Here is a 144,179-nt window from a genome sequence, read left to right as displayed (position 1 = left end):
ATCTCTTTTTATTAGTTAGTAAATTGGTTGTTTAATTGTCATTGGTGGATGCTTTTAAATGACATCACCTTATGTCATAAATAAGCCTTTTTTTCTCATTTTCTTTTCTTTTCTTCTCTACTTCTTTTCAATTTAATTTTTAGTAATATTTATTCATATTTTATGTCATATTAATTATTTACTTAACTGGACAAGTCGGCCAAAAATCACCTCTGAAGGCGAAATGACCAAAATGCCCTCCGTTTGGCTTAACGGGTCAAAATTGTCTGTACCGATTGAAAATTTTTTCTAATTATTTTCTTGGCATTCTAATGCCATAGGAACCTCAATGACCCTTCTCTGGAGTCACAAAAATTATTTTATGAATTTTTTTCCTGGGTCTAGGGCTCCTCGTTGCGAGAACCGCAACTTCCCTCTGGTTACCCATCGCTTGGGCACCGGCTCATTTGACTTAGTTGCATTTTATTTCTAAAATTTTTACTAAATTTTTCTTATTAATATTTGAGTTAATTATAGTTCTTCACTTTAGTTTAAATATTTTTTTTCAAGAAGTTCTAGCTGTCCGGACCGACACCGGTCACCGGAATAGTAGACTGTGCGGAATTGCTACCGGGAGGATGTTACAATGATGCAATAATTACTATAATTAAAAAAATTTATTTAATTGGATTTATGGTCTTCCATATGATAAAAGTACAAGAAAAGAAAGAAAAAAAAAACAAAAAAGGTATCATTTTCCCTAAGTTGCCGCTCTTACTCTCTCTTTCTCCCTCACCAAAACTCCATTGAAGCTTGCACTCAAGCTTTTGTTCCCTCACTTAACCTTAATTTCTACCACAATTATTTCATAAAACCTTACTACCCTCACTTGAGAAGGAGATTTAGCAAAGAAATAAGGAAGAAAAAGAGGAAATTGAAGAAGGGAACATCCAAATTAAGGTTAGTAATTTAAGTTTAAAAAATTCAGTTTATACTTTGTGTGTTTAGCTCAATTAACTTAGATTTTCATTTAAAAATCAAAGAAAATAATTGTTAGGGGACTTTTAGTGAATTCAGCCTGCTAGGGATTGCTATGAACATGCTTGTGTTTTGATTGAATTCAATATGTATGAAAGCCTAATTGAGTTGAGGAATGATATTGGTATGCTTAGAATTAATTGAATGTAACAAATTGAGAATTAGAGTTTGAGACTTAGGGTTTAGGAGACAAAATTTGGAGAAATAGTGAAATGATGTATTTGACCTAGTTTGAAGTGAGAAATGGTCATTTGTGACCAAATGAAGTGTGTTGGAAGTGTTTAAATTGAGGTTAAATTCGGATTCAATGTGGTCACGCTGCTGGCAGTAGGACCAAGGTCCCTTTGAGGGACCAAAACTGAAAATTTACAAGTCCAATTGGTATGAGACCAATCGGGAATGAAAATAGACATAAAATGACACAATTTTCATTTAGGAATCATGCCCAAAAAGTGAACAAAACCTAGTGAACAAATTGACCAAATTTTGAAAACTCAGTATGCCCTATACAGACTGACTAAATGAACAATGTTTGTTCATTTGGCCATAACTTGAGCTAGGTAGGTCTAAATGACCTGAAATTTTACCACTGGATAGATGAGATATAGACCTAAAACTTTCATGAAGAACACAAACCCAAATTATGCCATTAACCAAGTCATTTGGCCACACAAATTTGGTGACCTAAAACTGCCAGAACCAAAATTTGCCCAGAAATTTGGGTTAAGTCCAATCTGGTAGCCATGGTTCAAATGGCTATAACTTGAGCTACAAAACTCCAATTGGAGTGATTAAAAAAGGAGAATAAACTTACGACAATAGCGAACATTTTCTATGAAGAAAGTTTTATCAAATTCTAATAGTAAAATGACCAATGGAATAGTGCAACTTAAGACACCAAAACTGAAAATTTGCAAATTTGCCAAAAAAACTTAAAATTTGAGTAAACAATCAAAACCAACAAATTTAGTGACCAAAATGTGGTATGTGGGTGAAGTGGGAATTCCCATATCTATTAAGCCTTAGAAAATCAACAAATTGACTTGAATAGTGTAGTGAATAGTAACACGAAACACAAAAATTTAAAGAACGTCGAGTTTAGCATATTAGAGCTAGGTAAAAGTAAAGTTAAATTTATTTTTGGATTTATGTAAGTTATGGTACTGAAATATTATAAAATTGTGTGTTTCAGTTGAAAAGAACACCGGGAAAGAACCCGAGGAATCGAGTCAAGGCTAAGAGGCGACTTGCTTAAGGTTTGTGCATAACGTATAATTTCCATAAATTATCTTCTGCATATTGTTTTGAATAATTTAAAATAATGAATTGTGACATTATTTATGGTGCTTTGATTTAAATTGTTGAAAGTTATTGTGTATATTTGAAATGGCAATGTTTAGTCAATTGTTAAGATAAGTTTTAAAACCGCAGTGTCATGACCATATATTTGAATACCTCACTAGCATGACTAGTGGGTGTAATCAGTTTCGAATTTTGTTTCCTTCTCTGGCTGAAGTGTTGAGGTGTGTGCCAGTAGAAGAAGAAATTGAATGGATATCCATATATTTGAGCTAGCTAGCCTTGTGATGTGACTTCTCCTTAGCCTCTGGCTATTAAGATTATATTTGTTTCGAATGGCATGATATAACTGTGGGTTTTATGAAATGTGTTTTGATATTTTGAAATGAAATTGTTTGGATTAAAATCTTATAATTCATGTTTTGTATTTAATTCTCATGTTCAGTCAAATTTTTAAATAAATGTAATTTAAATTCTGTATAAATATTATTTTAGTATGTTGTGCACCACTGAATCCTAGTACTCAGTGATAGCTGTTATTGCTGTCACAGATATAGAGACTAGAGGAGCAGCAGACTGAGCTACTGAGCATTGTGGAGCGACTTAACTTGAAGTTATATCGGGTATAAGTTATACCCTGACTGTAAATGTTTATTTTGATATATATAATGCACGTAATGGTATGGACATATAAAATTGGTCTTGAGCAGCTTGTACAAAGTTTGTATGAAGTTTGTAATAAAATTTAGTTTGAATTTCTTTTAATGTAAATTCTTAGTATGATGTATATACAAATTGTTTATCTTTAATGAAATATGAATGAATAAAATTGATTGACAATATCTTGATGATTACTGAATTTTTTGGAAATTGAGAAATGAGGATTATTGAATTTTTAAACTTGAGAAATTGGTTGAGATTGATTGTGAATTTGAAGAAGTTGTTGAGAAAAATTATTGGAAGTGCTTTTTTTTTTTTCCAGGTATTTGAAGAACTATTTTCTCAAAATACAGACGGCACTCTGCCGAAATTTTTATAAAATTTACGGAAAATAAAATGGGCTAAAAATTTTTATTAGTTTTAAAACTTCGAATAAATGATTTTAATATCTATTAGAAAATGCTCACCACTTATAAAAATAAGAAAATTGTTTTAAAATCCCTTGTAGGGTACTTAATGAGTTATCGGTAGGTAAAGTTCGATAGTTCATTAGGTATTCTACGGGATCATGTTATGCCTTACAGAGGGGTAAGGTGTGACATGTTTTAGTGGTATCTGAGCAAATTTTTGAAGTATATTTTAACTTGAGAATTTGTGTCTTTCCTTGTTAAGTACAACTGCTCAATGTCCATATTTGTTACATACAGTGCATTACATCATAAATATGAAGTAACGGAGGGAAATCTCCTTGTGTTATTTGTTCAGGAGATACCCTAATTTCAGACTAAAATGGAAGAAGGGGATCACTCAGTCCAGTGACCTGTTGAAGCTGAGGCACAAGGGGAAGCCCCAGCTTTACAGAATGTCAGTGGATCAGTAGCACCAGCCCCACAAATGCTGCAGTTTCCTGCACAGTTTGCAAAGCAGATTGCTATGATGTTTCAACAAATGGCTGGGGGTATGCCTGTTCAAGCTCCACCCCAAACACCTGTGGCATAACCACTGCCTCCAGCCAGATAGTATGATAAGTTATTGAAGTATGGGGCTACAGAATTTAAGGGTATAGTGGACCCTTTAGAGGCAGATGAATTGCTTGAAAGGATGGATAGAGTATTTAAGAAGCTGCATTGCCAAGATGAACTGAAGTTTGAATACTCTGTGTCACTATTGCAAGGGGATGCGTATGATTGGTGGAAGACCATCGCCCACAGCTTAGCTGAACCACCAGTACTGACCTGGGATGACTTCATCAGAGAATTCAGATAGAAATACATCCCAGATGCATATGTTAATCAGAAATTACAAGAATTTTTAGTTTAAAATAAGGGAACCGATCAGTGGCTGAGTATGAGAGGGAGTTCTCTCGCTTAAGTCATTATGCTGGGAGTCTTCTTTCTACCAACAAGGCAAGGTGCAAGGGATTTGAGACTGGTTTGAAGCCCTGTTTGAGAATGCAAGTAGTGGGATTCAGACACAGCAATTTTTCAGAACTCATGTCTCAAGCACTTGAGTTGGAGAGAATTGAATCAAAAGTAACCCCAGTAAAAGAAAAATAAAAAAAAGTTGAAAAATCAGAGAAAGACAAAGGGGAAAAATCAGTTGAACAAAGTTTTGGTTGTACTTCTGGGAAGAGAAAGAAATTTGGTGGACCTAGCAAAGGTCGAGGTGGAAGATTTAGAAGGGGCCGATTCTCTGGACAGAGACCCTCTAGGTCTGGTCAGCAGTCGAGCAGGGGTTCATATCCTGCCCGCCCCTATGAGACTTGTGGTAAGATTCATGGGGGAGAATGCTATTGGGCTACGGGAGCCTGTTTTAACTATGGAGGCAAAGGCCATTTAGCAAAAGACTACACTAGTGCTCCTAGATACGGTCCAGCTCCTATGACTACTGAAGGATCTATTCAGAGTCCTACTTTCAGAAGTTCACAATTAGTTGATAGAGGAAGAGGCAGAGGTAAAGGCACTGCTTCTGGCAGGCAGGGTATGGTTGGTCAGTCAGCATAAGGAAGTGCTTCAGCCAGAGTCTACACATTGAGACAGCGAGAAGAGGCTGACACTTTTGATGTGGTAGCCGGTACATTCTCTATCTCTGATCAAGAAGTATTTGTGTTGTTTGATCCGGGTTCAACCCATTCATATGTTAGTGCTAGCATAGTCAGTTGACTTGCTGTTCCATGTGTCCAAATGGGTTTTGAAGTGCTAGTAACTAGTCCGTTAGGACAAGAGGTTAAGGTCAATAGAATCCATTGAGACTGTCCTTTGGTGATCCAAGGACATGTTTTCTTGTCAGATTTGATTGAAATGCCCTTCAGAGATTATGATATTATCTTGGGCATGGATTGGTTAGCCAAGCAACATACCATGATTGACTGTAGACTGAAGATAGTCACTTTTGGTCTCCCTCTGTATGGTGATGTGGTAATACATGGGGAGAGGCATTTACCGCCATCAAACATCATTTCGCCTGCACTAGCCAGAAAAATGATCAGAAAGGGGTGTGAAGCATACTTGGCACATGTGATAGACACCCAAGTGGGGAGTCCAGCACTTAGGGACATCCCTACTATATGTGACTTTCTGGATGTCTTTCCTGATGAATTGCCAGGATTACCTCCAGAAAGAGAGGTGCAGTTTGAGATTGATGTTATGCTTGGTGTGGACCCAATCTCTATAACACCATATAGAATGGCACCTGCAGAATTGAAAGAGTTGAAAGTGCAGTTGCAAGAATTGCTTGACAAGGGCTTTATGCACTCTTGTGTGTCACCTTGAGGAGCGCCAGTGTTGTTTGTTAAAAAGAAGGATGGCACTCCGCTTGTGTATTGATTATCTGCAGTTGAATAAGGTGACAATAAAGAATAGATATCCATTGCCCCGCATTAATGACTTGTTTGATTAGTTAAGGGGTGCAGCTGTGTTTTCCAAAATTGACCTGAGATCAGGTTATTATCAGTTGAAAGTATAAGAGCAGAGTATTCCTAAAACTGCCTTCAGAACCCGCTATGGCCATTATGAGTTCTTGGTCATGCCATTCGGGTTAACTAATGCTCCGGCTGCTTTTATGGATCTGATGAACACTATCTTCAGACCATACCTCGACCAGTTTGTTGTGGTATTCATAGATGATATATTGGTTTATTCGAGGAATGTAGAAGAGCATGATAGACATCTGTGAATTGTACTACAGACTTTGAGGGAGAAACAACTATATGCCAAATTGTCGAAGTGTGAATTTTGGCTGAAGGAAATATCTTTCTTGGGGCATGTAGTATCAGAAGAGGGCATCAAGGTAGATCCAAGTAAGATTGAAGCTGTCCTTAATTGGAGGTCACCCAGAAATATCACAGAGATTCGCAGTTTTTTGGGTTTAGCTAGATACTACCGTCGATTTGTGAAGGGATTTTCCAAGTTGGCATCTCCATTAACCAAGCTGCTTAGAAAATATGTGAAATTTCAATGGACGGATAAATGCCAACAGAGTTTTGATGAATTAAAGAAATGTTTGACTGAAGCTCCCATCCTGACTTCACCTACTCCGGGTAAAGAATATACAGTTTATATTGATGCTTCTCACAATGGGTTAGGTTATGAATTGATGCAAGATCGAAATGTCATTGCCTATGCATCACGCCAGCTAAAACCGCATGAGAGGAATTATCCGACACATTATTTCAAGCTTGTAGCTATTGTGTTTGCTCTTAAGATCTGGAGGCACTATTTGCATGGGGAGAAGTGTTACATCTACACAGATCATAAGAGTTTGAAGTATTTGGGTATCCAGAAAGAGCTGAATTTGAGATAGAGGAGATGGTTAGAGTTAATAAAGACTATGATTGTCTGATAGACTATCAGCCAGGGAAAGCTAATGTTATGGCTGACGCCTTAAGTCGCAAAACTATGGCAAGTCTACGGGTTACTCCTTTGTCTATGGTACATGAGTTAAGATCATTACATGCCAGCTTAAAGATTAATGATGAGGGGCAGACAGTAGTTGCATGGCATGTACAGCCAGTGTTGATTGATCAGATCAGAATGGCTACTCAGAATGATGAAAGGTATCAGAAGCTGTTGGAAGAAGTCAGACAAGGCAAGAAACCTAAGTTCTCAATAAGAGATGATGGTCTATTGCTACACCAGGGCAGAATGTGTGTTCCTAATGATGTTGATTTTGAGGCAGATCATTTTGAAAGAAGCACATGAGTCTCTTTTTGCCATGCATCCTGGTGGCACAAAAATGTATTGTAACACTACTAAGTTCAGTAGTGCGTTCTACTGTTCCAGTGACCATTGTTGTTCGGACAACTAGGATGCCTAGAACTACACTTCGATATGAGTGAGGAGACATAAAATAATGAAATACAAGAAAAGAAAATGCAAGAAAAACAAAGCAAAAATAATAGCAAAGAAATGTAACCAAGTTAAGCGAGCCGAGAACCCTAGCGATGGGTGACCGCACTGGGAAGTCACGGCGTGGACCGTTGACTAGCCCTGGACTGCGGGGAACCCTGAAAAATATTTTTAGGAATTAGATAGACACCTATTGAAGTATAAATACCATTATAAATATCAAAGAAAAATTAATTAATTAGTACAAAGAAAAGTGAGAAATAAAAGAAAAAGGACAAAACCCGGTGTTACCAAAAAATCGGGAATGTAACCCGAACAGGGGCATTGTAGTCATTTGACACCCTGAGTTGTCTTTTGACCTAAATTTCCATTAAAAATAAATGATATTACACTTGGAAAATGTCATGAAAAATTAAATTAGTGGTACCTAATGTAAATAGCAAAAATGGGAAGCTTAATGTGGGAAAATGAAATCTTATGTTAAACTAATATTTAATTTAAGCTTAGTGCTCCACTCACCCATCAAAGTGGACCACTAACTCATCATCTTGGGCAAAATACACATCTTCATCTTCAACCTTAGAACCAGCAGAAATTTGCTCCCAAAAAACTCCATTGACGCATGGTTTGAAGCTCCATGCATGTGAGATTCAAGCTCCTTTCTTGGCACTTTCCTTCATTAAAGATTGCCCATAAACCTTGGGCAGTAGGTAGGCAATAAGAAGACCAAGTTTTGGAGAGATTTTGAATAGTTTCCAAAGTGGTAAGTTTGTATTTTTGGTTATTGCTTCATTAAAGTTTGTGAGGAGGTTATGGGTACTTGAATTGTGGAAAGAATTTTGAGGTTTAATGTTTAAAGGGAGACCTGTATTTTTGGCAGCCATAGAAACTCCTTGAGGATAGTTTATTCTTGCTTTTAAATGGTAAATTAAAGGGTTGATTATGTGTTTATATGTGTAGGAATAAATTGGGTGAAGTATACTAAGTATATTGTGAATGTATACTTAAATTTAGAAGCTTGGACATTAATGGAGAGAGGTGTATGAATCGGCAGCTTGAGTCATGTTTGTTTTATGGAATATTAATGTTGAATTGTGGTACTTGTTATGGCAGCTTGTGTATATGTATGATGGTGTGAGGTTGGACATGCAAATGAGCTAGGTTAGGTGATTGAATTGTTGTAATTTGAGCTTGAAAAATTTTGTACTATATGGTGCATATTGAGTGTGATTGTAAGCTGCCAAAATGACCAACAATATGTTGTGAATTGTGTTTAGGTTATGGTACAAAACAGAAATGGCATGAATGTGTAAATTGATAAGTGTTAAATGCATCTTTTGATGAGTAATGAATAAAATGCAATAGGGCAGTTTATGTTATAGGCCTAGAACCTTAAGTGTGTGGCTCCAATTGGTATGAGACTAATTGGAGGTGAAACTAAGCACAAAATGTGCCAACTTTCATGAAGGAAGCTTACCAAAATTCTGCTTGTAAGGTAACTTGAAAAGTGACCAAATCCGAATTATTGCATTTAAGGCCTGAAAATTGACCATTTGGGCAGCAGTTAGTATTTTGGCCATAACTCACTCAAAACAGGTCCAATTGACCTGAAATTTTGACCATGAATAGTTAAGACATATATCTACAAGTCTTATGAAGATACCAAAGCCCAGAAATGACCATAAGCAAGTCAAACAGCTTGCACAAGTTTGGGTCCAAAAACTGGCCGAACCAAAATTGACCTAAAATAACTTAAAGTGACCAATTTTGGTACATTCTGACCAGCAATAGTAAAATGACCATAACTTGGTCTAGTAAACTCAGAATGACCTGAAATTTTGCCCCGCATGCAATAAGACATAGATCTACAAGTTTGTATTTTTGACCAAAACCCGAAAACCAAGCAAACTAGGTAATCCGGCTAGGTCAAATTAGTATACTGGGATCCAACAAATTGCAATAAAATGCAATATACATGGAAATAAATTCGGTAACATGTACTAATACTAAAAGGCTACAAATGTGACATATTGGTAACATTAAAACCTAATTCACCTAGGCTGCATCGAGGGTTGACATCTTAGGTTGACCAAGGAAATAATAGAATTTGATAAATTAATTATTGAACCTTATTCCTAGAGACAGTTTAAATGAGTACTGAAACACTTCAAAATTGTGTTTCTCAGTTAGCAAAGACTCAGGGAAGGGGAAGGGAACACTGAGTCAGAGCCAAGAGACAGTTATCAGAGGTTTGTGCACAACTAATTTTTAACTGATTTTGTTTTGAATATTTCATATGATTAAATGACATATTTTTCTTATGTATTATGTTTAACAAGCATTGGATTTAATTCAATGATTATTGAAATTGTTATAGTATGTATGAATTTAGCTTTGTAAAATGGTATTTCCACAAGTATTAAGCATTGTTATGGATTGAATAAATTATGTTTTGGAAAATTGTGATAGAACATGTTTTGAATTGTGATGGTAATTTTCATAGTAAAATGCAAATTTATGATTTGAATTGTGATGAGCATAAAAATTATTGGATATTGGAATTGACTTTGAATCGAATTATATTGTGATTTATGCTCACTAAAAGGATTGTGATATTGTTTTATATCTCACTATAGATGCTTGACTAGGTTATTACCTGTCTCTCTCATTTGTTGAGAAGACAATGGAGTTAGTTGTGTTTTGATTACCATGGTACGTGCACAGGCTTAGATTTTCCTCTGATTTGAGGTTAGATCTAAGTTTTTTATCATTATGGCCCTTGCGGAAGATTCATTATTGTGATGTGTACTGTGCACGATGATTCGACCTCCCCGACCATAGGGAGTTAGAATCTGATTCGACCTCCCCGACCATAGGGAGTTAGAATCACTTTGAATATGGCCCTTTCGGATTAGTCTTGCATAATTAGTGAGATAAAGAATGATTTTTGAGATACAACATGATTTTTGAGATACAGCATGGTTTTTCAGATACAGCATGGTTTTTGTGATACAGCATGGTTTTTGAGATACAACATGATTTTTGAGATACATAATGTTTTTGAATAGTAAAGAATTGTGATTTCAGTTATGATTTATGTATAATTGATTTTGTTCGAACTACCTTAAATTGTTAGTCATGATTTGATAAATTGAATTTCGTGATCAAAGTCATTTCATACAAATGATTTACATTATTGGCAATGAATGTTTTGAGTTTTGGAATTTGATGAGTATTCAGATTTCCAAATTATTTGTTGTAAATTTTATCATGTATATTGTACTATGTTTTAAATTATAGTTGTGCACCACTTAGTTCACCACTCAGCGATAGCTTTATATGCTGTCGCAGGTAAAAAGAGCATAGAGCAGTGAGTAAGTTTCTTTGAAGACACATTCAGATCAGCTTGTGACACCCCTTACCCGACTACAGTGTAGCCGAGCAAGTTATGCCACTCAGTGTGCCGGAGCACTCTATTTTATCTTAATACATTTTTATCATAGTTTTGAAAATAACTTGTGAAATATAATTCATTTATTAAAATTGTAATTTATTTGAGGTTCTGAAAATTTTATAGAAAATCCGGCAAAGTACCGGCTAAAAATGGAGAAAACAGTTCTTCGGAACCTGTGAAAAACACTTCCTATGATCATATTCAATCAATTCCAACTCCAATTATCAACAAAGTCTCAGAATAATTTCATCAATTTCATTTGTTTCTCAATCATTCATCTCATGGTACTCATATACAATTCACATTTTGTATCACATCAAGTTACAGCAATTACTTAACGATTCCTCTATTTATCATTTCACATCATCATTAGACTCAAATCATAAATAAATTCTCATATGTGATTTATAATCACAAATTACAAGTGCTTACATTAATACAAAATTATATTACATTTGTTCAAATACATATGATAAAATAAGAGTTTAATTACAAAATTTACAAAAACCTCAAAATACAAAATGGGACCTAGTGTCCTACCAATGCACTGTGGATGGTGAGGTGATACGGATACTATGCAGATCAGAACCGCCTTATCAACTGTGGTCTCTGGGCCCTCTGTCCAAATCTTGATTACTACGCTGCGTTGCAAAGCGACGCTAAGCATAAAGCTTAGTGGTGCAAATAATACAAGAAAATATAATATGCAAATAAAAATAATAATTTCCTTGCTATTGTGTTCATAAGAAATGAATAATTACTAACTTATTGTTTAGTCGAGGGCTAATCATGTTTTATGATATTAACTTCTTCATGCATTTCATTAATTATTTTCTTCATGATCTTGAGCTTCTTTGTATTTTTGTAATCATTCCTGATTCTTAATTTTCGTATTTTCTTTAATAATCAGTTCAATCACAGTTATACTTTTCCATGCCCAAGTAACCTATACTGGACGACTGGACTGGATAACCGGTCATTGGCACTAGACACCGCGGTGCCTCGAGCCGTCATACCATGGGACGCAGAACGTCAACCACGTATGTAGTCAGTATGGCTAAAAAGCCATGATATCACATAATCAGCATAAAAGCCATGAATACGGGCATAAAAGCCATGAATACAGGCATAAAGCCTTTCGCAGTACTGCTAAAACAATACCCTATTGGCATGCCAAACTATCCAAACCAATCTAGTTAGGTATACTAGGGCATTTGATACTTTAAAATTCTTCAATCTTTGAATTTTAACTTTTGGTGTCACTATTCATTTCATTGGTCAACAAGAAAGTTGACTTTTGCATAGAGAATATGTACACTGACTTTGGCACTTCAAACATACCACATTTTTCGTTTAAAACTTGTTGGCATTAAGCATTAATACCATTTCTAAGCTTTAACCAAGGGAAACAAAATTTTCAGTTTTTGAAACTTAGCTTTACTATTCCATTAAGCACTGTTGCAGTGGGAATTTGAGGAAATGGTAAACATGAAAGTTGTTCCTTATTTTGTCTAGTTGAATTTCCTTTTTTGAATCACTCCATTTGGAGTTTTGTAACTCAAATTATGGCCAAAATAAGTTTACTGTTCACGTGCACTGTTCATGCTGAGATTTTGGGTCTGGCAGATTTTTTGTCCAACTTTGGTCAGTAATTTGATCAAGTTAAGTTCATAATTTGGTCTAACTTTCTTCTTATGAAATGTTCTACCATACCTTAGGTTTCCATTGATTTAAGAATCGCCTAAATCCAAGTTTTCTAGCGAGAGTTATAGTCCTCCAAACTTTACTGCTCAAGTGAAAATCTGCAGAGTTGCAGGTTTGATAACTTAACTTTGCCCAATAATTTGAATGGGTTAATGGCATAATTTGGGGTAATGTTCTTCATGAAAGTTGTTTGTCTATATCCTATCTTGTTGCTGTAAAACTTTCAGGTCAATTTGACCATTCTACAGTGAGTTATGGCCAAATGAACAGTTACTGTTCATTTGGTCATTCTACAGGGGCTGTTTGCAGGGTATCCGGATTGGGGCCAATTTTTGGTCCTCTTGCTTTGGTCCTTTGGGCATGGTTTCTTCAGAAAAAATGTGCCATTATAAGCCTAAATTCATGTCCAATTGGCCAAACACCAATTGGACCTACACAGCCAAAGTTATGGCTGTCTAAGTGGACTGAAATTTCACCACCCTCACGCACTTACAAGGCAGCCTACTCATTCCCTTTGCCATGCTACATTTCAGTCCAAATTATGGTCAACTTACCTAAAATGGTCACTAATTGACCCTTATAATGTTCTTTCATAATTTCATAAGCTAAATCCAAGTTTCACACCTCAAAACCCTAATTTCCATTATAAATTTTCACAACTACCTTAATTAATCACTTTCATTCCTTACATATATATATATATATATATATATTTTTAAACATACTCTCTAGTTCACTCTAAGTCCATCAAGACACTCAATCATGTTCCTTCTTTAGGGCTGCCAAAAATCATGGTGGACATACACATAACTTTTATTCATTTAAGTTACAATTTCATACTTGTTTCAAGTCTCTAGCATGGGATTAAAGAGTTTTAAGTATATATGTGCACTAACCTCTTGTACGGCAGAATTTTCCCAAGTTAATCTTCACTTTCTTTCCCTTTCAAGGCTGCCAAACACTTCCCAAGAGGTAGAGACAAGTTTTTAGTGAAGGGACTTAGGGTTTTATAGTGCAAATTCATGGGAAAATGGAAGTAATTAAAGAAAACTTCCATGGAGGGTTATGGAGGAGAGGATCACGTTTTGAAGAAGAAGATGGCTGCTTGTTTTTGGTCTTCCTTGGTCTTTATTTATCTCTTTTATTAATTAGTCAAATGGTTACTTAATTGTGATTGGTGGACAATTTTAAATGACCTCATAATATGTCATAATTGGCATTTTATTATATTTTCTTTTCTTTTCTCTTCTACTAACTTCAAATTAATTTTTCATCAACATTAATTCATATTTTATGTCATAATAATTATTTACTCAACTGGACAAGTCGGCCAAAAATCGTCTCTGAAGGCGAAATGACCAAAATGCCCTCCGTTTGGCTTAACGGGTCAAAATTGTCTGTACCGATTGAAAAATTTTTCTAAATATTTTCTTGGCATTCTAATGCCATAGGAACCTCAATAACCCTTCTCTGGTGTCCCAAAAATTATTTTATGAATTTTTCTCCGGGTCTAGGGCTCCTTGTTGCGAGAATCGCAACTTACCTCTGATTACCCATCGCTTGGGCACCGGCTCATTTGACTTGGTTGTATTTTATTTCTAAAATTTTTACTAAATTTTTCTTAGTAATATTTGAGTTAATTATGGTTCCTCACTTTAGTTTAAATATTTTTCCAGAAGTTCTAGCTGTCTGGACCGACACCGGTCACCGGAACAGTAGAATGTACGGAGTTGCTACCGGGAGGGTGTTACAACTCTTCCCCTCTAATTTAAATTTCGTCCTCGAAATTTACCCAATGTAAATAGCCAAGGAGCTACTACCTCTTTATTTCTTCACCTTTTCGTGTTATCCTACTTCACTTTCTCCTTAGTCTCAATCCTATCCTCAAACAGTTATGTACTCATCCTTTTTCATCTTAAATATAGTCTCCTTCTCATCTTCATTCTCTATCTCATTGTCTCTTCACTCTCTTATTCCATACCTTATCCTAAAATAAACAGGAAATACAGATCTACAATAGTGTCACCTCGACTCTTATGAATGCAATGCATGATATGCAACCTATCTAGGTCCAGAAACGCCTAAACCGCGCTCTGATACCACTAAATGTGATACCCCTTACCCGACTACAGTGTAGCCGAGCAAGTTATGCCACTCAGTGTGCCGGAGCACTCTATTTTATCTTAATACATTTTTATCATAGTTTTGAAAATAACTTGTGAAATATAATTCATTTATTAAAATTGTAATTTATTTGAGGTTCCAAAAATTTTATAGAAAATCCGGCAAAGTACCGGCTAAAAATGGAGAAAATAGTTCTTCGGAACCTGTGAAAAACACTTCCTATGATCATATTCAATCAATCCCAACTCCAATTATCAACAAAGTCTCAGAATAATTTCATCAATTTCATTTGTTTCTCAATCATTCGTCTCATGGTACTCATATACAATTCACAATTTGTATCACATCAAGTTACAGTAATTTCTTAACGATTCCTCTATTTATCATTTCACATCATCATTAGACTCAAATCATAAATAAATTCTCACATGTGATTTATAATCACAAATTACAAGTACTTACATTAATACAAAATTATATTACATTTGTTCAAATAGATATGATAAAATAAGAGTTTAATTACAAAATTTACAAAAACCTCAAAATACAAAATGGGACCTAGTGTCCAACCAATGCACTGTGGATGGTGAGGTGACACAGACACTATGCGTAATCGTGGAACCGCCTTATCAACTGCGTGGTCTACTGGGCCCTCTGTCCAAATCTTCGCACTACAGCGTTGCAAAAGCGACGCGCTAAACATAAAGCTTAGTGGTGCAAATAATACAAGAAAATATAATATGCAAATAAAAATAATAATTTCCTTGCTATTGTGTTCATAAGAAATGAATAATTACTAACTTATTGTTTAGTCGAGAGCTAATCATGTTTTATGATATTAACTTCTTCATGCATTTCGTTAATTATTTTCTTCATGATCTTGAGCTTCTTTGTATTTTTGTAATCATTCCTGATTCTTAATTTTCGTATTTTCTTTAATAATCAGTTCAATCACAGTTATACTTTTCCATGCCCAAGTAACCTATACTGGACGACTGGACTGGATAACGGGTCGTTGGCACTGGACACCACGGTGCCTCGAGCCGTCATACCATGGGACGCAGAACGTCAACCACTTATGCAGTCAGTATGGCTAAAAAGCCATGATATCACATAATCAGCATAAAAGCCATGAATACGGGCATAAAAGCCATGAATACGGGCATAAAGCCATGAATACAGGCATAAAGCCTTTCGCAGTACTGCTAAAACAATACCCTATTGGCATACCAAACTATCCAAACCAATCTTGTTAGGTATACTAGGCATTTGATACTTTAAAATTCTTCAATCCTTGAATTTTAACTTTTGGTGTCACTATTCATTTTATTGGTCAACAAGAAAGTTGACTTTTGTATAGAGAATATGTACACTGACTTTGGCACTTCAAACATACCACATTTTTCATTTAAAACTTGTTGGCATTAAGCATTAATACCATTTCTAAGCTTTAACCATGGGAAACAAAATTTTCAGTTTTTGAAACTTAACTTTACTATTCCATTAAGCACTGTTGCAGTGGGAATTTGAGGAAATGGTAAACATGAAAGTTGTTCCTTATTTTGTTTAGTTGAATTTCCTTTTTTGAATCACTCCATTTGGAGTTTTGTAACTCAAGTTATGGCCAAAATAAGTTTACTGTTCACGTGCACTATTCATGCTGAGATTTTAGGTCTGGCAGATTTTTGGTCCAACTTTGGTCAGTAATTTGATCAAGTTAAGTTCATAATTTGGTCTAACTTTCTTCTTATGAAATGTTCTACCATACCTTAGGTTTCCATTGATTCAAGAATCGCCTAAATCCGAGTTTTCTATAGAGAGTTATAGTCCTCCAAACTTTACTGCTCAAGTGAAAATCTGCAGAGTTGCAGGTTTGATAACTTAACTTTGCCCAATAATTTGAATGGGTTAATGGCATAATTTGGGGTAATGTTCTTCATGAAACTTGTTTGTCTATATCCTATCTTGTTTCTGTAAAACTTTCAGGTCAATTTGACCATTCTACAGTGAGTTATGGCCAAATGAACAGTTACTGTTCATTTGGTCATTCTGCAGGGGCTGTTTGCAGGGTATCTGGATTGGGGCCAATTTTTGGTCCTCTTGCTTTGGTCTTTTAGGCATGGTTTCTTCAGAAAAAATGTGCCATTATAAGCCTAATTTCATGTCCAGTTGGCCAAACACAAATTGGACCTACACAGCCAAAGTTATGGCTATCTAAGTGGACTGAAATTTCAGTCACCCTGCTGCACTTACAAGGCAGCCTACTCATTCCCTTTGCCATGCTACATTTCAGTCCAAATTATGGTCAACTTACCTAAAATGGTCACTAATTGACCCTTATAATGTTCTTTCACAATTTCATAAGCTAAATCCAAGTTTCACACCTCAAAACCCTAATTTCCATTATAAATTTTCACAACTACCTTAATTAATCACTTTCATTCCTTACATATATATATATATATATATACTTTTTTAAACATACTCTCTAGTTCACTCTAAGTCCATCAAGACACTCAATCATGTTCCTTCTTTAGGGCTTCCAAAAATCATGGTGGACATACACATAACTTTTATTCATTTAAGTTACAATTTCATACTTGTTTCAAGTCTCTAGCATGGGATTAAAGAGTTTTAAGTATATATGTGCACTAACCTCTTGTACGGCAGAATTTTCCCAAGTTAATCTCCACTTTCTTTCCCTTTCTAGGCTGCCAAACACTTCCCAAGAGGTAGAGACAAGTTTTTAGTGAAGGACTTAGGGTTTTATAGTGCAAATTCATGGGAAAATGGAAGTAATTAAAGAAAACTTCCATGGAGGGTTATGGAGGAGAGGATCACGTTTTGAAGAAGAAGATGGCTGCTTGTTTTTGGTCTTCCTTGGTCTTTATTTATCTCTTTTATTAATTAGTCAAATGGTTACTTAATTGTGATTGGTGGACAATTTTAAATGACCTCATAATATGTCATAATTGGCATTTTATTATATTTTCTTTTCTTTTCTCTTCTACTAACTTCAAATTAATTTTTCATCAACATTAATTCATATTTTATGTCATAATAATTATTTACTCAACTGGACAAGTCGGCCAAAAATCGTCTCTGAAGGCGAAATGACCAAAATGCCCTCCGTTTGGCTTAACGGGTCAAAATTGTTTGTACCGATTGAAAAATTTTTCTAAATATTTTCTTGGCATTCTAATGCCATAGGAACCTCAATGACCCTTCTCTGGTGTCCCAAAAATTATTTTATGAATTTTTCTCCAGGTCTAGGGCTCCTCATTGCAAGAACCGCAACTTACCTCTGATTACCCATCGCTTGGGCACCGGCTCATTTGACTTGGTTGTATTTTATTTCTAAAATTTTTACTAAATTTTTCTTAGTAATATTTGAGTTAATTATGTTTCCTCACTTTAGTTTAAATATTTTTCCAAAAGTTCTAGCTGTCCGGACCGACATCGGTCACCGTAACAGTAGAATGTACGGAGTTGCTACCGGGAGGGTGTTACACAGCTCCAGGTATATCATAGGTATACCCATGTACATAGGTTTTGATGTATGCATGTAATAATATGTATGTAAATTATTTGAGCAGTTGTATAAAAAAACTCTTGTAAAATATTTTGGTATGTAATTAAATGTAAATTATTATAAAGGTAAATTTGGGATTTCATTTATCTGAATAGTTTTGTAATATTAATTTTGACTCTTGAAATCAATGAAATGTTTCTTTTATGAGGAGATTGATTTGATTATTGAGATTTGAATTATGGGTTCAAATGAAGTTATTGAAGTTGTATTTGAGAAAACATGTTGGGAGTGTGTTCTTTGCAGGTTTTGAAGAACTGTTTTCTCAAAATACAACCAGCACTTTGTCGAAATTTAAAAAAAAAATTTATAACACCAGATTTTAATCGATGATTTAAATTTCATGAAAGTCATTTTAAAGTCCCTTGTAGTATATTTAATGGATTATCGGTAGGCGAAGTACAGTAATTCATTAGGTGTACTACGGGATCATGTTACATCTTACAGGGGAGTAGGGTGTTACATGTATAGGGGGCTAAAGGAGCATTACTGGTGGATGGGTATGAAAATATATATGGCAGAGTTTGTTTCCAAATGCCTAACTTGTTAGCAAGTGAAGGCAGAGCATCAAGTACCCGCTGGGTTGTTACATCAACTACTAGTACCAGAATGGAAATGGGAGAGAATAACGATGGATTTTATTATGGGACTTTCGAGGACACAGAAGAGTCATGATGTAGTATGGGTCATTGTTGACAGACTAACCAATTCTGCTCATTTTCTGCCAGTTCGGATGGATTACAGTTTAGAAAAATTGGCCAAGTTGTATATAGATGAGATTGTGAGACTGCATGGAGTGCCAGTATCCATCGTATCAGACTGAGACCCTAGGTTCACTTCTAGATTCTGGGGTAGTCTTCAGAGAGCCCTAGGAACTAGATTAAACTTCAGTACCGCATTCCACCCACAGACAGATGGCCAGTCTGAGAGGGTAATACAAATATTGGAGGACATGCTACGGGCTTGTGTGATTGAGTTTGAGGGCAGTTGGGACACACACTTGCCTATAATTGAGTTTGCTTACAATAACAGCTACCAATCAAGCAATGGGATGCCTCCATATGAAGCTTTGTATGGCAGAAAATGTAGAACCCCATTGTGTTGGGATGACATGGGTGAAAGGAAGATGATTGGGCCAGAAATTGTTTAACAAACTAAAGAGAAGATCAGGGTGATTAGAGATCGACTTAAGACTGCATCAAACTGTCAAAAGTCCTACATTGATCTGAACAGAAGAGATATTGAGTATGCAATGGGTAAAAAAGTATTCCTCAAGGTTTCTCCTTGGAAGAGAATTATGAGATTCGGCAGAAAGGGGAAACTAAGTCCTCGTTTTATTAGGCCATATGAGGTTCTAGAAAGAATGGGTCCTTTGGCATATCGTTTGGCACTACCTCCAGAGTTGGAGAAGATACATAATGTCTTCCATGTGTCTATGTTGAGGAGGTATCGATCAGAGCCATCTCATGTACTGCCAATAGGGAAAATTGAAGTGAATCTAGACCTCACATATGAAGAAGAACCCACAGAGATTCTGGCTTATGAGGTGAAGCAGCTACGGAGTAAGCAGATCCCATTAGTAAAAGTGCAGTGGAACCATCATTTGGGCCAGGATGCTACTTGGAAACGGGAGGAGGACATGAGGAGACAGCACCCATAGCTGTTCAGAAATTGATACCAGGTAAAATTTCGAGATGAAATTTATTTTAAGGGGGGGAGGGGGGGGGGGGAGAATTGTAACACCCCTATTTGTATAGGCCGTTATATTTCATTGTTCCGGTGACCGAAGTTGGTCCGGAGAATTAAGGGGATTAGAATCACACTTAAGACAACTAGATAAGCCATAAACACAAATAATTAGTAATTGTTAATTAGTTAAGTATAAATAAGAAAAATAGAACATAAGAAGTTAAATGAGCCGAGAGTCACAGCGATGGGTGACCTTCTCGGAAATAATTACGAAGTCGATTTAAACTCAAATTTTGAACCGTAAAATGTTACGCTGCGGCCCTTAGGACCATTACAAACACAATGGAAAAGAGAAAATCATGAAGAAGAATTGTTAAGCCAGTCAAATAATTAGGCCAGAGAGCCGGAAGAAATATTGAATTAATTGCAAACTGGGTTGAACCGGATAGGGGCAATTTGGTCAATTGACCCCGAGAGCTGACTCCTGACCTAACTATAAAATAAAATCAGAGAAAAGAAAATTTCAGGATCAAAAATTAAATTAAAGAACTAAGGAAAAATAAATGAGAAAAAAAGAGAAAATGGAAAAGTAAAAAGTGATGACATCATGCATGACCTCATGCATGATGTAATCATTACTATAATTAAAAAAATTTATTTAATTGGATTTATGGTCTTCCATAAGATAAAAATACAAGAAAAGAAAGAAAAAAAAAAAAAAACAAAAAAGGTATCATCTTCCCTAAGTTGCCGCCCTTACTCTCTCCCTCTCCCTCACCAAAACTCCATTAAAGCTTGCACTCAAGCTTTTGTTCCCTCACTTAACCTTAATTTCTATCACAATTATTTCATAAAACCTTACTACCCTCACTTGAGAAGGAGATTTAGCAAAGAAAGAAGGAAGAAAAAGAGGAAATTGAAGAAAGGAACATCCAAATTAAGGTTAGTAATTTAAGTTTAAAAAATTCAGTTTATACTTTGTGTGTTTAGCTCAATTAACTTAGATTTTCACTTAAAAATCAAAGAAAACAATTGTTGGGGGACTTTTAGTGAATTCAGCCAGCTAGGGTTTGCTATGAATATGCTTGTGTTTTGATTGAATTCAATATGTATGAAAGCCTAATTGAGTTGAGGAATGATATTGGTATGCTTAGAATTAATTGAATGTAACAAATTGAGAATTAGGGTTTGACACTTAGGGTTTAGGAGACAAAATTTGGAGAAATGGTGAAATGATGTATTTGCCCTAAGTTGAAGTGAGAAATGGTCATTTGTAACCAAATGAAGTGTGTTGGAAGTATTTTAAATGAGGTTAAATTCGGATTCAATGTGGTCCTGCTGCTAGGTCCCTTTGAGGGACCAAAACTGGAAATTTACAAGTCTAATTGGTATGAGACCAATTGGGAATTAAAATAGACATAAAATGACACAATTTTCATTAAGAAATCATGCCCAAAAAGTGACCAAAACCTAGTGAACAAATTGACCAAATCCGGAAAATCTCAGTCTGCCCTTTACAAACTGACCAAATGAACAGTGTTTGTTCATTTGGCCATAACTTGAGCTAGGCAGGTCTAAATAACCTGAAATTTTACCAGTGGACAAAAGTGATATAGACCTAAAGCTTTCATGAAGAACATAAACCCAAATTATGCCACTAACCAAGTCATTTGGCCACCCAAAATTGGTGACTTAAAACTGCCAGAACCAAAATTTGCCCAGAAATCTGGGTTAAGTCCAATCCGGCAACCATGGTTCAAATGGCTATAACTTGAGCTAGAAAACTCCAATTGGAGTGATTCAAAAATGAAAATAAAATTAAGAAAATAGGGAACATTTTCTATGAAGAAAATTTTCCCAAATTCTAACAGTAAAATGACCAATGGAACAATGCAACTTAAGACACCAAAACTGAAAATTTGCAAATTTGCCAAAAAGACTTAGAATTTGAGTAAAGAACCAAATCCAACAAATTTAGTGACCAAAATGTGGTATGTGGGTGAAGTGGGAATTCCCATACCTATTAAGCCTTAGAAAGTCAACAAATTGACTTGAATAGTGTAGTGCATAGTAATCCTAAACACAAAAATTTAAAGAACGTCGAGTTTAGCATATTAGAGCTAGGTAAAAGTGAAGTTAAATTTATTTTTGGATTTATGTAAGTTATGGTACTGAAACATAGTAAAATTGTGTATTTCAGTTGAAAAGAACACCAGGAAAGAACCCGAGGAATCGAGTCAAGGCCAAAAGGTGACTCGTTTAAGGTTTGTGCACAACGTATAATTTCCGTAAATTATCTTCTACATATTGTTTTGAATAATTTGAAATTGTGAATTGTGACATTATTTGTGATGCTTTGATTTAAATTGTTGAAAATTATTGTGTATATTTGAAATGGCAATGTTTAGTAAATTATTAAGATAAGTTTTGAAACCGCAGTGTCATGACCATATATTTAAACACCTCACTAGCATGACTAGTGGGGGTAATCAGTTTCGAATTTTGATTCCTTCTCTGGCTGAAGTGTTGAGGTGTGTGCCAGTAGAACAAGAAATTAAATGAATATCCATATATTTGAGCTAGCTAGCCTTGTGATGTGACTTCTCCTTAGCCTCTGGCTATTGAGATTATATTTGTTTCAAATGGCATGATATAACTTTGAGTTTTATGAAATGTGTTTTGATATTTTGAAATGAAATTGTTTGGATTAAAATCTCATAATTCATGTTTTGTATTTAATTGTCATGTTCAGTCAAATTTTTGAATAAATGTGATTTAAATTCCGTATAAAGATTATTTTAGTATGTTGTGTACCACTGAGTCCTAGTACTCAGCGATAGCTGTTATTGCTGTCATAGATATAGACACTAGAGGAGCAGCAGACTGAGCTGTTGAGGATTGTGGAGCGACTTACCTTGAAGTTATATCAGGTATAGGTTATACCCTGACTGTAAATATTTATTTTGATCTGTGTAATGCACATAATGGTATGGACATGTAAAATTGGTCTTGAGCAGCTTGTACAAAGTTTGTATGAAGTTTGTAATAAAATTTAGTTTGAATTTCTTTTAATGTAAATTCTTAGTATGATGTATATACAAATTGTTTATCTTTAATGAAATATGAATGAATGAAAATGATTAACAGTATCTTGATGATTACTGAATTTTTTGGAAATTGAGAAATGAGGATTGTTGAATTTTGAAACTTGAGAAATTGGTTGAGATTGATTGTGAATTTGTAGAAGTTGTTGAGAAAAATTATTGGAAGTGCTTTTTTTTTTCAGGTATTTGAAGAACTATTTTCTCAAAATACAGACGGCACTCTGCCGAATTTTTTATAAAATTTATGAAAAAATAAAATGGGCCAAAAATTTTTACTTCGAATAAATGATTTTAATATTTATTAGAAAATGCTCACCACTTATAAAAATAAGAAAATTGTTTTAAAATCTCTTGTAGGGTACTTAATGAGTTATCGGTAGGTGAAGTTCGGTAGTTCATTAGGTATTCTACGGGATCATGTTATGCCTTATAGAGGGGTAAGGTGTGACAAGGGCAGCTATATTACTGTAACTTACTTTTAGGTCCTCTTGCCTTACCTAATTAGGCTTACTAATTAACTTTATAATTTATCGTAGTCTAGGAGATGTTTCTCATTATAAACTTTTCCAAAATTAATTCCAATCACGCTTATTATCATAATTCTTATCCTAAAAGACTAATCACTAACACATCAAAATTTATCTCTATGCACGGGAATGGCAGTAGAACGTATAATTTTAGCATTAGCATATAAATAAGTAAAGTCGGAATCAAATAGTAATTAATTATTTCTTTCAAAAGTTAAGAACGTATCGGTCACTACATCTGAAGTCTCTGCTTCTTCCCCTCGATGCATGGCGTTCCATCTTTCTAGTGTATTCCTCTGCTCGAGTTGGTCCATTGTGCTAGGATTACCCAAAGTGTTGTTTCTACTTCTGCCTCTGCCTTTACTAACTATTAATGAGCCTCTAAAATCAGAACCTTGGACTGATTCCTCTAGTGTAGTATGTTGCATAAATCGACGTGCGCTAGTACAATCTCGGGCGTAATGCCCGATTCCGCCACAATTGAAGTAGGCTCCAGTAACCTTATAGCAAATAACCCCGTGTAACTTGCCACATACTTCACAGACACGGATAGGGTAGGAACTTTGAATTCTTTGCCAACGAGTTCTCGATTACTTTCACCCTAAAGATCTGCCTCTATATATCTATAAATTCGGGGTTCCTCAAATTCTTTTCTTTTCCCCAATTGCCTATTCGAGTTCTAACCCATAGATTTCTCACTCTTTTCTATTTCATACTGCCCTTATGGGGGTTGAGTCAATACTTAGGCTTGAGCTTGGGTTTGATCTTGGGCTGACAAACTATCAGCCATTTGTTGGAAGAAGGTGGCCATTAGCTGTGCCACTTGTGTGGTGATTTATACCAGTGGAATTGAGACAGTCGAGCCTTCGACACTCCGAGGAGCTGAGGCCTCCTCTTGTGCCTCAACCGTATCTGATTGTTCTACTGGTTTATTCCCCTCTTTCATTTCTATTCAGAAAATTTTCTTTTCTCGGGATAACCTACACAAGGAGATTTCTCTCCATTAATTCATATTTATGATGCAAATATGTCATATGTATCAATTTAGGACACTTGAGCAATTGTACTTATCAAAGGAAATATGTACATGCACAATCAAAATTCATTTCAAAACCATGCTCTGATACCAGTAAACATGTCACACCTTACCCCTCAGTAAGAGGTAACATGATCCCGTAGTATATCTAATGAATTACCGTACTTCGCCTACCAGTAACCCATTAAATATACTTGGGATTTTAAAATAATTTTCTTACTTTTATTAAGTGGTGAGCTTTTTTAGCAGGTATTAAAAACATTTACTTAAATTTTAAGAACTAGTTACCATATTTATTTTTATGTAAATTTTGAAAAAATTTCGGCAGAGTACCATCTATAATTGGAAAAAACCAATTCTTCAAAACCTGTGAAAAACATTTCCAAATAATTCATTTCAACCCAATTGCAACCACCAAAACTCAAATCATCACAAATCCAACTAATCTCCACAATTTATGAAAATTGTAAAATATTTAAGTAAATTCATTCTCATTGCATTTAAAATATTTTATTTCATTCACAATATAGTTCATAGACATAACAAGCCAAAAAATATATATATATTTTTACATATGACTGTACAACTGCTCAAATAAAAAAAAATACATATGACTATAACATTATTTACATCAACTAATTACAAGGGTATAACTACATACCCGTACAAAAGCCCTCAGTGTAGTCCCAACTATCAGCAGCTCACTCTGCTACTTTTTCCTTGTTACTGTCTACGACAGCAAAGAAAGTTATCGCTTAGTATAAAAATACTCAGTGGTGCACAATAAAATATAAAATGCAAAATATAAAATATTTGTTATTAATTCACAGTTCAAATATTTCACAATCACATTTCAATTTTCAAATCATATTTATCGCAAATCACAATTTAAATATTTAACAATTTTCAAAGCTTAATATAACACAAATTTGATCAAACAATTTAATAAGCACAGTGTTGCCAATCAATAACACAACTTAGGCTATGACACAAAATTTCTAAACATGTTGTGTTGTATACCACGACAAGGCAAACTCACCCCACTAATCAAAATCAATGAGGGAGGTGGCTAGCTAGCTAATGAGTACTCATCCAAACTCACCTCATACTGGCAAGCTAGAGAGGGAGGAATATAGTCAAACTCACCCCATAAATAGAAGAGAAATATAGTAATATTTCCATGCCAAGTGTGAACCAAAAACAATTTAAATCAAGTTATTCAAACATTTCACGCAAAACCCAAATAAATTTCCAATTCAAATTTCCGTTCATAAAATGGCAACACAACATTTCTCGAAACCCATAATTAGTTCAACTAATTCACAATGCATAGCTAAATAAGTTTTCAATTAGAAAATGATAAATTAAAGTTTATTGTGCACAAACCTAATGTGAGTCCCCTCTAAGCCTTGACTCAGTTTGCCTTATCCTTATCCAGGTCTTTTTCAGCTGAAACACCCAATTTATAATTTTTCAGTATCTTATCTCACATTAAATTAAATCCAATAATTAATTCATATATACTTAATTCTAGGCCCAATATACTTAAACTAACGTTCTTGAAAATTTTCATTTCGGGGTTACTATTCATGACACTATTCAAGTCAATTTATTGACTTTCTTATGCTTAATAGGTATAGGGATTTCAATTTCACCCACATACCACATTTTGGTTACCAACTTTTTTGGTTTTAGTTGCTCCTTAGATTTTTAGATTTCCTAGGCACAATTTCAAATTTTTCCAGATTTGGTGTCTAATTTTGTACTATTTGATTGGTCATGTTGCTACTAGAATTTGATAAAGTTTTCTTCATAGAAGTTGTTCCTTTTTGTCTTAACTTTAATTTCCTTTTTGAATCACTCTATTTGGAGTTTTGTAGCCCAATATATGACTATTTGAATGGGGCTGGCCAGTTTTGGTGTTATCCAGAATTTTGGGCATTTTCTGGATATTGGTAGTTTTTGGTATGTTGACTGCAGGTGGTTTTTCATATAGGTTATGTTCAAAATTTGGATTTGTTTTCTTCATAAAAGTTGTAGGGCTATGTCTCAGATTTCTATCGGTATAAAATTCAGGTCATTTGGATCTTCCTAGACCAAGTTATTGTCATTTATGTAACTACTGTTCATTTGGTCATTTTTGTACAGGTCAGTGTGCCCTAATCCGGATTTGGCCTAATTGTTCACTAAGTTATGGCCATTTTCTGGGCATGATTCCGATATGAAAAATGGTCCATTTTGTGTCTAGTTTCATTCCCAATTGACCTCATACCAATTGGGTTGGTAAATTTTCCGTCTGAAAGGGACCTAGGTCAAGCTGTCTGCATACTGACCCTAACCAATTCGAATTGAAACTTGGTTCTAGCAATTTGCACACACTAAAAATAGTCACAATTGACCATTTCTCAACTCAAATAAGGTCATTTACATCAATTAACCAATTCTAAACTTTTTTCCTAATTTTTCACATGCTCAAAACCCTAATTACATAGAGTTCAAATCTAATGCATTCAAAGAGCACATTTAATGTTTACATACTTCATTCAATCTCAACAACTAATTAAACATATCAAATTCATTCATTTCAACCCTAACTAAGGCTGCCCGAAATTCTTCTTTGTCCCCCAATAATTGTTTTCTTTTAATTTTAAGTTAAGATCTAAGTTGCTTACACTAAAAACATTAGTATTAAACAATAAATTTTCAATTTAAACCACTAACCTTAACTTTGAAGTTCAATCCTTAATTCCACTCCTCTTTCCTTCTTTCTTTCTTGCTCAATCCTCTTCTTTAGTGAGGTTATCAAGTTCTAATAGATTAATTTGGGGTCAAGGTAAGGTTTAGTTGGAGTTTTGAAGCTTGAACTCAAGCTTCAATGGAGTTTCTTCAATGGTGAGAGAGAGAGAGGTGGGCCGGCAACTATGGAAGAAGAAGAAAGGAAATAATTTTTTTTTTCAATTTTGTGTTGATTTTATGTGTTTTAGTCTTATTTGACTTGGTCAATTATGGTAGGGAAATTAAAATGAGTTTTGACATCATGATGATGTCATAAAAGTGATGTAATAAACTTTTTCTTTTTTCTTTTGCATTTATTTTTCCATTAATTCTTTAATTTAATTCCTGATTCCGAAATTTTCTTTCCTTCGATTTTATTGGACAGTTTTTTAGGAGTCAACTTTAGGGGTGAATTGACCAAATCGCCCCTGTAACACCCCTAAGTTCGGTAGTGCGTTCTACTGCTCCGAAGACCAGTGTTGTCCGGACAGCTAGGATGCCTAGAACTGCATTTCAATATGAGTGAGGAGACATAAAATAATGAAATACAAGAAAAGAAAATACAAGAAAAATAAAGGAAAAATAATAGCAAAGAAATGTGATCAAGTTAAGCGAGCCGGGAAACCTAGCGATGGGTGACCGCATCGGGAAGTCACGGCGTGAACCGTTGACTAATACTGCGGGAACCCTGGAAAACATTTTTAGGACTTAAATAGACCCCTGTTGAAGAATAAATATCATTAGAAATATCAAAGAAAAATTAAATAAATAGTACAAAGAAAAGTGAGAAATCGAAAAACAGAAAAAACCTGGTAATACCGAAAAATCGGGAACGTAACCCGAACAGGGGCATTATGGTCATTTGACACCCCGAATTGTCTTTTGACCTAAATGTCCATTAAAAATAAATAATATTACACTTAGAAAATGAAATGAAAAATTAATTTGGTGGTACCTAAAGAAAATAGCTAAAATCATGGGTTAAATGTGGAATAAGTGGGAAGTTAGCTTAAAATATGATTTAATTTTGCTAGTGGACCACTAAGAACATTAAAATGATTAATTATACTTATAAGTGGGCAGATTATTCCCACTCAAAGTTCATCTTCCTCACTTAGCTCATCCATGCCGAATTGAAGAGAAACAAACCCTCCATTACCGTTTGGTTTTGAGCTTGATTTCCTCTCTCCATTTCAACTCCAATCCCTTAAGTAGCTTTATGAAAAATGGTCTACACATCACAAGGAAGATATTGATACCAATTTTGAGAAGTTTGGTGAGGGTTTAGCAAGTTACAATCAAAGGTAAGTTTACATTTTTTGAGAATTCCTTTGTTAAGTTTTGTGTGCATGTTATGGGTGTTGGTTTGGTGAAGGAAAAATTTGAGTTTGAAGAGTTATTGTTGTTTTCATTTTGGACAGCCATGAGTCACGTTTTTGATGAGATATTTGTGCATATAATTGATGAGAAATAATGTTGATCATGGTGATTTAGTAACCTAGTGAATTATTTCATGTTTATATGGTGATTTATGCACTTGGATGGGAATTGGTAAGTTGGACGGCACTTTGATGTTGAAGAAGGTTTGCGGCAGCTTGGGAACACTTGAGTAAATGTATATATTGAAGGAAGTGTAGGCAGAATATTGACCTAGAAGGATTGATGATATGTATGTAGATTGATATTGTAATGTGTATGTAAAATTTGTAATGGTTAGGTGTGTATGTAATGGTACTTAGAAATTGTAAATGTGAATTATAATTGGTGTGTTGAGGGTAATGGTAATCTGCCCAAAGTAATGTTGATGTAATGTAGAAAATGCTTTTGGTAATGTATCAAAACAGATTGGTATGGAAGTAAACTTTGCAAGGTAGATATGTGTTTGAAGTGGGGTGTGAAAGGCATAGTGAGGGCAGTATACCTTTTAGCCTATAACCTTAAATGTGTAACCTCAATTGGTATGAGACCAATTTGAGGTGAAACTAGGCACAAAATGTGCCAACTTTCATTGAGAAAACATACCAAAATTCTGCTTGCAAGGTGACCTAAAAAAATGACCAATTCGGATTAGGTGCAATTAGGACCTGAAAAATGACCAATTGGGCAGCAGTGAGTGTTTAGGCCATAACTCAGTCAAACCAGGTCCAATTGACCTGAAATTTTAACCAAGAATAGTTAAGACCCATACCTACAAGTCTTATGAGGACACCAAAGCCCAGAAATGACCATAAGCAAGTCAAACAACTTGCACAAGTTCGGGTCCAAAAACTGGCCGAACCAGAATTGACCAATTTGACCTAAAATCAACCTAATTTGGTACCATTTGACCAGCAATAGTGTAATGACCATAACTCGGTCTACTTAACTCGGATTGACCTAAAATTTTGCACCGCGGTCCATAAGACCTAGATCTACAAGTTTGTAGTTTCGACCGAGACCCGAAAACCGAGGGAACTAGATTGTCCGGTTAGGTCAAACCATTGTCCTGGAATCCAGCAATTTGCATTAAAATGCACTAAGCAAGGAAATGACTTTGGTAAAACATACCAAACCTAAAACCCTATCAAATGTGACATATTAACGACACTAAAACCTAATTTACCTAAAACGCAACGAGGGTCGGTATATTAGGTGATTAAGTGAATAATTGAGTTCAGTGCATTATTTACCAAACAACATCGATAGAGACAGTTTAATTTAGCACTGAAACACTTCAAATTGTGTTTCTCAGTTAACAAGGACTCAACAAAAGGGAAAGAAACACTGAGTCCAGACCAGGGAGACAGTCATCAGAGGTTTGTGCACAACAACTGTTTCTTTTGAATTATTTTCAATTGAAATAAATATTGACTATTTGTATATTATTGTTTTAAATGGTGGAAATGAGTTTGATGGACACTTATTGATTGAAAAATATTGTGAATGGTTTGAAACTGTGAAAATTATTTGAATGACATTGATGGATACTTATTGATTGAAAAGCATTGGAAATGATTCGAAACCACAGCTATCATGTATATTGATTGTATTCCTCATTAGCTTGTCTAGTGGGACGAATTGAATTCCCTCTCTGGCTGAAGTGTTGAGGTGTGTGCCTGTTGAGGACGAATCGGATGAGTACTCATATTTTTGCCAGCTAGCTATGTTATTCCTCATTAGTCATCGACTTTTGGGACGAATTGAATACCTCATTAGCCATTGGCTTTTGGGACGAATTGAACTATGGATCATGATTAAGCCGTGTGTGATTTATTGATGTTTATTATGAGATTGTGAAATGGATTTAAACCCTCATTGACATATGTTGTCTTTTGAATTCAAACATGATATGACTTATGGAAAATTATTGTGATATTGACAAATGGAGTTTAAATTCTTGTTGACATTTATTGTCTTGAATTTAACTATGGTTTTAAGTATCCACTATTTACATGATTTATGAATTGTGATTTAAATTGTATTTGGTTAATGTTGTGCACCACTGAGACATTGTCTCAGCGATAGCTTTTATTGTCGCCGCAGTAGAGACAGACAGGCAAGCAGACTAGGCCGCATATACATCCAACAGGGATTACAGTATTATTAGTATACCAAGATTTTGCATTTTGTAATCAGAATGTATGACACTGTATGTACATTTTTTTTTGGTTTTGAGCAGTTGTAAATTCAAATTGTACCTTGAAGTTGTAAAATAATTATGAGCTGTTTTGACTTGTAAAAATTGTATTATATTTCCTTATCTCAGACTTTGAAAAATTTCTATGGAATTGAGTTGATAAATTGTTGTGTTGAGAAATGTATTGGGGTTGAGATTTGGAAAATTATTGAAGTGCTTTTTTACAGGTTTTCTGAAGAACTGTTTTGTCCAAAATACAGATGGCACTCTGCCAAAATTTTTACAGAAATTCCAAATAAATCAAATGAGTTAGTTATTTCACTTCAGTTCACCAAAGTCTTTAACACCTGTAAATAGTGCTCACCACTGTAAAAGAAGTAAGAAAAGTTTTTAAAATCCCTTGTAGTGTATTTAATGGGTTATCAGTAGACGGAGTTGGTAATTCATTAGGTATACTACGGGATCATGTTATGCCTTACAGAGGGGTAGGGTGTGACATGTTTTGGTGGTATCAGAGCACAGTTTTTAAATTCTGTTTTCACCTGTTATTTGAATGTTCTTTCTTCATAGTACAACTGCTCAATATCATTTTTGATACATACAGTACATTACATTATAAATATGCAATAACGGGAGGAAATCTCCTTGTGTTATTTGTTCAGGAGATCTAGATCCTCGCATTGACTATGGAAGAGGGTGATCGTTCAGTCGATCAATCTATTGAGGCTGAGGTGCAAGGGGATGCCCCAGGCCTACAAAATGTCAGTGGTTCAAAGAAGACCCTGCATCTGCGATTTCTGCTCGGTTGCTCGTGAGATGGCTGCAATGTTCCAACAAATGGCTGGTAATGTGCCTACTCAAGTCCCAATACAGACACCAGTGGTACAACCACAGTCTCCTACGAGGCAGTATGATAAATTGATGAAGTATGGGGCTACAGAGTTTAAGGAGACAGTAGATCCTCTAGAAGCTGAACAGTGGTTAGAGAGGATGGATAGGGTGTTCAAGAAACTTCATTGTACAGAGGAGCTCAGACTTGAATACTCCGTATCTTTGTTACAGGGGGATGCTTATGACTGGTGGAAAACCATTCCCACACAGTAGAACTGCAGATCTTGACTGAATGACTTCCTCGGGAATTCAGCAAATATATCCCTGATGCTTATGTAGACCAGAAGCTGCAAGAGTTCCTAAGTTTGAAACAGGGGAACAGATCAGTGGCTGAGTATGAAAGAGAATTTTCCCGCCTTAGCCATTATGCAATGAGTATACTATCTACCAGCAGGGAAAGATGCAAGAGGTTTGAAACTGGCTTGAAGCCCAGTATCAGAGTACAAGTGCTCGGCTTCAAACACACTAACTTCTCTGAACTTGTTTCTCAAGCCCTAGAGTTGGAAAGAGTTGAGTTTGAGACTGCTCCAGAGAAAAAGAGATCAGAGAAGACAGAGAAAGAGGGAAAATCAGTGATGAGTTCCGGTGGTCATACTGGAAAGAGGAAGAACTATGGGGGACATGGCAGAGGTGGCAAGAAATCTGGTAGGGGAAGATATTCAGGACAGAGACCTCCCCTATCTGGTCAGCAGAGTACCAGAGGTTCCTATCCTCCCCGCCAATGTGAAACTTGTGGAAGAAATCATAGTGGGATATGCTACAAGGCTATTGGAGCCTGTTATAACTGTGGAGGCACAGGGCACTTTGCCAAGGACTGCACCAGTAATCGCAGAGTTGGACCACCTCCTACTACTGCAGAAGGTTGGGCCTGAGCCCTATCACCGAGCTCACAACCACCTAGCGGAGGTAGAGGCAGGGGTAGAGGTAACCCAAAGAGGCCAAGGCACAAGAAACAATCTGCAAGATAGTGCTCGATGCAGTCTATGCCATGAGACAGAGGGAAGAGGCAGAGACATCTGATGTTGTGGCTAGTACCTTCTCAACTTTTAACTAGAATGTGTTTGTGTTATTTGATCCGGGTTCTACCCATTCTTATGTGAGTGCTAGCATCATTGATTGCATTGCTGTTCCATGTACAAAAATGGACTTTGAGGTGCTAGTAACAAGTCCGTTAGGACAGGAGGTCAGGGTTAATAGAATGTATAGAGATTGTCCTTTGGTGATCCAAGGACACACTTTCCTGTCTGATTTCATTGAAATGCCCTTCAGAGATTATGATATCATCTTGGGCATGGATTGGTTAGCTAGGCATCATTCCATGATTGACTGTAGGCTGAAGACAGTCACTTTTAGCCTTCCTCAGTACAGTGATGTGGTGATACAATGGGAGAGGCAGCTATTGCCATCAAACCTCATTTCGGCTGCACTAGCCAGAAAAATGATCAGAAAGGGGTGTGAAGCATACTTGGCACATGTGGTAGACACCCAAGTGGGGAGTCCAGCATTGAAGGACATCCCTACAGTACATGACTTTCCAGATGTGTTTCCTGATGAATTGCCAGGATTACCTCCGGAAAGAGAAGTGCAGTTTGAAATTAATGTTATGCCTGGTGTGGATCCAATTTCCATAACGCCATACAGAATGGCACCAGCAGAGTTGAAGGAGTTGAAGATACAATTGCAAGAACTACTTGAAAAGGGCTTCATCCACCCTAGTGTGTCACCTTGGGGAGCACTAGTGTTGTTTGTTAAGAAGAAGGATGGTACTCTCCGCTTATGTGTTGACTACCGGTAGTTGAATAAGGTGACAATAAAGAACAGATATCCATTGCCTCGCATTGATGATCTGTTTGATCAATTGAAAGGTGCAGCTGTATTCTCCAAAATTGATTTGCGATCTGGTTATTATCAGTTGAAGGTGCAAGAGCAGAGTATTCCAAAAACTGCTTTCAGAACTCGATATGGCCACTATGAGTTTCTAGTAATGCCATTCAGGTTGACAAATGCTCCAGCTGCTTTTATGGATCTGATGAACACTATCTTCAGACCATATCTTGATCAATTTGTGGTGGTGTTTATTGATGACATTTTGATATACTCGAGGAATGCAGAGGAGCATGACAGACATCTGCGGATTGTACTGCAGACCTTAAGGGAGAAACAGCTATACGCCAAATTGTCGAAGTGTGAATTTTGGCTGAAAGAAATCTCCTTTTTGGGACATGTTGTGTCAGCTGAAGGGATCAAGGTAGATTCCAGCAAGGTAGAAGCTATCCTTAATTGGAAGCCGCCCAGGAACATCACAGAAATTTGCAGTTTTCTGGGTCTAGCTGGATATTACCGTCGGTTTGTGAAGGGATTCTCTATGTTATCGTCTCCACTGACTAAGCTGCTTCGGAAAGATGTAAAATTTCAGTGGACAGACAAATGTCAGCAAAGTTTTGATGAGTTGAAGAGGTGCTTAACTGAAGCTCCAGTTCTCACTTTACCTACTCCGGGTAAAGAATACACAGTTTATAGTGATGCTTCTCACAATGGGCTAGGCTGTGTACTGATGCAAGATCGGAATGTCATTGCTTATGCATCACGCCAGCTGAAACCGCATGAGAGGAATTACCCAACACATGATCCGAGTTAGCAATATTGTTTTTGCTCAAGATGGAGACACTATCTGTATGGAGAGAAATGCTACATTTTCACAGATCACAAGAGCTTGAAGTACTTAGGCACCCAGAAGGAATTGAATTTGAGGCAGAGGAGATGGTTAGAACTCATCAAAGATTATGATTGCTTAATAGACTATCAGCCAGGAAAAGCAAATGTAGTGGCTGACACCTTAAGTCGCAAGACTATGGAAAATCTCAGAGTTTCGCCTATGTCCATGGTATATGAGTTGAAAGCACAGCATGCCAGTTTAGAGATTGATGATGAAGGACAGACAATAGTTGCTTGGCATGTACAGCCAGTGTTGATTGATCAGATCAGAATGGCTGCTCAGAGTGATGAAAAGTATCAGAAGCTTACGAAAGAAGTCAGAGGCAAGAAATCTGAATTCTCTATGAGAGAGGATGGTTTATTGCTACATCAGGGTAGAATGTGCATTCCTAGTGATGTGGAATTGAGACAGATCATTATGAAGGAAGCACATGAGTCTCCATTTGCTATGCACCCTGGTGGAAATAAAATGTACAGAGGGCTGAAAGAGCATTACTGGTGGATGGGCATGAAAAGAGATATAGCTGAATTAGTTTCCAAATGCCTAACTTGTCAGCAAGTAAAGGCAGAACATCAAGTTCCAGCTGGTTTATTACATCCTTTGTCAGTACCAGAGTGGAAATGGGAACGAATAACTATGGATTTTGTTACAGGACTTCCAAGGACACAGAGTAGTCATGATGCAGTATGGGTTATAGTTGACAGATTGACCAAGTCTGCTCACTTTTTGCCAGTTCGGATGGACTATAGCCTGGAAAGATTGGCCAGATTGTACATATATGAAATTGTAAAACTGCATGGAGTGCCAGTATCAATTGTGTCTGACAGAGATCCTAGGTTCACTTCTAGATTCTAGGGTAGTCTTCAGAGAGCCCTAGGAACTAGATTGAACTTCAAGACAAAGATTCCACCCATGCATGCATGGCCACCGAGAGGGTTATTCAGATATTGGAGGATATGCTACGGGCTTGTGTGATTGAGTTTGAAGGTAGTTGGGATACACACTTGCCTTTGATTGAGTTTGCTTATAACAACTGCTACCAATCAAGCATAGGGATGCCTCCATATCAAGCTTTGTATGGCAGAAAGTGCAGAACTCCTTTATGTTGGGATGAAGTAGGTGAAAGGAAGATGATTGGGCCAGAAATTGTCCAGCAGACAGAGGAAAAGATCAGATTGATCAGAGATAGACTCAAGGCTGCATCAGACCGTCAGAAGTCCTATGTTGATATGAAAAGAAGAGATATTGAGTATGCAGTGGGTGATAAAGTATTCCTCAAAGTTTCTCCTAGGAAGAGGATTATGAGATTTGGCAGAAAGGGGAAACTGAGTCCTCGTTTCATCGGACCATATGAAGTTCTGGAAAGAGTGGGTCCTTTGGCATATCGGTTGGCATTACCTCCAGAGCTAGCAAGGATACACAGTGTCTTCCATGTGTCCATGTTAAGGAGGTACAGATCTGACCCATCTCATGTACTGTCAGTTGAAGAGATTGAAGTAAATCCAGACCTCTCATATGAGGAAGAACCCATAAAAATTCTGGCTTATGAGGTGAAGCAGCTGAGAAACAAACAGATACACCTGGTTAAAGTGCTGTGGAACCATCATTCAGGCCAGGAAGCTACTTGGGAACGTGAAGAGGATATGAGGAGACAACACCCACAGCTGTTCAGAGACTAATGCCAAGTAAAATTTCGAGACGAAATTTATTTAAGGGAGGGAGAATTGTAACACCCCTAAGTTTGGTAGTGCGTTCTACTGCTCCGGAGACCAGTGTTGTCCGGACAGCTAGGATGCCTAGAACTACATTTCAATATGAGTGAGGAGACATAAAATAATGAAATACAAGAAAAGAAAATACAAGAAAAATAAAGGAAAAATAATAGCAAAGAAATGTGATCAAGTTAAGCGAGCCGGGAAACCTAGCGATGGGTGACCGCATCGGGAAGTCACGGCGTGAACCGTTGACTAGCCCTGGACTGCGGGGAACCCTGGAAAACATTTTTAGGACTTAAATAGACCCTTGTTGAAGAATAAATATCATTAGAAATATCAAAGAAAAATTAAATAAATAGTACAAAGAAAAGTGAGAAATCGAAAAACAGACAAAACCCAGAATACCTAAAAATCGAACGTGAATCGAACAGGGGCATTATGGTCATTTGACACCCCGAATTGTCTTTTGACCTAAATGTCCATTAAAAATAAATAATATTACACTTAGAAAATGAAATGAAAAATTAATTTGGTGGTACCTAAAGAAAATAGCTAAAATCATGGGTTAAATGTGGAATAAGTGGGAAGTTAGCTTAAAATATGATTTAATTTTGCTAGTGGACCACTAAGAACATTAAAATGATTAATTATACTTATAAGTGGGCAGATTATTCCCACTCAAAGTTCATCTTCCTCACTTAGCTCATCCATGCCGAATTGAAGAGAAACAAACCCTCCATTACCGTTTGGTTTTGAGCTTGATTTCCTCTCTCCATTTCAACTCCAATCCCTTAAGTAGCTTTATGAAAAATGGTCTACACATCACAAGGAAGATATTGATACCAATTTTGAGAAGTTTGGTGAGGGTTTAGCAAGTTACAATCAAAGGTAAGTTTACATTTTTTGAGAATTCCTTTGTTAAGTTTTGTGTGCATGTTATGGGTGTTGGTTTGGTGAAGGAAAAATTTGAGTTTGAAGAGTTATTGTTGTTTTCATTTTGGACAGCCATGAGTCACGTTTTTGATGAGATATTTGTGCATATAATTGATGAGAAATAATGTTGATCATGGTGATTTAGTAACCTAGTGAATTATTTCATGTTTATATGGTGATTTATGCACTTGGATGGGAATTGGTAAGTTGGACGGCACTTTGATGTTGAAGAAGGTTTATGCAGCTTGGGAACACTTGAGTAAATGTATATATTGAAGGAAGTGTAGGCAGAATATTGACCTAGAAGGATTGATGATATGTATGTAGATTGATATTGTAAAGTGTATGTAAAATTTGTAATGGTTAGGTGTGTATGTAATGGTACTTAGAAATTGTAAATGTGAATTATAATTGGTGTGTTGAGGGTAATGGTAATCTGCCCAAAGTAATGTTGATGTAATGCAGAAAATGCTTTTGGTAATGTATCAAAACAGATTGGTATGGAAGTAAACTTTGCAAGGTAGATATGTGTTTGAAGTGGGGTGTGAAAGGCATAGTGAGGGCAGTGTACATTTTAGCCTATAACCTTAAATGTGTAACCTCAATTGGTATGAGACCAATTTGAGGTGAAACTATGCACAAAATGTGCCAACTTTCATTGAGAAAACATACCAAAATTCTGAAGGAACGGAAGCGTGAAAAACACAAGATTATACCATTGAATTCAAAAATTTTCACCTAGGGTCACATGCACCATGCAAGATTTATTTTTATCTATTTGATTTCAATGATAAACAACATATTAAAACTCTTTTAATATGTTTTTTGGATCTGTATTTGCCATTTAAGATTTTAAAATTAATCAGATTAATTTTAGAACCCTAGATTAAATCAAGAACGATTACACTAACCTCTTGATGTGCTGCAGCGTGTCTGCGCCTTTGAGATTCATCTTCAGGACACCAGATGTTGTTCCTCTAGCTTGTCCACACCAAGAACACCTATGGCAGCCCTTGAACAGCTTCTAAAGCCTTTTCTATTAATTAGAAATTCAAGTTCTGCCTTTTAAGAGATTAGAGATGTAAACAGGACACTAGAAACAATTTCTAGTGTTCTTAATTCAAGAGATTGATGGCTAATCTCTTTGAATTGATGAGAGATGAAGAGAAATAGCTGGAGAGGCTCAAAGTGGCGTGACAATTGAGAGGAGAGGCTACTGGTTATGTTTTTTTTTCATAACCACACTTAAATAGCTAGGTTAACACATTAAACCCTAGCCACATGTCACCTTTTGATTAGCTCTAGGTTTAAGTGACCCAATCACATTGTGCCAAGTGTCAAACCTATATTTAATATTGATTTCAATCATCTTACATGATTAAAAAAAAAAAAAACATTTGGCAAGCTTATGTGTTATGCCATGTGTCACCATCTCATGGTGCCACGTGTCACACTGTGAAATGACCAAAATGCCCCTGTGTCTTAATTTTGAGTTCTTAACCCAAAATAATTATTTTCTTCTTCTAATTAATTTATATCAAATATAAATTAATTAATTAATCTCTATTAATTAATTTCTCATCAATTAAATTCATATTTAAACACTTTAAATATAAATTTAATTTATACTACACATCCAATAATCTAGATTTGGTTTCAAGTCATGCTAGGGACTTTGCAATTTAATTGCAAACCAAACCTATTTAATTAATCAATTAAACTCTTTAATTAATTAATTAAATCATATTTAATTAGGTGATAACTTGTGTATGTGTGTGACTTACTAGGCTCATCACTAATTGGCAATGAGAAATGATATCAACTCTTAATATCATCAGAACTCTTTCTTACCATAAATGATTTCTCTAAATCATTTTATGAACCTCATAGACCATGGTTAACACCTAGCATAGCATGCCATGGCCACCCAATTAGTAATAAGGTTTACCTTAAATGAACCTATAATCATATGTTACCATGCACTAGAATCTCTCTGTTACAAAATCCCAACTCAAGCCGGAGTCATGGTTTATGTCAAACTCCATTTGCTATGAATATTATGTTCTCTTTTAATTCCAGTTCTTGATTAAAAGATTTTTCTCATCGAAACTCTTTTCAATAAATCTATCTGTCTGCCAGAACTTGAAACATCAAGAACAATTAAATGAACATAGGATTTTAACTCTATTTACTTAGAGGAACAGATTCCATCTTGATCAACACCTACCTCCATATATAACTAGCAGGAGCCAACACATGCCCATATACCCATACATAGTACAAGTATGAAAGCAGTATCAAACTCAAACTACCTATATACAAGATAACTGCTATCTCGTGTCTAAAGATTATATGCACTGATATGATTTATGACAAAACATTGACAAGAGTAAACGCCATGTGCTTGTCATAAGTGTCACTCGTTCGGCCTACTTATCATTTATAAGTGCCTATCAAGTTTGTTATATGGCATGAGACTCACCATTCCATCTTATGTATATCTCATATAAATAACTTGGGAACAAACATGAATACAATCTTTACGGATAAGTCATGTCCTTATTATGAAGTATCCTCGATTGTGAACCTATTTATGATACTTTGTGCTAGAAATATTGTCACTCATATTCTTAACAACTTAAGAATAATATTTCTAACAAAATATCAATGGACCTTTTCTATTACACATAAATATATTATGTAAACGGAAAAGTGGAAATGCCTTTTATTATTAAAAATATGTACAAGATACATACTAAATGATATGCTCTAGGGCATACTACTAACAATCTCCCACTAGCACTAGAGCCATTCATTACAATATCTTAGACCTATCTTCTCAAGATGTCGGTCTAACTGAGTCTGTGACATAGGCTTAGTGAATGGATCAGCTGGATTTTCAGCTGATGCTATTTTCTGCATGGCTACATCGCCGCCCAACTATTTCTCCGATAATGTGGTAGCGCCTTTCTATGTGTTTGGATTTCGTGAGACCTTGGTTCCTTAGCTCAGATGATCGCTCCATTGTTGTCACAGGTAATGGAACCGCTGACTCAATGGAAGGAACTACTGTAAGTTCTCACGAACTTCTTTATCCAAACGACTTCCTTTGCAAGATCTCGATGCAGAATATACTCGACCTCGTGAGTGGAATCTGCAATGTGCTCTGTTTGGAACTCTTCCAACTGACTGCACCTCCATTATAAATGAACACATATCCAGAGGTAGACTTTCTATCATCGATATCTGATTGGAAATCAGAATCAGTATAACCATCCAATTGCAAGTCTCCACCTCCATAAATCAAGAATAAATCCTTAGTTCTTCTCAAGTACTTAAGGATATTCTTGATGGCTATCCAGATGTTCCAAACTGGATTGGATTGATACCGCTAGTCAAACTAATAAAGATATGCGATATCCGGCCTAGTACACAACATTGCATACATTAAACTTCCAATAGCCGAAGCATATGGAATCCTGGCCATCTTATCTCTTTCTTCAGGTGTCTTTGGAGACATCTCTTTAGAAAGGTGGATACCATGTCTCACTGGTAACAATCCTCTCTTGGAATCAAGCATGTTAAACCTCTTTAACACCTTTTCCAAGTATAGACTTTGGGATAAACCAATTATTCTTTTCGCTCTATCTCTATAGATGCGAATCCCAAGAATATAGGTTGCCTCCCCTAAGTCTTTCATGGAGAATGTATTTGACAACCATACATTTATAGTCGTCAACATACCTGTATCATTATCCATCAACAATATGTCATCCACATATAAGACAAGGAAAGTGATAGCACTCTCACTAACCTTCTTATATACACATGGCTCATCCTCATTTTTGATAAAACCAAAAGATTTAATGGCTTCATCAAAACGGATGTTCCAACTCCTCGAAGCTTGTTTCAACCCATAAATGGATCGCTTTAGCTTGCATACCTTGGAACCATCTTGGGATTCAAATCCCTTAGGTTGTTCCATGAAAATGTTTTCTTCAATGTATCCATTGAGAAAAGCTGTTTTGACATCCATCTGCCAAATCTCATAATCATAGTATGCAGCTATTGCTAATAAAATCCTAATTGATTTAAGCATGGCAACAGGTGAGAAAGTCTCCTCATAATCTATTCCTTGCCTTTGGCGAAACCCTTTCGCTACTAGCCTTGCCTTATAGGTCTCTACCTTTCCATCAGAACCAATTTTCTTCTTGAAAACCCATTTGTTCCCTATAGGTACAATACCTTCAGGTGGGTCAACAAGATCCCAAACTTGATTCTTATACATGGAATCAATCTCGGATTTCATAGCATCAATCCATTTTGAAGAGTCTATATCTGATATAGCTTCTTCATAGGTAAGTGGATCATCTCCATGATCTACTTCTTCATGAGTAGACAACTCTTGTTCTTCTTCATGAAGAAAACCATATCTCACCGTGGGTGAGATACCCGATTGTTCTACGAGGAACAAATTGTAGATGTTTCATTAATGGGTATAGGTTGACTAGATGGATCTATATCCATCCGATCTGATGGTTGGTCGAATTCTCCAATTCTAACTCTATTTGCCTTCCTTTGCCTCCTTCTTGAACAAACTGCTCAAGAAATGTGGCATCTCTACTTATCACAACCTTTTGTGAAGTAGGCAAATAAAAATAATATCCAAAACGATCTTTTGGATATCCAACAAATCGACCTCTTCTGATCTGGTCTCCAATTTATCAGTGTTCAGCTTTTTGATATAAGCTGGACAACCCCAAATCTTAACATGCTTAAGACTTGGTTTTCTTCCATGCCATATCTCATAAGGTGTGGAAGAAACTAATTTTGATGGAATCCTATTCGTAATATATAAAGTCGATTCTAATGCAAATCCCCAAAAGGAGATTGGCATATCAGTATAGCTCATCATACTACGTACCATATCCAAGAGGGTACGATTTCTCCTTTCAGATACACCATTCACCGTATGCGTTCTGGAGGAGTCAGCTGAGAAACAATGCCATGCTCTCTCAAGTATTCATCAAATTCAGTACTCAAATATTCACCTCCACGATCTGATCGAAGAGCTTTAATACTTTTTCCTGTTTGATTTTCTACTTCAGATTTAAATTCCTTAAACTTTTCAAAGGATTCATGTTTGTATTTCATCAAATACAAATACCCAAACCTTGATTTATCATCAGTAAAGGTAATAAAATAATAAAAGCCCCCTCTAGCCATTTCTTTAAACGGACCACATACATCACTATGTATTAGTTCCAAAATATTTTCAGCTCTTAGCCCTTGTCCAACAAAGCTTGATCTAGTCATTTTGCCTTGAAGGCAAGATTCACAAGTTGGAGTAGGCTCAGAGCCCAATGAGGATAGAATCCCCATTTTCTCCAATTTTGCAATCCTATCTTCTGCAACATGACATAACCTTAAGTGCCAAATATATTTTGAACTTGAGTTGGTTTTCACCATGGCATTGTATTCTTTTAGATCACTTGCATTCAATTTGTGTTTGTCATTATTATCCAAATAATAAAGACCATCATTCATATAACCCGAACCAACATATTTATTTCCAAAATAAATATTGCAAACATCATCTGTGAACTGAAATTCATAGCCATTTCTAGTCAAACTAGATATAGAAATGATGTTCTTAAAAGCATCAGGTACATATAAAATATTATCCAAACACAAAACATGTCCAAACATGTAAAACGATGTAGATCCTATGGCTAAAGCTTCAACAGTTGAGCCATTGCCATTCCGGACTCTAATATCTTGAGAACGCAAGTCTTGCTTGCTAGTTCTGCATATCATTAGAAATGTGAGAACTGGCACCAGTATCTAAAACCCAAGCTGTAGATGAACTATGAGTATCATCAGAATCTAAATAACAAGATATGGACATACCTTCCGAAGGTGTATCCTTCTTGTCCTTCAGAGAAGCAAGATACTCTGGGTAGTTCCTTTTCCAGTGCCCATCCTTTTGGCAGTGGAAACACTTTCCTTTGCCTCCATCAGCTTTAGTCTTCCTTTTCTGTTTAGCTATTTTCTTGGAAGGACCAGGAATCTGAGGTTTCTTTTTCTTATTGCCCTTCTTCTTGTTGGACTTTCCAGCATAAGAAGATGCAACCAAAGCTACCTCTTTTCCTTTATTGCCTAGCATATTCTTTTGGGCAATAACCAGCATGTTGAGTAATTCAGCTAAGGTGCATTCCTGTTTAGTCATATGGAAATTTGTCACAAAATTCCCAAAAGACTCAGGAAGGGACTGAAGGATCAAATCCGTTTGTAGTTGGAAATCCATGTTGAAGTCAAGATGTTCCAACTGCTCAATCAGCCGAATCATCTTGTGGACATGATCCCCAACATTCTGTCCCTCAGACATCCTCATACGGAATAGCTGTCTAGATATCTCATACCTAGCATTCCTGCTGTGCTCACCATACAACTCTTGTAGGTGAAGGAGGATCTCACTCGCACTCTGCATGTTCTCATGTTGCTTCTGTAACTCATTACTCATAGAAGCAAGCATGTAACACTTAGCTCTCATATCATGCTCCTTCCACTTGTCCAAAGTTTCATGTTCCTCTTGTGTGGCCTCTAGAGGTAAGGGACCAGGAACATTTGAATCTAGAACATATCCTATATGTTCAAGGTTCAGGACAAGTTTCAAATTTCTTAGCCAATCATATAGATTAGGTGCTGTCATCCTGTTGTGATCAAGTATGCTTGCAAGGATATTGGATGGTGGTGGTTGTTTTATGCTCATTTTTATCAGAAAATTAATTGCAGAAAATAACCAGATTAATTAGTAAATGTATCATGTAATTAACCAAAATGATTATGGTCTTTTAATCAAATTGGTCCTCCCACTAACTTAGCGAATCCTACACTTCCAAAGTAGAAAACGGAAATCCTAGTTGGATGGATTTCTAGTGGGTGATTGAATTCTTATAATTCTATTGATCATCCTCAGGTACATCCATTATTGGAATTACAATAAACTATAAGTGAGCAACTCCTTGCCCATCACATCTCATGTGAGGTTCAATCCTTTACCTAGCCCCTAATGCTCAAAATCTCAGGTACATCCATTATTGACTTATCTTGCATTAGTTAAGTTGATCCCATTGAGCCAATAATTATGCAAATAATTTTAATGTCCTCAGGTACATCCAATATTGGCCACCAAACCATTTACATATTTACAACATCTCATGCTTAACAATTATTCTTAAGAAAATCTCTTAAATTAATTGCATCTCATGCAACTATTTAAAATTTCTTAAAATAATTGCCCCAATGGAGGGCTTATGTTATAATTACTTTAATTATAGCATTTCCAACTTAATCATTTGTTTGGAAGATTTTATAGCCATCCTAATTACTATTAAGGTCTCACTTTGCACATTATCCATTTAGCATGCATATATCATATAATTGCATACATTCCCATACATCTCATGCATTCATGTATAAGCGAAATATGGTATGATCATGGACTTTCTAAGGGATTCAATTCTAAGCCACCAAGAATTGAATCAGGGCATTCCTAGGTGCATTTCATTCATTCATTTTACAAGAGTTGCTGAAGGAGTACATAATCAACACTTGATATTGAATTCCTCCCACTAGTCCCACCAATGCTCTTGACCTCCTTGAACTTCTTGCAATCCAATATTACATAGTAATCCTTGGCATACCAAGGCGAATTTACAAGAACTTAAATAAATGAAATTACAACCCAAAAAATATTACAAACATAATAATACATGCCCAAAATAAATTAAAATAAATTAATTAATTTACAATCCCAAAGAAACATAAAAGAAATAAATCCAATCACATTGGTCTTTTATAGTCCATGATCATCCATCATGCATATCACTATTTAACAATTAAATAAAACATACATACTTAAATTAAATTGAATATCTCATATTCAACTTAAAAATCCAGATTTGAATATGATTCAAATAAATTTAAAAATTCAGATTTGAATCACATTCAAACAAATTTAAAAATTCAGATTTGAATCACATTCAAACAACTTCAAAAATTCAGATTTGAATCACATTCAAACATTTTTTAAAAAATCAGATTTGAATCACATTCAAATATTTTTTAAAAAATCAGATCTGAATTTTATTGAATCAATTTTAAAAAATCAGATTTAAATATGATTCAAACAACTTTAAAAATTCAGATTTGAATCACATTCAAACAACTTTTAAAATTCAGATTTGAATCACATTCAAACAATTTTTAAAATTCTGATTTGAATCATAATTTAATTGTGTGATTAAAACAACTAATTAAACACTTTAATTAGTCAAAGAATAGGCCTTAGATCATACAACAATTGCAGAATTAAAAGCCAAACCTTGAACCACCCAAGGAACCATTGTTGCTGCCACCAATGGTGGCTTCACCATGTGTGACGCCACATCTCATGATCCAACCAGCAATGAATCTCTTGATCTCATGATCAAACACACAATTAAATTATATAATCAACAATCTAAATGGCAAATATAGTGGCTCTGATACCAATTGAAGGAACGGAAGCGTGAAAAACACAAGATTATACCATTGAATTCAAAAATTTTCACCTAGGGTCACAAATTCTGCTTGCAAGGTGACCTAAAAAAATGACCAATTCGGACTAGGTGCAATTAGGACCTGAAAAATGACCAATTGGGCAGCAGTGAGTGCTTAGGCCATAACTCACTCAAACTAGGTCCAATTGACCTGAAATTTTAACCAATAATAGTTAAGACCCATACCTACAAGTCTTATGAAGACACCAAAGCCCAGAAATGACCATAAGCAAGTCAAACAACTTGCACAAGTTCGGGTCCAAAAACTGGCCGAACCAGAATTGACCAATTTGACCTAAAATTAACCTAATTTGGTACCATTTGACCAGCAAGAGTGTAATGACCATAACTCGGTCTACTTAACTCGGATTGACCTAAAATTTTGCACCGCGGTCCATAAGACCTAGATCTACAAGTTTGTAGTTTTGACCGAGACTCGAAAACCGAGGGAACTAGATTGTCCGGTTAGGTCAAACCAGTGTCCTGGAATCCAGCAATTTGCATTAAAATGCACTAAGCAAGGAAATGACTTTGGTAAAACATACCAAACCTAAAACCCTATCAAATGTGACATATTAACGACATTAAAACCTAATTTACCTAAAACGCAACGAGTGTCGGTATATTAGGTGATTAAGTGAATAATTGAGTTCAGTGCATTATTTACCAAACAACATCGATAGAGACAGTTTAATTTAGCACTGAAACACTTCAAATTGTGTTTCTCAGTTAACAAGGACTCAACAAAAGGGAAAGAAACACTGAGTCCAGACCAGGGAGACAGTCATCAGAGGTTTGTGCACAACAACTGTTTCTTTTGAATTATTTTCAATTAAAATAAATATTGACTATTTGTATGTTATTGTTTTAAATGGTGGAAATGAGTTTGATGGACACTTATTGATTGAAAAATATTGTGAATGGTTTGAAACTGTGAAAAATTATTTGAATGACATTGATGGATACTTATTGATTGAAAAGCATTGGAAATGGTTTGAAACCACAGCTATCATGTATATTGATTGTATTCCTCATTAGCTTGTCTAGTGGGACGAATTGAATTCCCTCTCTGGCTGAAGTGTTGAGGTGTGTGCCTGTTGAGGACGAATTGGATGAGTACTCATATTTTTGCTAGCTAGCTATGTTATTCCTCATTAGTCATCGACTTTTGGGACGAATTGAATACCTCATTAGCCATTGGCTTTTGGGACGAATTGAACTATGGATCATGATTAAGCTGTATGTGATTTATTGATGTTTATTATGAGATTGTGAAATGGATTTAAACCCTCATTGACATATGCTGTCTTTTGAATTCAAACATGATATGACTTATGGAAAATTATTGTGATATTGACAAATGGAGTTTAAATTCTTGTTGACATTTATTGTCTTGAATTTAACTATGGTTTTAAGTATCCACTATTTACATGATTTATGAATTGTGATTTAAATTGTATTTGGTTAATGTTGTGCACCACTGAGACATTGTCTCAAATGATAGCTTTTATCGCCGCAGTAGAGACAGTGCAAGCAGACTAGGCTGCATATACATCCAGTGAGGGATTACCTGGTATTATGAGTATACCAGTATTTTGCATTTTGTACTGTAATGTATGACACTGTATGTACATTTTGTTTTTGGTTTTGAGCAGTTGTAAATTCAAATTGTATCTTGAAGTTGTAAAATAATTATGAGCTGTTTTGACTTGTAAAAATTGTATTATATTTCCTTATCTCAGACTTTGAAAAATTTCTATGGAATTGAGTTGATAAATTGTTGTGTTGAGAAATGTATTGGGGTTGAGATTTGGAAAATTATTGAAGTGCTTTTTTACAGGTTTTCTGAAGAACTGTTTTGTCCAAAATACAGATGGCACTCTGCCAAAATTTTTACAGAAATTCCAAATAAATCAAATGAGTTAGTTATTTCACTTCAGTTCACCAAAGTCTTTAACACCTGTAAATAGTGCTCACCACTGTAAAAGAAGTAAGAAAAGTTTTTAAAATCCCTTGTAGTGTATTTAATGGGTTATCAGTAGACGGAGTTGGTAATTCATTAGGTATACTACGGGATCATGTTATGCCTTACAGAGGGGTAGGGTGTGACAGCCCCTCGCCAGTTCAATTCAGTATGCAAGTTACTCGATATTTCTTCTAGATTCTTGACCTAATTATTTGACCTGCTTAACAACTCTTCTTCGTGATTTTCTCTTTTCCACTGTGTTCGCAATAGTCCTAAGGACCGCGACGTCACATTTTCCAGTTCAAAATTTGAGTAAAGACTGACCTCGTAGTCACTTCCCGGGGAGGTCACCTATCGCTGTGACTCCCGGCTCATTTAACCTTTTATGTTCTGATTTTCTTATTCTTACTTTTCCATATGGTAATCACTATTTATTTTCAATTAGGGCTTTTTTATATGTCTTAGATGTGATTTTAATCCCCTTAATTGTCCGGACCAATACTGGTCACCAGAACAGTAACATATACTAGGCTATGCAAATAGGGGTATTACATCTTCATGAAGAAAACCATATCTCACTGGTGGGTGAGATATCCTAGTTGATCTGCAAGGAATTACTATAGATGTTTCATCAATAGGTGTAGATTGACTATGTAACACCCCTCACCCGTCTACAGTGTAGCCGAGCAAGACGTGCTACATTCGGTGCCGGAGTACCCTAACTTATCTTACTTTATTCCTTCAATAATTTTATCTCATTATATTTTAATATCAATTATTTTTAGATGGAGAAACCAGCAGAGTTTCCCCTATTTTATTATCAGTTGACGTATTTCACTATTTACCTGTTTGAAAATTTCAATAATATTTTACAATAAAAATCTCATCAATTATTTCCATAATCATCTCATAATTCACATCTCATTCAAATATCTCAATTTCATATTCATTCCCATTCATTTCCATTCATGCACAATTTATATATAAAAGTTCTCAATTTTCATTAATTTACATGATTTATAGAATAATTACATAAATTCATAATTTACATGATCTACAAATTAATTACAGTTTCATAGTCTATATTTCAACATACAATTCATAGTTTACATTACAAATAATAACTAATTATAATGTAAAAAATACATAATATGATCTATATGGGCCCTATCTACATCCATTGCTGAGGAGGTGACAACCTTGAACACTCTACATATCAAAACTCTAAAATCTCTGTTTGGTATTCACTGGGCTTTAACTTCAGTACCTGCGTGAGGAAACAAATCCATCATGCTAAGCATTGCTGCTTAGTGGTGCAATAATATAACAAGGAAATAATACAACAAGTAAAAATAATTGAAGCATATTTTCTATACTCAAGAATTTTACTAGGTTCATATGAAATTTGCCATACATTATATTTTTCATCATTTATGTTGCTCTCTATAATCTCTTTTGTCATAAGTTTACAATAATTATTTATATAATGTACAAATAAATCTAAAATTTATACTTATACTTATATTTTTATGAAAGTCATATTTGTAATGTTATTTAAGTTATAATTCTTCTACTAGTCTTTTTATCACTTCCTTGATACTTTCTAAGTTTTTTACAATCATTTCGTAATATTTAAATTTTTTAATATTAATTTCATTTACTTCAGACCATTCTAAGAAACAAATTTTTTGAGCTAAACTAATTTATTTCAGAACTTCTTCTTATTTATTTACTTTCTATCATTTTTAATTGCTAATATTCATAACTTATTTTAATAAATTAGACTGCCCAAGTAACCTATGACAGGCTGACTAAACTGGATAACAGGTCGTTGGCACTGGACACCATGGTGCCTCAGGCCGTCATACCATGGGACGCAGAACATCAACCACGTATGCAGTCAGTATGGCTAAAAAATCATGATAACACATAATCGGGCAAAAAAGCCATGAGTGCGGGCATAATTCCATGAATACGGGCACAAAGCCATGAATACAGGCATAAAGCTTTTCGCAGTACTGCTAAAATAATACCCTATTGGTATGCCAATCTATCCAATCTGACACACGTGTCTAGGCAATACAAGGACACATAATATCATTAAATATTAATAAATTGTGTTTTATGACTTCATTATTTCATGACAAATTCCATAATTTACACATTCATCATAATATTCACACATTCCTTACATCATTCATATTGATCACAATTCACATTCAAAACATCTTTCCTTTCTCTCTTGATGGGAACCTAAATCCCAAATGACACTTTTGTCATATTTATTCATTCAACAATCTATTCATGTAAAGTACATTCTATACTTCAAGTTGTATTACTAATATATTATGAACTCCATTGGTGTTAGGAGTATAAGTCTCAACAATCCATCTAGGTTAATTTCATTTCATAGTCAAGTGGTATCACTCATGTTTTATTAGACCTACTAATAATAGGAATACAAATCTTAATTATATATTCACATAACTTAAACGTTCATTAAGTCATTTTGGTAAATTACTATTTCTATTCCAAGTAATCCATAAACATTTCATGGATTCCAAATTTCATACCTTAATTTCCTCTACCAATTTAGTTCTTACACTTTGTGTCTTTGTATTACTATTCACATTACTATTCACTCAAATTGTTAACTTTTTAATACATAATAAGTTTATTGAACCTAAGTTCTCCAAGATACCATATTTTACATTTTATTTTTGTTGGTATTGATTTCTAATACCATTTCAAAGCTTATCTTATGTTATTCAAAATTTTCAGATTTTATACCCTAGGTTTACTGTTCCATTGGTTATTTGTACAGTAGGAATTTGATAAAATTATCTTCATGAAAGTTGTTTCTTAATGTGTCTAGTTATATTTTTTTTTCGAATCATTCCATTTGGAGTTTTGTAGCTCAAGTTATGGTCATTTTACCATAACTGGCCGGATTGACCTGTACCCAGAATTTCTAGGCAATTTGGTTTTGCTAGATTTGGTGACCTAAGTTTGGTTAGTAATTTGACTAGTTTATGTTCAGAATTTGGATTTGTGTTCTTCATAAAAGTTGTAGGGTTATGTCTCAGCTTTCTTCTGGTAAAATTTCAGATCAATTGAACTTTTATACACAGAGTTATAACCATTTGAACAAATACTGTTCATTTAGTCATTTTCTAGGGACAGCATGTTGGTCACTCAGATTAGGATAATTTTCAGGTCAAGTTAGTTTGGTTTTCTGGGTACGGTTTCTTCACCATGGTTGTGTCATTATGTGTCTAGTTTCATGTCCAATTGACTTACACCAATTGAACCTATACAACTCTATTTATAGCTTCCCAAACCTGCTAGACTCATAACCAGTCTTGTAGGTCACCAAGGGCAGCATGCCTAAGTTCAACTCTAACATCCTTACTCACTTCAATTCCTCCTCACACACATTCAAATGGTCACTAATTGACCATTACAAGGTTAATATACCATTTCATAAGCAAAACTCTAATTTTTCACAAACTCTAATTTCCAAAGTGTCCATTTCATACCTTTCATGTCATCTAACTCATCCAACACACATAATTCAACATCTAACTCAAGTTATCTCATCACAAACCACTTCTAAACAATTCAAGTCATACGAATCAACAAATCTCATCCTTCTCCCATGGCTACAAATTTTCATTCACACTTCAATATAATTGTTTTGTTCAATTTTACAATAAATTCTCATTTAATTTGTCTTCCTAACAAAGATTAAAAAGATAGGGAAGTAAGTATAGGCACTAATCTTTTTGAGCTTCACTTAACCTTGATTAAACCTCCTTAATCTCTTCTTCTTTGGCTGCTGATAGCTGTTTCTAGGTGAAAGATCAAATTTTTGTAAAGGGACTTGGCAATTTTGGTGAACAAATGGAGAGGAAATTAAAGCTTTTAAGCTTCAAAATGGTGGAACCTCTTCTCTCTCTTTCTCTTTCTACATTTTTGCTGCCCAAAGGTTGAAGAAGCAGATTGTTTGTCAATTTTTGGTCTCTCTTATCTCTTTTAATGAGTTTAATAAATTGTGATTGGTGGAAGAAATTTAAATGACATCATATGATATCATAATTAGGTATTTTCCTTTATTTTCTTTTCTTCTCTTCTCTACTCATTTCCAATTTAATTTTTAGCAATATTTATTCATATTTTATGTAATAATAATTATTTACTTAACTGGACAAGTCGGCCAAAAATCATCTCTGAAGAAAAAATGACCAAAATACTCTCCGTTTGGCTTAACAGACTGAAATTGTCTGTACCAATTGAAAATTTTTTCTAAGCCTTTTCTTGGCATTCTAATACCATAGAAACCTTAATGACTCTTCTCTGGAGTCCCAAAAATTATTTTATGAATTTTTTCTTGAGTTTAGGACTCCTAGTTGCGAGGACCACAACTTTTCACTGGGTTACCCATCGCTAGGGAACCGGCTCATTTAACTTGGTTGTATTTTATTTCTAAAATTTTTCCTAAATTTTTCTTATTAATATTTGAGTTAATTATAGTTTCTCACTTTAGTTTAAATATATTTTTTTTCCAGACATTCTAGCTTTCCGGACAGACACCGGTCATCGAAATAGTACAATGTACATAATTGCTATAGTAAGGGTGTTACAGACTAGATGGATCTATATTCATTCTGTTGGTTGGTAAGAATTCTCCAATTCTAACTATGTTTGCCTTTCTTTTCCTCCTTCTTGAATAAACTGTTGTTCATGAAATGTGGCATCTTTGCTTATCACAACTTTTTGTGATGTAGGCAAATGAAAATAATATCCAAAACTTTCTTCTGGATATCTAACAAATCAACCTTTTTCTGATCTAGTTTCCAACTTATCGGTGTTCAGTTTTTTTATATAAGCTGGACAACCCCAAATCTTAACATGCTTAAGACTTAGTTTTCTTCCATGCCATATCTCATAAGGTGTGGAAGAAACTAATTTTGATGGAATCCTATTCAGAATATGCAAAGCTGATTCTAATGCAAATCCCCAAAAGGAGATTGGCATATCAGTATAGCTCATCTTACTATATACCATATCTAATAGGGTACGATTTCTCCTTTCATATACACCATTTAGCTGTGGCATTCCTGGAGGAGTCAGCTGGGAAACAATGCCATGCTCTTTCAAGTATTCATCAAATTCAGTAGTCAAGTGTTCACGTCCACAATCTGATCGAAGAGCTTTAATACTTTTTCCTATTTGATTTCCTACTTCAGATTTAAATTCTTTGAACTTTTCAAAGGATTCATGTTTGTATTTCATCAAATACAAATACCCAAACCTTGATTTATCATCAGTAAAGGCAATAAAGTAATGAAAACTACCTCTAGCCATTTCCTTAAACGGACCACATACATCACTACGTATTAGCTCCAAAATATTTTTAGCTTTTAGTCCTTATCCAACAAAGGGTGATCTAGTCATTTTGCCTTGAAGACAGGATTCATAAGTTAGAGTAGGTTTAGAATCTAATGAGGATAAAATTTTCATTTTCTCCAGTTTTGCAATCCTATCTTCTACAACAAGACCTAATCTTAAGTGCCAAAGATATTTTGAACTTGAGTTGATTTTCATCATGGCATTGCATTCTTTTAGATTACTTGCATTCAATTTGTGTTTATCGTTATTATCCAAATAATAAAAACCATCATGCATATAACCCGAGCCAACATATTTATTTCCAAAATAAATATTGCAAACATCATCTGTGAACTGAAATTCATAGCCATTTCTAGTCAAAGTAGATATAGAAATGATGTTCTTAAAAGCATCAGGTACATATAAAATATCATTCAAACACAAAACACGTCCACACATGTAAAAAGATTTAAATCCTATGGCTAAAGCTTCAACAGTTGAGCCATCGCCAATCCAGAGTCTAACATCTCAAGCATGCAAGCTGCTAATGTTTGCTAGTTCTTGCATATCATAATAAATGTGAGAACTGGCATCAGTATCTAAAACCCAAGCTGTAGATGAACTATGAGCATCATTAATATCTAAATAACAAGATATAGACATACATTCTAAAGGTGTATCCTTCTTGTCCTTCAGAGAAGCAAGATACTCTGGGCAGTTCTTTTTCCAATGCCTATCCTTCTGGCACTGGAAACACTTTCCTTTGCCTCCATCACTTTGGTCTTCCCTTTTGTTTAGCTATCTTTTTGGAAGGACTAGGAATTTAAGGTTTCTTTTTCTTATTGCCCTTCTCCTTGTTGGACTTTCTAGCAAAAGAAGATGCAATCAAAGCTATCTCTTTTCCTTTAATGGCCGGCATATTCTTTTAGGCAATAACAAGAATGTTAAGTAAACTAGCCAAGGTGTATTCTTGCTTAGTCATATGGAAATTTATCACAAAATTCCCAAATGACTCAGGTAGGAACTGAAAGATCAAATCCGTTTGTTAATCCATGTTAAAATCAAGATGTTCCAGCTGCTCAATAAGCAGAATCATCTTATGGACTTGATCCTCAATATTCTGTCCCTCAGACATCCTCATGCAGAATAGCTGTCTAGATATCTCATACCTAGCATTTCTGTTGTGCTTACCATACAACTCTCGTAAATGAAGGAGGATCTCACTTACATATTGCATTTTTTTATGTTGCTTATGTAACTCATAACTCATAGAAGCAAGCATGTAACACTTGGCTCTCATATCATGCTCCTTCCACTTGTCCAAAGTGTCATATTCCTCTTGAGTGGCCTCTAGAGGTAAAGGACCAGGAACCTTTGAGTCTATAACATATCCAATATGTTCTAAGTTTAGGACAAGTTTTAAATTTCTTAACTAATCAGAAAGATTAGGTCCTGTCAACCTATTGTGATCAAGTATGGTCATAAGGATATTGGAAGGTGGTTATTGTTGTGTGCTCATTATTATTAGAAGAATAACTACAGAAAATAACTAGATTAATTAGTAAATGTATCATGTAATTAACCAAAATGATTATGGTCTTTTAATCAAACTGGTCCTCCCACTAACTTAGCAAGTCCTACACTTCCAAAGTAGGAAATGGAAATCCTAGTTGGATGGATTTCTAGTGGGTGATTGAATTCTTATAGCCTTATTGATCATCCTCAGGCACATCCATTATTGGAATTACAATAAACCGTAAATGGGCAACTCCTTGCCCATCACATCTCATGTGAGGTTCAATCATTTACCTAGCCCCTAATGCTCAAAATCTCAGGCACATCCATTATTGACTTATCTTGCATTAGTTAAGTTGATCCCATTGAGCCAGTAAACATGCAAATAATTTGAATGTCCTCAAGCACATCAATTATTGGCCACCAAACCATTTTTATATTTACAACATCTCATGTTTAACAATTACTCATAAGAAAATCTCTTAAATTAATTGCATCATATGCAAGTATTTAAAATTTCTTAAAATAATTGCCTCAATGGAGGGCCCATTATATAATTACTTTAATTATACCATTTCCAACTTAATCATTTGTTTGGAAGATTTTGTGGTCGGCTTAATTACTATTATGGTCTCACTTTGCACATCATCCAATTAGCATGCATATATCATATACTTGCATACATTACCATACATCTCATGCATATATGGATAAACAATAAATATGGTATGATCATGGACTTTCTAAGGGATTCAATTTTGAGCCACCAAAATTGAATCAGGGCATTCCTAGGTGCATTCCATTTATTCATTTTACAAGAGTTGCTGAAGGAGTACATAATCAACACTTGATCTTGAATTCCTCCCACTAGTCCCACCAATCCTCTTGACCTCCTTGATCTTCTTGCAATCCAATTACATTATAATCCTTGGCATACCAAGGCGAATTTACAAGAACATGGACTTTAAGGTCCTCAAATAAATGAAATTACAATCTAAAATTATTATAACCTTTATAATACATGCCACCAAAATAAATTAATTAATTTATAACCTAATGAAAAATAAATGAAATAAATCCAACTACATTGGTTTTTTATTGTCCATGATCATCCATCATGCATATTACTATTTAACAATTAAATAAAACATACATTCTAAAATAAAATTGAATATCTCATATTAAACTAAAAATTCATTTTTGAATCTCATTCAAACAAATTTAAAAATTCAGATTTGAATCTCATTCAAACAAATTTAAAAATTCATAGTTGAATCTAGTTCAACCAAATTTAAAAATTCTGATTTGAATCAAAATTTAATTGTGTGATTAAAACTCCTAATTAAACATTTTAATTAGTCATGGGATGGGCCTTAGATCATACAACAATTGCGCATTCAAAACCCATATACCTTGCACATCATTGTGGTGCTTAAACCATGTGCACCATGTAGCACAAACATGATGCCGCCACACTCTTCTATGCAACCAGCAATGAATCAATCAACTTTTGATCAAATCACACAATTAAATCAGATATTACACAATCTAAATGGCAAATATAATGGCTCTGATACCAATTGAAGGAGAGGAAGCATGAAAATTATTAGATTAAACATTAAATTCAAAAATTTTCTTCTAGGCTCTCATGCATCATGTAAGATTCATTATGTACCTAATTGATTTCAATGTTCAATTGCATATTAAAACACTTTTAATATGCATTAGGATCTACATTTGCCATTTAAGATTTTAGAATTAACAAATTAATTCATTAGAACCCTAGATTGATACAAGAATATGTTCACTAACCTTTTGATGCACTGTAGATATGATTGGTACCTTTGTGAAGCACCTAGGACCCCAAATATTGTCCCTCTAGCTTGTCCACACCAAGATCACCAATGGGCAGCCCCTAAACTAGCTTCTCAAGCCTTGCCAACCAATTAGAAATTAGGGATTTGCCTTTAGAGAGGTTGTAGATGTATATAGGACACTAGAAATAATTTCTAGCAATTTTAAATCAAAGAAACTTGGATCATTCTCTTTGAATTGATGAGAGAAATGAAGAAGAGGAGAGGAGAGCCTTTTGGCTGGCGACACACTTTGAGAAAAATCAGAATGTTATTTTTTATTTTTCATTCTTTCCTATTTATAATTAGGTCATCACTTAAAACCCTTGCCACATGTCATCACCTGATTGCATCTTAATTTTAATTGATCTAATCACATTAAGCCAAGTATCAAAGCTAGACTTAATCTTGACTTTGATCATCTTGCATGATAGGAAGACAAATAACAAACCATTATGCCATGTGTCTGTTAGTACTATGCCCTCAAGCATATCATTTGGTATGTATCTTGTACATGTTTTTATTAATAAAAGGCATTTTCACTTTTCCGTTTACATAATAAATTTATGTGTAATAGAAAAGGGCCATTGATATTTTATTAGAAATTCTATTCTTAAGTTGTTAAGAATATGAGTGACAGTATTTCTAGCACAAAGTATCATAAAAAGGTTCACAATCGAGGATACTTTACAATAAGGATATGACTTATCCAGAAAGATTGTAATCATGTTTGTTCCCAAGTTATTTATATAAGACGTAAATAAGATGGAATGGTAAGTCTCATGCCATACAAAAAACATGATAGGCACTTATACATGATAAGTAGGCCGAACCAGTGACATTTATGACAAGAAAATGGAGTTTACTCTTGTCAATGTATTGTCATAAATCATATCAATGCATATAATCTTTAGACCTGAGATAGCACAGTTATCTTGTATATATAGGTGGTTTGAGTTTGATACTGCTTTCATACTTATACTGTGTATGGGTATATGGGCATGTGTTGGCTCCTACTAGTTATATATGGAGGTAGGTGTTGATCAAGATGGAATCTGTTACCCTAAGTAAATAGGGATAAAATCCTATGTTCATTTAATTATTCTTAATGTTTCAAGTTTTTTGCCAGAACAGATAGATTTAATCAGAAAAGAGTTTCTAATAAGAAAATCTTTTTAATCAAGAATTAGAATTAAAGGAGAACATAATATTCATAGCAAATGGGGTTTGACATAAACCATAATCCAGCTTGAATTGGGATTTTGTAACAGAGAGATTCTAGTGCATGGTAACATATGATTATAGGTTCATTTAAGGTAAACCTTATTACTAATTTGGTGGCCATGGCATGCTATGCTAGGTATTAACCATGGTCTATGAGGTGCATAAAATGGTTTAGAGAAATCATTTATGGTAAGAAAGAGTTTTGATGATATTAAGAGTTGATATCATGTCTCGTTGCCAATTAGTGATGAGTCTAGTAAGTAACACACATACACAAGTAATCACCAAATTAAATATGATTTAATTAAGTAATTAAAGAGTTTAATTGATTAATTAAATAGGTTTGGTTTGCAATTAGATTACAAAGTCCCTGGCATGGCTTGAAACCAAATCTAGGTTATTGGATGTATAGTATAAGTTAAATTTATATTTAAAGGGTTTAAATATGAATTTAATTAATGAGAAATTAATTAATAGAGATTAATTAATTAATTTATATTCAATACAAAATAATTAGAAGAAGAGAAATAATTATTTTGGATTGAGAACTCAAAATTAAGACACAGGAGTATTTTGGTCATTTCATAGGGTGACATATGGCACCATGAGATGGTGACACATGGCACTACACATAAGCTTGCCATATGTCTTTTAATCATGTAAGATGATTTAAGTCAAGATTAAATATAGGTTTGACACTTCTCTTGGTGCTGCTATCCTTGGAGTGTTCTTCTTCTCATCTTCTTCATCTCCCATCAATTCAAAGAGATTAGCCAACAATCTCTTGAATTAAAAATACTAGAAATTGTTTCTAGTGCCCTGTTTACATCTGTAATCTCTCAAAAGGCAAAACCTGATTTTCTAATTGATAGAAAAAGCTTTAGAAGCTATTCAAGGGGCTGCCATTGGTGATCTTGGTGTGGACAAGCTAGAGGGACAACATCTGGTGTCCTAGGCGCATTCCAAATGTACCAAACACACTACAGTGTATCAAAAATCTTGTTCTTGATCTAATCTAAGGTTCTAAAGAATTAATCTGTTAATTCTAAAATCTTAAATGGCAAATGTAGATCCAAAAATATATTAAAAGGGTTTTAATATGTTGTTTATCAATGAAATCAAATAGATAAAAATGAATCTTGTATGATGCATGTGACCCTAGATGAAAAATTTTTGAATTTTAATGATCTAAACTTGTGTTTTTCATGCTTATGCTCCTTTAGTGTTACCATCTCATGGTACCACATGTCACCCTGTGAAATGACCAAATTACCCTTGTGTTGAAATTTTGAGTTCTCGACCCAAAATAATTATTTCTCCTCTTCTAATCAATTTATATCAAATATAAATTAATTACTTAATCTCTATTAATTAATTTCTCATAATTAAATTTATATTTAAACACTTTAAATATAAATTTAACTTACACTATACATACAATAGCCTATATTTCATTTCAAGTCATGCTAGGGACTTTGCAATCTTATTGCAAATCAAACCTATTTAATAAACAATTAAATAACATTTAACTTGGTGATTACTTGTGTATGTCTGGGACTCACTAGGTTCATCACTAATTGGTAATGAGATATGATATCAACTCTTAATATCATCAGAATTTTTTCTTACCATAAATGATTTCTCTAAATCATTTTAAGCACCTCATAGACCATGGTTAAAACCTAGCATAGCATGCCATGGCCACCCAATCAGTAATACGGAATACCTTAAATGGACCTATAATCATATGTTACCATGCACTAGAATCTTCCTGTTACAAAATCCCAATTCGAGCTGGAGTCATGGTTTATGTCAAACTCCATTTTCTATGAATATTATGTTCTCTTTTAATTCCAATTCTTAATTAAAAAGATTTTCTCATCATAAACTCTTTTTTGATTAAATCTGTCTATCCTGGTCAGGAACTTGAAACATCAAGAATAATTAAATGAACATAGGATTTTATCCCTATTTACTTAGGATAACAGATTCCATCTTGATCAAGACCTATCTCCATATATAACTGGTAGGAGCCAACACATGCCCATATACCCATACACAGTATAAGTATGAAAGCAGTATCAAACTCAAACCACCTATATACAAGATAATTGTGCTATCTTAGGTCTAAAGATTATATGCACTGATATGATTTATTACAATGCATTGACAAGAGTAAACTCCACGTGATTGTCATAAGTGTCATTGATTCGGCCTATTTATCATGCATAAGTGCATATCATATTTGTTATATGGCATGAGACTCACCATTCCATCTTATTTACATCTTATATAAATAACTTGGGAACAAACATGATTACAATGTTTCTGAGTAAGTCATGTCCTTATATTGAAGTATCCTCGATTGTGAACCAATTTATGATACTTTGTGCTAGAAATACTATCACTCATATTCTTAACAACTTAAGAATAAAATTTCTAACAAAATATCAATGGACCTTTTCTATTACACATAAATATATTATGTAAATGAAAAAGTGAAATTGCATTTTTATTAATAAAATATGTATAAGATACATACTAAATGATATTCTCTAGGGCATACTACTAACATCCTTCAGCAACTCTTGTAATATGAATGAATGCAATGTGCCTAGGAATGCCCTGATTCAATTTTTGGTGCCTCAGAATTGAATCCTTAGAAAGTGCATGTTCATACCATTTTATATGTTTATCTATGTATGCATGAGATGTATGGGAATGTATGCATGTATATGATACATGCATACTAATTGGATAATGTACAAAGTGAGACCATAATAGTGATTAAGCCGACCACTAAATCTTCCAAACAAATGATTAAGTTCGAAATGGTATAATTAAGGTAATTATATCATGGGCCCTCTATTGAGGTAATTATTTTAAGAAATTTTAAATACTTGCATATGATGAAATTAATTTAAGAGATTTTCTTAAGAATAATTGTTAAGCATGAGATGTTATAAATATGTAAATGGTTTGGTGGCCAATAATTGATGTGTCTAAGGACACTAAAACTATTTTCATGTTTACTGACTCAATGGGATCAACTTAACTAATGCAAGATAAGTCAATAATGGATGTGCCTGAGATTTTGAGCATTAGGGGCTAGGTAAAGGATTGAACCGCACATGAGATGTGATGGGCAAGGAGTTGCTCACTTATAGTTTATTGTAATTCCAATAATGGATGTGCCTAAGGATGACCAATAAGACTATAAGAATTCAATCACCCACTAGAAATCCATTCAACTAGGATTTCCATTTCCTATTTTGGAAGCATAGGATTCGCCTATTTAGTGGGAGGACCAATTTAATTAAAAGACCATAATCATTTTGGTTAATTACTTGATACATTTAGTAATTAATATAGTTATTTTCTACAGTTATTCTTCTGATAATAATGAGCACTCAACAACCACCACTATCCAATATCCTTGCAAGCATACTTGATCACAATAGGTTGACAGGACCTAATCTTTCTGATTGGCTAAGAAATTTCAAACTTGTCCTGAACCTAGAATGTATTGGATATGTTCTAGACTCAAATGTTCTTGGTCCCTTACCTCCAGAGGCCACTCAAGAGGAACATGGGACTTTGGACAAGTGGAAGGAGCATGATATGAGAGCTAAGTGTTACATGCTTGCTTCTATGAGTAATGAGTTATAGAAGCAACATGAAAATATGCAAAGTGCTAGTGAGATCCTCCTTTACCTACAAGAGTTGTATGGTGAGCATAGTAAGAATGCTAGGTATGAGATATCTAGGCAGCTATTTCGTATGAGGATGTTTGAGGGACAGAATGTTGGGGATCATGTCCACAAGATGATTCGGCTTATAGAGTAACTGTAACATCTTGACTTTAACATGGATTTCCAACTATAGACAAATTTGATTCTTCAGTCTCTACCTGAGTCATTTGGGAATTTTGCAACAAATTTTCACATGACTAAGCAGGAACACTGTAACACCCCTATGTTCGGTAGTGTGTTCTACTGTTCCGGTGACCAGTGTCTGTCCGGATAGCTAAGATGCCTATAACTACACTTGGGTGATAGTAAACATTCATAAAATGATGAAATAATTAAAAGAAAAATTAAAGAAAAATTAAAGAAAAATAAAAGAGAGAAAATGAAACTAGGTTAAACGAGCCGAACACGTAGCGATAGGTGACCGCACCGGGAAGTTGCGGCGAGGACCGTTGACTAGCCCTGGACAGCGGGGGACCCTGAGAAATATTTTTGGGACCAAATTAAAGGTCTACAGAGGTGTAATTGACATTGAAAATATCAAAGAAAATTTAATAAGTCAATATAAATAAAAACAAAAATTTAAGAAAATCGGCGGTACAAGGAGTAAATCGGTAGTACAGAAAAATCCGAAATACAACCTGAAGAGGGGCATTTTGGTCGTTTAACACCTCGAGTTGACTTTTGACCTAAATGTCCATTAAAAATATGTAGTATTAAATTTTGAAAATTTCATGAAAAATGAAATTAAACATAAAATGAAATTAAGGAAAAATGAGTGGTATAATTTGAAATAATTAAAAGTGGATTATTAATCTAATTAACCTAAGGTTAGTGGAGCATAATATATATTAATTAACCTAAAGATAATGGGATATAAAAGGGCTAAAGTGGATGGATTTCTCCACTAACTCATTTCATTTCCTTCAATTCTTCATCCATGGCCGAAAATGCTCTCCCATAAAACTCCATGACCATTCATGCATGAAGCTCCAATCCTCCATGATCAAGCCCTAGTTTCTTCAAGAGTTCTTCATTAAAGTTAGTCTACACATCATGGGCAACACATAGGCAGCAAAAAGAAGAAGTTTTGGTGAGGTTTAGCAAACTCCAAATAAAGGTTAGTGCTTAATCTTTCCATTTTCCTTCACTAATCCTTGTGTTGAGCTTTGGGTAAGCTGAATTGCTAAGAAAAATTGAGGAAATGATTGAGTATTGATGAACCTTAGTTTTGGCAGCCATGAAAATGCATGGTTAGTGACTTATTCTTATATTTAATGGATGGGAATTAAGGTTGATTAACTCAAATGGAAGTTATAGTAAGTTAATATCCTAGTATATGTATGTTAGTGCTTGAATTAAGGGTTTAAAAGTGGACTTTGATGCTTTAGCAAACTGCCATGTTGGGCAGCCTTAAATATCATGAATTTGTGTGTGAGTTTATGAAATTTATCAATGAAATATGATGGTGTTGAATGGTGGGCAGTTTGTGTAATTGCCATGGAAGTGTATGTGTGATATATGTGTTATTGTACATTGAATTTGGGTTGAAGTAAATGTTAAACATTAATGGTGTATTGTGTGCATTGAGCACTTGAGTGTTCTACCCAAAATGCTTGCTGGAATTGTGTACAATATATATAGAAGTGCCATAATTAAATGTTGAAGTATTGGGAGGAGGAGGATTGTCAAAATTAGAAGTGTGATGTGCAAATGCAGGTTGTGTATATTGGCAGCGCTTAAATTAGGTCATAAGTGCAAAACTGTGAACCCAGTTGTTATGAGGCCAATGGGGGGGGGGGGGGGTGAAACTAGACACCAAATAAGCCAACTTTCATGTAGAAATGTTGCCAAAATTCTGCCTAGAAACTGACCTTAAAAATGACCAAATCTGGAATGGCAACCTTGCAAACCCAGATTTTTGACCATATGAATAGTAGTCATTAGGATGACCATAACTCACTCAAAACAGGTCCAATTGACCTGAAATTTTTTTCATGGATAGTTCAGATATAGAGCTACAATTCTTATGAAGACACCAAGCCCAAAAATGGCCAGAATCAAGTCACATAGCTTGCACAAATTCGGATACCAAAACTGCCAGAACTAAATGTGACCTAAAATTTACCATATTTTGCACTAAAGGTACAATATGTCTAGCTTTAGTAAATTGACCATATCCTAGTCAATACAACTCAGAATGACTTGAAAATTTTTCCCCGAGTGTAATAAGACATAGAGCTACAATTTTGCTTCTTTGACCAGAAGCTAAAAACCAAGAGAAATAGGACTTTATGCTAGACAAATCTAGTACACAAAAATTGAGAACTTGACATTTACATACAATGATACTTGAAATAATTTGTCAATGAATGCCAACTTGTAAAAATGGTAAATTGCACTATATTGGTAGCATATTGAAATACAAAATGTGACATATTGATAACATTAAACCTAATTCACCTAGAGTGCATCAAGGGTCAACATTATAGGTTGAGTAAGGGAAAACAATAAAATTAAAAAAATTTAATTATGGAACCTTATGATTAGAAACAATTTAACTGAGTATTGAAACACTTTAAATTTTTTGTTTCAGTTGAAAAGGATATTGAAGAGCATAAGAAACATTGAGTCAAGGCCATGAGGCGACTCATCCGAGGTCTGTGCACAATACTTTCTATATTCACTGCTTTTACCAGAAAATTTATTTGGAGAAATGAGTTATGAATATATTTTTTATTGTTTTGGCTTTGGAAATTTTATTTGGAAATTATTATGTTGCCTACTTTGTAAATGGAAATTTTAAGATAATATGTTATTTGTGGTTTGTATGAAATATTTAAATATTTCGATTTGAAATTGTTTTAATTCACACTAAGCATGGTAGTCCCTTATTATGCTTTTCCTCCAATTATGGGGTGAGTATGACTATATTCCTCCCTCTTTGACTTATCAGTCTGAGGTGAGTATGGATGTAACATCCTCTTTGTATCTATTTTGTACGTTCTATTGCTCCAGTGGCCAAATATCAGTCCAGGCAAGTCAGAATGTCTGGAACTACACTTTGGTGATAGTTAACAGACATATAATGATGAAATAAATAAAAAGAAAATACAAGAAAAATCAAAGGAAAAATGAAAGAGAGAAAATGAAGCTAAGTTAAACGAGCCGGCACAGCAGCGACGGGTGACCACACCAGGAAGGCCGTTACCGACCCCAGGACTATGGGGAACCCTCAAAATTAAATTTCAGGACGTAAGTAAAGGTTTATTGAAATATAATTGACACTAGAATTATCAAAGAAAAACTCATAAATTAGTACAAAGAAAAACAAAAAATCGAGAAACAGACAAAAATCGGTGTTACTGAAAATTTGGGAATATAACTCGAAGTGGGGCATTTTGGTCATTTGACACCTAGAGTTGCCTTTTGACCTCAATGTCCATTAAAAATAAATGATATTGAACTTAGAAAATATCATGAAAATTAAATTGTGATAAATTATAAGAATAGTGAAAGAAATGGGGGTAAACTTAGGATAATTAAATGTTTAATTATATTAATATATATTATAAGTTAGTGGACCACTAGGGGAGTATTTTAAACACCTAAATGGACATGTGTAATCCCATAACATCTTCTTCTTCCTCATGACTCACTTTGCCCGAATTCCATTTCCTCCCAAAACCACCATTAACGTCCCAAGCAAAAGCTTCACATCCACCATGAATAAGCCATAGTTTTCTCAAGCTCCTTCACTAAAGTTGATCCACACCTCTTGGGCAGATTATAGGGAACAAAAAGGAAGAGATTTGGTGAAGTTTTAACAAGCTCTAAAAGTGGTAAGTGTCCAAATCCTCTCCCTTGCTTTAGTAAACCTTATGTTTAGGTTGAGGTAAGTATTTTGGTGAAGAGAAATGAATAAAATAGTGAGATATGAAATTGTCCAGTTTCAGTGGCCATGAAGGTTTATTGTGTTTGAGTTTTTCTTACCTCTAATGGATGGAAATTAAGGTTGATTAGCTCACATGGAAGATATAGTAAGTTAATATCCAAGTATGTGCATGTTAGTGCTTGAATTAAGGGTTTGAAATGGGACCTTGATACTTTGTCAAACTGCCATGTTTGACAGCCTATAATATCATGAATTTGTGTGTGTGAATATGAAGTTTATTAAAGAAATGTGATATTGTTAAATTGTGGGCAGCATGTGTAATTGATATTGAGGTATGAGTATATGAAAGTGTATGTGTAATATTGATATTGAGATATGTTGAATTTTGGTGGAAGTGAATATTGAACTTGAATGGTGTATTGTGTGCATTGAGCACTTGAGTGTTCTGCCCAAAATGTTTGCTAGAATTGTGTACAATGTATATATATATATATATATATATATATATATATATATATATATATATATATATATATATATATATATATATATATATATATAAGTGCCATTGATTGAATATTGAAGTATTGGAAGGAGGAGGATTGTCAAAATTGGAAGTGTGATGTTTAAATGCAGGTTGTGTATGTTGGCAGCACCTAAATTAGGTCATAAGTGCAAAACTATGAACCCAATTGGTATGAGGACAATGGGAGGTGAAACTAGACACCAAATAGGCCAACTTTCATGTAGCAATGTTGCTAAAATTCTGCCTAGAAACTAACCTTAAAAATGACCAAATCCGGAATGGCAACCTTGCAACTCAGATTTTTGACCATATGAACAATAGTCATTAGGATGTCCATAACTCACTCCAAACAGGTCCAATTGACTTGAAAGTTTTACCATGGATAGCTTAGACATAGAGCTACAATTCTTATGAAGACACCAAAGCCCAAAATTGCTAGACCAAGTCAAATAGCTTCCATAAGTTCGGGTACCAAAACTGCCAGAACTAAAAGTGACCTAAAATTGACCAAATTTTGCACTAAAGGTGCAATCTGTCCAGCATTAGTAAATTGACCATATCATAGTCTATGTAACTCAGAATGACCTGAAATTTTGCCCTGAGTGCAATATGACATAGAGCTACAATTTTGCTTCCTTGACTAGAAGTTAAAAACCAAGAGAAATAGGACTTTAAGCTAGGCCAATCTAGCACACAAAAATTGAGAATTTGACATTTACATACAATGATGCTCGAAGCAATTTGGTAATGAATGCCAACTTGTAAAAATGGTAAATTGCACTATATTGGCAGCATATTAAATTACAATTTGTGATATGTTGATGCTAGAAAAAACTTATCCATAGTACCTAAAAAGGTCAACATGTGCATTGACTTATGAATTATATAATAGCTAAAAAGCTCTAAAAATTTAAGAATTAAACAATTAATTTATAATGTGCCCTAGTTTGCCTAGTTGAATAGTTTGGGTAGTTTGGCATGCCAATAGGATTTTGACAGCTGTTCTGTAAATGGCTTTATGCCATACTATGTTTTTACGGCATATTATGCCGCACTGTGACTTTAATAGCCTACAGCTATACATATTGTGTATTTATACTTGGCTTATCGCTAGATTAACTATATGGCTTTTTAGCCACACTATTGCACACCGGGAGATACTTTGTGACTGATGGTGTGACGGCCTGAGGTACTAGGTACCTAGTGCTAGTATATCCGTTTATCTAGTCTGGTCAGTATATAGGCTACATGGGCAGTAATTTAAGTACTATTAAATTCAAATAGCTAAATCCAGTCTTTTGACATACGGCACTACCAAAATTAACAAATAAAAGTAGAATCAACAATTGTAAAGAATACCGATGTCATAAATTCATTTATTTTATTTTAGTGTATATTTCTTTATATTTGGCATCACTAAGCAAAACTGCTTAGCGCATTGCTTTTATAATGCGCAGTTATTGGAGACATAGTTGGGAAGCCCAGCAGACTTACAACCGGGTGAGAAATCAGATCTGCACAGGAGTCCAGAGTCATCTACACTGCATTGCATACATGGTAGGACTTGGGATATCTTGTATTTTGTACTTCTATTGTATTTGAATTCGGCCCTGTATTTTGTAATATTATAAAAGCTCTAAAGTTTGTAATATTTTTTACATATTAAATAATATGGAGATTTTTTAGATATATTTAAATTATTATGGACTGTTTAATGACTGTAAAAGTCTATTGACTTTACTGAGAAATCGAGATAGTGAAATAGTTGAGATTTTGATATTATCATATTGAACTGTTTTTAATAGGTTTGAAAGGATAGCTTGTCCGAAATACAGATGGCACCTTGCCAAATTTTTATTACCATTTTTGAAACATTGATTTTATTAAAGTATGAAAATAGTATCATCATGATATGAATATTACATAAAAGACTTCTTAAAATCAAATTCAGTTAAGGAAATGAGTTGATTACAGACTAGGTGCTCCGGCACACCGTGTAGCACGCCTTGCTCGACTATGCTGTAGACGAGTGAGGGGTGTTACATTTAGTGGTATTTATACACCTTGTTTACTACCACACTGTGGCCTAGCGGATTTGTGACCAGGATGTCTTGGTCACTTTCCTCTACTGGTATTCCCTTTTCTACGGGCAGCTTGATACAAATATATAAATGAGTAGATCTAGGATCTACTAATGCATGCACAGAAATATTATAGAGGAACGTATCCTTGATGGCATCTGGAGCATCCTGTTCCTCCTGTACCCTTATAGCATAGGCTCTGGCTGGTTTTCTACCTTCTGCTCTCTCCACAGACTCTGACACAGGTTTTTGTGAAGTACCGGCTGTCTCAGCCTTACCCAGCTTTCTACCCCTTGGAGCTGGAGGGGCAGGCCTAACAGTTGATATTGGAGTGGATGTAGCAATTCTGCGAGAACAATCTCGGACTAGGTGGTCTGTAGATCCACACCATAAACAAGCACCTATCATCCTCTAACATTCGCTCTTATGCCATTTTTGGCAATGTGGCCAAGCAACAGATATTGTTGGGGCTGGTCCCCTGAACCCTGTCCCTAGAGAGCTAGCCATTGAAGATTCAAGGGAAAGAGTTCTCAGCAGACTTAATCGAACTGCCTTTCCATGAGTTTGATGTGATTTTGGGAATGGACTAGTTATCCCATCATCACACAATAGTAGATTGTAAATTGAAGAAAATCTCTATGAAAACTGCTGAGAACAAAGAAATAACAGTTATGGGTAAAAGGACAGATTTCTTATCCAATGTCATCTCAGCTACAGTTGCAAGGAGATGGTTGAGAAAAGGGTATGAAGCCTATCTAGCACACGTGGTTGACACTAGGCAGGGTAAACTTGACTTGTCTGACATACCCATAGTAAGGGATTTGTCTAAGGTATTTCCTGAGGAATTGCCTAGTTTTCCACCAGAAAAGGAAGTTAAATTTGCTATTGAGATTATGCCGGGTACAGCTCCAATTTCAATTGCTCTATATAGGATGGCACCTGCTGAATTGAAAGAGTTAATAATCTAGCTGCAAGAATTACTAGACAAGGGGTTCATAAGCCCCAGTGTGTCACCGTGGAGAGCTCCAGTACTGTTTGTAAAGAAAAAAGATGGGACACTGAGGTTATGTGTTGACTACCGGTAGTTAAACAGAGTAATAGTGAAGAACAAGTATCCGTTGTCTAGAATTGACGATTTGTTTGATCAATTGAAGGGAGTCGGTGTGTTTTTTAAGATTGATCTCAAATCGGGGTATCATTAGCTAAGGGTTAAGGATACAGATGTGCCTAAGACTGCATTTAGAATCCGGTATGGGCATTATGAATTCTTGGTAATGCCATTTGGGTTAACAAATGCTCCTACAACATTCATGGACCTTATGAACTGTATCTTTCATCCATACTTAGATCGGTTCGTAGTGGTCTTCATTAATGACATCTTGGTGTATTCCAAGGATAAAGCAGAACATGATGATCATTTTAGAATTGTTCTGTAGACTCTGAAAGAGAAGAAACTATTCGCCAAATTGTCCAAGTGTGAGTTCTGGTTGAATAAGATTGCATTCCTTGGACATGTAGTATCAACTGAAGGGATTAGAGTGGATCCCAAGAAGATTGAAGCAATGATGGAATGGAAGCCTCCCAGAAATACAACTGAGATCAGAAGTTTCTTAGGGTTAGCTGGATATTATAGAAGATTTGTAAAGGGATTTTCCCTGATAGCTGCCCCAATGACCAAATTACTACACAAGAATATGAAATTTGACTGGAATGACAAGTGTCAAACCAGTTTTGAGAGGCTAAAGGCCATGTTGACAGAGGCACCAGTGTTAACATTGCCAATGTCTGGAAAAGATTTTGTAGTCTATAGTGATGCCTCACATAATGGGTTAGGGTGTGTACTCATCCAAGAAGGGAAAGTGGTCGCATATGCTTCCAGGCAGTTAAGGCCACATGAAAAGAATTACCCTACTCATGATTTAGAGTTAGCAACAATTATCTTTGCATTAAAGATATGGAGGCATTATTTATATGTAGAAAAATGCTGCATATACATAGACCATAAAAGTCTGAAGTATCTGCCAACCCAGAAGGAACATAATTTGAGACAGAGGTGATGGATTGAATTCCTGAAAGATTATGATTCTGTGATTGACTACCACCCTGGGAAGGCAAACGTAGTTACTGATGCTTTAAGTAGAAAAACTATTGTAGCAATAAGATCTCTGAATGCCCAACTGTCCTTAACTCACGATGGAGTTATTTTGGCTGAGTTGCAAGTAAAGCCGAATCTATTACAATAGATACAGGATGGGCAGAAGACAGATGAGAAATTAATGGCTGTTATGGGCAAAATCACTGAGGGGAAGGAAACTGAATATGAAGTGAAAGAAAATGGGTGCCTGTACTATAAAGAAAGAGTATGTGTACCAGATGATAAAGAGTTGAAAGCAAGTGTTCTGAAAGAAGCACATAATAGTGTGTATGCTATGCACCCATGAAGCATAAAAATGTACCATGACCTAAAACTTCGATACTGGTGGCTAGGTATGAAGAAGGACATAGCTGACTATGTAACTAGATGCTTGAAATGTCAGCAAGTCAAAGCAGAACATCAAGTCCCATCAGGTTTGTTATAGCCCATAAACATACCTAAATGGAAATGGGATCGAGTCACTATAGACTTTGTCAATGGTCTACCTCTCACTCAGAAGAAGCATGATGCAGTATGGGTGATTGTGGATAGGTTGACCAAATCAGCACATTTTTTGCCAGTCATAATTAACTACTCCCTAGAAAAGCTAGAAGAATTGTACATCAGTGAAATAGTTAGACTACATGGAATTCTGCTTTCCATTATATCTGATAGAGACCCGAGGTTTACATCTAGATTTTGAAATAAATTACAAGAATCCTTGGGCACACAACTTCATTTTAGTACGGCTTTTCATCCTCAAACGAATGGACAGTCAGAAAGAATAATCCAGGTCCTCGAGAATATGCTAAGAAGTTGTGTTATTGAGTTTGAGGGAAGCTGGGACAGATGCCTTCCACTGACAGAATTTGCATACAACAATAGCTATCAAGCTAGCATACAAATGGCACCCTATGAAGCACTGTGTGGGAGAAAATGCAGAACACCTGTATGTTGGATTGAATTGGGTAAAGATAAGCTAGTGGGGTTAGACCTGATAAAACAGATAGAGGAAAAGGTGCAACTGATAAAGGCCAATTTGAAAGTTGCCTCAGACTGACAGAAATCTTATGCTGACTTGAAAAGAAAGGACATTGAGTATGAAGTTGGTGAGAAGGTATTTCTCAAAGTATCACCATACAAGAAAGTGTTGAGATTCAGGAAAAATGGAAAATTAAGCCCTAGGTTCATTGGCCCATATGAAGTTATTGAACGTGTGGGACTAGTAGCCTACAGATTAGCCTTACCACCTGAGCTAGACAAGATACATAATGTGTTCCATGTCTCGATGCTCAGAAGATACAGATCAGATCCTTCATATGTCATCTCAACAGAAGAAATTATAGTACAACCTGACCTGATATATGAAGGAGAACCAATTAAAATCTTGGCACGAGAGATAAAAGTGCTTAGAAACATGACAATTCCACTAATGAAAATCCTATGGAGGCACCAGAACATGGAAGAGGCAACATGGAAGAGCGAGGAGACAATGAGGCAACAGTTCCCTCAGCTCTTCATATCAGGTAGATTTCGAGGACGAAATTTTTATTTAGAGGGGAAGAGTTGTAACATCCTCCCTGTACGTATTCTGTACATTCTGTTGCTCTAGTGGCTAAATATCAGTCCAGGCAAGTCAGGATGTCTGGAACTATACTTCGGTGATAGTGAGCAGACATATAATGATGAAATAAATAAAAAGAAAATACAAGAAAAAACAAAGAAAAATGAAAGAGAGAAAATGAAGCTAAGTTAAACGAGCTGGCACCGCAGCGATGGGTGACCTCACCAGGAAGGCCATTGCCGACCTCAGGACTGCAGGGAACCCTCGGAATTAAATTTCGAGACGTAAGTAAAGGTTTATTAAAATATAATTGACACTAGATTATCTAAGAAAAATTAATAAATTAATACAATTAAAAATGAAAAATTGACAAATAGACAAAAATCGGTGTTACCGAAAAATCGGGAATATAACCCAAAGTAGGGCATTTTGGTCATTTGACACCTAGAGTTGCCTTTTGACCTCAATGTCCATTAAAAATAAATGATATTGCACTTAGAAAATGTCATGAAAAATTAAATTGTGATACATTATAAGAATAGTAAAAGAAATAGGGGGTAAACTTAGTATAATTAAAATTTTAATTATATTAATATATATTATAAGTTAGTGGACAACTAGGGGAGTATTTTAAACACCTAAATGGACATGTGTAATCCCATAAAATCTTCTTCTTCCTCATGACTCACTTTGGCCGAATTCCATTTCCTCCCAAAATCACCATTAACGTCCCAAGCAAAAGCTTCACATCCACTATGAATAAGCCATAGTTTTCTCAAGCTCCTTCACTAAAGTTGGTCCACACTTCTTGGGCAGATTATAGGGAACAAAAAGGAAGAGATTTGGTGAAGTTTTAACAAGCTCCAAAAGTTGTAAGTGTCCAAATTCTCTCCCTTGCTTTAGTAAACCTTGTGTTTAGGTTGAGGTGAGTATTTTGGTGAAGAGAAATGAAGAAAATAGTGAGATATGAAATTGTCCATTTTCGTCAGCCATAAAGGTTTATTGTGTTTGAGTTTTTCTTACCTCTAATGGATGGAAATTAAGGTTGATTAACTCACATGGAAGATGTAGAAATTTAATATCCAAGTATGTGCATGTTAGTGCTTGAATTAAGGGTTTGAAATGGGACCTTGATGCTTTGTCAAACTGTCATGTTTGACAGCCTATAATATCATGAATTTGTGTGTGTGAATATGAAGTTTATTAAAGAAATATGATATTGTTAAATTGTGGGCAGCATGCGTAATTGATATTGAGGTACGAGTATATGGAAGTGTATGTGTAATATTGATATTGAGATATGTTGAATTTTTGTGGAAGTGAATGTTGAACTTGAATGGTGTGTCACACCCTACCCCTCTATAAGGCATAACATCATCCCCTAGTATACCTAATGAATTACTATCTTCATCTACTGATAACCCATTAAATATACTACAAGGGATTTTAAAACTTTTCTTACTTCTTTTTACAATGGTGAGCACTATTTACAGGTGTTAAAAAATTTTTTGAACTGAAGGGAAACAGCTAACACATTTGAATTATTAGGAATTTCTATAAAAATTTTGGCGGAGTGCCATCTGTATTTTGAATAAAATAGTTCTTCAAAAACCTATAAAAGGCACTTCAAATATATTTCCCAATCTCAAACTGCAACATTTAATCAACTCAATATATTTCTCAACTCAAATTCACAATAATTTTTCAATATTTCCAAAGGCTGAGATAAAAGAAATATAGTACAAATTTTACAAGCCAAAATAATTCACAATTTATTTTACAACTTCAATGTACAATTTTAATTTACAAATGCTCAAAACCAAGAACACTATATACATACAGTGAACATACATTACAATACAAAATGCAGAATATGGTATACTCAATATACCCGATGATCTCTTACTGAAGCACTAGCAGCCTAATCTGCTGCCCTGTCAGTCTGTCTACCTGCGACAGCAATGAAAAGCTATCGCTGAGACAATGTCTCAGTGGTGCACAACATTAACCAAATACAACTTTAAAACACAAATCATAAGTCATATAAATAGTGGATACTTAAAACCATTGTTAAATTCAAAGACAATGAATGTTATAAATAATTTAAACTCCATTTCACAATATCACAATAAATCTCAATAAATCACAAGTCATGGTTAAATTCAAAAGACAGTGAATGTCAATAACAATTTAAACTCCATTTCACAATCTCACAATACATATCAATAAATTGTGGATTTGGTCCCAAAGCTTAATCATGTTCCAAAGTTCAATTCGTCCCAAAAGCCAATGGCTAATGAGGAATGACATAGCTAGCTAACAAAAATATGAGTACTCATTCTATTCATCCTCAACAGGCACACACCTCAACACTTCAGCCAGAGAGGGAATTCAATTCGTCCCACTAGACAAGCTAGCGAGGAATTCAATCAACATACTTGATAGCTGTGGTTTCAAACCATTTACAATGCTTTTCAATCAATAAGTATCCATCAAATATCATTCAAATAATTTTTCACAGTTTCAAACCATTTACAATGCTTTTCAAGCGATAAGTATCCATTCAAACACATTTCCACAATTTAAAACAATAATATACAAATAGTCATAATTTATTTCAATTGAAAAATTCAAAAGAAATAACTATTGTGCCCAAACCTCTGATAATTATCTCTTGGCTCTGACTCAGTGTTTCCTTCCCCTTTCCTGAGTCTTTGCTAACTAAGAAACACAATTTGAAGTGTTTCAGTACTCATTTAAACTGTCTCTAACGATAATGCTTAATAATTAATTCATTGAATTCTATTATTTCCTTAGTCAACCTAAGATGTCGACCCTTAATGCAGTCCAGGTGAACTAGTTTTTAATGTTACCAATATGTCACATTTGTAGCCTTTTAGGGTTGGTAAATGTTACCCAATTCATTTCCATGTATTTTGCGTTTTATTGCAATTTGTCGGATTTCAGCATACTAATTTAACCTAGCCGGATGACCTAGTTTCCTCGGTTTTCGAGTTTTGGTAAAAACTACAAACTTGTAGGTCTATGTCTTATTGAACGGGGGGCAAAGTTTCAGGTCATTCTGAGTTATGTAGACCAAGTTATGGTCATTTTACTATTGCTGGTCAAAATGTATCAAATGGTCACTTTAGGTCACTTTTAGGTTACTTTTGGTTCGGCCAATTTTTGGACCCGAACTTGTGCAAGCTTTTTGACTTGCTTATGGTCATTTCTGAGCTTTGGTGTCCTCATAAGACTTGTAGATGTATGTCTTAGCTATTCATGGTAAAAATTTCAGGTCAATTGGACCTATTTTGAGTGAGTTATGGCCAAAAAACTAACTGTTGCCCAAATGGTCAATTTTCAGGCCTTAAATGCACTAATCTGGATTTGGTCATTTTTTAAGTTGCCTTCCAAGTAGAATTTTGGTAAGCTTCCTTCATGAAAGTTGGCATTTTTTGTGCCTAGTTTCACCTCCAATTGGTCTCATACCAATTAGAGCCACACACTTAAGGTTCTAAGCAATAACACACACTGCCCTATTGCACATTGTCCATCACTTATCAAAGGATACATTTAACACTTACTAAATTACACATTCATGCCAATTCTGGTTTATACCATAACCTAAACACATTTTACTTCACATTGTTGGTCATTTTGGCAGCTTGTAATCACACTCAATATGCACCTTATAATACATAATTTACCAAGTTCAAATTACAACAATTTAATTACATAACCTAGCTCATTTACATATCCAAACTCAAACCCTCATACACATACACAAGCTGCCATAACAAGTACCACAATTCAACAATAATATTCCATAAACAAAACCATGAAATAACATATTTTGTTCACAATTCAAGCTGCTGATTCATACATCTCACTCAATTAACTTTCAAGCTTCCAAAATCAAGTGTACCTTCACATATACTTAGTATGCATCACCCAATTTATTCCTACATGCATAAACACTTCATCAACACTTTAATCTACCATTTACATACAAAGATAAACTGTTCTTAAGGAGTTTCCATGGCTGCCAAAAATAGACATCTCCCTTAAACATCAAACCTCAAAAATCTTTCCACAATTCAACTACCCACAACATCCACACAAGCTTTAATGAAGCAAGCATCAAAAATACCTATTTACCACTTTGAAAACTCTTCAAAACCTTGACTAAACTTGATCTTCTTGCTGCCTATCTACTGCCCAAGGTGTATGGACAACTTTTAATGAAGGAAAGTGCAAGGAAAGAGGCTTTGATCATGCTTGCATGAAGCTTCAAAACCATGCGGCCATGGAGGTTTCCTCTTCACCATTTTGGCTGGTCTTTGAGAGGTGAGGAAGATGATGAATAATCTGCCCAAATGAATGTTTAGTGGTCCACTTAGGTGAGTTAGTGGAGCACTATGTGAGAATTAAATCTTTGTTTATTCTTAAATTTCCAATTTCTTACATTAAGTTCCTATCTTTTGCTATTTACATTAGATACCACCAATTTAATTTTTCATGACATTATCCAAGTGTAATATCATGTATTTTTAATGGACATTTAGGTCGAAAGATAACTCGGGGTGTCAAATGACTACAATGCCACTGTTCGGGTTGCATTCCCGATTTTTCGATAACACTGGGTTTTGTCATTTTCTCGATTTCTCACTTTTCTTTGTACTAATTAATTAATTTTTCTTTGATATTTCTAATGATATTTATAGTTCAATAGGTGTCTATTTAAGTCTTCAAAATATTTTCCAGGGTTCCCTATGGTCCAGGGCTAGTCAACGGTCCACGCCGCAACTTCCCGGTGTGGTCACCCGTCGCTAGGGTTCTCGACTCGTTAAACGTGGTTACATTTCATTGCTATTATTTTTCGTTTGTTTTTCTTTTCTTGTATTTTATTATTTTATGTCTCCTCACTCATATCTAAGTGTAGTTTTAGGCATCCTATATCACACCATACCCCTCTGTAAGGCATAACATGATCCCGTAGTATACCTAATGAATTACCAATTTCGTCTACTGATAACCCATTAAATACACTACAAGGGATTTCAAAACTTTTCTTACTTCTTTTTTTTTTTTTTTTTACAGTGGTGAGCACTATTTACAGGTGTTAAAAACTTTTTGAACTGAAGTGATAGAACTAACACATTTGAATTATTAGGAATTTCTATAAAAATTTTGGCAAAGTGCCATCTGTATTTTGGATAAAACAGTTCTTTAGGAAACCTGTTAAAAAACACTTCAATATTTTCCTCAATCTTAAACTCCAACAAAATTCAACACAATATGTTTTTCAACTCAATCCACAATAATTTTTCAAAGACTGTGGTACAAGAAATATAATATAATTTTTTTACAAGTCAAAATAACTCATAATTTATTTTACAACCTCAAGGTACAATTTTATTTTACAATTGCTCAAACCAAGAACAAAATATACTTATAGTGAATATACATTACAGTACAAAATGCAAAATGAGGTATACTCAATATACCCGATGATCTCTCGCTGGATGTACTAGCAGCCTAGTCTGCTGCCCTGTCCGTCTGTCTACCTGCGACAGCAATAAAAAGCTATCGCTGAGACAATGTCTCAGTGGTGCACAACATTAACCAAATACAACTTTAAATCACAATTCATAAATCATTTAAATGATGGATACGTAAAATCATAGTTAAATTCAAGACAATGAATGTCAGAAGGAATTTAACACAATATCACAATAAATCTCAAAGATCAAAATATAGTTAAGTTCAAAAGACAGTGAATGTCAATAAGAATTTAACTCCATTTCACAATCTCATAATACAAATCAATAAATCACACAGCTTAATCATGTTCCAAAGTTCAATTCGTCCCAAAAGCCGATGGCTAATTAGGTATTCAATTCGTCCCAAAAGTCGATGACTAATGAGGAATAACATAGCTAGCTAGCAAAAATATGAGTACTCATTCGATTCGTCCTCAACAGGCACACACCTCAACACTTCAACCAGAGAGGGAATTCAATTCGTCCCACTAGACAAGCTAGCGAGGAATACAATCAATATACATGATAGCTGTGGTTTCAAATCATTTCCAATGCTTTTCAATCAATAAGTATCCATCATTATCATTCAAACAATTTTTCATAGTTTCAAATCATTTACAATGCTTTTCAAGCAATAAATATCCATCAAATATCATTCAAATAATTTTTCACAGTTTCACAATTCAAAACAACAATATACAAATAGTCACAATTTATTTCAATTGAAAATAATTCAAAAGAAATAGTTGTTGTGCACAAACCTCTGATAACTGTCTCCTGGTCTTGACTCAGTGTTTTCTTCCCTTTCCCTGAGTCTTTGTTAACTGAGAAACACAATTTGAAGTGTTTCAGTACTTGATTAAACTGTCTCTAACGATAATGCTTGATAAGTAATTCACTGAATGCTATTATTTGCTTAATCAACCTAATATATAGACTCTCGATGCATTCTAGGTAAATTAGGTTTTTATGTTACTAACATGTCACATTTGATAGTCTTTTAGGGTTGGTACATGTCACCAAGTTCATTTCCGTGCATACTGCATTTTCTTGCAATTTGCTGGATTCCGAGATACTAGTTTGACCTAGCCAGACGACCTAGTTTCCTCAGTTTTCGGGTTTCGGTCTAAACTATAAACTTGTAGATCTATGTCTTATGGAACACGGGGCAAACTTTCAGGTCATTCTGACTTATGTAGACCAAGTTATGGTCTTTTTACTATTGTTGGTCAAATTGCATCAAAATTGGTCACTTTAGGTCAATTTTGGTTCGGCCAGTTTTTGGACCCAAAATTGTGCAAGCTGTTTGACTTGCTTATGGTCATTTCTGGGCTTTTCTGTCTTCATAAGACTTGTAGATATGGGTCTTAACTATTCATGGTCAAAATTTCAGGTCAATTGGACCTGTTTTGAGTGAGTTATGGCCTAAACACTAACTGCTGCCCAAATGGTCAATTTTCAGGCCTTATTTGCACTTAATCCGGATTTGGTCATTTTTCAAGCTACCTTGCAAGCAGAATTTTGGCAAGCTTCCTTCATGAAAGTTGGCACATTTTATGCCTATTTTCACCTCCAATTGGTCTCATACCAATTGGAGCTACACACTTAAAGTTCTAGGCCTAAAACTCAAACTGCCTTATTGCATTTCTTTCATACACATCAAGGATCACTTTTAACACTCACCAAACTCAACATTCAAGCCAATTCTGGTTGTACCATAACCTAAACATAATTCACAACATATTATAGGTCATTTTGGCAGCTTACAATTACATTCAACATACACTATAAAGTGCAGAATTTGTCAAACTCAATTTACAACAATTCAAGCACCTAACCATAACACTTTTACATGTCCAACCTCACACCATCATATATACACTCAAACTGCCATAACATCCAACACAAGTCAACATTAATATACCATAAACCAAGCATGAATTCCAGCATTCTTCAAGAGTCAACAAACTATCGCAATGATACATTTACATTCCATTAATTTCCAAGCTTCAAATTTCAATACATATTTACATATACTAAGTATAATCACCCAAATAATTTCCTACACAATATACATTTAATCAATCCTTTAATTTACCATTTACAAGCAAAAATAAACTGTCTTCAAGGTGTTTCCATGGCTGCCAAAAGTACACTTCGCCATTCAACATCAAACCTCAAAAATCTCTCCATAAATCAAACACCCATAACATCCTTACAAACTTTAATTAAACAATAATAAAAAAAACAAACTTACCACTTTGAAAATTCTTCAAAAACTCCACAAAAACTTTCCTTTCTTGCTGCCTATCTACTGCCCATGGTGTGAGGATCAAAATTAATGAAGACAAGTAAACAAAATCTAGCTTGAAAATGGGTGTAAAGAGTCGTGCATTTGGGCGGCCATGGGAGAACCTTCGAACTTCATTTCGGCAATGGGAGTGAATGAAGGTTGAAGATGACTTTAGTGGGTTTACATCTGCCCACTTAGTGAATTTTAATTCCCATAGTGCTCCACTCATGCTAGGATAATCATTTAATAAGTTTTAAGTGATAATTACTCTATTTACACTCCATTTTTGTTATTTACATTAGGTATCACTAAATTAATTTTTCATTATATTTTCCAAGTGTAATATTATTTATTTTTAATGGACATTTAGGTCAAAAGACAACTCAGGGTGTCAAATGACCACAATGCACTAGTTCGGGTTGCGTTCCCGATTTTTCGGTAACACCGGGTTTTGTCCGTTTTTCGATTTCTCACTTTTCTTTGTACTAACTATTTAATTTTAATTTAATATTTCTAATGGTATTTGTATTTCAATAGGTGTCTATTTAAGTCCTAAAAATATTTTTCTGGGTTTCCCGCAGTCCAGGGCTAGTCAACGGTCCACGCCGTGACTTCCCGGTGCGGTCACCCATTGCTAGGGTTCTCGGCTCGCTTAACTTGATTGCATTTCTTTACTATTATTTTTCCTTTTTTTTCTTGTATTTTCTTTTCTTGTATTTCAGTATTTAATGTCTCCTCACTCATATTGAAGTGTAGTTCTAGGCATCCTAGCTGTCTGGACAACACTGGTCACAGAAACTGTAGAACGCACTACCGAACATAGGGGTGTTATATCCTAGCTGTCCGGACAACACTGGTCACTGGAACAGTAGAACGCATTACCGAACATAGGGGTGTTACAATTCTCCCCCCCTTAAAATAAATTTCGTTTCAAAATTTTATCTAGCATTAGTATCTGAACAGATGTGGGTGCTGTCTCCTCATATCCTCTTCACGTTCCCAAGTAGCTTCCTGGCCTGAATGATGGTTCCACAACACTTTAACCAAGTGTATCTATTTATTCCTCAGCTGCTTCAGCTCATAAGCCAGAATTTCTATGGGTTCTTCCTCATATGAGAGGTCTGGATTTACCTCAATCTTTTCAACTAATAGTACATGAGATGGGTTAGATCTGTACCTCCTTAACATAGACACATGAAAGACACTATGTATCCTTTCTAGCTCTAGAGGTAATGCCAACTGATATGCCAAAGGACCCACTCTTTCTAGAACCTCATATGGTCCGATGAAACAATGACTCAGTTTCCCCTTTCTGCCAAATCTCATAATCCTTTTCCAAGGAGAAACTTTAAGTAATACCTTATCACCCACTGCATATTCAATATCTCTTATCTTCATATCAACATAGGACTTCTGATGGTCTGATGTAGCCTTGAGTCGATCTCTTATTAATCTGATCTTCTCCTCTGTCTGCTGAATAATTTCTAGCCCAATCATCTTTTTTTCACCTACTTCATCCCAACATAGGGGAGTTCTACACTTTCTACCATACAAAGCTTCATATGGACGCATCCGAATGCTTGATTGGTAGCTGTTGTTATAAGCAAACTCAATCAAAGGCAAGTGTGTATCCCAACTACCTTCAAACTCAATCACACAAGCCCGTAGCATATCCTCCAATGTCTGAATTACCCTCTTAGATTGGCCATCTATCTATGGGTGGAATGCTGTGCTAAAGTTCAATCTATTTCCTAGGGCTCTCTGTAGGCTACCCCAGAATCTAGAAGTGAACCTAGGATCTCTGTCAGATACAATCGATACTGGCACTCCATGCAATTTTACAATCTCATATATGTACAATTTGGCCAATCTTTCTAGGCTATAGTCCATCCGAACTGGCAAAAAGTGAGTAGACTTGGTCAGTCTGTCAACTATAACCCATACTACATCATGACTATTCTGTGTCCTTGGAAGTCCCGTAACAAAATCCATATTTATCCATTTTCATTTCCATTCTGGTACTAGCAATGGATGTAACAAACCAGCTGGAACTTAATGTTCTGCCTTTACTTGCTGACAAGTTAGACATTTGGAAACAAAGTCAGCTATATCCCACTTCATACCCATCCACCAGTAATGCTCTTTCAGCCCTCTGTACATTTTAGTACCCAGGGTGCATAGCGAAAGGAGACTCATGTGCTTCCTTCATAATAATCTATCTCAATTCCACATCATTAGGAATGCACATTCTACCCTGATGTAGCAATAAACCATCATCTCTCACAGAGAATTCAGGTTTCTTGCCTTGCTGGACTTCTTTCAGTAGCTTCTGATATTTTTCATCATTCTGATCTGATTAATCAACACTGGCTATACATGCCATGCAACTACTGTCTGTCCCTCGTCATCAATCTCTAAACTGGCATGCTGTGCTTTCAACTCATATAACAAGGACAAAGGAGAAACTCTGAGAGTTGCCATAGTCTTACGACTTAAGGCGTCAGCCACCACATTTGCTTTCCCTGGCTGATAGTCTATTAAGCAATCATAGTCTTTAATCAGTTCTAACCATCTCCTCTGCCTCAAGTTCAATTCCTTCTGGATGCCTAAGTACTTCAAGCTCTTATGATCTGTGTAAATGTAACATTTCTCCCCATACAAATAGTGTCTCCAGATCTTCAGAGCAAAAACAATAGCTGCTAGCTCCAAATCATGTGATGGGTAGTTCCTCTCATGCAGTTTCAGCTGGCGTGATGCATAAGCAATGACATTCTGATCTTGCATCAGTATACAGCCTAACCCATTATGAGAAGCATCACTATAAACTGTGTATTCTTTACCTGGGGTAGGTAAAGTAAGGGCTGGAGCTTCAGTCAAACACTTCTTCAACTCATCAAAACTCTGCTGACATTTATCTGTCCACTGAAATTTTACATCTTTTCGAAGCAGCTTGGTCAATGGAGAAGTTAACATAGAAAACCCTTTCACAAACCGGCGGTAATATCCAGCTAAACCCAGAAAATTGTGAATTTCTGTGATATTCCTGGGCGGCTTCAAATTAAGGATAGCTTCTACCTTGCTGGAATCTACCTTGATCCCTTCGGCTGACACAACATGTCTTAAAAAGGAGATTTCTTTTAGCCAAAATTGACATTTCGATAATTTGGCGTATAACTATTTCTCCCTTAAGGTCTGTAGTATAATCCGCAGATGTCTGTCATGCTCCTCTGCATTCCTCGAATATATCAAAATGTCATCAATAAACACCACCACAAATTGGTCGAGATATGGTCTGAAGATAGTGTTCATCAAATCCATAAAAGCAGCTGGAGCATTTGTTAACCCGAATGGCATTACCAGAAACTCATAGTGGCCATATCGAGTTCTGAAAGCAGTTTTTGGAATACTCTGCTCTTACACCTTCAACTGAAAATAACCAGATCGCAAATCAATTTTGGAGAATACAGCTACACCCTTCAACTGATCAAACAGATCATCAATGCGAGGCAATGGATATCTGTTCTTTATTGTCACCTTATTCAACTGCTGATAGTCAATACATTAGAGAAGAGTGCCATCTTTCTTCTTAACAACCAATACTAGTCTCCCCAAGGTGACACACTAGGGCGGATAAAGCCCTTTTCAAGTAGTTCTTGCAACTGTGCCTTCAACTCCTTCAACTCTGCTGGTGCCATTCTGTATGGTGTTATGGAGATTGGATCCACACCAGGACGAACATTAATTTCAAACTGCACTTCTCTTTCTGGAGGTAATCCTAGCAATTCATCAAGAAACACATCTGGAAAGTCATATACGGTAGGGATGTCCCTCAATGCTGGACTCCCCACTTGGGTGTCTACCATATGTGCCAAGTATGCTTCACACCCCTTTCTGATCATTTTTCTGGCTAGTGCAGCTGAAATGACGTTTGACGGTAATAACTGCCTCTCCCCATGTATTATGACATCACTGTACTGAGGAAGACCAAAAGTGACTGTCTTCAGTCTACAGTCAATCATGGAGTGATGCCTGGCTAACCAATCCATGCCCAAGATGATATCATAATCTCTGAAGGGCATTTCAATGAGATCAGATAGAAAAGTATGTCTTTGGATCACCAAAGGATAATCCCTATACATTCTATTAATCCTGACCTCTTGTCCTAACGGACTTGTTACTAGCACCTCAAAGTCCATTTTTGTACATGGAACAACAATGCAATCAATGATGCTAGCACTCACATAAGAATGGGTAGAACCCGGATCAAATAACACAAACACATCTTGATTAAAAGTTGAGAAGGTACCAGCTACAACATCAGATGTCTCGGCCTCTTCTCTCTGTCTCATTGCATAGACTCTGACTGGAGCACTTTCTTGCTCTGATTGTTTCACTATGCCTTGGCTGCCTGCTGGGCTACCTCTACCCCTGCCTCTACCTCTGCTGGGTGGTTGTGAACGTCTGGTGACAGGGCTCTGAACTGACCCTTCTGCAGTAGTAGGAGGTGGTCCAACTCTGCGAGTACTGGTGCAGTCTTTGGCAAAGTGTCCTGTGCCTCCACAGTTATAACAGGCTCCAATAGCCTTGTAGCATATCCTGAAGGAACGGAAGCGTGAAAAACACAAGTTTATACCATTGAATTCAAAAATTTTCACCTAAGGTCACATGCATCATGCAAGATTTATTTTTATCTATTTCATTTCAATGATAAACAACATATTAAAAATCTTTTAATATGTTTTTTGGATCTGTATTTACCATTTAAGATTTTAAAATTAATCAGATTAATTTTAGAACCCTAGATTAAATCAAGAACGATTACACTAACCTCTTGATGCACTGCAACGTGTCTGCGCCTTTGAGATTCAACTTCAGGACACCAAATGTTGTCCATCTAGCTTGTCCACACCAAGAACACCTATGGCAGCCCTTGAACAGCTTCTAAAGCCTCTTCTATTAATTAGAAATTCAAGTTCTACCTTTTAAGTGGTTAGAGATGTAAACAGGACACTAGAAACAATTTCTAGTATTCTTAATTCAAGAGATTGATGGCTAATCTCTTTGAATTGATGAGAGATGAAGAAGAATAGAGGGAGGGCTGCAAAATGGCGTGACCAAGGAGTGTGGCTGCTGGTTGTATTTTATTTTCTCATAACAACACTTAAATAGCTAGGTTAACACATTAAACCCTTGCCACATGTCACCCTTTGATTAGCTCTAGGTTTAAGTGACCCAATCACATTGTGCCAAGTGTCAAAGCTATATTTAATCTTGATTTTAATCATCTTACATGATTAAAAAAAAAAAAAAACATTTGGCAAGCTTATGTGTTATGCCATGTGTCACCATCTCATGGTGCCACGTGTCACACTGCAAAATGACCAAAATGCCCCTGTGTCTTAATTTTGAGTTTTCAACCCAAATAATTATTTTTCTTCTTCTAATTAATTTATATCAAATATAAATTAATTAATTAATCTCTATTAATTAATTTCTCATCAATTAAATTCATATTTAAACACTTCCAATAATCTAGATTTATATTTAAACACTTCCAATAATTTAATTTATACTACACATCCAATAATCTAGATTTGGTTTCAAGTCATGCTAGGGACTTTGCAAACTAATTGCAAACCAAACCTATTTAATTAATCAATTAAACTCTTTAATTAATTAATTAAATCATATTTAATTAGGTGATAACTTGTGTATGTGTGTGACTTACTAGGCTTATCACTAATTGGCAATGAGACATGATATCAACTCTTAATATCATCAGAACTCTTTCTTACCATAAATGATTTCTCTAAATCATTTTATGAACCTCATGGACCATGGTTAACACCTAGCATAGCATGCCATGGCCACCCAATTAGTAATAAGGTTTACCTTAAATGAACCTATAATCATATGTTACCATGCACTAGAATCTCTCTGTTACAAAATCCCAACTCAAGCTGGAGTCATGGTTTATGTCAAACTCCATTTGCTATGAATATTATGTTCTCTTTTAATTCCAATTCTTGATTAAAAAGATTTTCTCATCAGAAACTCTTTTCTGAATAAATCTATCTGTCCTGGCCAGGAACTTGAGACATCAAGAACAATTAAATGAACATAGGATTTTATCTCTATTTACTTAGAGGAACATATTCCATCTTGATCAACACCTACCTCCATATATAACTAGTAGGAGCCAACACATGCCCATATACCCATACATAGTACAAGTATGAAAGCGAGATCAAACTCAAACTACCTATATACAAGATAATCGTATATCTCAGGTCTAAAGATTATATGCACTGATATGATTTATGACAAAACATTGACAAGAGTAAATTCCATGTGCTTGTCATAAGTGTCACTGGTTCGGCCTACTTATCATTTATAAGTGCCTATCATGTTTGTTATATGGCATGAGACTCACCATTCCATCTTATTTATATCTCATATAAATAACTTGGGAACAAACATGAATACAATCTTTATGGATAAGTCATGTCCTTATTATGAAGTATCCTCGATTGTGAACCTATTTATGATACTTCGTGCTAGAAATATTGTCACTCATATTCTTAACAACTTAAGAATAATATTTCTAACAAAATATCAATGGACCTTTTCTATTACACATAAATATATTATGTAAACGGAAAAGTGGAAATGCCTTTTATTAATAAAAATATGTACAAGATACATACTAAATGATATGCTCTAGGGCATACTACTAACAATCTCCCACTAGCACTAGAGCCATTCATTACAATACCTTAGACCCATCTTCTCAAGATGTCGGTCTAACTGAACTTGTGACAAAAGCTTAGTGAATGGATCAGCTGGATTTTTCAGCTGATGTTATTTTTCTGCATGGCTATATCGCCTTGCCCAACTATATCTCTGATAATGTGGTAGTGCCTTTCTATGTGTTTGGATTTTGGTGAGACCTTAGTTCCTTAGCTCAGATGATCGCTCCATTATTGTCACGATGTAGTGGAACTGGCGACTCAATGGAAGGAACTCAGTAAAATTCACGAACTTCTTTATCCAAATACTTCCTTTGCGAGATCGATGCAAGAATATACTCAGCCTCTGTAGTGGAATCTGCAGTCGTGCTCTGTTCGGAACTCTTCCAACTGACTGCACCTCCATTAAAAATGAACACATATCCAGAGGTAGACTTTCTATCATTGATATCTGATTGGAAATCAGAATCAGTATAACCATCCAATTGCAAGTCTCCACCTCCATAAATCAAGAATAAATCCTTAGTTCTTCTCAAGTACTTAAGAATATTCTTGTCAGCTATCCAGTGTTCCAAACCTGGATTGGATTGATACCGCTAGTCAAACTAACGGATATGCGATATCCGCCTAGTACACAATATTGCATACATTAAACTTCCAATAGCCGAAGCATATGGAATCCTGGCCATCTTATCTCTTTCTTCAGGTGTCTTTGGAGACATCTCTTTAGAAAGATGGATACCATGTCTCACTGGTAACAATCCTCTCTTGGAATCAAGCATGTTAAACCTCTTTAACACCTTTTCCAAGTATAGACTTTGGGATAAACCAATTATTCTTTTCGCTCTATCTCTATAGATGCAAATTCCAAGAATATAGGTTGCCTCCCCTAAGTCTTTCATGGAGAATGTATTTGACAACCATACCTTTATAGTCGTTAACATACCTGTGTCATTACCCATCAACAGTATGTCATCCACATATAAGACAAGGAAAGTGATAGCACTGTCACTAACCTTCTTATATACACATGGCTCATCCTCATTTTTGATAAAACCAAAGGATTTAATAGCTTCATCAAAACGGATGTTCCAACTCCTCGAAGTTTATTTCAACCCATAAATGGATCTCTTTAGCTTGCATACCTTGGAACCATCTTGGGATTGAAATCCCCTAGGTTGTTCCATGAAAATGTTTTCTTCAATGTATCCATTGAGAAAAGCTGTTTTGACATCCATCTGCCAAATCTCATAATCATAGTATGCAGCTATTGCTAATAAAATCCTAATTGATTTAAGCATGGCAACAGGTGAGAAAGTCTCCTCATAGTCGATTCCTTGCCTTTGGCGAAACCCTTTCGCTACTAGCCTTGCCTTATAGGTCTCTATCTTTCCATCAGAACCAATTTTCTTCTTGAAAACCCATTTGTTCCCTATAGGTACAATACCTTCAGGTGGGTCAACAAGATCCCAAACTTGATTCTTATACATGGAATCAATCTCGGATTTCATAGTATCAATCCATTTTGAAGAGTCTATATCTGATATAGCTTCTTCATAGGTAAGTGGATCATCTCCATGATCTACTTCTTCATGAGTAGACAACTCTTGTTCTTCTTCATAAAGAAAACCATATCTCACTGGTGGGTGAGATACCCTGGTTGTTCTACGAGGAACAGCTGTAGATGTTTCATCAACGGGTATAGGTTGACTACATGGATCTATATCCATCGATGCATTGGTTGGTCAGAATTCTCCAATTCTAACTCTATTTGCCTTCCTTTGCCTCCTTCTTGAACAAACTGTTGTTCAAGAAATGTGGCATCTCTACTTATCACAACCTTTTGTGAAGTAGGCAAATAAAAATAATATCCAAAACTATCTTTTGGATATCCAACAAATCGACCTTTTTCTGATCTGGTCTCCAATTTATCAGTGTTCGACTTTTGATATAAATTTGGACAACCCCAAAACTTAACATGCTTAAGACTTGGTTTTCTTCCACGCCATATCTCATAAGGTGTGGAAGAAACTGATTTTGATGGAATCCTATTCAGAATATACAAAGCTGATTCTAATGCAAATCCCCAAAAGAAGATTAGCATATCAGTATAGCTCATCATACTACGTACCATATCCAATAGGGTACAATTTCTCCTTTCAGATACACCATTCAGCTGTGGCGTTCCTGGAGGAGTCAGCTGAGAAACAATGCCATGCTCTCTCAAGTATTCATCAAATTCAATACTCAAATATTCACCCCCACGATCTGATCGAAGAGCTTTAATATTCTTTCCTGTTTGATTTTCTACTTCAGATTTAAATTCTTTGAACTTTTCAAAAGATTCATGTTTGTATTTCATCAAATACAAATACCCAAACCTTGATTTATCATCAGTAAACGTAATAAAATAATGAAAACCCCCTCTAGCTATTTCTTTAAATAGACCACATACATCACTATGTATTAGCTCCAAAATATTTTCAGCTCTTAGCCCTTGTCCAACAAAGGGTGATCTAGTCATTTTGCCCTGAAGGCAAGATTCACAAGTTGGAGTAGGCTCAGAGCTCAATGAGGATAAAATCCCCATTTTCTCCAATTTTGCAATCCTATCTTCTGCAACATAACCTAATCTTAAGTGCCAAATATATTTTGAATTTTGAGTTGATTTTCATCATGGCATTACATTCTTTTAGATTACTATACTCTGGATAGTGGAAACACTTTCCTACTGGTAGTGGAAACACTTTCCTGCTGGTAGTGGAAACACTTTCCTTTACCTTTGTCAACTTTGATCTTTGTTTTTTCTGTTTGGCTATCTTCTTGGAAGGACCAGGAATCTGAGGTTTCTTTTTCTTATTGCCCTTCTTCTTGTTGGACTTTCCAGCAGAAGAAGATGCAATCAAAGCTACCACTTTTTTCCTTTATTGCCTGGCATATTCTTTTGAGCAATAACCAGCATGTTGAGTAAAACCAGCTAAGGTGCATTCCTATTTAGTCAAATGGAAATTTGTCACAAAATTCCCAAAAGACTCAGGAAGGGACTGAAGGATCAAATCCGTCTGTAGTTGGAAATCCATGTTGAAGTCAAGATGTTCCAACTGCTCAATCAGCCGAATCATCTTGTGGACATGATCCCCAACATTCTGTCCCTCAGAAATCCTCATACGGAATAGCTGTCTAGATATCTCATACCTAGCATTCTTGCTGTGCTCACCATACAACTCTTGTAGGTGAAGGAGGATCTCACTCGCACTCTGCATGTTCTCATGTTGCTTCTGTAACTCATTACTCATGGAAGCAAGCATGTAACACTTAGCTCTCATATCATGCTCCTTCCACTTGTCCAAAGTTTCATGTTCCTCTTATGTGGCCTCTGGAGGTAAGGGACCAGGAACATTTGAATCTAGAACATATCCTCTATGTTCAAGGTTCAGGACAAGTTTCAAATTTCTTAGCCAATCAGACAGATTAGGTCCTGTCAACCTATTGTGATCAAGTATACTTGCAAGGATATTGGATGGTAGTGGTTGTTCTGTGCTCATTATTATCAGAAAATTAATTGCAGAAATAACCAGATTAATTAGTAAATGTATCATGTAATTAACCAAATATGATTATGGTCTTTTAATCAAATTGGTCCTCCCACTAGCTTAGCGGATCCTACACTTCCAAAGTAGAAAACGGAAATCCTAGTTGGATGGATTTCTAGTGGGTGATTGAATTCTTATAATTCTATTGATCATCCTCAGGTACATCCGTTATTGGAATTACAATAAACTATAAGTGAGCAACTCCTTGCCCATCACATCTCATGTGAGGTTCAATCCTTTACCTAGCCCCTAATGCTCTAAATCTCAGGTACATCCATTATTGACTTATCTTGCATTAGTTAAGTTGATCCCATTAAGCCAGTAATTATGCAAATAATTTTAATGTCCTCAGGTACATCCAATATTGGCCACCAAACCATTTACATATTCACAACATCTCATGCTTAACAATTATTCTTAAGAAAATCTCTTAAATTAATTGCATCTCATGCAACTATTTAAAATTTCTTAAAATAATTGCCCCAATGGAGGGCCTATGTTATAATTACTTTAATTATAACATTTCCAACTTAATCATTTGTTTGGTAGATTTTATGGTCATTCTAATTACTATTATGGTCTCACTTTGCACACTATCCATTTAGCATGCATATATCATATAATTGCATACATTCCCATACATCTCATGCATCCATGGATAAGCAGTAAATATGGTATGATCATGGACTTTCTAAGGGATTCAATTCTGAGCCACCAAGAATTGAATCAGGGCATTCCTAGGTGCATTTCATTCATTCATTTTACAAGAGTTACTGAAGGAGTACATAATCAACACTTGATCTTGAATTCCTCCCATTGGTCCCACCAATGCTCTTGACCTCCTTGAACTTCTTGTAATCCAATATTACATAGTATTCCTTGGCATACCAAGGCGAATTTACAAGAACTTAAATAAATGAAATTACAACTCAAAAATTATTACAAACTTAATAATACATGCCCAAAATAAATTAAAATAAATTAATTAATTTACAATCCCAAAGAAACATAAAAGAAATAAATCCAATCACATTGGTCTTTTATAGTCCATGATCATCCATCATGCATATCACTATTTAATAATTAAATAAAACATACATACTTAAATTAAATTGAATATCCCATATTCAACTTAAAAATTCAGATTTGAATATGATTCAAATAAATTTAAAAATTCAGATTTGAATCTCATTCAAACTAATTTAAAAATTCATATTTGAATCACATTCAAACAACTTCAAAAAATTCAGATTTGAATCACATTCAAACATTTTTTAAAAAATCATATTTGAATCACATTCAAACATTTTTTAAAAAATCAGATCTAAATTTTATTCAATCAATCTTAAAAAATCAGATTTAAATATGATTCAAACAACTTTAAAAATTCAGATTTGAATCACATTCAAACAACTTTTAAAATTCAGATTTGAATCACATTCAAACAATTTTTAAAATTCTGATTTGAATCATAATTTAATTGTGTGATTAAAATTACTAATTAAACATTTTAATTAGTTAAAGAATAGGCCTTAGATCATACAACAATTGCAGAATAAAAACCCAAACCTTGAACCACCCATGGTAGCCAAACCATGCGCACCATTGATGGAGTTCATCAAGCATGCCACCACACCTCTTGATCAAACCAGCAATGGATCAATCATCTCATGATCAAATCACACAATTAAATCATATAAAAAACAATCTAAATGGCAAATATAGTGGCTCTGATACCAATTGAAGGAACAGAAGCGTGAAAAACACAAGTTTATACCATTGAATTCAAAAATTTTTCACCTAGGGTCACATGCATCATGCAAGATTTATTTTTATCTATTTGATTTCAATGATAAACAACATATTAAAACTCTTTTAATATATTTTTTGGATCTGTATTTGCCATTTAAGATTTTAAAATTAATCAGATTAATTTTAGAACCCTAGATTAAATCAAGAATGATTACACTATCCTCTTGATGCACTGCAGCGTGTCTGCGCCTTTGAGATTCGTCTTCAGGACACCAGATGTTGTCCCTCTAGCTTGTCCACACCAAGAACACCTATGGCAGCCCTTGAACAGCTTTTAAAGCCTTTTCTATTAATTAGAAATTCAAGTTCTGCCTTTTAAGAGATTAGAGATGTAAACAGGACACTAGAAACAATTTCTAGTATTCTTAATTCAAGAGATTGATGGCTAATCTCTTTGAATTGATGAGAGATGAAGAAGAATAGAGGGAGGGCTGCAAAATGGTGTGACCAAGGAGTGTGGCTGCTGGTTGTATTTTATTTTCTCATAACAACACTTAAATAGCTAGGTTAACACATTAAACCCTTGCCACATGTCACCCTTTGATTAGCTCTAGGTTTAAGTGACCCAATCACATTGTGCCAAGTGTCAAACCTATATTTAATCTTGATTTTAATCATCTTATATGATTAAAAAAAAACATTTGGCAAGCTTATGTGTTATGCCATGTGTCACCATCTCATGGTGCCACGTGTCACACTGCAAAATGACCAAAATGCCCCTGTGTCTTAATTTTGAGTTCTCAACCCAAAATAATTATTTTTCTTCTTCTAATTAATTTATATCAAATATAAATTAATTAATTAATCTCTATTAATTAATTTCTCATCAATTAAATTCATATTTAAATACTTTAAATATAAATTTAATTTATACTACACATCCAATAATCTAGATTTGGTTTCAAGTCATGCTAGGGACTTTGCAAACTAATTGCAAACTAAACCTATTTAATTAATCAATTAAACTCTTTAATTAATTAATTAATTAAATCATATTTAATTAGGTGATAACTTGTGTATGTGTGTGACTTACTAGGCTCATCACTAATTGGCAATGAGACATGATATCAACTCTTAATATCATCAGAACTCTTTCTTACCATGAATGATTTCTCTAAATCATTTTATGAACCTCATGGACCATTGTTAACACCTAGCATAGCATGCCATGGCCACCCAATTAGTAATAAGGTTTACCTTAAATGAACCTATAATCATATGGTACCATGCACTAGAACCTCTCTATTACAAAATCCCAACTCAAGCTGGAGTCATGGTTTATGTTAAACTCCATTTGCTATGAATATTATGTTCTCTTTTAATTCCAGTTCTTGATTAAAAAGATTTTCTCATCAGAAACTCTTTTCTGAATAAATCTATCTGTCCTGGCCAGGAACTTGAGACATCAAGAACAATTAAATGAACATAGGATTTTATCTCTATTTACTTAGAGGAACAGATTCCATCTTGATCAACACCTACCTCCATATATAACTAGTAGGAGCCAACACATGCCCATATACCCATACATAGTACAAGTATGAAAGCAGTATCAAACTCAAACTACCTATATACAAGATAATTGTGCTATCTCAGGTCTAAAGATTATATGCACTGATATGATTTATGACAAAACATTGACAGGAGTAAACTCCGTGTGCTTATCATAAGTGTCACTGGTTCGGCCTACTTATCATTTATAAGTGCCTATCATGTTTGTTATATGGCATGAGACTCACCATTCCATCTTATTTATATCTCATATAAATAACTTGGGAACAAACATTAATACAATCTTTCTGGATAAGTCATGTCCTTATTATGAAGTATCCTCGATTGTGAACCTATTTATGATACTTCGTGCTAGAAATATTGTCACTCATATTCTTAACAACTTAAGAATAATATTTCTAACAAAATATCAATGGACCTTTTCTATTACACATAAATATATTATGTAAACGAAAAAGTGGAAATGCCTTTTATTAATAAAAATATGTACAAGATACATACTAAATGATATGCTCTAGGGCATACTAATAACATATCCCACCATGATTCTTCCATAAGTTTCCCATTGGCAGGGAGGGTAGGAACCTCTGGTACTCTGCTGACCAGATAGGGGAGGTTTCTATTCTGAATATCTTCCCCTACTGGACTTCTTACTACCTCTGCTATGTCCCCCATGGTTCTTCCTCTTTCCAGTAGGACCACTGGAACTCTATTCTACTGATTTTCCCTCTTTCTCTGTCTTCTCTTATTTCTTTTTCTCAGGGGCTGCTTCAGATTCAATTATTTCTAACTCTAGTGCTTGAGAAATAAGTTCAGAGAAGTTGTTATGTTTGAATCTGACCACTTGTAATCTGATACTGGGCTTCAAGCCGATTTCAAACCTCTTGCATCTCTCCCTACTGGTAGTAAGTAGACTTACTGCATAATGGCTTATGCGGAAAAATTCCCTTTCATATTTAGCCACTGATCTACTCCCCTATTTCAGACTTGGGAACTCTTGCAACTTCTGGTCCACATAAGCATCAGGGACATATTTTTGACTGAACTCCCATAGAAAATCATTCCTTGTTAGCACTGAAAGTTCTACCAGACTGTGGGGAATGGTTTCCACCAGTTATATGCATCCCCCTGTAGCAGAGATATTGAATATTCAAATCTGAGCTCCTCTGTATAATGTAGCTTCTTGAATACCCTATCCATTCTCTCTAACCACTGTTTTGCCTCTAGAGGATCTACTGTCCCCTTAAACTCTATAGCCCCATATTTCATCAATTTGTCATACTGCATAGCAGAAGATTGTGGTTGTACCACTGGTGTCTGTAGTGGGACTTGAGTAGGCATATTACCAGTCATTTGTTGAAACATTGCAGCCATCTGCTGAGCGAACTTAGCAGGAAACTACAGTACTGAGGGGGCTAGTGCTGCTGATCCACTGACATTGTGTAGGGCTGGGGCATCCCCTTATACCTCAGCCTCTATAGATTGATAAACTGAATGATCACCCTCTTCCATAGTCAATGCGAGGATCTTAGACCTCCTAAACAAATAACACAGAGATTTCCTCTTGTTACTGCATATTTATAATGTAATGTACTGTATGTATCAAACAATGATATTGAGCAGTTGTACTATGAAGAAAGAATATTCAAATTACAGGTGAAAACAAAATTTACAAACTAGCTCTGATACCACTTAAACATGTCACACCCTACCCCTATGTAATGCATAACATGATCCCGTAGTATACCTAATGAATTACCATCTTCGTCCACTGATAACCCATTAAATATACTACAAGGAATTTTAAAAATTTTTTTACTTCATTTTATAGTGGTGAGCACTATTTACAGATGTTTAAAATTTTTTTGCACTGAAGGGAAACAGCTAACACATTTGAATTATTAGGAATTTTTGTAAAAATTTTAGCAGAGTGCCATCTATATTTTGAATAAAATAGTTCTTCAAAAACCTGTAAAAAGCACTTCAAATATATTTCCCAATCTAAAACTGCAACATTTAATCAACTCAATATATTTCTCAACTCAAATTCACAATAATTTTTCAATATTTCCAAAGGCTAAGATAAAAGAAATATAGTACAAATTTTACAAGCCAAAATAATTCACAATTTATTTTACAACTTCAATGTACAATTTTAATTTACAACTGCTCAAAACCAAGAAGACTATATACATACAGTGAACATACATTACAATACAAAATGCAGAATATGGTATACTCAATGTACTCGATGATCTCTCACTGAAGCACTAGCAGCCTAGTCTGCTGCCCTGTCAGTCTGTCTACCTGCGATAGCAATGAAAAGCTATCGCTGAGACAATGTCTCAGTGGTGCACAACATTAACCAAATACAACTTTAAAGCACAAATCATAAGTCATATAAATAGTGGATACTTAAAACCATAGTTAAATTCAAAGACAATGAATGTCATAAAGAATTTAAACTCTATTTCACAATGTCACAATAAATCTCAATAAATCACAAGTCATGGTAAATTCAAAACACAGTGAATATCAATAAGAATTTAAACTCCATTTCATAATCTCACAATACATATCAATAAATCACACGCAGCTTAATCATGTTCCAAAGTTCAATTCGTCCCAAAAGCCGATGGCTAATGAGGAATTCAATTCATCCCAAAAGCCGATGGCTAATAAGGAATAACATAGCTAGCTAGCAATAATATGCGTACTCATTCTATTCATCCTCAACAGGCACACACCTCAACACTTCAGCCAAAGAGGGAATTCAATTCATCCCACTAGACAAGCTAGCGAGGAATTCAATCAATATACATGATAGCTGTGGTTTCAAACCATTTGCAATGCTTATCAATCAATAAGTATCCATCAAATATCATTTAAACAATTTTTCACAGTTTCAAACCATTTACAATGCTTTTCAAGAGATAAGTATCCATTCAAACACATTTCCACAATTTAAAACAATAATATACAAATAGTCATAATTTATTTCAATTGAAAAATTCAAAAGAAATAACTGTTGTGCACAAACTTCTGATGATTGTCTCTTGGCTCTGACTCAGTGTTTCCTTCCCCTTTCCTGAGTCTTTGCTAACTGACAAAACACAATTTGAAGTGTTTCTGTACTCATTTAAACTGTCTCTAACGAGAATGCTTAATAATTAATTCATTGAATTCTATTTTTTCCTTAGTTAACCTAAGATGTCGACCCTCGATGCAGTCTAGGTGAACTAGGTTTTAATGTTACCAATATGTCACATTTATAGCGTTTTAGGGTTAGTATATATTACCCAATTCATTTCCATGTATTTTGCGTTTTATTGCAATTTGTCGGATTTCGATATACTAATTTGACCTAGTCGGATGACCTAGTTCTCTCGATTTTTGGGTTTCGGTCAAAACTACAAACTTGTAGTCTTTGTCTTATTGCATGCGGTAAAAAATTTCAGGTTATTCTGAGTTACGTAGACCAAGTTATGGTCATTTTACTATTGCTGGTCAAAATGTATCAAATGTTCACTTTAGGTCACTTTTAGGTTACTTTTGGTTCGACCAGTTTTTAGACCCGAATTTGTGCAAGCTATTTGACTTACTTATGGTCATTTCTGAGCTTTGGTGTCTTCATAAGACTTGTAGATATATGTCTTAGCTATTCATGGTAAAAATTTCAGGTCAATTGGACCTGTTTTGAGTGAATTATGGCCAAAACAATAACTGCTGCCCAAATAGTCAATTTTCAGGCCTTAAATGCACTAATCCAGATTTGGTCATTTTTTAAGTTACCTTCCAAGCAGAATTTTGGTAAGCTTCCTTCATGAAAGTTGGCACTTTTTGTGCCTAGTTTCACCTCCAATTGCTCTCATACCAATTGGAGCCACACACTTAAGGTTCTAAGCTAAAACACACACTGCCCTATTGCACATTGTCCATCACTCATCAAAGGATACATTTAACACTTAAGAAATTACACATTCATGCCAAATCTGGTTTGTACCATAACCTAAACACATTTTACTTCACATTGTTGGTCATTTTGGAAGCTTGTAATCACACTCAATATGCACCTTATAGTACATAATTTACCAAGTTTAAATTACAACAATTTAATTACATAACCTAGCTCATTTACATGTCCAAACTCAAACCCTCATACACACACAAAAGCTACCATAACAAGTACCACAATTCAACAATAATATTCCATAAACCAAACCATGAAATAACATATTTTGTTTCGCAATTCAAGCTGCCGATTCATACATCTCACTCAATTAACTTCTAAGCTTTCAAAATCAAGTGTACCTTCACATATACTTAGTATCTATCACCCAATTTATTCATACACACATAAACACTTCATCAACACTTTAATCAACCATTTACATACAAAGATAAACTGTTCTTAAGGAGTTTCCATGGCTACCAAAAATATACATCTCCCTTAAACATCAAACCTCAAAAATCTTTCCACAATTCAACTACCTATAACATCCACACAAACTTTAATAAAGCAAGCATCAAAAATACCTACTTACCACTTTAGAAACTCTTCAAAACCTTGACTAAACTTGATCTTCTTGCTGCCTATCTACTGCCCAAGGAGTATGGACAACTTTTAATGAAGGAAAGTGCAAGGAAAGAGGCTTGGATCATGCTTGCATGAAGCTTCAAAACCTGCGGCCATGGAGGTTTTCCTCTTCACCATTTTGGCTGGTCTTTGAGAGGTGAGGAAGATGATGAATAATCTGCCCAAATGAATGTTTATTGGTCCACTTAGGTGAGTTAGTGAAGCACTATGTGAGAATTAAATCTTTGTTTATTCTTAAATTTCTAATTTCTTACATTAAGTTCCTATCTTTTGCTATTTACCTTAGGTACCACCAATTTAATTTTTCATGACATTTTTCAAGTGTAATATCATGTATTTTTAATGGAAATTCAGGTCAAAAGACAACTTGGGGTATCAAATGACCACAATGCCCCTGTTTGGGTTGCATTCTTGATTTTTCGGTAACATCGGGTTTTGTCATTTTCTCGATTTCTCACTTTTCTTTGTACTTATTAATTAATTTTTCTTTGATATTTCTAATGATATTTATACTTCAATAGGTGTCTATTTAAGTCTTAAAAATATTTTCCAGGGTTCCCCGCTGTCCAGAGCTAGTCAACGGTCCACGCCGCAACTTCCCGGTGCGGTCACCCATTGCTAGGGTTCTCGGCTCATTTAACTTGGTTACATTTCATTGCTCTTATTTTTCGTTTATTTTTCTTTTCTTGTCTTTCATTATTTTATGTCTCCTCACTCATATCTAAGTGTAGTTCTAGGCATCCTAGCTGTTCGGACAACACTAGTCACCAGAACAATAGAACGCATTACCAAACATATGGGTGTTACATGGTGTATTGTGTGCATTGAGCACTTAAATGTTCTGCTCAAAATATTTGCTGGAATTGTGTACAATATATAAATATAAGTGCCATTGATTGAATATTGAAGTATTGGAAGGAGGAGGATTGTAAAAATTGAAAGTGTGATGTTTAAATGCAGGTTGTGTATGTTGGCAGCACCTAGATTAGGTCATAAGTGCAAAACTATGAACCCAATTGGTATGAGGCCAATGGGGGGTGAAACTAGACACCAAATAGGCCAACTTTCATGGAGAAATATTGCCAAAATTCTGCTTAGAAACTAACCTTAAAAATGACCAAATCCAAAATGGCAACCTTGCAGCCCAGATTTTTGATCATATGAACAATAATCATTACGATGTCCATAACTCACTCAAAACAGGTCCAATTGACCTGAAAGTTTTACCATGGATAGCTTAGACATATAGCTACAATTCTTATGAAGACACCAAAGCCCAGAAATGGCAAGAACCAAGTTAAATGGCTTGCACAAGTTCTGGTACCAAAACTGCCAGAACTAAAAGTGACCTAAAATTGACCAAAATTTGCACTAAAGGTGCAATCTGTCCAGCTTTACTAAATTGACCATATCTTGGTCTATACAACTCCGAAGAATGACCTAAAATTTTACCCCGAGTGCAATAAGACATAGAGCTACAATTTTGCTTCTTTGACTAGAAGCTAAAAACCAAGAGAAATATGACTTTAAGCTAGACCAATCTAGCACACAAAAATTGAGAATTTGACATTTACATATAATGATGCTTGAAGCAATTTGACAATGAATGTCAACTTGTAAAAATGATAAATTGCACTATATTGGCAGCATATTGAATTACAATTTGTGACATGTTAATGCTAGAAACAACTTATCCATAGTACCTAAAAAGGTCAACATATGCATTGACTTATGAATTATATAATAGCTAGTAAACTCTAAAATTTGAAGAATTAAACAATTAATTTATAAATGTGCCTTAGTTTGCCTAGTTGACTAGTTTGGATAGGTTGGCATGCCAATAGGATTCTGAAAGCTGTTCTATAAATGGCTTTATGCCATACTGTGTTTTTACGGCATATTATGCCACACTGTAACTTTAATAGCCTACGGCTATACATATTGTGTATTTATACTTGGCTTATCACCAGATTGACTATATGGCTTTTTGGCCACACTGTTGCACACAGGGAGACACTTTTGTGATCGATGGTGTGACGGCTTGAGTTACTAGGTACCCAGTGTCAGTATATCCGTTTATCTAGTCTGGTTAGTATATAGGCTACAAGGGCAGCAATTCAAGTACTATTAAATTCAAATAGCTAAATCCAGTCTTCTGACATACAGCACTACCAAAATTAGCAAATATTGAAATGTTAGCAAATAAAAGTAGAATTAATAATTGTAAAGAATACCGATGTCATAAATTCATTTATTTTGTTTTAGTGTATATTTCTTTATATTTGGCACCACTAAGCAAAATTGCTTAACGAGTTGCTTTTGTAACGCGTAGGTATTGGAGACACAGCTGGGGAGCCTAGCAGACCTACGACCGGGTGAGACATCAGATCTGCACAGGAGTCCAGAGTCATGTACACTGCATTACATACATGGTAGGACTTAGGATATCTTGTATTTTGTACTTCTGTTGTATTTGAAATTCGGCCTTGTATTTGATAATATTATGAAAGCTCTAAAGTTTATAATATTTTGTACATATTAAATAACATGGAGATTTTCTGGATATATTTAAATTATTATGGACTGTATTATGGAACGGTTTAATGACTATAAAAGTCTATTGACTTTACTGAGAAATCGAGACTCTGAAATAGTCGAGATTTTGATATTATCATATTGAATTGTTTTTAACAGGTTTGAAAGGACAGTTTGTCTGAAATACAGATGGCACCTTGCCAAATTTTTATTACCATTTTTGAAACACTGATTTTATTAAAGTATGAAAATAGTATCAGCATGATATGAATATTACATAAAAGACTTCTTAAAATCAAATTGAGTTAAGGAAATGAGTTGATTACAGACTAGGTGCTCCGACACGTCGTGTAGCACGCCTTGCTCGACTATACTGTAGACGGGTAAGGGTTGTTACAATGGATGAGTTCTCATTAGCTAGCTAGCCACCTCACTCATTGATTTCGATTAGTGGAGTGAGTATGCCTTGTCGTGGTGTATAACACGGCATATTCGGAAAAATTTGTGTCATGACCTAAGTTGTGTTATTAATTGGCAATACTGTGTTTATTAAATTGTTTGATCAAATTTGTGTTATATGAGCTTTGAAAATTGTGACATGAAATTGTGAATAATTTGAATTGTGAATTGTCGATAAATGTTTTATATACCACATTTTAAATTGTTATTGTGCACCACTGAGTAAATTTTACTCAACGATAGCTTTTTCATTATTGTCGCAGGTAGACAGACAGACAGAGCAGCAGAGTAGGCTGCTTGTGCCACACTTTTGGGATTTTCCCAAGTATATTGAGTATACCACTTCCTTGTAAATATTATTGTAATATATGTGAACTGTATGTATATATTGTACTTGGTCTTGAGCAGTTGTAAACTAAAGTTATAAATTATTTTGGCCTATAAAAAAAATGTTTTAATATATTTTTCTTATCTCAGCTTTTGGAGCTACTGAAAAATTATATTTAACTGAGTTTGACAAATGTTGAGGAAATTGATTTGTGTTGAGCCATATTGGAGTTTCGAATTGAAGAAATATATTGAAAGTGCTTTTTACAGGTTTTTTAAGAAGTGTTTTATTCAAAATATAGATGGCACTCTGCCAAAATTTTTATAAAAATTATTAGTACTTTAGATTTGTTAATTGGTTCACTTCAGATAAAAAAAAATAATAATTTACACCTGTCAAAAGTGCTCACCACTGTAAAAAGAAATAAGAAAAGATTTAAAATCCCTTGTAGCATATTTAATGAGTTATCAGTAGGCGAAGTTTGGTAAATCATTAGGTATACTACGGGATCATGTTATGCCTTACAAAGGGGTAGGGTGTGACATGTGTAGTGGTATCAGAGCTAGTTTTTAAATTCTGTTTTGACCTGTAATCTGAATATTCTTTCTTCATAGTACAACTACTCAATGTCATTATTTGATACATACAGTACATTACATTATAAATATGCACTAACTGGAGAAAATCTCCTTGTGTTATTTGTCCAGGAGGTAGAATATCTTCTAATTGACTATGGAAGAAGGAGACTGTTCAATTGATCAATCAATAGAGGCTGAGGTGCAAGGGGAAGCCCTAACCCTTCACAATGTGAGTGGATCAACTGCACCAGCTCCCTCAATACCACAATTCCCTACTTAATTTGCTCAGCAAATGGGTGCAATGTTCCAACAGATGGCTGGTAACATGCCCGCTCAAGCCCCACTAAAGACACCAATAGTACAACCACAGCCTTCAGCTAGGCAGTACGACAAGTTGATTAAATATGGGACTACTAAGTTCAAGGGGACAGTGGACCCGCTAGAGGTGGAACAATGGTTGGAAAGGATGGAAAGAGTTTTTAGGAAGTTGCACTGCACTGATGAGTTGAAGTTTGAATACTCAATCTCACTTCTACAGGGCGATGCATATGACTGGTGGAAAACCATTTCCCATAGTTTGGTGGAACCTCTAGTGCGAACATGGGATGACTTTCTAAGAGAATTCAGACAAAAATATGTCTCAGATGCCTATGTGGACCAGAAGCCACAGGAGTTCTTAAGTCTGAAGCAAGGGGACAAAACAGTGGCAGAATATGAGAGAAACTTCTCTCGATTGAGTCATTATGCAGGAAGCTTGCTTACCACTCTTAGAGACAGATGTAAACATTTTGAGGTCGGGTTAAGGCCTATTCTAAGAATGCAAGTTGTGGGGTTCCAACACCAGAATTTCTCAGTGCTAATATCACAAGCCCTGGAACTAGAAAGAATTGAGAGTGAAGAAATAGTTAAAAACGGTACAGAAGAAAAAGAGAAAATTAGAAAGACTACTGATCAAGTTCCTGATAGTGGGTCAGGAAAAAGAAAGCACTTTGGAGGATCTAGCTCACGCGAATCAGGTAAAGATAGATTTTCTAGACAGAAACCACCTCGATCGGATTAGCAAACTCAGCAGAAACCCAGAAATGCGCTGTCAGATCGACTTTGTGAAACTTGTGGTAAACCACATAGTGGGGCATGTTATAGAGCCATAGGAGCATGTTTTAATTGTGGAGAGATTGGTCATTTTGCTAAGGATTGTATAAATCCACACCGTTGTAGATCATTTACTATACCAGAGGGATTAGCCCAAGTTTCTACCCCAAAGAGTTCACCATCAGTTAGTAGAGGCAGAGGTAGAGGTAGGGGTAGTACACCTAGAAGTCAGAGTACTATGAATCAGCTAGAACAGAGTGATGCTTCAGCTAGAATATACACTATACCGCAGAGGGAAGAGGCTGAAACTTCTGACATTTTTGCTAGTACTTTTTCAATTTTTAACTAAGATATATATATATATATATATATATGTATTGTTTTACCCGGGGTCTACATACTTTTACGTTAGTGCCAGCATTGTTTGCCTTCCTACTGTCCCTCATATAAAAAAAATAATTTCAGTTACCTAAAAGTAAGTTACAGTAATGGAATTGCTCTAGATGAGGGCAAAGATGTTATAGATAGTAATTGTCAATGGATATTATAATCATAATAAGTTTCGGATATTAGTGAATTCGAGAAGGATAAAATATAGGAAAGTTTGATCTATTGGAATGTATCATAGTAACTATGCAATGTTCTTGATGTTTGTACTATAAGCTGCAGATTACAGTACTGACTAGTGATTATTGTGTAGAGCTACATACTACTCGATAGTACACCAAGATGAGAATAGTTGCCAACAGCATCTGTTTTGGTATAGTTATGCCAGGACAGAATTTTATTGTTGGAAATGAGTTTGAAAATCCTACTTAGGGATTTAAAACTCAAAAGTTAGAATATCGAAAGGTTATAGTTTAGTACAAAAGAAAGTAAGTTATAGAATATTAATAGATAAAAAGAGTTGTGGAAGTAAAAATTTGAACAGTTGGTTTAGATATAACAAAGAAATGTTATGATCATGAGTAAAATTGTTCACTAGAATGGTCAGAGGACCAATAATTAGATAAATAATTTTAACATGACCTCAATGGTCATTCAAGAAGGGAACATGAATCGAAATATTAGACAGAGTGATAGTAAGAAAAGACTAGTGCTATATAAACAAGTAGATGTTATATTAGATTGTTAAAAGTCTTACACAAATTCAAAGAAAATAAGATTATAAGATCATATAGAAAGGAGAAAAACTAAATTCTCACTCCATAGGATCACACTAGATCCTAGAAGGAGTGGATTTATTAGTACACAAAATTGCTTACCTTTAAAAAAGTGAAATGAATTTAAATTCATTGTATGATGAGGAAACTCAGAAAGATCTTAGTACATGAGGTGCAGCAGCTGAGAAATAAATGTATACATTTGGTTAAGATGTTATGGACCATCATTCAGACCAAGAAGCTACTTGGGAATGTAAAGAGGACATGAGGAGACAGCACCCATAGCTGTTCAGAGACTAATGCCAGGTAAAATTTCAAGACGAAATTTATTTTTAGGGGGGGAGAATTGTAACACCCCTATGTTCGGTAGTGCGTTCTACTGTTTCGGTGACCAGTGTTTGTCCGGACAGTTAGGATGCCTAGAACTACACTTCGATGATAGTAAACATGCATAAAATGATGAAATAAATAAAAAGAAAATACAAGAAAAATTAAAGAAAAATAAAAGAGAGAAAATAAAACTAGGTTAAACGAGCCGAGCCCGTAGCGATGGGTGACCACATCGGGAAGTTACGGCGAGGACCGTTGACTAGCCTTGGACTGCGGGGGACCCCGGAAAATATTTTTGGGACTAAATTAGAAGTCTACAGAGGTGTAATTGACATTAGAAATGTCAACGAAAATTTACTAAGCCAATATAAACAAACACAAAAATTGAAGAAAATCGATGGTACAAGGAGTAAATTGGTAGTACCGAAAAATCCGAAATACAACCTGAAGAGGGGCATTTTGGTCATTTAACACCTCGAGTTGACTTTTGACCTAAATATCCATTAAAAATATGTAGTATTAAATTTTAAAAATTTCATGAAAAATGAAATTATACATGAAATGCAATTAAGGAAAAATGAGTAGTATAATTTGGACTAATTAAAAGTGGATTATTAAACTAATTAACCTAAGGTTAGTGGAGCATAATATATATTAATTAACCTAAAGATAATGGGGTATAAAAGGGCTAAAGTGGACAGATTTCTCCACTAACTCATTTCATTTCCTACAATTCTTCATCCATGGCCGAAAATTCTCTCCCATAAAACTCCATGGCCATTCATGCATGAAGCTCCAATCCTCTATGATTAAGCCCTAGTTTCTTCAAGAGTTCTTCATTAAAGTTAGTCTAGACATCATGGGCAACACATAGGCAGCAAAAAGAAGAAGTTTTGGTAAGGTTTAGCAAACTCCAAATAAAGGTTAGTGCTTAATCTTTCCATTTTCCTTCACTAATCCTTGTGTTGAGCTTTGGGTAAGTTGAATTGCTCAGAAAAATTAAGGAAATGATTGAGTATTGGTGAACCTTAGTTTTGGAAGCCATGAAAATGCATGGTTAGTGACTTATTCTTATATTTAATGGATGAGAATTAAGGTTGATTAACTCAAATGGAAGTTGTAGTAAGTTAATATATGTATGTTAGTGCTTGAAGTAACGGTTTAAAAGTGGACTTTGATGCTTTAGTAAACTGCCATGTTGGGTATTCTTAAATATCATGAATTTGCGTGTGATTTTATGAAATTTATCAATGAAATATGATGGTGTTGAATGGTGGGCAGTTTGTGTAATTGCCATTGAAGTGTATGTGTGATATATGTGTTGTTGTACATTGAATTTGGGTTGAAGTAAATGTTAAACATTAATGGTGTATTGTGTGCATTGAGCACTTGAGTGTTCTACCCAAAGTGATTTCTGGAATTGTGTACAATATATATAGAAGTGCCATGATTAAATGTTGAAGTATTGGGGAGGAGTATTGTCAAAATTGGAAGTGTGATGTTCAAATGTAGGTTGTGTGTGTTGGCAGTATATAAATTAGGTCATAAGTGCAAAACTGTGAACCCATTTGGTATGAGGCCAATGGGGGGTGAAACTAGACACCAAATAGGCCAACTTTCATGTAGAAATATTGCCAAAATTGTGTTTAGAAACTGACCTTAAAAATGACCAAATCCGTAATGACAACCTTGCAAACCCATATTTTTGATCATATGAATAGTAGTCATTAGGATGACCATAACTCACTCAAAACAGGTCCAATTAACCTGAAATTTTTACCATAGATAGCTTAGATATAGAGCTACAGTTCTTATGAAGACACAAAAGCCCAGAAATGGCCAGAACCAAGTTAAATAGCTTGCACAAGTTCGGATACCAAAACTGCCAGAACTAAATGTGACCTAAAATTTACCAAATTTTGCACTAAATGTGCAATCTGTCCAGCTTTAGTAAATTGACCATATCTTTGTGTATACAACTCAGAATGACCTGAAATTTTGCCCCGAGTGCAATAAGACATAGAGCTACAATTTTGAATCTTTGACAATAAGCTAAAAACCAAGAGAAATAGGACTTTAAGCTAGACAAATCTAGCACACAAAAATTGAGAACTTGACATTTACATACAATGATGCTTGAAATAATTTAGCACTGAATACTAACTTGTAAAAATGGTAAATTGCACTATATTGGTAGCTATTAAAATACAAAATATGGCATATTGGTAACATTAAACCTAATTCACCTAGAGTGCATCAAGGGTCAACATTATAGGTTGACTAAGGAAAATAATAGAATTAAAAAAATTTAATTATGGAACCTTATGATTAGAAATAATTTAACTGAGTACTGAAACACTTTAAATTGTGTGTTTCAGTTGAAAAGGATATTGAAGAGCTTCAAGGCCAAGAGGCGACTCATCCGAGGTTTGTGCATAATACTTTCTATATTCACTGCTTTTATCAGAAAATTTATTTGGAGAAATGAGTTATGAATAATTTTTTATTGTTTTAGCTTTGGGAATTTTGTTTGGAAATTATTGTGTTGCCTACTTTGTAAATTGAAATTTTGAGATAATATGTGATTTATGGTTTGTATGAAATATTTAAATATTGTGATTTGAAATTGTTTTGATTCACACTAAGCATGGCAATCCCTTACTATGTTCCTCCTCCATTTATGGGGTATGAGTATATTCCTCCCTCTTTGACTTGTCAGTCTGAGGTGAGTATGGATGAGTTCTCATTAGCTAGCTAGCCATCTCCCTCATTGATTTCGATTAGTGGGGTGAGTATGCCTTGTCGTAGTGTACAACACGGCATGTTCGGAAAAATTTGTGTCATGACCTAAGTTGTGTTATTGATTGGTAACACTATGTTTATTAAATTGTTTGATCAAATTTGTGTTATATAAGCTTTGAAAATTGTGACATGAAATTTTGAATCATTTGAATTGTGAACTGTCGATAAATGTTTTATATACCGCATTTTAAATTGTTATTGTGCACCGCTGAGTAAATTTTACTCAGTGATAGCTTTTTCATTGCTGTTGCAGGTAGACAGACAGACAGAGTAGCAGAGTAGGTTGCTTGTGCCATACTTTTGGGATTTTGCCGTGTATATTGAATATACCACTTCCTTATAAATATTATTGTAATGTATGTGAACTGTACGTATATATTGTACTTGGTCTTGAGCAGTTGTAAACTAAAGTTATAAATTATTTTGGCCTGTAAAAAAAAAAAAAAAAAAACTTGTAATATATTTTTCTTATCTTAGCTTTTGGAAATACTAAAAAATTATATTTAACTGAGTTTGACAAATGTTGAGGAAATTGTTTTGTGTTGAGCCATATTGGAGTTTGGGATTGAAGAAATATATTAGAAGTGCTTTTTACAGGTTTTTGAAGAACTATTTTATTCAAAATACAGATGGCACTCTGCCAAAATTTTTATAGAAATTATTAGTACTTCAGATTTGTTAATTGTTCACTTCAAATAAAAAAAAAAAATTACACTTGTCAAAAGTGCTTACCACTGTAAAAAGAAATAAGAAAATGTTTAAAATCCCTTGTAGCATATTGAATGAGTTATCAGTAGGCGAAGTTTGGTAATTCATTAGGTATACTACAGGATCATGTTATGCCTTACAGAGGGGTAGGGTGTGACAAATACACCTTGGCTAGTTTACTTAACATGCTTGTTAGTGCTTAAAAGAATATGCCAGGCAATAAAGGAAAAGAGGTAGCTGTGATTGCATCTTCTTCTGCTGGAAAGTCCAACAAGAAGAAGGGTAATAAGAAAAAGAAATCTCAAGCTCTAGGACCTTTCAAGAAGTTAGCCAAACAGAAAGGGAAGACCAAAGCTGACAAAGGCAAGGGAAAGTGTTTCCGCTATCAAAAGGATGGACACTGGAATAGGAACTACTCAGAGTATGGCAAGTAATAGCAGCTTGCAGTAACGAGATATTAGACTTCGGGTTGACAATGGCTCAACTGTTGAAGCTTTAGCTATAGGATCTAAATCTTTATACATGTGTGGACATGTTTAATATTTAAATAAGGTTTTGTATGTACCTGATGCTTTTAAGAACATCATTTCTGTATCTAGTTTGACTAGAGATGGTTATGAATTTCAGTTCATAAATGATATTTGCAATATCCTCACTTTACGTAGTCTGTATGTTCCACTGTTCCGGCGGCTGATGTTTGCCTGGACTGTCAGAATGTCTGAAACTACATTTTGGTGATAATAAGGAGACATAAAATGATGGGATAGAAGATAAGAAACTACAAGAAAAATTAAGAGAAAATAAAAGAGACAAAGTGCAATTAGGTTAAACGTGCTAGAATCGTAACGATGGGTGACCACACCGGGAAGTTACAGCGAGCGAGAACCATTGACTAGCCCTGGACTGTGGGCAACCTTGGGAAATATTTTCAGGACCTAATTAAAGGCCTATAGAGGTGTAATTAACATTAGAAATGTCAAAGAAAAAATTAATGAATTAATATAAATAAAAACGAAAAATCAAGAAACCGACAAAAAACGGTGTTATCAAACAAATTAGAAATACAACCCGAAGAGGGGTTTTTTGGTCATTTGACACCTTGAGCTGACTTTTAACCTAAATGTCCATGAAAAATTAGTAGTATTAAATTTTGAAAATGCCATGAAAATGAGAAATTTGATATATGATGTAAATAGTGAGAAATTAGGGTGTTAATTGCAATTAGATTAGGATTATTTTAATGTTAATTAAGAATAAGTGGAGCACTAAGTGGAGTATAAAAAGGCATGTGAAGACAATAACATGCCATTCACCATCTTCTTCATCAAACACATCAAATTGCCAAATCCAATTCTCCAAAGAAAACTCCATTGCTGTCCCACATTTGAGCTTCCATTTCCCATGATTAAGCCATGATCCTTCAATACTACCTTCACTAAAGTTGTTCTCCACACCATGGGAAGCATGTAGAAAGCAAAAAAGAGGAGTTTTAGTGAAGTTTGATCAAGCCCAAGTTGAGGTTAGTGCTTAATCTTCCCATTATCCTTCACTAATCCTTGTGTTGAGCTTTGGGTGAGTTGATTTGCTAAGTAAAATTGAGAAAATTGATAAGTATTGAAGAGTCAAGAATTTGGAAGTCATGGAATTTTGGGAATTTTGATTGATTTTTACATATAATTGAGGGTTAATGAGGTTAATTAAGTAGTTACAAGTAATAGGATTTAATGGTATGTGTAATTATGATGTTGACAAGTTTAAATTAGGGTCTTGATTTTGATTTGAAGACTTTGTATGTAATTGTTGAATTTTGGGCAGCCTTAATCTCCATGAGAATTTAGTTAATTCCTGTATGTAATTGATGATTAGGCATGTTATTAAGGTAAATAGGTGTATTAGGGCTTAATGGCATTTCTATGGTAGAAGTTGACACTTTGAATTAGGGCCATGAACAAATATGAGGGACTTATTTAATTGTCTAAAAAATAGCAGCCTTGGGGATATGGGATATTGTCAATTTCATGGTTTTGAATGGTGATTTGTGTTGTTGATGAATAAGTAAATGTAGGCCATGTATAGATTGATGGAAATAATTGTGCCAAATTTTGATAGAATGTGTATCATGTTGACATTGACCAATTGATTTAAGGTATTGTATTGACTATCGAGGATTTGTGTATACTGTTGGAAAGTGACCAAATTGAGATTTATTTGATGATAATTGGAAGTGCTTGTATGTAATTGGATGTTTGAAAATTGGAGGAATTTCGATAGAAGTGAAATTGTTTGCGCAATTGAGAATTGGTTGAGGGCAGTGTGCCTTTTAAGCCCTAACCTAATTTGTGTAATCTCAATTGGTATGAGGCCAAATGGAGGTAAAACTAGACATAAAATAGGCCAACTTTCATGTAGAAATATTGCCAAAATTCTGTCCAAAAATTCACAAAAAAAATTGACCTAATCCTTAATAGGTAACTTGGCAAATCCAGAATTTAACCATATAAATAGTAGCTATTCAATTGGCCATAACTCACTCAAAACAAGTCCAAATGACCTGAAATTTATATTGATGGAAAGCTTAGACATAGGGCTACAACTTTGGTGAAGATCAGAGATCCCAGAAATACCATTTACTAAGTCAAACTGCTTGCACAAGTTGAGGTATCAAAACTGTCCAGAACCATTGCAACCCAGAATTTGACCATATGAACAGTGATCACTCATTTGATAATAACTAACTCAAAAGGTCCAAATGACCTGAAATTTATATCAATGGAAAGATTAGACATAGAGCTATAACTCTTATGAAGGCAACAAAGCCTAGAAATGACCAGAACCAAGTCAAATTTGTCACACCTCGCCCCTCTGTAAGGCATGACATGATCCCATAGAATACCTAATGAACTACCGAACTTCACCTACCGATAATTCATTAAGTACACTATAAGGGATTTTAAAACAATTTTCTTACATTTTGGAAGTGGTGAGCATTTTGGGAGGAATTAAAAACCATTTATTCAAAGTTTAAATACTAGTAAAAAATTTTGTCCATTTTAATTTTGCCGCAAATTTTATAAAAATTTTAGCAGAGTTCCGTTTGTATTTGGAGAAAACAGTTCTTCAAATACCTGAGAAAAACACTTCCAAAAATTTTTCACAACTCCCAACCTCCAATAAACCTCAAATCAACTCAATTCAATTCACTTCAAAATAATTCCACAATCCAAATCAAAATTTATCATCTCAAAATATTTAATAACTTCATTCACAAGGCATAAAGTATGAAATTCACAAGTACAAATATTAATTTACAGAAGAAAATTCAAAAATAATATTATTACAATTTATTTTACAACTGCTCAACTTTATATTGATACATACAACATTTCTATATTTACATCAAAATTAACTATGAGGGTATAAAATAATACCCGTACAAAAAGACCGGTGTAGTTTTCAATTCAATAGCAGCTCACTCTGCTGCTTTCTCCTTGCTCTTATCTGCGACAGCAAAATAAGCTATCGCTGAGTATAAAAATACTCAGTAGTGCACAATAAAAATTTAAAATGCAATACATAAATCATTCATTATCAAAACACAGTTTAAATATTTCTCAATCACATTTCGCAAACTATCAGAGCTCATAATAACACAATTTAGTCAAATAATTTAAGAAACATAGTGTTGCTAATTCATACACAACTTAAGCCATGACACAAAATTTCCGATCAATGCCGTGTTGTACACCATGACAAAGCAATCTACAACCCCATTAATCGAAATCAATGAGGGAGGTGGCTAGCTAGCTAATGAGTACTCATCCGATCTCAACCTCAACTGGCAAGCCAGAGAGGGACGAAAATAAACGATCTCAACCCCATAAATGGAGGAGGAATAATGTGATACTGTCATGCTAAGTGTGAACACAAAATCTATTCAAAACAATTTATTTAAATAATTTATTGGAAATCTAGTAAATTTTCAAAGTCATATTCACAATCATAATGGCAACACAATTCATATTTAACTCAAAAAAAATCAAATTTTCAAGAATCATATATTTAAACAAAAATTTCTGTGCACAGACCTGACGTGAGTCGCCTCTAGGCCTTGACTCAGTTTCTCCAAGCTTCCAAGTCTTTTTCAGCTGAAACACACAATTTCATAGTGTTTCAGTACCATAACTTAGCATAAATCCAAAAATAAATTTAACTTCACTTTTAACTAGTTCTATTGTGCTAAACTCGACGTTCTCGAAGTTTTTGTGTTTCGGGTTACTATTCGGAATACTATTCAAGCCAAATTATTGACTTTTTAAGGCTTAATAGGTATGGGAACTCCAACTTCACCCACATACCACATTTTGGTCATTAAATTTGTTGGTTTTGGTCATTTTCTCAAAGCTTAAGTCCTTTAGGCAAAATTGTCAAATTTTCAGTTTTGGTGTCCCCAGTTGCACTGTTCCATTGATCATTCTACTGTTGGAATTTGGCAAAACTTACTTCATAGAAAATGTTCCTTATTGTCTTAAGTTTATTGTCATTTTTGGATCACCCCAATTGGAGTTTTTTAGCTCAAGTTATGGCCATTTGAACCATGGCTGCCGGATTGGACACAACTCAGATTTTCTGGGCAATTTTGGTGCTGGCAGTTTTGGGTCACCAACTTGGGGTGGCCAAATGACTTGGTTGTTGACAGAATTTGGGTTTGTATTCTTCATGAAAGTTTTATATCTATATCTCATCTAACCACTGATAAAATTTCAGGTCATTTGGAGCTTCCTAGCTCAAGTTATGGCCAAATGAACAAATAATGTTCATTTAGTCAGTTGTATAGGGACAGACTGAGATTTTCCGAATTGAGTCAATTTGTTCACTAGGTTTTGGTCACTTTTTGGGCATGGTTCCTAAACGAAAATTGTGTCATTTAGTGTCTATTTTCATCCCCAATTGGTCCCATATCAATTGGACTTGTAAAATTTCATTTTTGGTCCCTCAAAGCTGACTTGGTCATGCTGCCAGCAGCATGACCACACTCCCTCCGAATTTAGCTTTAATTCCAACCATTCCAACACAACTCATTTGGTCACAAATGACCATTTTTCACTTCATAATAGGTAAAAGACATTATTTACTCATTTCTCATATTTTTGGTTCATAAACCCTAATGTTCAAAATCCTAATTCACCAACCTCATGCATTTAATCACATTTAGTGCTTTTAATCCTAACCATTCAACTAAATAAAGTTTCTAAACTCATTTAAATCCATCAAACCATGCAAATCATACTCCCATCACCTGCTGGCCAAAAATTCAGTTTAGTCCCTCACACATATTTTTATTTCATTTTAAGTTTATTTACAAGTTCTTGATGCCATACATACACTAATTAAACTAAAAATTTGAAGTTTGTATTACTAACCTTGTGCAGAATTTTCTTTCTTCTTTTCTTCAAAATTTTCTTCTTTCTTTTCCTTGAATCTTCTTTTCTAGTTGCCCAAACAAAGTCTAGTTATGGTAGGATAATTTTCTATGGTGGGATTTTGGTTCTTCAAGCTCAAAAATGAGCTTTCATGGTTTTTAGTTTGTTTGGGCACCTTGGATGAGGAAGAAGGCTTTTAGTTTTTTTTTTTTTCTTTTCTTTTCTTTATGTCTTTATCTTATGGAAGACCAAAAATCAATATAATTAAATTTATTAATTATAACATTTATGGCATCATGCATGATGTCATGCATGATGTCATCTCCCTACACCTTTTTCATTTTCTCTTTTTTTTCTATTAATTCTTTAATTTAATTCTCGATCCCGAAATTTTCTTTTCTCCGATTTTATTTGACAGTTAGGTCAGGAGTTAGCTCTCGGGGTCAATTGACCAAATTGCCCTTCGCCGGTTCATCCCAGTTTGCAAATAATTCAATATTTCTTCCGGCTCCCTGACCTAATTATTTGACTGGCTTAATAGTTTTTTTTCATGATTTTCTCTCTCCCACTGTGTTCGTAAGGGTCCTAAGGACCGTAGCGTCACATTTTACAATTCAAAATTTGAGTTTAAAATGACTTCGCAGTCCTTCCCGAGAAGGTCACCCATCGCTGTGACTCTCGGCTCGTTTAACTTCTTATATTCCGCTTTTCTTATTTATACTTAACTAATTGGCAATTACTAATTATTTGTATTTATGGCTTCTCTAGTTGTCTTAAGTGTGGTTCTGTGACACCCCTTACCCGACTACAGTGTAGCCGAGCAAGTTATGCCACTCAGTGTGCCGGAGCACTCTATTTTATCTTAATTCATTTTTATCATGGTTTTGAATACAATTTGTGAAATATAATTCATTTAAGCCATTTATCGAAATTATTATTTATTTGAGGTTTCGAAAATTTTAAAGAAAATCCGGCAGAGTACCGACTAAAAATGGAGAAAACAGTTATTCGGAACCTGTGAAAAACACTTCCTATGATCATATTCAATCATCTCATCACTCTCAAACTTCAATATCAAAATCTCAACATTTTTTTCACCATTCATTTCTCAATCATTCATCTCATGTAATAATCATGTACAAGTCACAGTTATGTATTCACTTTTCCTTTCACAAACACAATTTTCTTAACAATTCCTCTATTTTTCATTCATTCATTTCACATCATCATTAGACTCAAATCATAAATAAATTCTCACATGTGATTTATAATCACAAATTACAAGTACTTACATAAATACAAAATTATATTACATTTGTTTCAAATACACATGATAAAATAAGAGTTTAATTACATAATTTACAAAAATCTCAAAATACAAAATGGGACCTAGTGTCCTACCAATGCACTGTGGATGGTGAGGTGACACAGACGCTATGCAGAACTGTGAATGGCCTTACCCAATTTGTGGTCTACCGGGCCCTCTGTCCAAATCTTCAGTACCTACGCGTAGCAAAAGCGACGCGCTAAGCATAAAGCTTAGTGGTGCCAATAATACAAGAAAATACAATATGCAAATAAAAATAATAATTTCCTTGCTATTGTGTTCATAAGAAATGAATAATTACTAACTTATTGTGTAGTCGAGGGCTAATCATGTTTCATGATATTAACTTCTTCATGCATTTCGTTAATTATTTTCTTCATGATCTTGAGCTTCTTTGTATTTTTGGTAATCATTCCTGATACTTAATTTTCGTATTTTCTTTAATGATCAGTTCAATCACAGTTATACTTTTCCATGCCCAAGTAACCTATCTTTGGACGATCGGGTGGATAACGGGTCGTTGGCACTGGACACCGTGGTGCCTCAGGCCGTCATACCATGGGACGCAGAACGTCAACCACGTATGCAGTCAGTATGGCTAAAAAGCCATGATATCACATAATCGGCATAAAAGCCATGAATACGGGCATAAAAGCCATGAATACAGGTATAAAGCCATGAATACAGGCATAAAGCCTTTCGCAGTACTGCTAAAACAATACCCTATTGGCATGCCAACCTATCCAAACTAATCACATTAGGCCTACTAGGGCGTTTTGCACTTTTAAGTTTCACAATTTTTGAATTTCAAGTTTTCATGTCACTATTCATTTCATTAGTCAACTAAAATGTTGACTTTTGCATAAACCATAGGTACATTGGTTTTAGTACTCCCAACATACCACATTTTTTATTCAAAACTTGTTGGTTTTGGTCACTTTCTCAAAGCTTAGGTCATTTTGGCAAAATTGCCAATTTTTGGTTTTGGTGTCACTATTCACCTCATTGGTCAATAAAAATATTGACTTTTGGATAGAAAATAGGTGTATTGGTTTTAACACCCCAAACATACCACATTTTGTATTTAAAACTTGTTGGTATTGGTTGCCAATACCATTTCTAAGTTTAATGCTAATTGAACAAAATTTTCAGATTTGGTGCTTCATCTTTACTGTTCCATTTGTTATTTTTACAGTGGGAATTTGAGAAAATGGTAAACATGAAAGTTGTGGAAATGGTAAACATGAAAGTTGTTCCTTATTCTGTCTAGTTGAATTTCCTTTTTTGAATCATTCCATTTGGAGTTTTGTAGCTCAAGTTATGGCCAAAATAAGTTTACTGTTCACATGCACTGTTCATGCTGCACTTTTGGGTTTTGGCAGATTTTGGTCCAACTTTGGTCAGTAATTTGATCAAGTTAAGTTCATAATTTGGCCTAACTTTCTTCATATGAAATGTTCTACTATGCCTTAGGTTTTCATCGGTTCAAGAATCGCCTAAATCCGAGTTTTCTAGAGAGAGTTATAGTCATCCAAACATTACTGCTCAAATGAAAATTCGAAATCTCGATCTGATAAACTTCACTTTGCTCAATGATTTGATTAGGTTAATGGCATAATTTAGATTGGTGTCCTTCATGAAAGTTGTTTGTCTATATCTTTCTTGTTGCTGTAAAAATTTCAGGTCAATTGACCATATCTACAGTGAGTTATGGCCACTGTTCATTTGGTCATTTCTGCAGGGGCTGTTTGCAGGGTATCCCGGATTGGGGCCAAGTTTTGGTCCTCTTGCTTTGGTCTTTTGGGCATGGTTTCTTCAGAAAAAATGTGCCATTACAAGCCTAGTTTCATGTCCAATTGGCCAAACACCAATTGGACCTACACAGCCAAAGATATGGCAGTCCAAACATGCTGGACTCACAGCCTCATTTCTGCTGTCTCTTGGCAGCCTTCCCATTTCAGTTTACCATGCATTAGCTCACTTCAAATTATGATTTACTTGCCTTAAATGGTCACTAATTGACCATTAGAATGTCCACTAATCATTCCATAAGCCAAATCAAATTTTCACTCCCAAAACCCTAGCTTAAATTCAAAATTTACACAATTTACCTTAATTAACCAACTACTTCATTATCCTTATGTTCATACACTTTAAACATAATCTCTAGTGCACTCCAAGTCCATCAAAACACTCAATCTTGTTCCTTCCTTAGGGCTGCCAAAATTCATTGTATACATACACATAAATTCCATTCATTTTATTCACAAATTCTTGCTTATTTTAGGTCTCTAATCATGGAAAGAGAAAGATGTATGCATAATAGGCACTAACCTCACTTGTGACCTAACTTGGACTTGCCCAACTTCAAATTTTCCTCAAATTTCTGCTGCCTTATGCTTCCTCAAGGTTTAGGGATAATTTTTTGTGAAGGAAGTTTAGGGTTTTGGGGTGGAGAGCTTAGGGAAAATCAAGCTTTGAACAAGAGCTTTCATGGAGTTTTTTTTTCTTCTCTCTCTCTCTCTCAACGTTTTTGCAGCCCAAAGATGAAGATGGCTGTCCACTTTTTCCAATTTTTATCTCCTTTTATTCATATTTAAGTAATTTATAATGATGTGTCAAAATTTGGTTGGGTGAAAATATTTTAATTGCATCATGCTCATGTCATAAATATGACTTTTATTTCATTTTCTTTTCTTTTCTTTTCTACTCATTTTAAATTTAATTTTTAACAATATTTATTCATATTTTAGATCATAATAATTATTTACTCAACTGGACAAGTCGGCCAAAAATCGTCTCTGAAGGCGAAATGACCAAAATGCCCTCCGTTTGGCTTAACGGGTCAAAATTGTCTGTACCGATTGAAACATTTTTCTAAATATTTTCTTGGCATTCTAATGCCATAGGAACCTCAATGACCCTTCTCTGGAGTCCCAAAAATTATTTTATAATTTTTCCCCCGGGTCTAGGGCTCCTCGTTGCGAGAACCGCAACTTACCTCTGGTTACCCATCGCTTGGGCACTGGCTCATTTGACTTAGTTGTATTTTATTTCTAAAATTTTTACTAAATTTTTCTTGTTAATATTTGAGTTAATTATGGTTCCTGACTTTAGTTTAAATATTTTTTCGGACGTTCTAGCTGTCCGGACCGACACCGGTCGCCGGAACAGTAGACTGTACGGAGTTGCTACCGGGAGGGTGTTACAAGTTCTAATCCCCTTAATTGTCCGGACCGACATCGGTCACCGGAACAGTGAAATATACCAGGCTATACAAATAGGGGTGTTACAAAATTGTTTGCCCAAGTTAGGGTACTAAATCTGCCAGAATTGAATTTGACCTGAAAATGACCTAAATTTACATTGAAAATACAATCTATTCAGCTTTAGTAAATTGACCATATCTTGGTCTATACAACTCGGAATGACTTGAAATCAGTGCCAACAGTTTAATAAGGCATAGAGCTATAAATTTGCTTCTTTGGCCAAAATCTAAAAACCAAGCAAAAAAGGACATTTAGCTAGATCAATCTAGTATACCAAAACTGAAAAATTGACAATACTATATAATAAAACCTAGAAATGAATTGGCAATAAATGTCAACTTGTGAAAAATTTACAATGTAACACCCCTATTTGTATAGCCTGGTATATTTCACTATTCCGGTGACCGGAGTCAGTCCAGACAACTGAGGGGATTAGAATCACACTTAAGACAACTAGATAAGCCCTGAACACAAATAATTAGTAATTGTCAATTAGTTAAGTATAAATAAGAAAAACAGAATATAAGAAGTTAAATGAGCCGAGAGTCACAGTGATGGGTGACCTTCTCAGGAAGGATTGCGAAGTCAATTTAAACTCAAATTTTGAATCGTAAAATGTGACGCCGCGGTACTTAGGACCATTACAAACACAATGGATAAGAAGAAATCATGAAAAAGAATTGTTAAGCCAGTCAAATAACTAGGTCAGGGATCCAGAAGAAATATTGAATTATTTACAAACCGGGTTGAACCGGCGAGGGGCAATTCGGTCAATTGACCCTGAGAGCTGACTCCTGACCTAACTGTCGAATAAAATCAGAGAAAAGAAAATTTTAGGGTAGGGAATTAAATTAAAGAACTAATAGAAAAAAAAAAGAGAAAATGAAAAAGGTGTAGGGAGATGACATCAAGGATGACATCATGCATGATGCCATAAAGATTATAATTAATAAATTTAATTAAATTGAATTTTGGTCTTCCTAAAGTCATAAAAAAGAAAAGAAAAGAAAAGAAAAAAAAAAACTAAAAGTTCTTCTTCTTCCCTACGTGCCGCCTCACTCCCTCTCTCATCTTCTCCCTCACAAAACCTCCATGAAAGCTCATCTTTGAGCTTGAAAAACTAAAAATCTCACCATAGAAAATTATTTTACCATGGTTAAAGCTTATTTTGGCAACTAGAAGAGGAGATTGAAGAACAAAGAAAAAGAAAAAGAAAGAGAATTGAAGAATTGGACATCAAAGATTGAGGTTAGTGATTTAAGTTGCAAAGTTAGTTTATTAGTTGTGTTTATAGCTTGATTAACTTAGAAATAAACTTAAAATGAAATGAAATAAATTGTAGAGAGGCCATGAGTAAATTTTGACCAGCATGTTGTGGAGGTGTATTTGCATGGTTTGATTGAATTTAATATGTTAAGCAAGCTTGTATGGATGTGCTAATGAGATTGGTATGCTTATATGTGGTTAAGTGCAACAATTTAGCAAGTTAGGGTGTTGGGACGCTTAGGGTTAGAGACAAAAATGTGAAAAATGGGTAAAAGATGTCTTGGACATAGTTTAAAGTGAGAAATGGTCAATGGTGACCAAATGAAGTGTGTTGAAAGTGTTGGAATTGAAACCAAATTCAAATTGAGTGTGGTCATGCTGCTGGCAGCATGACCAAAGTCCCTTTGAGGGATCAAAACTGAAAATTTACAAGTTCAATTGATATAAGACTAATTGTGAATGAAAATAGACACTAAATCACAATTTTCATTTAGGAACCATGCCCAAAAAGTGACCAAAACCTAGTGAACAAATTGACCAAATCCAGAAAATCTCAGTCTGCCCTGTACAAACTGACCAAATGAACATTGTTTGTTCATTTGGCCATAACTTGAGCTAGGCAGGTCTAAATGACCTGAACTTTTGCCAGTGGATAGATGAGATATAGACCTAAAACTTTCATGAAGAACACAAATCCAAATTATGCCATTAACTAGGTCATTTAGCCATCCAAATTTGGTAACCTAAAACTGCCAGAACCAAAATTGCCCAGAAAACTGGGCAAAGTCCAATCCGGTAGCCATGGTTCAAATGGATATAACTTGAGCTAAAAAACTCCAATTGGAGTGATTCAAAAAGAAGAATAAACTTAAGACAATAGGGAACATTTTCTATGAAGAAAGTTTTCCCAAATTCCAATAGCAAGATGACCAATGGAACAGTGCAACCTTAGACACCAAAACTGAAAATTATCAAATTTGCCTAAAAGACTTAGAATTTGAGTAAACAACCAAAACCAACAAATTTAGTGACCAAAATGTGGTATGTGGGTCAAGTTGGACTTCCCATACCTATTAACCCTTAGAAAGTCAACAAATTGATTTGAATAGTACCATGAATAGTAACTCTAAAATGAAAATTTCCAAGAATGTTAGTTTAAGTATATTTGGGCTTGAATTAAGTATTTATGAATTAATTATTGGATTTACTGTGAAATAAGATACTGAAACACTATAAATGTTGTGTTTCAGTTGAAAAAGACTCGGAAGGTATAAGGGACTGAGTCAAGGCCTAGAGGCGACTCACTTCAGGTTTGTGCACAAAAATTTTATATTATAGTTTTCATAATGGAAATTGATTTCGTATACATTGTGAATGTGTTTGTTCATTATGAATTTTGAGAATGTTGTGTTGCCTATTCTACAATAGAAATTTGGAAGGAAAATTAATTATTGATTTGTATGAAATATTTGAACAATATGGTTTTGAATTTAGTTATGGCTTTGAAAATCTTATTTGAAAAATAGTGTGTTGCCTACTTTGTAAATGAAAAGTTTAGAGTGAAATATGATTTATGAATTGTATAAACTATTTGGATAACTTGATTTAAATTGTTTTTAATTCACACTTGGCATGGCAATACTAATATGTTCCTCCTCCACTTGTGGGGTGAGTTTGATATTGTTAGTAGTATGCCCTAGAGCATATCATTTAGTATGTATCTTGTACATATTTTTATTAATAAAATGCATTTTCACTTTTCCGTTTACATAATATATTTATGTGTCATAGAAAAGGTCCATTGATATTTTGTTAGAAATATTATTCTTAAGTTGTTAAGAATATGAGTGACAATATTTCTAGCACGAAGTATCATAAATAGGTTCACAATCGAGGATACTTCATAATAAGGACATGACTTATCCAGAAAGATTGTATTCATGTTTGTTCCCAAGTTATTTATATGAGATATAAATAAGATGGAATGGTGAGTCTAATGCCATATAACAAACATGATAGGCACTTATAAATGATAAGTAGGCCGAACCAGTGACACTTATGACAAGCACATGGAGTTTACTCTTGTCAATGTTTTGTCATAAATCATATCAGTGCATATAATCTTTAGACCTGAGATAGCACAGTTATCTTGTATATAGGTAGTTTGAGTTTGATACTGCTTTCATACTTGTACTGTATATGGGTATATGGGCATGTGTTGGCTCCTACTAGTTATATATGGAGGTAGGTGTTGATCAAGATGGAATCTGTTCCTCTAAGTAAATAGAGATAAAATCTTATGTTCATTTAATTGTTCTTGATGTTTCAAGTTCCTGGCCAGGACAGATAGATTTATTCAGAAAAGAGTTTCTGATGAGAAAATCTTTTTAATCAAGAACTGGAATTAAAAGAGAACATAATATTCATAGCAAATAGAGTTTGACATAAACCATGACTCCAGCTTGAGTTGGGATTTTGTAACAGAGAGATTCTAGTGCATGGTAACATATGATTATAGGTTCATTTAAGGTAAACCTTATTACTAATTCGGTGGTCATGGCATGCTATGCTAGGTGTTAACCATGGTCTATGAGGTTCATAAAATGATTTAGAGAAATCATTTATGGTAAGAAAGAGTTCTGATGATATTAAGAGTTGATATCATGTCTCATTGCCAATTAGTGATGAGCCTAGTAAGTCACACGCATACACAAGTTATCACCTAATTAAATATGATTTAATTAATTAATTAAAGAGTTTAATTGATTAATTAAATAGGTTTGGTTTGCAATTAGTTTGCAAAGTCCCTAGCATGACTTGAAACCAAATCTAGATTATTGGATGTATAATATAAGTTAAATTTATATTTAAAGTGTTTAAATAAGAATTTAATTAATGAGAAATTAATTAATAGAGATTAATTAATTAATTTATATTTGATATAAATTAATTAGAAGAAGAAAAATAATTATTTTGGGTTGAGAACTCAAAATTAAGACACAGGGGCATTTTGGTCATTTTGCAGTGTGACGTGGCACCGTGAGATGGTGACACATGGCATAACACATAAGCTTGCCAAATGTTTTTTAATCAAGTAAGATGATTAAAATCAAGATTACATATAGGTTTGACACTTGGCACAATGTGATTGGGTCACTTAAACCTAGAGCTAATCAAAGGGTGACATGTGGCAAGGGTTTAATGTGTTAACCTAGCTATTTAAGTGTTGTTATGAGAAAATAAAATACAACCAGCAGCCACACTCCTTGGTCACGCCATTTTGCAGCCCTCCCTCTATTCTTCTTCATCTCTCATCAATTCAAAGAGATTAGCCATCAATCTCTTGAATTAAGAACACTAGAAATTGTTTCTAGTGTCCTGTTTACATCTCTAATCTCTTAAAAGGCAGAACTTGAATTTCTAATTAATAGAAAAGGCTTTAGAAGCTGTTCAAGGGCTGCCATAGGTGTTCTTGGTGTGGAAAAGCTAGAGGGACAATATCTGGTATCCTGAAGATGAATCTCAAAGGCGCAGACACGCTGCAGTGCATCAAGAGGTTAGTGTAATCGTTCTTGATTTAATCTAGGGTTCTAAAATTAATCTGATTAATTTTAATATCTTAAATGGCAAATACAGATCCAAAAACATATTAAAAGAGTTTTAATATGTTGTTTATCATTGAAATCAAATAGATAAAAATAAATCTTGCATGATGCATGTAACCCTAGGTGAAAATTTTTGAATTCAATGGTATAAACTTGTGTTTTTCACGCTTCCGTTCCTTCAGATATTTGATCACTTTCCTCCCTCTCTGGTTTTCCAGTCTGAGGGCCGAGTTTAGATGAGTACTCATTAGCTAGCTAGCCACCTCCCTCATTGATTTCGATTAGTGGGGTGAGTATGCCTTGTCGTGATGCACACACGACATGTTCAGAAATTTTGTGTCATGGCCTAATTTGTGTTATTGTTTAGCAACACTATGTTTATTAAATTGTTTGATCAAGTTGTGCTGTATTAAGCTTTGAAAGTTATTATTTGTTATAAATGTGATTTGAAAAAAAAAAAATTGTGAAATGCGATTATGAGATTTTTGAATGACGATTTGTTCATAAATGTTTTATATTATGCATTTTATGCTTTATTGTGCACCACTGAGTATATACTCAGCGATAGCTTTAACTTGCTATCGCAGATAGAGAAAAGGACATAGCAACAAAGTGATCTGCTACAGTTAGAAAGGAGCACAATTGAAGATTTTTTGTATGGGTTTTTGTATATACCCTGGTAGTTTAGTTTGATGTAAATATGATAGTATGCATATGTATCTCTGTAATTTGAGCAGTTGTACAGATAAAATTGTAATAATATTATTTTTGAGATTTTGCATCTGTAAATTAACTTATGATTGTAAATTAATGATTTAAAATGCAATGTGCATGAGTTATGAAATGTTTTGAGATATTAATTCTTGATTTGAAATTTTGATTTTAAATTGAAGTGTCGCTATTACTGTTGATTTGAAGTTTGGTGGTTGCAAATGGAGTTATGATTGAGAAATATATTAGGAGTGTTTCTATTTTCAGGTTTTGAAGAACTGTTTTCTCGAAATACAGACGGCACTCTGCCGAAATTTTTGTAAAAATTACGGAGATTTTGAAAATCCAAAAATTTGATTTATTTTTGGACTCTAAATGAAGGTTTTTAAAATTTGAAAAAAATTTTACCCACCAATTCCAAAATGAACAAAAATTATTTTAAAATCCTTTGTAGTATATTTAATGGGTTACCGGTAGGTGAAGTACGGTAATTCATTAGGTGTACTACGAGAACATGTTACATCTTACGAGGAGTAGGGTGTGACATGTTTAGTGGTATCAGAGCAAGGTTTTAAAATAAATTTTAAACTGTGAATTTGAAATATTTTATCGATAAATACAACTACTTAAATGTTTGATATATATGACATATTTACATCATGAATATGAACTAACAGAGGTCAACCTCCTTGTGTTTGTTATCAGAGAGTAGAAAATTTTTGGAAAATGGAATGGAAGAGGGAGATCATTCCGTAGAGCAATTTTTCGAGGCTGAGGCCCGAGGAGAAGTCCCAACACTCCAGAATGTGAGTGGGTCAGCCACTCCAGCTCCTCCTCAAGCATCGCAATTCCCTGCTCAGTTTGCACAGCAGATGACTGCGTTCTTTCAACAAATGGCGGGAAATGTGCCACCTCAAGCACAGACACAAGCATCTGTAGCACAACCACAGCCTCCGGCTTGGCAATATGAGAAATTAATGAAATTTGGGGCTACAGAATTCAAAGGAACAGTGGATCCACTAGAGGTAAAACAGTGGTTAGAGCAAAAGGAACGGGCTTTCAGGAAGCTGCAATGTGCAGAAGAGCTGAAGTTCGAGTATTCTGTTTCTTTGTTGTAAGGGGATGCGTATGAATGGTGGAAGACCATCCACCACAGCTTGGTAGAATGTCTAGTCCTCACATGGGCAGACTTTTTAATTGAATTTAGGCAAAAGTGGGTCCCTAATACTTATGTAGACATGAAGCTGCAAAAGTTTTTAAGGTTGAAGCAAGGGGATAGAACTGTAGCAGAATATGAGCGGAACTTTTCAAGGCTAAGCCATTATGCTGGAAGCTTAGTCTCCACCCCCAGAGATCGGTGTAAAAGGTTTGAGGCTGGGTTGAGGCCTAGCTTGAGAATGTAAGTGGTAGGGTTCCGACACTAGAATTTTTCTGAATTGATTTCACAAGCTCTGGAACTGGAAAGGATAGAATTAGAATGGGCAATGAAAAAGAGTACACAAGAGAAAGAGAAAACTGAAAAGGTTACTTGTCAAGCTACTGAGAGTGGCTCTGGGAAAAGAAAACATTTTGAAGGATCTAGCTCGTGTAAATCGGGTAGAGGTATATCTTCTAGACAGAAATCATCTCAATCAGATCAGCAAACTCAACAGAGACGCAGAAATACGCTATCGAATTCACTTTGTGAGACTTGTGGTAAACCACATAGTGGAGTATATTATAGAGCTATAAGAGCATGTTTCAATTGTGGAGGGACTGGTGATTTTGCTAAGGATTGCATAAGTCCACACTGTTACGGATCATTTACCACGTCAGAAGGATCAGCCCAAGTTTCTACCCCGAAGAGTTTAACAACAATTGGTAGAGGCAGAGGCAGAGGCAGAGGTAGGGGTAGTACACCTAGAAGTCAGAGTACTGTGAATCAACCAGGACAAGGTGATGCTCTAGTGAGAGTATACACTATGCGACAGAAGGACGAGGATGAGACTTCTGGTATGGTTGCTGGTATTTTCTCAATTCTTAATTGAGATATGTATATGTGTAAAAAAAAAAATCAATTTTGATATGTTAGTGACTAGTCTTTTTAAAATTAATTTCATAAGAGTTTGTCAGTAAAAAGTATTTGCTAGCACACAAGAATTTCTAAAGTTAATTAGTAAGCCTAATTATGCAAGGAAAGAGAACCTAAAAGTAAGTTATAGTAATATAGCTACCTTAGATGCGGGGTAAGGGTATTACTGCTGATAGATGTCAGTGGGTACCATAATCAAAATAAGTTTAAGATATTAATGAATTTAAAAGAAATAAGATATAGGGAAGTTTATTCTATTGGCATGTGTCGTAGTAACTATGCAATATTCTTGATGTTTGTGCTATAAGCTGTAGATTACAGCACTGACTTGGGATTTATTGTGTAGAGCTACGTACTACCCAATAGTATATAAGGATAAGAATAGTTGCAAACGATATCTGTTTTGGTACAGTTATGATAAGATAAAGTTTTCTTATTGGAAAGGAGTTTGAAAATCCTAACCTGGGATTTAAAACTCTAAAGTTAGAATATTGAAAGGTTATAGTTCAGTACAAGAGAAAATAATGACTACACATCAGTGTAAAATAAACTATAGAACATCGATAGATAAAAATAAATAAAATAGTAAGAAATGAGAAAAATACTAGATGAGGAATTGCCACCAAGGCAAGCAATTTACTTAAGATGCGTAACAATATTCCGAATTATTTTATCAAGAAAGAAATAAGTTAAACTAAAGCAAACAAGATAGAGCAAAATGGCACATAGGCCTTAGTCATAAATGGAGATGGTAAGATAATGGTTATGGACCTATGGCCAAGAAAGAAACGACCACAAAAGAAAATAATTGCTAAAACAACAGCAAGAAAAGACTAAAATATTCTAAACTAAACTAAAGGTTACATCTAATGATTAAGAGATTTGATAAGAAAAGAGTAAAACTAAGTTCTCACCCATAGGATCACATGAGATCCTAGAAAAGCGGATCCACTAGCACACAGATTTGCTTACCTCTAAAATTGAAATGAATTTGAATCTAACTTATGACATAAGCTCATAAGAAACTTGGCACACGAGGTAAGCAATCGATGAGTAAATAATATTGGTTAAAGTACAAAGGAACCATCATTCAGGCCAGAAAGCTACTTAGGAGCATGAATAGGACATGAGGAGACGGCACCCAAAACTGTTTAGAGACTGATACTAGGTAAAATTTCGAGGACGAAATTATTTTAAAGGGGGAAGAATTGTAACACCTCTATTTGCATAGCCTTGTATATTTCACTATTCTGGTGACCGGAGTCTGTCCGGACAACTGTGGGGATTAGAACCACACTTAAGACAACTAGATATCAAATAATTAGTAATTATCAATTAGTTAAGTATAAATAAGAAAAACAGAACATAAGAAGTTAAATGAGCCGAGAGTCACAGCGATGGGTGACCTTCTCGGGAAGGATTGCAAAGTCAATTTAAACTCAAATTTCAAACCGTAAAATGTCACGCTGCGGTCTTTAGGACCATTATGAACACAGTGGATAAGAGGAAATCACGAAAAAGAATTGTTAAGCAAGTCAAATAATTAGGTCAGGGATCCGGAAGAAATATTGAACTATTTACAAACCGGGTTTAACCGGTGAGGGGCAATTTGATCAATTGACCCTAAGAGCTGACTCCTGACCTAACTATCAAATAAAATCGGAGAAAAGAAAATTTCGGAGTCGGCAATTAAATTAAAGAACTAATAGAAAAAAAAAAAAGAGAAAATGAAAAAGGTGTAGGGAGATGGCATCATGCATGATGCCATAAAGATTATAATTAATAAATTTAATTAAATTGAATTTTAGTTTTCCTAAACACATAAAAAAAAAAAGAAAAGAAAAGAAAAAAAAACTAAAAGTCCTTCTTCTTCCCTAAGTGCCGCCTCACACCCTCTCTCATCATCTCCCTCACAAAACCTCCATGAAAGCTCATCTTTGAGCTTGAAAAACCAAAAATCTCACCATAGAAAATTATTTTACCATGGTTAAAGCTTGTTTTGGCAACTAGAAGAGGAGATTGAAGAAAAAGAAAAAGAAAAAGGAAGAGAATTGAAGAATTGGACAATAAAGACTGAGCTTAGTGATTTAAGTTGCAAAGTTAGTTTATTAGTTGTGTTTATAGCTTGATTAACTTAGAAATAAACTTAAAATAAAATGAAATAAATTGTTGAGGGACCATAAATAAATTTCTACCAGCATGTTGTGGAGGTGTATTTGCATGGTTTGATTGAATTTAATATGTTAAGCAAGCTTGTATGGATGTGCTAATGAGATTGGTATGCTTAGATGTGGTTTTGGGACACTTAGGGCTAGAGACAAAAATGTGAAAAATGGGTAAAAGATGTCTTGGACCTAGTTTGAAGTGAGAAATGGTCAATGGTGACCAAATGAAGTGTGTTGAAAGTGTTGGAATTGAAACCAAATTCGGATTGAGTGTGGTCATGCTGCTGGCAGCATGACCAAAGTCCCTTTGAGGGACCAAAACTGAAAATTCATAAGTTCAATTGGTATGAGACCAATTGGGAATGAAAATAGACACTAAATGACACAATTTTTATTGAGGAACCATGCCCAAAAACTGACCAAAACCTAGTGAAAAAATTGACCAAATCCAAAAAATCTCAGTCTGCCCTGTGCAAACTAACCAAATGAACAGTGTTTGTTTATTTGGCCATAACATAAGCTAGGCAGGTCTAAATGACCTAAACTTTTACCAGTGTAGAGATGAGATATAGATCTAAAACTTTTATGCAGAACAAAAATCCAAATTATGCCATTAACCAAGTCATTTGGCCACCCAAAGTTGGTGACCTAAAACTGCTAGAACCAAAATTGCCCAGAAAACTGGGTTGAGTCCAATCTGGCAGCCATGGTTCAAATGGCTATAACTTGAGTTACAAAACTCCAATTGGAGTGATTCAAAAAGCAGAATAAACATAAGACAACAGGGAACATTTTCTATGAAGAAAGTTTTGCCAAATTCCAACAGCAAGATGACCAATGGAACAGTGCAACCTTAGACACCAAAACTGAAAATTATCAAATTTGCCTAAAGGACTTAGAATTTGAGTAAACAACCAAAACCAATAAATTTAGTGACCAAAATGTGGTATGTGGGTGAAGTTGGAATTCCCATACCTATTAAGCCTTAGAAAGTCAACAAATTGACTTGAATAGTACCATGAATAGTAACTTTAAAATGAAAATTTCTAAGAATGTTAGTTTAAGCATATTTGAGCTTAAATTAAGTATTTATGAATTAATTATTAAATTTACTGTGAAATAAGATACTAAAATACTATAATGTTGTGTTTCAACTGAAAAAGACTTGGAACGTATAAGGGACTGAGTTAAGGCCTAGAGGCGACTCACGTCAGGTTTGTGCACAAAAATTTTAAATTATAGTTTTCATAATGGAAATTGATTTGTTATACATTGTGAATGTGTTTGTTCATTATGAATTTCGAGAATGTTGTGTTGCCTATTCTAAAATGGAAATTTGGAAGGAAAATTAATTATTGATTTATATGAAATATTTGAACAATATGGTTTTAAATTTAGTTATGGCTTTGAAAATCTTATTTGAAAAATAGTGTGTTGCCTAAATAAAAAGTTTAGAGTGAAATATGATTTGTGAATTGCATAAAATATTTGAATAACTTGATTTAAATTGTTTTTAATTCACACTTGGCATGGCAATACTAATATGTTCCTCCTCCACTTGTGGGGTGAGTTTGATATTTGATCACTTTCCTCCCTCTCAGGCTTTCCAGTCTGAGGGGCGAGTTTATAAGAGTACTCATTAGCTAGCTAACCATCTCCCTCATTCATTTCGATTAGTAGGGTGAGTATGCCTTGTCGTGATGTACACACGACATGTTCAAAAATTTTGTGTCATGGCCTAAGTTGTGTTATTGTTTGGCAACACTATGTTTATTAAATTGTTTGATCAAGTTGTGCTGTATTAAGCTTTGAAAATTATGATTTGTTGTAAATGTGATTTGAAAAAAAAAATTTGTGAAATGCGATTATGAGATTTTTGAATGACGATTTGTTCATAAATGTTTTATATTATGGATTTTATGCTTTATTGTGCACCACTGAGTATTTATATAATCAGCGATAGCTTTAACTTGCTGTCGCAGATAGAGAAAAGGACATAGCAGCAGAGTGAGCTGCTACAGTTAGAGAGGAGCACAATTGAAGAATTTTTGTACGGGTATTTGTCTATACCCTGGTAGTTTAATTTGATGTAAATATGATAATATGCATATGTATCTCTGTAATTTGAGCAGTTGTATAGAGAAACTTATAATAATATTATTTTTGAGATTTTGCATCTGTAAATTAACTTATGATTGTAAATTAATGATTTAAAATGCAATGTGCCTGAGTTATGAAATGTTTTGAGATATTAATTCTTGATTTGAAATTTGGATTTTAAATTGAAGTGTTGCTATTGCTGTTGATTTGAAGTTTGGTGGTTGCAAATGGAGTTGTGATTGAGAAATATATTGGGAGTGTTTCTATTTTCAGGTTTTGAAGAACTATTTTCTCAAAATACTGACGGCACTCTACCGAAATTTTTGTAAAAATTACGGAGATTTTAAATATCCAAAAATTTGATTTATGTTTGGACTATAAATGAAGGTTTTTAAAATTTGAAAAAAATTTTACCCACCAATTCCAAAATGAACGAAAATTATTTTAAAATCCGTTGTAGTATATTTAATGGGTTACCGGTAGGTGAAGTACGGTAATTCATTAGGTGTATTAAGGGAACATGTTACATCTTACGAGGAGTAGGGTGTGACATACAATGTACTATATTGGCATCATATTGAAATGCAAATTGTGACATGTTGATACTAGAATCAACTTATCCATGATGTATAAAAAGCTCAACATGTTCATTGACCAGTGAAAGGCGTAATGATGTATAAACCCTAAAAATAAAGAATTAAATATGTAATCTTGTAATTTACCCTAGTTTACCTAGTAGACTAGTTTGGATAGGTTGGCATGCCAATAAGGTTCTAACAGCTGTATTGTAAATGGCATCGTGCCATATTGTGTTTTATGGCTTATTTTGCCGCACTATGATTTTAATAGCCTATGGCTATACGGATTGTGTTATTATACTCGACTTATTGCCTGATTGATTATATGGCTTCATTGTTTGCACACTAGGAGATACTTTGTGACTGATGGTGTGACGGCCTGAGGTACTATTTACCTAGTGTTATTTCATCCATTGTTTGTACACTGGGAGATACTTTGTAACTGATGGTGTGACGGCTCGAGGTACTAGGTACCCAGTGCTATTTTATCCGTTTATCTAGTCTGGTTAGTGTATGGGCTACACGGGCAGTCAATTAAAACATTATTCAATTCAGGCAGTTAAGTATAATGAAATTTCAATATAATTAAATTAAGTATTGAATGAAATGAGTAAAAGAGATTAGAAATAGAAACATAACAAAAATATTATTTACAGAACTGTACAGACTTAAAATACAATATAGTTAGAATAATTTGTATACTGAGTATATTTACTTAAAGGTTATAAACTAAGCACTTCCAAAGAGAAACAAACTAGTATATAAGATAGTTGATACTAGAAATACCATATCAAATTAAATTGATTTTTGAGTATTCGAATTATGATTTATTATTTTTTTTTTGTATATAGTATTTCATTGTTGTATTATTACACCACTAAGCAGAAATGCTTAGCGCGATGGAATTATTTCCTCGCGCAGGTATTGAAGGTAAAACCAGTAGATAGTTGACTGAGATTTTTGGAGTTCGGATCTGAAGAAGTGTCAGAAGAGTTCAAGGTTGTCATCTCCTCAGCAATGCTTGTAGATAGGGCTCACATTAAGCATATAATGTATTTTGTATATTTTAATTATTTCTTATGTTGTAAATCAAATTAAGAATTTGTAATGAATAAGTCTGTGATTTAATTAAACTGTATAACATGTAGACTGTGATTTTATGCAATTAGATGCAAATTATGTACATTGATGAAATTGAGAATTTTGAAATAAGAGCTGAGTGTGATTATGATTATTGAAACCATATGGTATTTACCACATTAGTCAGACTTTAATAAACAACGTTAATGCCTAAACCTTAGATAAAGTTTTGAATAAATAAATCAAGAATTGAAATGAAATAAGATAAGATCAGGTGCTCCAGCACACTGTGTGGCACACCTTGCTTGACTACACTATAAACGGGTGAGGGGTGTTATATTAAGAATAGAATTTCTAACAAAATATCAATGGACCTTTTCTATTGAAGGAGCGGAAGCGTGAAAAACACAAGTTTATATCATTGAATTCAAAAATTCTCACCTAGGGTCACATACTTCATGCAAGTTTAGTTTTTATCTATTTGATTTCAATGATAAACAACATATTAAAACACTTTTAATATGTTTGTGGATCTGTATTTGCCATTTAAGATTTTAGAATTAATCAGATTAATTTTGGAACCCTAGATTAAATCAAGAACAAACACACTAACCTTTTGATGCACTGCAGTGTATTTGCGCCTTTGAGATTCGTTTTCAAGACACCAGATGTTGTCCCTCTAGCTTGTCCACACCAAGAACACCAATGGCAGCCCTTGAACAGCTTCTAAAGCTTTTTTTATTATTTAGAAAATCAAGTTCTGCCTTTTAAGAGATTAAAGGTGTAAACAAGTCACTAGAAATGATTTCTAATATTTTAATTCAAGAGATTGTTTGCTAATCTCTTGGAATAGAAGAGAGATGAAGAGGAAGAGAGAATGTGAGTCTCAAAGGTGGCGGCACACAATGGCAGGCAGTAGCTTGTATGTTTTATTTTTTCATAACAACACTTATATAGCTAGATCACCACTTAAACCCTTGCCACATGTCACCCTTTGATTGGTTCTAGGTTTAATTGACCCAATCACATTGTGCCAAGTGTCAAACCTATATTTAATCTTAATTTTAATCATCTTACATAATTAAAAGACATATGGCAAGCTTATGTGTAATTCCATGTGTCACCATCTCATGGTGCCACATGTCACCCTGTGAAATGACCAAAATGCCCCTGTGTCTTAATTTTGAGTTCTCAACCCAAAATAATTATTTCTCTTCTTCTAATCACTTTATATCAAATATAAATCAATTAATTAATCTTTATTAATTAATTTTCTCATTAATTAAATTCATATTTAAACACTTTAAATATAAATTTAACTTATACTATACATCCAATAATCTAGATTTGGTTTCAAGTCATGCTAGGGACTTTGCAATCTAATTGCAAATCAAACCTATTTAATTAATCAATTAAACTTGTTAATTAATTAATTAAATCATATTTAATTAGGTGATAACTTATAACTTGTGTATGTGTGTGACTTACTAGGCTCATCACTAATTGGCAATGAGATATGATATCAACTCTTAAAATCATCAGAACTCTTTCTTACCATAAATGATTTCTCTAAATCATTTTATGCACCTCATAGACCATGGTTAACACCTAGCATAGCATGCCATGGCCACCCAATCAGTAATAAGGTTTACCTTAAATGAACTTATAATCATATTTTACCATACACTAGAACCTCTCTATAACAAAATCCCAACTCAAGCTGGAGTCATGGTTTATGTCAAACTCCATTTGCTATGAATATTATGTTCTCTTTTAATTCCAGTTCTTGATTAAAAAGATTTTCTCATCAGAAACTCTTTTCTGATTAAATCTATCTGTCCTAGCCAGGAACTTGAAACATCAAGAACAATTAAATGAACATAGGATTTTATCTCTATTTTCTTAGAGGAACAGATTCCATCTTGATCAACACCTACCTCCATATATAACTAGTAGAAACCAACACATGCCCAAATACCCATACACAGTATGAGTATGAAAGCAGTATCAAACACAAACTACATATATACAAGATAAATGTGCTCTCTCAGGTCTAAAGATTATATGCACTGATATGATTTATGACAAAACATTGACAAGAGTAAACTCCATGTGCTTGTCATAAGTGTCACTGGTTCGGCCTACTTATCATTTATAAGTGCCTATCATGTTTGTCATATAGCATGAGACTCACCATTTCATCTTATTTATGTCTCATATAAATAACTTTGAAACAAACATGAATATAATCTTTCTGGATAAGTCATGTCCTTATTATGAAGTATCCTCGATTGTGAACCTATTTATGATACATTGTACTAGAAATATTGTCACTCATATTCTTAACAACTTAAGAATAGAATTTCTAACAAAATATCAATGGACCTTTTCTATTACACATAAATATATTATGTAAATGAAAAAGTGAAAATGCCTTTTATTAATAAAAACATGTACAAGATACATACTAAATAATATGCTCTAGGGCATACTACTAACAATCTCCGATTAGCACTAGAGCCATTCATTACAATATCTTAGACCCATCTTCTCAAGATGTCGGTCTAACTGTGCTTGTAACAAAGGCTTAGTGAATGGATCAGTTGGATTCTCAACTGATGCTATTTTCTGCATGGCTATATCGCCTTGCCTAACTATTTCTCTGATAATATAGTAGTGTCTTTCTATGTGTTTGGATTTCTTGTGAAACCTTGGTTCCTTAGCCTATATGACTGCTCTACTGTTGTCACAGTGTAGTGGAACTGCTGACTCAATGGAAGGAACTACTGTAAGTTCTGTCATGATCTTCTTTATCCAAACAGCTTCCTTTGCAGCATCTGATGCAGCAATATACTCAGCCTCGGTAGTGGAATCTGCAGTCGTGCTCTGTTTCGAACTCTTCCAACTGACTGCACCTCCATTACAAATTAACACATATCCAGAGGTAGACTTTCTATCATCGATATCTGATTGGAAATCAGAATCAGTATAACCATCCAATTGCAAGTCTCCACCTGCATAGATCAATAATAAATCCTTAGTTCTTCTCAAGTACTTAAGGATATTCTTGACAGCTATCCAGTGTTCCAAACCTGGATTGGATTGATACCTGCTAGTCAAACTAACAGCATATGCGATATCCAGCCTAGTACACAACATTGCATACATTAAACTTCCAATAGCCGAAGCATATGGAATCTTGGCCATCTTATCTCTTTCTTCAGGTGTCTTTGGAGACATCTCTTTAGAAAGATGGATATCATGCCTCACTGGTAATAATCATCTCTTGGAATCAAGCATGTTAAACCTTTTTAACACCTTTTCCAAGTATAGACTTTTGGATAAAATAATTATTCTTTTCGCTTTATCTCTATAGATGCAAATCCCAAGAATATAGGTTGCCTCTCCTAAGTTTTTTCATGGAGAATGTATTTGACAACCATACTTTTACAGTTTTTAACATACCTATGTCATTACCCATCAACAATATGTCATCCATATATAAAACAAGGAAAGTGATAGCACTATCACTAACCTTCTTATATACACATGGCTCATCCTCATTTTTGATAAAACCAAAGGATTTAATGGCTTCATCAAAATGGATGTTCCAACTCCTCGAAGCTTGCTTCAACCCATAAATGGATCGCTTTAGCTTGCATACCTTGGAACCATCTTGGGATTCAAAACCCCTAGGTTATTTCATGAAAATGTTTTCTTCAATGTATCCATTGAGAAAAGTTATTTTGACATCCATCTGCCAAATCTCATAATCATAGTATGCAACTATTGCTAATAAAATCCTAAATGATTTAAGCATGGCAACAAGCAAGAAAGTCTCCTCATAGTCAATTCCTTGCCTTTGGCAAAACCCTTTCGCTACTAGCCTTGCCTTATAGTCTCTACCTTTCCATCAGAACCAATTTTCTTCTTGAAAACCCATTTGCTCCTTATAGGTACAATACCTTCAGGTGGGTCAACAAGATCCCGAACTTGATTTTTATACATGGAATCAATTTCAGATTTCATAGCATCAATCCATTTTGAAGAGTCTATATCTGATATAGCTTCTTCATAGGTAAGTGGATCATCTCCATGATCTACTTCCTCATGACTAGACAACTCTTGCTCTTCTTCATGAAGGAAACCATATCTTACTGGTGGCTGAGATACCCTGGTTGTTCTACGAGGAATAGCTACAGATGTTTCATCAATGGGTGTAGGTTGACTAGATGGATCTATATCCATCTGATCTGTTGGTTGGTCAGAATTCTCTAATTCCAACTCTATTTGCCTTCCTTTGCCTCCTTCTTGAACAAACTGTTGTTCAAGAAATGTGGCATCTCTACTCACCACAACCTTTTGTGATGTAGGCAAATAAAAATAATATCCAAAACTATCTTTTGGATATCCAACAAATTGACCCTTTTCTAATCTAGTTTCCAATTTATCAGTGTTTAGCTTTTTGATATAAGTTGGACAATCCTAAATCTTAACATGCTTAAGACTTGGTTTTCTTCCATGCCATATCTCATAAGCTGTGGAAGAAACTGATTTTGATGGAATCCTATTCAGAATATACAAAGTTAATGCTAATGCAAATCCCCAAAAGGAGATTGGCATATCTGTATAGCTCATCATACTACGTACCATATCTAATAGGGTACGATTTCTCCTTTCAGATACACCATTCAGCTGTGGCATTCCTGGAGGAGTCAGCTTGGAAACAATGCCATGCTCTCTCAAGTATTCATCAAATTCAGTACTTAAATATTCACCTCCATGATCTGATCGAAGAGCTTTAGTTCTCTTTCCTGTTTGATTTTCTACTTAAGATTTAAACTCGTTGAACTTTTCAAAAGATTCATGTTTGTATTTCATCAAATACAAATACCCAAACCTTGATTTATCATCAGTAAAGGTAATAAAGTAATGAAAATCGCCTTTAACCATTTCCCTAAATGGATCATATACATCACTATGTATTAGTTTCAAAATATTTTCAGCTCTTAGTCCTTATCCAACAAAGGGTGATCTAGTCATTTTGCCCTGAAGGCAAGATTTACAAGTTGGAGTAGGCGCAGAGCCCAATGAGGATAAAATCCCCGTTTTCTCCAATTTTGCAATCCTATCTTCTGCAACATGACCTAATCTTAAGTGCTAAATATATTTTGAACTTGAGTTGATTTTTATCATGGCATTGCATTCTTTTAGATTGCTATACTCTGGACAGTGGAAACACTTTCCTGCTGGCAGTGGAAACACTTTCCTGCTGATAGTGGAAACACTTTCCTTTACCTTTGTCAACTTTGATCTTTGTTTTTTGTTTGACTATCTTCGTGGAAGATCTTGGAACTTGAGGTTTCTTTTTCTAATTGCCCTTTTTCTTATTGGACTTTCCAGCAGAAAAATATACAATCAAAGCTACCTCTTTTCCTTTATTGCCCGGTATATTCTTTTGGGTAATAACCAGCATGTTGAGTAAACTAGCCAAGGTGCATTCCTATTTAGTCATATGGAAATTTGTCACAAAATTCCCAAAACACTTAGGAAGGGACTGAAGGATCAAATCCGTTTGTAGTTGGAAATCCATGTTGAAGTCAAGATGTTCCAACTGCTCAATCAGCCGAATCATCTTGTGGACATGATCCCCAACATTCTGTCCCTCAGACATCCTCATGCGGAATAGCTGCTTAGATATCTCATACCTAGAATTCCTACTGTGCTCACCATACAACTCTTGTAGGTAAAAGAGGATCTCACTCGCACTCTGCATGTTCTCCTGCTGCTTCTGTAACTCATTACTAATGGAAGCAAGCATGTAACACTTAGCTCTCATATCAGGCTCCTTCCACTTGTCCGAAGTTTCATGTTCCTCTTGAGTAGCCTCTGGAGGTAAGGGACTAGGAACATTTGAATTTAGAACATATCCTATATGTTCAAGGTTCAAGACAAGTTTCAAATTTCTTAGCCAATCAGAGAGATTAGGTCCTGTCAACCTATTGTGATCAAGTATGCTTGCAAGGATATTAGATGGTGGTGGTTGTTTTGTGCTTATTATTATCAAAAAATTAATTGCAGAAAATAACCAGATTAATTAGTAAATGTATCAAGTAATTAACCAAAATGATTATGGTCTTTTAATCAAATTAGTCCTCCCACTAACTTAGCGAATCCTACACTTCCAAAGTAGAAAACGGAAATCCTAGTTGGATGGATTTCTAGTGGGTGATTGAATTCTTAAAATTCTATTGATCATCCTCAGGTACATCCATTATTGGAATTACAATAAACTATAAGTGAGCAACTCCTTGCCCATCACATCTCATGTGAGGTTCAATCCTTTACTTAGCCCCTAATGCTCAAAATCTCAGGTACATCCATTATTGACTTATCTTGTATTAGTTAAGTTGATCCCATTGAGTCAGTAATTATGCAAATAATTTTAATGTCCTCAAGTACATCCAATATTGGATACTAAACCATTTACATATTTACAACATCTCATGCTTAACAATTATTTTTAAGAAAATCTCTTAAATTAATTGCATCTTATGCAACTATTTAAAATTTCTTAAAATAATTGCTCCAATAGAGGGCCCATGTTATAATTACTTTAATTATAGCATTTCCAACTTAATAATTTGTTTCGAAGATTTTATGGTCATCCTAATTACTATTAAGGTCTCACTTTGCACATTATCCATTTAGCATGCATATATCATATAATTGAATACATTCCCATACATCTCATGCATTCATGGATAAGCAGTAAATATGGTATGATCATGGACTTTCTAAAGGATTCAATTCTGAGCCACCAAGAATTGAATCAAGGCATTCCTAGGTGCATTTCATTCATTCATTTTACAAGAGTTGCTGAAGGAATACATAATCAACACTTGATCTTGAATTCCTCCCACTGGTCCCACCAATGCTCTTGACCTCCTTGAACTTCTTGCAATCCAATATTACATAGTAATCCTTGGCATACCAAGGCGAATTTACAAGAACTTAAATAAATGAAATTACAACCCAAAAATTATAACAAACTTAATAATACATGCCCAAAATAAATTAAAATAAATTAATTAATTTACAATCCCAAAGAAACATAAAAGAAATAAATCCAATCACATTGGTCTTTTACAGTCCATGATCATCCATCATGCATATAACTATTTAACAATTAAATAAAATATACATACTTAAATTAAATTGAATATCTCATATTCAACTTAAAAATCCAAATTTGAATATGATTCAAATAAATTTAAAAATTCAAATTTGAATCTCAGTCAAATAAATTTAAAAATTCATATTTGAATCACATTCAAACAACTTTAAAAATTCATATTTGAATCACATTCAAACAATTTTTAAAAAATCAGATTTGAATCACATTCAAACAATTTTTAAAAATTCAGATCTGAATATTATTCAAACAACTTTAAAAAAACATATTTAAATATGATTCAAACAACTTTAAAAATTCAGATTTGAATCACATTCAAACAATTTTTAAAATTCTGATTTGAATCAAAATTTAATTGTGTGATTAAAATTCTAATTAAACAATTTAATTAGACATAGGATGAGCTTTTAGATCATACAATAATTGCAAATTAAAAAGCCAAACCTTTGCACCACCCATGAAGCCAAGCCATGCGCACCATTGATGGTGTTCTTCAAGCATGCCGCCACACATCCATTGTAACCAGCAATGGATAAATCATCTCATGATCAAAACACATAATTAAATCATATAATCAACAATCTAAATGGCAAATATAGCGGCTCTGATATCAATTGAAGGAGCGAAAGCGTGAAAAACACAAGTTTATACCATTGAATTCAAAAATTTTCACTTAGGGTCACATGTTTCATGCAAAATTTTTTTTTATCTATTTGATTTCAATGATAAACAACATATTAAAACACTTTTAATATGTTTTTTGATATGTATTTTCCATTTAAGATTTTAGAATTAATCAGATTAATTTTGGAACCCTAGATTAAATCAAGAACAAACACACTATCCTTTTGATGCACTGCAGTGCATTTGCGCCTTTGAGATTTGTCTTCAGGATACCAGATGTTGTCCCTCTAGCTTGTCCACACCAAGAACACCTATGTTAGCCCTTGAACAGCTTCTAAAGCTTTTTCTATTATTTAGAAAATCAAGTTCTGCCTTTTTACGAGATTAAAGATGTAAATAGGACACTAGAAACGATTTCTAGTATTTTTAATTCAACAGATTATTTGCTAATCTCTTGGAATAGATGAGAGATGAAGAGGAAGAGAGAATGTGAGTCTCAAGGGTGGCGGCACACAATGGGAGGCAGTAGCTTGTATGTTTTATTTTTTCATAACAACACTTATATAGCTAGGTCACCACTTAAACTCTTGCCACATGTCACCCTTTGATTGGTTCTAGGTTTAATTGACCTATTCACATTATGCCAAGTGTCAAACCTATATTTAATCTTAATTTTAATCATCTTACATAATTAAAAGACATTTGGCAAGCTTATGTGTAATTCCATGTGTCACCATCTCATGGTGCCACATGTCACCCTGTGAAATGACCAAAATGCTCCTATGTCTTAATTTTGAGTTCTCAACCCAAAATAATTATTTCTCTTCTTCTAATCAATTTTTATTAAATATAAATCAATTAATTAATCTTTATTAATTAACTTTCTCATTAATTAAATTCATATTTAAACACTTTAAATATAAATTTAACTTATACTATACATCCAGTAATCTAGATTTAGTTTCAAGTCATGCTAGGGACTTTGCAATCTAATTGCAAACCAAACCTATTTAATTAATTAACTAAATCATATTTAATTAGGTGATAACTTGTGTATGTGTGTGACTTACTAGGCTCATCACTAATTGGCAATGAGATATGATATCAACTCTTAATATCATCATAACTATTTCATACCATAAATGATTTCTCTAAATCATTTTATGCACCTTATAGACCATGGTTAACACCTAGCACAGCATGCCATGGCCACCCAATGAATAATAAGGTTTATCTTAAATGAACCTATAATCATATGTTACCTTGCTCTAGAATCTCTCTGTTACAAAATCCCAACTCAAGCTGGAGTCATGGTTTATGTCAAAATCCATTTGCTATGGATATTATGTTCTCTTTTAATTCCAGTTCTTGATTAAAAAGATTTTCTTATCATAAACTCTTTTCTGATTAAATCTATATGTCCTGCCCAGGAACTTCAAACATCAAGAATAATTAAATGAACATAGGATTTTATCTCTATTTACTTAGAGGAACAGATTCTATCTTGATCAACACCTACCTCCATCTATAACTAGTAGGAGCTAACACATGCCCATATACCCATACACAATACAAGTATGAAAGCAGTATCGAACTCAAACTACTTATATACAAGATAACTATGCTATCTTAGGTCTAAAGATTATATGCACTGATATGATTTATGACAAAACATTGACACGAGTAAACTCCATGTGCTTGTCATAAGTGTCACTGGTTCGGCCTACTTATCATTTATAAGTGCCTATCATGTTTGTCATATGGCTTGAGACTTACCATTCCATCTTATTTATATCTCATATAAATAACTTGGAAACAAACATGAATACAATCTTTCTGGATAAGTCATGTCCTTATTATGAAGTATCCTCAATTGTGAACCTATTTATGATACTTTATACTAGAAATACTGTCACTTATATTCTTAACAACTTAAGAATAGAATTTCTAACAAAATATCAATGGGCCTTTTCTATTACACATAAATATATTATGTAAACAAAAAAGTGGAAATGCCTTTTATTAATAAAAATATGTACAAGATACATACTAAATGATATGCTCTAGGGCATATTACTAACATCTATTACACATAAATATAATATGTAAATGGAAACGTGAAATTGCTTTTTGTTAATAAAATATGTACAAGATACATGCAAAATAATATGCTCTATGGCATACTACTAACAATCTCCCACTTGCACTAGAGCCATTCATTACAATATCATAGGCCCATCTTCTCAATATGTCAGTCTAGCTGATTTTGTGACATAGGGTTTGTGAATGGATCAGCTGGATTTTCGGTTGATGCTATTTTCTGCATGATGACATCGCCTCACCCAACTATCTCTCTGATAATGTGGTAGCGCCTTTCTATGTGTTTGGATTTCTGGTGAGACTCGAGTTCCTTAGTCTATATGATCGCTCCATTATTGTCACAGTAGAGAGGAACTGCTAACTCAATGGAAGAAACTACTGCAAGTTCTATCACAAACTTCTTTATCTAAATAGCCTCTTTTGTAGCATCTGATGTAGCAATGTACTCAGCCTCTATAGTGGAATCAGCAGTCATACTCTGTTTGGAAGTCTTCCAACTGACTGCACCTCTATTACAAATGAACACAAACCCAGAGGTAGATTTTCTATCATCGATATCTGATTAAAAATCAAAATTAGTATAACCATCCAATTGCAACTCACCACCTCCATAAATCAAGAATAAATCCTTAGTTCTTCTCAAGTACTTAAGTACTTAAGGATATTCTTAATAGCTATCCAGTGTTCCAAACCTGGATTGGATTGAATCCTACTAGTCAAACTAACAACATATGTGATATTCGGCGTAGTACACAACTTTGCATATATTAAACTTTCAATAGCCAAAGCATATGGAATCCTGGCCATTTTATCTCTTTCTTTTGGTGTCTTTAGAGACATCTCTTTAGAAAGGTGGATACCATTTCTTACTAGTAATAATCCTCTCTTGGAATCAAACATGTTAAACCTCTTTAACACCTTTTCCAAGTATAGACTTTGGGATAAACCAATTATTCTTTTTGCTCTATCTCTATAAATGCAAATTCCAAGAATATAGGTTGCTTCCCCTAAGTCTTTCATGGAGAATGTATTTGATAACCATACCTTGATAGTTGTCAATATACCTATGTCATTACCTATCAATAAAATGTTATCTACATATAAAACAAGGAAAGTGACAGTACTCTCACTAACCTTCCTATATACACATGGCTCATCCATATTTTTGATAAAACCAAATGATTTAATGACTTGTTTCAACCCATAAATAGATCGTTTTAGCTTGCATACCTTGGAACCATCTTGGGATTCAAAACCCCTAGGTTGTTCCATGAAAATGTTTTCATCAATGCTTCCATTGAGAAAAGCTATTTTGACATCCATTTTCCAAATCTCATAATCATAGTATGCAGCTATTGCTAATAAAATCCTAATTGATTTAAGCATGGCAACAGGCAAGAAAGTCTCCTCATAGTCGATTCCTTGCCTTTAGCAAAACCCTTTCGTTACTAGCCTTGCTTTATAGGTCTCTACCTTTCCATCAGAACCAATCTTCTTCTTGAAAACCCATTTGTTCCCTATAGGTATAATACCTTCAGGTGGGTCAACAAGGTCCCAAACATGGTTCTTATGCATGGGATCAATTTCAAATTTCATAGCTTCAATCCATTTTGAAGAGTCTATATCTGATATAGCTTCTTCATAGGTAAGAAGATCATCTATGATCTATTTCTTCATAAGTAAACTACTCTTGTTCATCTTCATGAAGAAAACCATATCTCACTGTTGCGTGAGATATCCTGGTCGATCTGCGAGGAATTACTGTAGATGTTTCATCAATAGGTGTAGGTTAACTAGATGGATCTATATCCATTTGATATGTTGGTTGGTCAGAATTCTCTAATTCTAACTCTATTTGCCTTCCTTTGCCACCTTCTTGAATAAACTATTGTTCAAGAAATATGGCATCTCTACTTATCACAAGCTTTTGTGATGTAGGCAAATAAAAATAATATCCAAAACTTTCTTTTGGATATCCAACAAGTCGACCTTTTTCTTATCTAGTTTCCAATTTATCAGTGTTCAACTTTTTAATATAAGCTGGATAACCCCAAATCTTAACATGCTTAAGACTCAGTTTTCTTCCATACCATATCTCATAAGGTGTGGAAGAGACTGATTTTGATGGAATCCTATACAGAATATGCAAAGCTGATTCTAATGTAAATCCCCAAAAGGAGACTAGAATATCAGTATAGCTCATAAGACTATGTACCATATATAATAGGGTACGATTTTTTCTTTCAGATACACCATTCAGTTATGGCATTCCTAGAGAAGTCAGTTGGGAGACAATGCCATGCTCTTTTAAGTATTCATCAAATTCAATACCTAAGTATTTACCTCCACAATCTGATCGAAGAGTTTTAATACTTTTTTTGTTTGATTTTCTACTTCACATTTAAATTCTTTGAACTTTTCAAAGGATTCATATTTGTATTGTAACACCCCTATATGCATAGCTATGTGTAATTTACTGTTTTGGTAACCGGTGTCAGTTCGGACAATTAAGGGGATTAGAACCACAATTAAGTCACCTAGAAATGCCCTAAATGGAAATAAATAGTGATTGCCAGATGGTAAAGTATAAATAAGAAAAACAAAGCATAAAAAGTTAAATGAGCTGAGGGTCACAGCAATGGGTAAATGCGAGGTCAGTCCTAACCCTAATTTTGAACGGGAAGACACCGCGGTCCTAAGGACTATTGCGAATCTAATGGAAAAGAGAAAATCATAGAAAAGAGCTGATAAGTAGGTCAAATAATTAGGTCAGGACTCCGAAAGAAATACCAGAATATTTATAAATCGAATCAATCCGGTGAGGGGCAAATTGGTCAATTCACCCTAGAGGTGACTCCTGACCTAACTGTCCAAT

The sequence above is a fragment of the Hevea brasiliensis genome, chromosome 10 (genome assembly GCF_030052815.1).
Source record: "Hevea brasiliensis isolate MT/VB/25A 57/8 chromosome 10, ASM3005281v1, whole genome shotgun sequence".
In the NCBI taxonomy this organism is placed as follows: domain Eukaryota; kingdom Viridiplantae; phylum Streptophyta; class Magnoliopsida; order Malpighiales; family Euphorbiaceae; genus Hevea; species Hevea brasiliensis.
This window is presented reverse-complemented; position numbering follows the sequence as displayed.